Here is a 144179-nt window from a genome sequence, read left to right as displayed (position 1 = left end):
GGGTGTTTGCATACCTACATTATGTAAAATATATTATATACAATAATATGTATTTAGACTAGATGAGCATAAAAAAAAATCAAACCTTTTTGTTGAACGTTGATCTGTACTTGGACGGATATTGTTCATATTCTTCTTGGTCGTATCCTCCGCCATTAATTCTTTCCAAATAATCTTTACGCGTGACTACACACGCGTAAAACTTTGTGCTGCCTAAAATATTAACAACAATAATAATTTGCACGTAATTTGAATTGGATGATACTATGTAAAGTTTTTTAATAGTGTACCATAATAAATAAATATACTACATTGCAACTACACTACCTCCATGTTCTGCAACTTTTTGAAGCATAGATGGTGGCACGTATTCGTGTGGTAGCTCTTGGAATATTTCTTGTGCCCCCTGCGACACGTTTCCCGACCTACAAAGTTGGTCGTGTTAAAAATCATTTTTTTTAAGTGACAAAAACTCAGAGTACCCAGTAAAGACAAATGTAACCGGGCCTATGGATTTAGGCATCATTCCCAACGCGATCTCGTATCCGGCATCTCTAAGCGCTTGTCTGGCCATCATTGAATTCCTGTAATTGTGGGCGGGTCCAATGTGCTGTGAATATAATAACGATTTACGCGATCCATGAATTCTTTTCAAACGGCCATCGCGGGATTTATCGACTTACCATTAGTGGTGTATGATGTCCAAGAGCCAGCAATCGCAATCCCAAACCGTGTAAAATATTTATGATACCAGCAATCCCGGCATATTTCCCAAAGGCCACTACTCTGTTCCCGGAAGAATCCATCAGTTTTTCGTAATCTATTAGTCGTATGTTCTTGAAAGAGTACAAACAAAACACACGTTTGTTATAAACGTTAAAATAGTGTAGAGGTTTTCTAATTTTAAATTATTAAGAACGTACTTTTTCTAAAATGGCGTCCAGCAGAGGCATGTTAGCTTCTTGTGCTTTGATTGTGTGCGAAAACATGCAATACGTTTTGTTCGGTAGCAACAAATCGACAGGGACTTGTTTTACACCGAACACCACCGACGCCTCAGATATGTCTTCTTGGATCACTGCTCCGGCGTTTACATATGCCTGTTTGTAAATTATGGAATATTCGATTATTGGTTAAAATAACCTGCTGTAGGTTACTGTGTGCAAAAATTATTAGTTTAATAATATTGAGGTCAAGGCTAGCCATCGCATTTAATGTGTATGATGTATGAAGATTGTATGTTTGTACCTTAAAAATGAAAATGAAAAACTGACAAATCGCACTTATATTATGGCTGTACAATATACATATTAATAATATTTAATGTGACATTATAGTCATGTTATTATTATAGGGTAGCTACATAATAATTATATGAAAAGGTATTATATTATAGGGTTAACGAAGAATTAAACCATACATTTTAACAATTGATAATGAATATAAGTAATCCAAACATAAAATATTATATGTTTTCTTATATTTTATTAACATATTAAAGCTATAAAGGTTTTTTTTCTCGCGGACAGTTAAATTTACAATATTATGGATCATTCGCATCATTAAACATTCATAACATAATATATATATATATCATAAAATAAAAATATATAATTTATAAATAACACGCGTCGTGAAATAGCACATTTTCCGTTTCATTTATATTTTATATTAAAACATTATATATATATTTATACTTGAACGGGATAAGCTCTTCTATTTGCCGGTTGGACGATTACTTTGACGCCGTTCCTGGTTAATTCGGCCACGTTGGCTGGTGCGAATGGGGCTCTTCTTTCCCATACTGATTGATCTTCTCTTCTTATGGCTATTACTTTCCCGGTCTGTAAACCGTTTTAAACAAACTGTTTTAGAAAAAACATTAAACATGCATAATATTTTAATATGTTATATTCAATAAGATGATATTATTCCTTACATGTTTTTTTCGGGCTAGGGTAAAACCACTATAATACTTAGAACTTCGTAACATGATTTAATAAAATATAAAAATAAAGAAATATCATGTAGGTATTCAAATTTACACAACACTACGATGTTCGTATTTGCTTTAGTGTAAAATATTATTATGTTCTTTATAATTGCATCATTATCAAATTATAATTAAAAAATGGTTGTTATTATTTTCTGATAATATTTTCCTACAAATGAAGGATTAGATAATTGATAAAAACATAACGTAAAAACACAATAACATTAAATAAAAATTATAGATATCTATATAATTTGAACAGTTGTATAAACTAGTTGAGGAGCAAAGTCTTATTATTAACTGTGTTTTTTTATCATTGTATATGATAAGACTAATGAGAAGTTATCAATTAATTATTAGTCAACAGGGCTTTTGTGTTGTATTTATTATTTTTTTCATAATTAAAATAGTATTATTACGTGAATATAGATTAATCACTTTAATTCACCTAACTTACTAAATCAATAATACCTAGTATAACATTTCTTAAAATCTAAAAAAATCTGAATAATTATAATTAAAACTTTAAAAATTTTCCCAAAAGTACCTACTTAAATTATTAAAACATGTTCATGGTACCATAAAAAAATGTGTATTGCTATATGCTATGTTAATACCATTAAGTTTTAAAAATTTGTATAACAGGAATTCATTTCTATTTGTATATAAAAAAATTCATTCAATTATTAACATACAATTATTTCAACGATTGTGTGCATTTGATATTCATTAATATAATGAAATAAAAAATTTAAATACTCTGAATAGCATTACTTAAAAATTAATTAAATTGTTTTTAGTAATTAAGTATTTTACTTCGTTTGAAACCATAAAATGGTAAATACTGTTAAATGTACTAAAAGGTTAAATACATATTTATTAGTGTATGTAGTGGACAATTTAATGCGTTAATATTCTTTAGGTAGGTACTTGAAACAGACTATCACATTTTTTTCGCTATGATGACATTTTTTTGTAGAAACCACTTTGTTCGTACTCTAGAATTTCAATCGGCAGTATAATATTAATGATTCGATTTTTTAACTTTATTCCTAAAATATATTTTCATTTGGTATTTCAAAATTTTTTTGGGTCATCCATTGTGTGTCTGTAAATTAAATACTTAAATTATTATCCACTTAATGAATTTCGTGTAAAATAATAAACTTTCTTTAGTTTATTTTTGCACACGTAATATTGAAATCCATTATAATTAATAATATATTATATATATAAATTATTACATTGTATTATATTATCTTACATTATTATATAAAATGTTATGCACTATATGTATATAATGAAATGATGAAATTGTGTACACTTGAAAATAGACGGAAACTTACTGACAAATAAAAGGATTATACAAATATTAACATAATTCAAAAAAAAATATTTATATATTAAGGCCGTTAACGAAATGTTTTAACGACAATGCATCAGGGCTTGTTATGAGTACCCACTAGAAAATTATACACTATTATAATGGTAATATTAAGGGCCGTTTCGTAAAAAATAAATTATTATTTTTATTAAGCTTTTTACAGAGTTTTTAAATTGATGTGACTTTAAAATCGAATAATATTTATATTTGAACAATGTTTAAGGCTTTTATTTAATATGGCAATATTAAAGTAGTACTGAGAACCTATTTTATTAAATTCTTTTTTTTTATAATTCTTAATAATGTACTATAACGTTTTATGGCAGTATAATATTTAATTTTGTTTAATTTAGTGTAATATTTACAATATTCAAACATAATTGTAGACAAATAAGATAATATTTTACTTTTTAAAAATATATATTGAGTTGAAAAAAGATTTCTAAAGAAAATAGTTGCTTAGATAAAAATGTAAAATTAGTGTGAATTGGGAGATGAATTAATAGAGTGAGTGATTTTTAATTTTTATAATGGTTGCAGATAAGTCATACAAAATATGATTCTGAGTTGGCGTACCCAAAAACGAACAAGATATTGTATAAAATGTATGTTTATTATTTGCTTGTATTTTGTTATAATATTTTTTCAATTGTCTAAAAACTTCAATGATATTCGAAAAAAGGAAATCGATGTTTAATACACATGCTTAATTGTAATTTATAAGAAGGGTATCTAGAATATATAAATGGACAATTTAGAATTTTATTGTTTTTATTTGGTCACAAAATATATTTTTCTAAAATATTAGTATAAAAATAAAATACATAAGATAATGTATTAATGTAATTATTTAAAAATACTTTTAATTTATACAATTTAATGTATCTATACTTATTATATAAAAGAAACAAAAAAAAAGAAACCCAAAAAAAGTAAATAGTAATTATAACTAATTCAATCACTTAAGTTGAAGCTAAAATAAATAATAAAAGTATGTATCATTAAAAAAGAAATAGGTAGCAGAAAATTTAAAACACATGATAAAACCTAAACAAAAATATAGTTAAGCTTGAATTTTAAAATAATTAGAATGGAATTTTCAAAAGTGTAAAAAAGAAATTGCTCAACTACTTACTTCAGATACATTCAGAAAAAAAAACCTTGATAGGTTCTCTGACTAAAGCAGATCATTCGGATCAATATTATTGAAATAGTGAGTGGGCATATATATTTTAATATTATGATAGATTTTCTGAAAGCTTTATGTTTAGGTGCAAAAATCCTAAGTTTATATTTTTTTTATAGTTCGTTAAAAAATGTATGAAAAAGTCACTAAAAATATGTGTAATCTGTAATAGTACTAGATGAGACGTATAGATATAACAGTACAACTCTTTGGATGCCTATATGATTTATTAACCTCATCGGAGTATCCTGAAAGCCAACCACACCAGTTAATATACGAAAATTTGTTGTTCAATGCTAAACTTTTTTTTGTACCTTTTTCTTTCCATTTTTCACTAAATGAGACAATAATAGTACAGTTTGAATAACTGACTCATACAAAAGTATTTTGGAATCTATACGTTAAATATTTTTTTTTAATTTCTGTGTAAAAAATATGAGAAATTTTATGTTATTTAAAATTGTTTTTTTTTAATAATAATAAACAAAAATTGTATTATTTATATACATATAAGTCGAATATTTTAAATTACAAAATAATAAATTCTTGGAAAAAAATATTCCAATTACACATTTATTTTTTGTATACACATAATACAGCATAACATTATTAAATTAGGTATATAATATTATAATGTATGGTTATTTATATATACCTTAAATATAATATATATATATATGAACTGAAAAAAAATTATGTATAAATATTAGGGAAAATAATAAGTATATGTATAATAATAAAAGATAGATAATAACTAACAAATTAATGGTTTATTATAATATGTAAGGAAAGAAAAAAGACAATATACAAGAATACAAACGATCAAATAACAATTTTTTTTATGTACTACATATGCTTTAAAGCTCCATTCTGCTTATAACGTTACAAACAGATTTTTTTAATATGCAAACAATAATTCAGCATTTAATGCAATTTTATTTTTATTTTTATTTAAAATATTAAATTATAAGATTGATTGTTCGGAAATTCTTCAAAATATAAGTTTTAAAATTAATTCAACAAACCTTCACAAAAAAAAAATGAAATCTAAATATACTACCACGTGTTATACTAAACTCGTTATCTAGTTTATTGATAACTGATGAAAATATTGATCATAATAATAATTTATAGGTTTCTATGATTCTTGTATTAAAGTTTAAACATAATATTAAAAAAATAAAAACTAATACAATTATTTTGAATTTTGCTTAGACTTTGCGTTTGTATTAGTATATAGATGGCAAGTAAAAAATGCATAATAAAAATTAGATTGGATTAATGAGTTATACACAATTACTTATGCCGATTTTTTAGAAAATCGAAAGAAAGTTTGTTATCAAATTTAAAATGTAATAGCATTTACTCTTGTTACTCTTAATAAATTAATATTACCCAATAAACTATTACATTTACTAGGCAATTTTATTTTAAAAGAAATGTATTTAAATAAATATACAAATACATCATTGTCTTACATATTATTTGTAATATAATTTAAATAAAGTTGTAATTTAATTACATTATCGGTTAATAATAAAATACTTAAGCGTGAAATAATTTTTGCAATTTTGTTAGTAAAAAGACGAAACAATGAAGGAGATAAATGATATCCTTGTAAACAGTAGATACTGAAAGAATAACCTGAACACGTATATGTAATAAGAAAAATACCTACTTTACTATTTGTGTATTTTATACGACCTGATACATGAATAGAAAATCATGAAATAAGTGGTTAAGCGAACCCATCAGCTTCAAGATTATTCATTATTAGTATTTGGTTAATCCTATCAAAGTGTTTGATCTATAGTTGTATGTATAACACCAGTAATTTAATTTGAGACTGATTAAAAAATGATTTCAAAATAAAGTATTTATTTAAACATAGGTTTGTTATTTTTTTTTTTATCTAAAACCATGTTAAGTGTCTTTGATAACAAATGAAAAGAATGTTGAAGATACTAAAGAACGAAAGGTGTAATATTTACAATAACGTGTCACTAATACGAGATTTCTTAAAGTAATGATTTGATTATCAGGACGAGGATATTATAGTATACCTTGTTGTTTAAAATAGCCGTTATTCAAGAATTTAATTTCCAATAAAAAAACTTTGAGTTTAAATTTTTAAACTTCTTTCAATAACGATTTCTTGGTTTTAAAACCAATATACATTATTCAATCTTAACCGAAATCATTAAAATTTATAGTATAAATACATCTAATACCGAGAAATAACGCTCTGTAATCAAGTAATTTTATATCCTATAATCTATATTATAACACTATACCAGTTGTAATAAATTTTAAAAAATAACCCTTAGATATACATTTATAAAAATAATTCAAAATGATTGAGCGTTTCAAAACATAAATACTAAAAGTACTTGGACAAATAATTAATTTATAAACTATGCAGTTCTTGTAAATATTAGTTCATTTATTCAACACCGTTAAATTTTGTTCGAAAGTGTTAGATAATTATGATGTGGGTGGGTATACTGAAATAAAATTCTGTTCCTTGTATCATTTACATAATACAATATTACAATTACACACCTTCTACAAGGTGCCTACTATCACATAGTGTCATTGATCTGTTAATACAAAATTATGGTTAACCATACAGTACATGTATAATATTATAATATGATTTTACTAATTTATTTTAATATATTCAATTTATAGTTAAAAAAAAAAATATTCAAATTTTATCAAATAAAAATCAAAAATTGTTACTAGAATATGACTATTATAATGGGTATTCTACGACCTTTACTATTGGGAAAAGTTTGACCATCGTGCTACACTGCTACACTATGTATGAGTATAATTTGTTACGATGAAATATTTTTGAATAGTTTAATATGAATTTACAACGATTTATTTTAATTTACTCAATTCGTAGTTAGAGTGGAATATTCAAATTATAGGTTTAGTTTAGGATAACAAAATCGAGTTCAATATATTATTATATGTTTATATGCATATATTTTATTTGTATAATATTATAATCGATACGAGTTACATCGAATAATATGGTTTTAATGCGATGGTGTTTGTTATTCTATCTGGGGATCATTCGATTGTGGCCCAAAGAGACCTTTTCCCATTTGTCAAATCCCAATTGTGGCCTGTACAAATTAAGTAGGAAATATTGTTTTTAGTAGTTATCAAAACTAGGAGTATAATAGTATATAAATATCCCAATTATTTAGTTTCGCATATTCTTACATATAAATTTAATACATTACATTTAGAAGAGCAGAAAGTACTTGGCGCAAATGAAGTTTTTTATTCCAATAAACTTAAGAAAACAAATGAAATGTTAGATAACCACAGGCGTAACTAGTTCTTTAAGTTATGGAGGGCTAAATTCCTAAAAATGTTTTTTAGTAAATGGTTTTTAATTAAATTATTATTTATTGTTTCTATTGGTGTTAACAACTAATTTGAATGATTATTTGTTTATATGAAACATTATATTTTTTATATTGTATAGGTAAAAATGAAGTTAATACTAGATAATATGTTTGTTTATAAGCCCATACTTTTACTTAAAAATTCTGGGGGGGGGGCTAAAGCCCACCCAAGTCCTTCTAGTTACGCATATGTAGATTACAGTTAGTATAGGACGCGGTAGTACTGTAAGTACAAAAAAAAAAAATAGCTGTTAAAAGAATCATTGAAATTCTAGTATAGACTGTTCTATAATCAATGCTATAATGAACATTAATATTTGGTATTATTAAATTTATTTGTATAGTTTTTAAGACTTATTAATATTTAAAAGTTGATTTTTTGTGTAATGAAATGTAAATTATTAAAATTTTTTTTTCTTTATTTGAGATAAACAATCTATACCTTAAGGCACAATAAGCTTATGTGGTTAGAGTAGTATTTATTTACAAGTGAAAAACTTGATGTGAGCAGTCATCCACTAATGACACTCGACGATTGAGTTAATTATTATTTATTTATTTATTTATTTATTATTATTTTTATTAAAATTATTATCATTATTTTGTGAATCATTAAGTATTAGGACGCAAAAGATATACCTATTTATACTTGGAACGCAATAGAACTACTTGAATTTGAGCATCTCCGTATTAAAATAATAATTTAAGTGCACTTTTGAAAAAAAAAAACCAATAAAAATACTAAAGTACATTCTTAGTCAAACTTAACGTTGGCTGGACATACAATGTACAGTGATTGGAAACGATCTTATAGATTTATAACTTCATTCAGAAATAGATTTTTATACTCGTAAATCAACAAAATGTGGTACTGTATGTTTTTATAACGATTGTTATACTCAGACATTTGTTAACATTATTTTATTAACAATCTAGTCTATGTTTTGAGTTTTTTTTAAATATGTTCCACAATTAATCAAATTCTCCGAATTTTCGCAGCAGTTCGGTATTCGTACATTATTACTTGGAACAGTTGGAACTCTTGTGACAGAGACAGAGACAAACACTACTATTTGATAAACACACTTATACACATACATAGGTTTCTGCGAAAACTATATATAGTTTACTCTGATCCCATTATCCCAATATTCTTTACAAACGCAACCAGGTGTTCCTATTTCCCAAGGTATTCCCACGAAGAAAAATATATTAAGCTTAGATATTATTTCGTTCTTTTGAAGTTATAATGTTTATTACTTAGGTGTATATTAGAAAACAAAAGTTCGTTATTTTAACAACGTTTAATATAAATTTTTGTATTTACTAAATAGCATATTAGAAATCTAGTTTGAATAAATGTTTTAATATTTAAAATAGTGATTTGTATAAATAAATGTATTGAATTAGTTATTGATTAATATCATACTAGATATTTTTATTTTAATGTCATACTTAAAGTACATAATTTATCAATTACAATTTATTTTAAATGGTAGATCTCATCCAATGAATGGATCTTAAATGTGCTTAACAATTTATCATAAGCATCTTATGAAATATGAATACTATCAAAAAATATGTTATTTAAAGTTATAAATTTATAATTGTTAATTTGTATATTGTATGCTGTTTTTAATAATAATTTTAGTATAAAAAGATTTTTTTTATATTACATATGTATGTTGTTTAGATATTTCCAATTATATCAACAAAAAACTTAAAAAATTAAAAAAACCGCAAAATATAAAAGATTAATATTATTAGTTATTTAGGATTATAATTAGCGTTAGCTACATCAAGGCTAAAATAATTTACAAAACGTTTCATCTATCATACAATTAGCGATCAATGATGAACTATATCCAAAGAAAACTAACTATGAAAAGAAACCACTATTCAGATTTTAAAACTTCTGGAAGTTGTTGATAGACCATATGCGTTAATGTTTACTGTATAATCATTGAATTTTCTGATAAACTATTGCAGAAACATTTTGTGTGAAGTATGGGAGTAAACAAAATATATAAAAATAGTTAGATTAGATAAATGCAGAAAGTGTATAAAAATACAACTGTTTAAAATTGTATTTATTAATGCTATTTAAATTAAGGCAAATTAAAAGTGGTACCTGTGACATTTTGGATTTGTTTCTAGTCATAGATGTGCATTAATCTCGTTTTAAATTCAACAACGTCATAGTAAATTTAATGTAAACGTTTTAATGATACGTTTAATAGCTGCTGTACAAAATTAATATTATTGATCTTTCATCTACACTTCTACAGTAAAATGTAATATTGATAAAAAATTGAATTATTTTGTTTAAATTGTACAAATTATGATTATTTTTTATTAAAAGAAAATAAAGGTTGAGTACAAATTATATAATTGGATTGGATTATTCGGCCTTTTTTGATTCTTATATTATAATATAAATAATAAAAAAAAAAAATGTATTTTATTATATTTGTATACACTTTTTATACATTTACGTAAATTCATTTAATATACATGTATAAGTATATAATATTAATTAATAATTTAATGAGGGAAATATTCTTTTTCGATTTAGTGAGGATATTATATTCCTTTACTGTTTTATCGAATGTAACTTGTTTCCTACTTGTTAAATTTTTAGCAGCATAATTTGGGGCATATCCTTTGAAATAAAATGGTCTTAGTCAGTTCTAGGTTTTGTCGTTTATATTATTCATTTGAATATTTTCAAACGAATAGATATTATGTAAGTGAATCTAAACAAAAACATATTTTTCTCCAATAAATTGAATACCTATGCTTATTTGGTTTTTGTTGATATTTTTATAAATTCTTCTTCTTTTATTAAATGTATTTGTAATAATTATGTTTAATGAATGAATTATTGTTTAAGTTATAACAAAGCAATTACATTTATTTAAAAATATTGATAATATAATATTTTTATTTTTCAGTAATTACTTATAATTTTTTAACTGGAGTTTAGTTTATTTTTTTGTAAAATTTAAATGTATTTACTAACTTATAATTTTTTGTAACATCTTAGAATTAATATATAAGCTCATTTAGTACATTAAATATTAGTTGCTTGTTCAATATCTTTAGAAAATAATGATTAAAAAATAAAAATTTGCGATTTTTTCTAATTAATATTTAATTATTTTAATAAGTCTTTAGTATATTTACCTAGGGCTAGGGTACATTTTCGCTAGATAAACGCTAGATGTACTTTGGCACAAACTATTCTAATAAATCGAAACACTATCGTTTATTATACTTGAGGTATGAAAACTACGATAGACGGTTATTATTTTATAATATAAACTATGATTAACTAAAAATAAAAATAATATATGATATTCTGTTAATTATTTCGTATAACGTATATTCACCAATAATAATAATTATAATATTATGAATAGTCAATTGGCTTTAGCCATCTAGGGATATTTATTATTTTTCAATAAGTTGAATAATTTTATAAATAATAAAATAAAATTAATGCCAGTAAGCTAAGCTGAAAGGTTTCATCGTTAGTCGTCAAGGTTTAATGTATACAATTATTGTTTACAGTTTACATACGTGAAATACCGGTGGGAAAAAATAAAACAATAATAATAATAATAATAATATTATATGAGACAATCGAACGAGTAAAATACGCGTCTCGTCGTACAGATGGCGATTGTAGTGCATTAGTCATGTGGTTAGTCCATGGGCGACGAGAAACCGTCAGTCAGTGCAGACCAGCGCTCGAATCGTTTCGCTGGTTCCCTACCGTTCCGTTTACCATCCACTCGAACACGTTACTCGCCGTCGCATTAATATTTTCAAATCGAAATTGTTTATCATAAAGGTATATATAATTTTTTTCACGTTTTGTTTTCGTGTTCCGTGTTCTAAATCAAAAACAAAAGAAAAAAGAAAATAATAATAAAAGACAAAAAAAAAAAAATTGAAGAAAATACGGTTAAACGACATGGTCGTCTGGTCCCAGTGTTTCGTATTAATAATAGGCCGAGAATGTCCCTTGGGCACAGCTCCAACGTGAAGCCGCCACCGTTGTTTTCGTATTTATCATAACACAATATCTAGATTTTCGTTTAAAATAAATAAATAAAAATAAAATATACGAATTACGTATGTATACGTAGACTGCAGTATATTATACCCAATTACAACTACGGTATATATACATAATATAATACAGTATATTCGCATATATCTGTAATATTATAATATATACATCCAAATCACCGACAAGCCACTCGGACGCTGAATATTGTTTTCTTCTTTGACAAAAATTTAATGTTAAAATATTAAAAACGAAATCGTGCGGTCGGTTATTGGAGCTGTATTTACGTTGTAACGCGAGCGCAATTAATACTACTACTACTACTACTACTACTACTACTACTACAACTGCTTATAATAGTCGTCATTCGAACCGAAATTCAGCGAATCTGATGCATGGATACGTTGACCAGAAACATGCCGTCCAAAAAGCAGTACAACCTCGTGCCCAACGATGATTACGATACTAGAATACCTATGCATCCGGAAGAGGCGTTCGAGCACGGTATTACATTCCACGCCAAGGTAAGACGACGATTTTTTTATAAATTTTATTTTATTATTCTGTCGATCGCTCCACCGGTACCTCACTTATTTTGCATACCAAAACAGCCGAAACTTGAATCGATGAATCTAGCTATTATTGTAATATATGTATAGTAATAATGGGCTACTCGGGTCTTTTTAATATTAACCGAGTGACGCGTGTCTATGTTACAATAGTTCAATTAGCTAGTTATAGACGTTATAAAAGACAGTATACTCGATCGTCGCCTTCTTCCGCATTTTTCATAATCATAATTTTAAATAATTCATTAAAAATATATACTTTTAATGCATTTTAAACTAACAGTTCCACGAGTCACAGTTAACGATCTCGTCTATTTGTTAGATAACACGTAAATGTAGGTACTTAATTACAACTTGTAACCAAAATTTACCTATTGTGGGTATAACGTGGTACCTACGTATGTTTTATACGTTTGCGGGCGAGTAAGACAAAGATAACAATACGGTCGAGAAGTGTTCTCTTAAAGAACAAAGATCATAATGTTAAGGTTTTGGAGCGGGTTTAGGCACTGAACACCTGCATCATATTATTATGTAGGTAGGTATTGTGACCACTTTTATACCGGATCTGTTATATTAAAATAATTACAACATGCGTCGTATTAGATCACAAAGCCTTTATTTGACTTAATACTTCAATAGTTCAACAATATGAATATATATACTTTATGATAATATTTCAAAATTATTTTAAATTTGTTTTTTATTCATAGATTGTTTATTTGTTAATATTATTAACTTAATATTTTAAGAACCTCAATATTCACACAGTTATTAAATATTTTAAATGTATTATTTGGCGAGACTTGTGTCTTGAGACTTTATATCTGTTATGACTAATTGAAAACCTTCAATTAATGAAACATATAACAGGACATGTATTTAAATTACATAATTAACGCGATGCGTTTGGAAAGGAGTGACTCAATGAAATATTTTAGACATAGTTAACTTTCCCAATATAGAATAATATAAAGTATTTGACTTAAAAAAAAATGTGTTAGTATGTTAACATATAAATATCAAGGTATACCTTATTATCTAAGTTAAAGATTGGTTTCACATAAGTTTCATTTCCATTGCATTACTCGGTTATAAAATTGAGCAGTTGATTTAACAAAAACCAGTATTTCAATATTATGTATTTATTATATATAATGAAAAAATTTATACATTTATAATATTGCCTGCATTTTAATTTAGTATAAAATAAATATTATGAATTTTTATTTTATTAAATCGTTTTTTTTCTTGAATGTACATTTAATAAATATTGTCATATATTATAATATAATATTAAGTATTTCATATTGGATAGTTTATGTTTAATAACATAGTTAGAAACTAAAACTGTTATCATATTCTAAAGAATAATTTAAAGAAAAGTCTTAAAACACACGACACTTGGAAATATTTTACACGATAAATGGAAACTTGGACGCATTAATTAAAAAACCATTAACACTGAGTTAATAGTAGTGCATCATCATTTTATAAACCAGCTGAAAGTAAATAAAGCCAAGCCATATAATTTTACTAACTATTTTAGTGAAATATAAATTTAAAAAACTAAAATTATTATACTTTTAGAACATTGTTTGAAATCTTATATTTATGATACAATTATAACTTTCGAAAAATAATTTGTGTTTAGGTAGGTAATGAGAAGTTATAAATTCCAAAAAATAATTTGTTATTAAAACGTAGCAATATTACTTACACTTAAAAAACTAAAAAACATTGGATTCAAATTAAAGCTGAAACAATCCGAAAATAATGTTTTAACTGCTTTAAGTTTCCTACGTAAAGAAGAATTTAAAATTAAACTTTTCTTTGGTAGAAATAAAATTAACTAGCTACTAGTTAGTATAGTTACTCATATCAAAAACTTTTTATTACCTATATTATATAATATATATATATATGCGTTGCTTTAGTTTTGATTTGAGCATCTGCAGCCCTGCAGGCATACAAAATAATTTTCTTAATAATCATATTTTTATAAATTGAACAACATATTTTAATTATTTTATTTTATAGTATAGTATAATATTATCTGTAAAAATTATATTGTCTGATGTTTAATTATTTGATTTTTTGTATAACGTAAAAACTACTTTAGATATTAGGTATATGTACCTTATAGGGTTTTTGTTGAACTATTATATGAATATTTTATAAATGCTAAATGGTTTTAATTATCTTAAATTAATTAATCAGACAATTTGTCTATAAAAGCAAAAAATTAAAAAAAGTCAACCATGTCATATTTTACATGTTTTTTTCATATGTTTGACGAATATCTTTTGCCATTATTCTGCAAGGAAATTGGAACGAGTCAATTAGATATGGTAGAAATGAAAAATTCTAATAAAAATGAGATGATAAAAAAAAACTAAAATAAACAAAGTATTTTTCTACGATTAGATACGGATTTTTCCGAGTGAAAATTTTCACCATTCATGAAACACCGCCAAAGGAGCCACGAAATATGGGATGGATGGAAATAACTTATATTGCCACTAAGAGTGACGAGAGAAAGTGCGTTGATTGGCGCGCTTTTAATCGCGAAATGTGAGATCTAAAATATTTTTAAAAATATAATATTATTATTGGAAAGAACGGGAATTATAGAAAAATAAATTGGTCAGCTATCTGAGTAACTAGTTTTGTTTTCAAGGTAAATTGTGTATATATTATTCGTTTATCAACTTTTCATAATATCATTATTATTTATGTCGTAACTTCGAAAATCTTCACAGGTAGCTATTATAATTATATGAATCATTCAATCGATGATGTCACTGAGATGTAAATGAGTGTACGTAGACTCACTAATATGATTTATAAGTAATGGTACACTTGCATTAAAGCGTGTCATCATGGTTTTTACTGTTATTATTACCTTGGGTGATGAAAAATGCCTCATATAAATGCCTGTATCACATTTCTTAACACAGGTTTAGTAGGGTTTCGGTGTGTAGAACAATCATATTACATTTCATTTCCATTGACACGCTAAAATGTACTTTAATTGGATTATTGTAAACTATAATGATATTGTATACAAATGCAAGTTATAGTGAATGTAAAGGCACCCCTAAAACTTTTTAATGATCTAATTTCAAACGATTTCAACGCTCCACCTAATAAAACATTGTTTAAAAAAAAATTTTAAATAAAAAAAAATGAAAATTATTATTATTAAACGAATATGATAAAATGAGATGCACGAATATCATAACATTATTTTGCTTTTAATTTTTTACATATACATATTGCGTTGTTATTGTTATAACTACTATTAAAATCGTACTACTTACCAGAATGCATTTGGCCATAACTCGCTTTAGACACGTGAAGAAAATATAATCGGAATCAATTATACCGATTGGTTGAGTCATACATGAAAATCGATTTTTTTGATCAAATAAGTAATTGACCTTCTTTCTATACTGGTATAATATTACTTTATAATAGTAGACTTCAGTAATGACTCAACCCTGTTACGTATCATCTATTTTCAACCACAAACATTACTCTTTTTTTACGCACTACTTTTAGACATGTGTGACTTCCGTTTTTTTCCTCTTTCTGCGTTTGGAAAAAATCGCCAACAAACCGTGCTATGAGTATAAAGATGCTGAATCGAAAAGTACCGATGCGAATCAAGTCTATATATATATATATATATAATATATTGAACTCGAAGGGGAAAAAAATCGTCCGGGACGTTGAACTACACTATATAGCATGAATAATGTACAAGTATCTGAGACAAAGACATTGATTTTGATGAAACCATGCGTGGTTGTTTTTCGATTTAGAATTACGAAATGACCGACTGGAATGCCGTACCATACACATGATTACTGATTACCGAGTGTTCTTTTCCTCTCTTCCATACCAGTCTTTTATTCTCGGTACATCTCGTGTACGTGACTGCCGTTTATGTACGCAGAACGGGGTTGCTGAAGGTCAATAACATGAGACAAAGATTTCTTATTATTATTACTTGGTGGTATACAATGTGATATGTTCGAGTAACCCACTATATGCTTATGATTTGAGCTGCGGGAGAAAAAAAATTAAGACCCGCAGCCTATCCCAGTTAAGAATATTTAGTTCTTTTTATCGGACAATTTTTTTTTCTCTATTTAAAACTTTTACAATATGCAATGCATTTATAATAAATACAATATTGTAGTAATCATTAATAGATAGCTTGAAAATGCGTAGTTGTGGGGGGGAGAATTAATCATCGGTAATATCATATGACATGGATTTATATAAATCTAGATTTTATTCATGTGGTATTTTTGAAATCTCATCGCCGTCTTAGTCATATTTGGGGCTCACCAGATAAACTATCAAGAGTATCAGGTACTAGTCCTTTAACTAGTGAATTTGAGTGGATACACACTATGTAGGCGATTTAGCAAGTTTTGAGTGCAGACGTCTGTATTATAGTACATAATAACTGTCACACCGGTGACGATAAATATTTTAAGGTCATTGTGTAGGGTTCAATTGGATACAAAGTAGGGTAATTAGTATGAAGAATTAAGATAGGAATTTTTGGAGCTTTTTAATATTTGATGGATTTGCTGAGTTTTATTGCATAGGTCTATAGTGATTAAAGAAGGAGCTATTAAGTATTTTAAATATTTTATTATTTAAGTGTCAGGAAATTGAATTACTTTATTACTTTTTGGACGATTTTAAGAACGAATTAGAAATTGAAAACAACTACTCAGTGATTGGTATATTTTATTATGAATATATATGAAAAAAGATAGACAAGTAGGTAACAAAATGACCACTTTAATGTACAATAAGTTTTGAGAATAACTCAAACTAAGTAAGTCACAATAATGGACGTGTCAAATTTAAATTCAATGATAAGCTATTGCATTTAAAAATTCGATTCTGAGCAAGGACGATCTGTCAGTTTATATTACTAAATAATATATTTTATGATATATTTATTTATTTTACTATTATAATAATTTATTTTATTAGTAATATTGAGGTAGGCTTAATTAATTTTAACCAAATACATTACATTAAACATTTATTATATTGTTAATATTTAATAATTAGAATAGTATATATTTATATCATTATTATGTAATACTATCTTTCTAGCTTCGTGGTATAATAGAAAATAGTTTAAAACTACTATAAATATTTTTAATATTTTTCATCAACTATAGAAAATAATAATTAAAGTAACAGTGGAATGATTCTAGTTTGCAATCAACACTTTAATTTATAACTAAAAAACTAAAATTGTTTGATGATAAATCATTAACTTATGCATAACTATACAATTTTGTTGACATTTAAATCTCAGACACTAAAAAAAAATATTTGCGAAATTGCGTTAAACTTTTTTTTTATAATTTTTACAAAAAAAAATGATATGAAATTTTGTATTAATTTTTTAAACTTCAGGTAAAGTAATACAAATTTGTGATGCATTTTATAGAACAAAATAATTTTGAAATTGTTATGATTTAGAATAAATTGTGACTAACCTATTTTAAATAATTTTTAATTGGAATATGAATAATCTTATATTACATTTCTAAGGGGTTTTACCTTAAAACAAAATTTATACCATATAAATTGAAAAAATCTATCTTTAGTACAAAATATTTTAGTCTAGATTTATTCATTTTTGTTATAAAATAAAAATATGGTTTTGGGAAAAAATTTTCGTTTTTCTTAGTTTGTATTGTTGTTTTTTTTTTTATATTGGACATTTTTTACATTCCTCTAATCCACAATCTAAGTATCAACTCGATCTTATTTTCTAAGAAATCTTGTTAAACATTTTAGCATTTTTACTGCTCCAAAAGACGATGATAGACAGAAAAATAATAATAAAAAAGCACACATCACTGTAAAATTAATACATTCATCACCACTCTGAATCGAAAAATTGTATTAAACGAATTTTTTTACTGTTAAAATTTAAAATGGTTCTAAAAAGATTATGTATGGGTACTGGGTTTTTGTGTGGGTGTGACAATAATTGTTGGAATTGCTTGTATATATAAAATATAATTATAGTATTATTCGTACTTTACATCATAAATAAATAATAATAATAAAAAATAATTTTATATATAAATAAGAAGTAGAATAAAGTATTATTGCCTCAAGTATAGAAAGTTTATATTTTGATAACTCGTTATAGTCAAAATATAAAAACTTTTAAAAGAAATCTTTGTTTGTAACAATAATAATTGAATAAAGTGTTCAAGTATATTCTAGAAATAGATAATCTCAAAATGTTAACTTGATTTTGTTGTTGAATATTGTTCATATGAAATTTAACATTTCTTTATTATGTTTTATGCTTTACGTATCTAATGGCATGAAAAAAAATTGTATGGCACATATTATTATAATATTGCGTTAGGTTAATTGAATAATTATTTCAAATATTAAAGTTGACTTATAAAATAAATAATTTAATCGTTTATATTATGTGTCATATATCATAATACACTGGAACTTGTTCTGCGCCGAACGCTTGCATGTACACAATAATGTCTTGTACATTTATGTATAACCGATATTGCGTGTGATATGTAAATTTAATGTTTCCTTAAAAATTCTTATTCTTTGTTCCAATTGTATATTACTTGTTAGTATTAGTGAAATTTGATAATGCGTTTGATAGGCACGTATAGTAGACCACTTTTCCATCGTATATGCCATTAAAACATCATTAAGACTTGCGTTTGAAATTCGTCAATTAAAAATCGTGTTTACGTGTAATAAACAGACGGATTCCGATCTGAACTCGAAATTCCTGGCGGTGTTTTCTATCCATATTGAGGTAATCGAAATCCATCAAGCGTGTGTGGGGAGGCGGTACACACGGTCGAACGGCTGGCACACACAAATACACGTGGAAATGAATGTGCGTCGTTCGAGCGAACGTCGTCGTCCCATGCGGTATTTCGCCATAAATAAAATTAAATGGGTTTCGTTTGAGTTCCGATATCCGCGGACGACGGTTTTTCTATACGTAAAAAAGCGATTGTCGCAGGACCAAAATAAAAAAAAACAAACTACATATACCTCTATAGGTACATTTAGTATCATTGCAAATATAACGGGAGCACATGAATCACGCGGATATGATAGATATACGATTATATGCGTGCGAATGGACGTAAAAAGATCGCGAGGGAACCGTGACGACAAAAAAACGATCAGCTGATAATCATAATATTATTATAATACCCGGCGTCCTCCGAGAACGCTGAATAATAATTAATTCGTTCCAGTATATCAAGTGTTGAATAAAATGTTGTACTTTCGCGCGCAAAAGAACGAACTCACCTCCTGAAACGATTGGGCCGTCGTCAAATAACATAATGACGTCTCGGCGGTGGCGGCGAAGAGGAATGCCTTCGCCTCTTAAGTTTTTTTTTTATGTACAACGCCGTCGCTGGAAAAGTTTAAGTCGTCATCGAAGCTGATTTCGATCGGGGCTTGCACATAACTGAAAATCATTGTGACATCGACACTATGACGGTAGCGTCTCGTTTCTGTATGGTATTATGGTAGTATATATATACATATATGACGATACGCGCAATGCAGGCGGCAGCTGCAGCCTGTGCATGAATGGTTTCGTTGTGTTTTTCTTAATAACAACGTACTTTATTTATATATATATATTCATAATTTACCGTCGTCGTAGTCTTAGCGGTTAGTAAAGTGTATATTATGTATATAGTATGGACGTATAGTATAACATTATAATGTTCGGCGTGCATTAGTACCTATATAGTAGTATATCGAAAGCGGTGGACGATTCAAGGTCATTCCACATTCCCCGGAGCCGTAGGACGTATTTAATACATAAACGCCCGGGCACCACCATCGTACGTGTAATATGTGCGTGTGTGTGTAATATTATGTATAATATTATCGTTGTAACAACCACGACTGAGTCGCCGACACTCTCCCGACCGAGAGACCGAGTCGTCGTCATCGCCAGTGTGGGATATAATAATATATATTATACCGTCGGTGCAGGACAAGCGCGTGTGCATCGATGGCGTCGTTGCACCGAAAAAACTAGAAAGAAATGACGAGTGAGTTAAAGGGAGAGAGAGACATGCGCAGCCCGTTTTATAATATGCTGCCTACCGGCTATTATTTAAGGTTAACTACGACTCCTACATAATATTATTATTATTATTTTAATCCATGCGCGCTGGGTCATCCACAAAATATTTTTGTTTGTAGTAAAATTCTACAACGTGTTTTTAAACTGATAGCAGGTCAGTGTACCGTTCTCCAGTGACAGTTTTTGAGAAAAAACCCGATAGGATAACTTTACAATAAGGATTGATTTTTCAATACGGTTTTCATGGACCTTTAACGATAGGAGATCGTGAACATTTTTCCACTTTTTCATGTATTATATTATAATTTATAATAACTAGTATAGCTAGTATTTAATATGTTACAATATATCCTTTGTTTTCAGTTTAACGATTGCCGTCTATCGACATCATACATAGTTACATCAGTAACATTAATTTTTTTGCTCAAATTTATCTGCTATTTACTATATTAAATATTTACACAAAAATTTGATCAAATGATGCGTTTTGACAAACACATCGGGTATATTATGTTAAGTATGTTAAAACTATAGTCGTATTATAAGCACAAAATTCGTGATTATATATTTACAAATGTACCATTCGCTTTAAACGATTTAATAATTTTGTTTTTAAATAATAATTATTTTATTGTACATTTTTATTTTTGAAAATCCATCATAAGTTTTCTGTTTGGATGAGGTTTCAGTTGGTGACAGCCAACCCTTTCATCATACTTTTTTATATTATCTATCGTGTAGTTCCTTCTTTGTATATTTCACAGACGCAGACATGCAATACTCTAATCAGCATAATAATAATAATACGACAATATAACTAATCGGATCCACCGGGTGCTCGTGTAATACCGTCGGTATCAAGTGCACACGTACAACGGTGTGCGTTTTACTAATATTCATGTCGAAATTAATAACATGCCATTATAGTATTGCCGCCGCCAAGTGCCAGAAGAATAGTCTTCCTACTCCCGAGTAAGAAGGTACATAATAATAAATAATAATAATAATAATAATAATTTAGCTGTTTTGTTTCCTCCTTCGTGGAATGATAACTATTTAATATTACAGACTATTAAACAGTGTTAAACGAAAACGGTAATAATGCATCGAACGCTGCATCGAAAAGGCGCTATAATAATATTGTACGATATTATTATTAGGTACCTATCTACGTACTTTAATTACGTAGTAATTTAATAAAATAAATCCAAGTATATTTTTTTAATATTATTCTTCGAATAATTTTAATATTTCGATTAGTTATGAGTTTATGACGTACAAACACAATTACTTAAAAAATATATTTATTGAAAAGCATAGAATGAATGTTTTAAAACTCGTCCGTTCAAATTACTCTGTTCTTCATTCTATGCCATCGTTTGATCAGGCATGCAGATTGCAATTACCACATTTTAGGGCTATAATTGGGTCTGCGATAATTTGTGTTCGTTTTAAAAAATATAAGTTGAGTCCCGGTTATAAAAAGGTAGTAGCCAATAGGTAAATTGGGTTCCAACTATAAACCATTGGTGCAAATAGGTATAAAATATTAAAACTTTAATATTTTGTATTTATACAATTTACTTTTGAATAATTCTATTTTGTGGACAAACTATTATAAATACAGTTTGAGACACATAAAGTACAATACATAAAAAGAAAATTACGTTTGGTAAAGAAAAACACTTAAGGGAACAAATGAAGAATGACTCATATGCTAATAACTGGATAGTCGACTTGTTACCTTCAAAGAAATGGTCAAACTGCACTCGGGTAAAAATCAGGTAGCTGTTGAACTGCAATCGTTCAAAATAAGAGTTAAAATGGAAAAAATGTGGAAACTTGTTACAAGTCGAACGTGTATAGTGAAAACCTGTCAAAAATATTATGAACCTTTTGTTTACGAACGCTACGGGCTACCTATTTAATAGCATTATATATTAGTTCGTTAATGTCATTTAGATAACGCAGATAATTATATTGTTGCCAAAAATGGACAAAAGAATAAAACCTAACTGGATAATAAATAGTTATCAATAAAAATATAAAATTAATACTTATATTTTATACCGTGTACAATTTAGACCTATGTAAACTACAATTAGTACACACTTTTACGTCGTTAAGTAAATATGAACAATTTAAAAATTATTAAAAGTGAATGAGGCCGTGAATTAATTGTGTACCCAAGTTATGCATTTTACAAAGAAAAACGTGTAAATGATAGTGTTAAATGGCGTTGTAGGTACCCATCGTGGTTGTTTTTCAAAACTATTTCTAGATGAATGTTCTACAGTTATTTTTCGGTGTGAGTTAATACATAACCATGAAGAACCACTTAATTTACCTCGGAAAATGATTTACCCCTTCAAATGCATCAGCATTTTATTGAAATACTTTTTTTAAGCCCAAGTGCAGTTCGTCTACTACCTGATTTTTACCCGAGTGCAGTTTGACCATTACCTTTTTTAAACCCAAATGCAATTCGACTAAAATAAGTGCAATTCGACCATACTCAATTTACCAATCTCCCAAATTTGAATATTTATTTTTAGATTCAAAGGAATTCCATTATAATAAGTCCTTAGGCCAGAATATTTTCAACTATTTATTATTAGGACTTGTGGAGATGATGTGGGAAGAACGACCGGTTCTTAAGATTATTTTATTCATTTAAAACTTATATTACTGTAAATACCTAAGTAGGTAGTAAGTATTGAATTCTAATAAATTATACAATATTATAGAAATTATTTAAAAAATAATAAGTATTATATAATGTATAATATAAATTTATATTATTGTATAGTTAAGTATAATAGTTTAAGCTATTCAATTACTTTTTTGAATACAAAATAAATTTTTTTATAAAACTTCCTCTTTAAATGAACGTATAGAAAGTTAATTTACGTTTTATAATTACAAATGTTGATAATTAATACAATAAAAAATTTAAAATTTAACTTTTAGTTATGTTTATGATAATTACATAAATAATTTATTCTATATTTGTAAAATTAACTTTATAATTAGTATTCACAATTAAAATAAAGATTGCCGGAAAATTGTGCGAGTTTAATGAACTACCTTTGTTTTATAAAATAAAAACAAAAATTATCAAAAATCTTTAGAAAAATAATGATGGTAGCTTTTTAAAAATAAATATATAATAAGATTTCATGCGTAATATAAGCTCAAAAAGTCAAAATAATATCAATATATAAGGAAACGTTTGTAGGTATAAGTAGTTTTACTGTTGATTAATTTGGAATTCTGAATAAATAATAAGAGCCATTCGAGAATATAGATAATGGCAAGTCATTTTGTAGAATTATGACGATTCAAAAAAAAAAAAAAAAATAATGATAATAATAATAGCGGAGTTCGATGTTTAAAGATCGATTTATCCTTTTAACTTCTGGAGACGTTAAGTAACCAATGGGGTACACGGTGAAAAACTTTGTAAGGTGATATAATCAGGTTATTGGAAACAATTTATCCATTTATAATGATTATCAATAAAATAGGTTTCTATAATTAAAAAACTTTTTAGCAAAGTCTAGTTTGGAAATACTAGGATTTATAGATTTCGATAAATTATTTAATAATCTTACTTTTTCCTGTCGTAAAACCAAATATGTATTATCCTATTATAAATTACTATATTAAATTATATATGATTTGTAAATTTGATATAAAAGAAAATAAGTTGTTCTAGGAAACATATTAACATAATAAATACCTGTAAATAAGAAAAATTACCCCAACTAAATGCTGACGTAGAATTTTAATTCCCCAGGAAAGTATATTTAACATTTATAAGTTTCACGAATCATGATGGTTAGTAATTAAATATAGTGAGTAAGAATTATTTTACATTTCTTTTTATCATTAGATATATTATTATAGAGTATAGACTGTTTAAGTTTTGTTTTAACAATGTTATTCTCTTCACTTCTGTTTTTACTTTTTTCACACATTTACAGATACTTTAAAATTTTTATAATATGACACAACACATAATATATGTGAGATATATTACATGTTATATCAAAGCAATAAAAGTGTTGATTACTTGGTATCTGCAAAATAATTTAAAACGATTTATGTATATTAGTCGATAATGATTAAAGTACTAACCAATTTTGTGAGAAGTCAGTGTTTAAAAAGTTTCTTAGACGAAGTCCATAAATTTAATTTGAGTATATAATATGGTAGTATAATTTTTAGATATGAAAATTTTCAGTTATCTTTTAAAAAAATTAATTTAATGACTTAAATTAGTAGTCTATAATAAACATATAATTATATTACATATTTTGATGTTTTTAAGTATATACTGAAATTAAATACAAGCTTATTCAATAATAGATATTTTAATATGTTAAACATCTTATTTTGTAGGATTATTATGCTATCCGGTTTAAATTTTTAAATTTTATTTGATGGATGAGTCTTCTCTCTGATTATAAATTTTTAGTTCAGTTTTTAAATAACATTAATACGATTAAAAAAAATAATTTTTATAAATACTTAAATAAATTAAATAATGATGCAGAACAATAATTAGGTAGGTACTATAGATAGGTACATAGTTAGACTTATGATACTTGTTACATGCGTTTTCGTTTATTTATTGTATTTATTTATTTCATTCAAATTTGACGGAGGTTAAGAATCAGGAGGTGTGCGTGGGAAGGGGAGTAGTTGACCAGTGGCGGCACCCCAGTTATACCTATTTATAACTAAATATATATTCTTAAAATTAATATAGATACTAATTTTAACATGATTTTAATTTGAATAATAAAACATATAGGTTTATTTAAAATGAATTAAGTTGAGTTAGGGTAAATAGATAGTATATCATGTACTGCAGATTTTATTTTATCATTCAAATTTATCTAGTATGTAAATATGTTAGTAAGATTCTTTAAATTATATAAGGTTAGGTAATTATATTATCTTAGAAATGATTATTATTCAAATAATATATACCATTTATCAAAAATATACATAATCGTGTTTTTATGTATCGTGTATACTGTATAATTTATCATTTGTTTTCTGTCATAATTTTCATGGTATTGTAGAGTTTACAATGTAGACATTTCAATAAATTGATGTAAATATTGTATGCAGTTATTACATATGTAACACTGATACATAGACATAAAGTTTGACATTAGAACACGAAGGTTAGAAAATAAATCTGTAGACAATTTGATATATTATTCATGACTGTTTTTATTTGGCAATTCGTTCCAATAATTAGATCAAAATAAGGCTAAAAATATAAAATTACGCTTTAGACTACTCTGTAGTAAACAGTTAACTTATATATAGTAAAAATAACCATTTAATTTCACCTATATAGTTAAAAGTGAATTCAAACTTCATGGTTAATAAATGGTAAACAAATCGCATCGAAGTAACTTAAGTTAAATATTTTCGTTGGGTAATTTCAGTGTGTTATAAGTTTTAGTCAATTATTGTTTTAATATCGGTATTTAAAAAAAAACAAACAGTAGTTATCATTAGTTGGTAACTTAATATGAATGCTCAATGGGTAATATTGCTTCTAATTTTTTTTAAATTATCGAATTCTTTTTTTTTCACAAAATATGCATATTATGGAATTAGTTTTTGATTTATTTATTTATTACTATTGTTCACTTTTATAAACATCAATATTGTGATTTTGATTTCTTATGTATGTTTAGATTCTAAACATTAAAATAACGAAAATATTTAAGTTTGAGAAGTAGATTATATTATTATTATTGACATTTTTTTTTAAAGTGGTTAACATAAATTTAATACGACGTTAGGTATTTACTAATTTTAGTATGTGAATATAAATTGATAATAGTTAATATTTTCTAAAATTTAAGTTAAAAAAAATATTGTATATTAGTTCAGGTTTTATCTTTTACAAGTAAATTTAAATAAAATCTACCTATAGATTAAGATGAAAAATCATTTTTACAGGTTTTAATTATTTTTTTTTTAATTTAACAAAATGGAGGAAAATAATATAAAATCTCATTATACAGGATATGTTTGAGGATTCATATGTTTTTCAATCTCCCTGATACTGGTAAATTGACCTTATTGAATGTTGTTTGATATACTTTCAAATGCTTTACCGGATGAAAGGAAGGTATTATCATGTACGCGTATAATAAACTCGAGAGCGTAACGTATACCCTACATGCACCTTATTTTATTTTTTTGTCAACTCTTTTAGTCAAATAAGATATTGTAATATTATTCCCTATACCTTCTATTTATGCATCTACATTTTCACCACAATATTTTTCTGCCTACTTGAACGCCATCGTCCCATGTACAATTCTTCCATTGTTCACCGGGCGTTTTTCATAACATCAGAACGGTTCATTGTACACAATCATTATACCCATGATAGCGGGGTGAAGGACTATAAATAATAATAGTAAATCCAAAAAACGCATTACCCTCGGCTAGGTAAGGTAAAAAAAAAAATCATTATTCGTATACAATATGATGTCGGTATAACATGGGTATCAAGCAGCATATATATTATATACGTGATATAGGTATAATTTGATATTTGGTATTGGTAGATATATTATGGAAAAATACTTGTGCACACGTGTCGATCTCGGTAAAACGTTCACAGTTATAGGTACTTGACAAAATACGAAATAAAAGAAAATCTAGCTAGTTGACAATAAATCGAAAATATTACTAACAAAGATTTTTAATTAATTACTATGTTGAAGGATTTGACAACTGCGAATCCTTACGGGGCCGAATCACCTGCGTATGTGTAACTTTAAACTACTGTTGTGGCAATAATAATGATAATAATAATAATAAAAAAAACCACAATGTAGGTATACAACTACACAATAGTTAGGTACGTGTTTATTTGCGAAATTCAACTTAAAATTTCCTGTTTGTATTTATAATACAATGTAAAATCATTTCTAAATTACATATCTTACGATTGATAAAGTGATGCATACATTTAATTTTTATATAATGAATATAATACATTAATTTTATAAATTGTTCTACCATCATGGACCTTTATTCGAGTATTGTAAAGCTCAGAAATATTATTGAATCCAATTAATTGTGCATAAATAATAAATTAAAATCAATAGTATTTTATAGTATTTATTTTTATTGAAGTTGAGAGCAAACCCCGTGTATTTTTTTAAATTTTAAAAGTGAATTCGTTTTATTTCTTTTTTAATCTATGTTGTAAATCTTTTGATAATTTCAACGGTTCTATATTATATGATTTCCTTTTTATTTTTGGAGCTATTTGTCGTGTATAAAAAACCAACAGAAAGCATGTTATGTGCGTTTTATTAGTTTTACGAAGAATAGACAGAGACTGAGAAAAATAATATGTTGGCGATTTGTTCTCTTAAAAATAAATTGTTGGTTTGATAGTATATGTTAATATTTTCATTTCCGTTATACTATGTTATTATATATGATTATATAAATTTGAGTAACAAAACTTAATTAAACATTTGACGGAAAAACTTTGAAGTTAATACTTTAAGCGAAAAAAAAATACTTTGAATAATTCATCAGAAAAGCCATTACAATTTAATTGTTTTATCCAGTTGGACTCCTTTGAATCTATTGGTATACTCATTAAAAATAAGAATTAATGATTTTAATTTGTTAAATATTATTTATTTCTCTACACATTTTATGTAAATTTGGTTGTGATTCATTTGTTACATCAACTTGGGATATTTAATATTTATAATATTATAATCGTTTCAACATTTTTTTGGTAGATAATATGTGTGAAATCGTGTATACAATATATCTAATTTGTGATATTTGTAGACATTAAAAGCTTAAGATACTTTTATTTAAATAATTAAGATTCTGCATTAAATAGTTTATAATCATTAAGAATGCAATTTGGAAGTATGTAGAACAGATTATTGTGTAGAGATCGATTAATTAAGTTGGTTTTATTGAATAATCTTTACTGAATGTTATTTTTTCATTTATTAATCTTATGTCTGTGAATAATTATCATAATGCTATGTATATTATATATTTCTAACTGAACTGCCTTTCAACTTAACGGTTCTTGTTGGTTAACCGATGAGTTTGTTAAAGACAATTTGACTAATGATCAAAGTGTTGGAGAAAATTATTCAAGTGTTTGGTACTCCCCAACTTCTCAATTCTCTGCGAAATTGTCCGAAGTTTTGCTGGTTGAAATTATACGCCCCATAGTGAGGTGTAGAACAGCGAAGTTTGATGACGTGAGGACCTCTAAAATATCAATATTCCTACCAGTTTCCGCATGAACGGTTCTTTACCACTACAGTTGTTGACAGCACCAATGGGCCCTTTCTAGACAGATAAAATAAAATATGTAGTTATTATACCTATCCTATAAAAAAAAAAAAAAAAATGCTTTGATTAATGTCTCCAAGTTGTATACATTTTAATAAAATTAAATGTTTCATCTTCCATGAAATGTGGACGTTTCGTGTGTTATGTTTTCGGATCAATGGCATGGATGTAATTTCAAGTGAAAAACAACCCAAAACTTTTTCCCGCACGAGGTCATTCTAAAAAAACGATAGCTAAACACATTTTTGATGGTATGAAATGTTTTACAATTATTTGTGCATTTTTAATTGTTATATATAATTTTAGAACATTAGTAAGTTTGTTAAAACAAGTAAAAGTTTTTGGTAATCAAATAGATTTAAATAAAAAACAATCTAAACTTGCAATTTAAAATTCACAAATAAAAAAACTAACTATATTTTTTTTAATAATTAATAATTTAATGTATATACGGATTAAGAAAAAATTAAATTATGTTTTCAATAATATAAATAATACGTTTATTTTATTAAATTAAACAAAAGGTATAATTAATAATTATATCCTATTTAAATATAATTTAAAGTCTTTATATAATAACGACGTTAAAATCATTAACAAATAAATTGTAGCTTGTAACTAAAGATAATAATATAGATTATCAATTATCATAATCTATGTATGAATATAGAGATTAATTTGTTACTTGTTTTGAAGTTCATATTGTTTTCACTTTTCAGTAACAAAACAAACAGGATTATAACGCCATTGTTTCTATTTCATAGTGAAAAATGTTTTAGATTGTATTGTGCTTTAATAAAGAATGGAACTAAATGCAATGTTTTAAAATATTGAAGGTTAGGCTCACTTCATGTATGTTTTTAATACATCTTAAATTATATTTTACGAATTGTACTTGTATATATAGTGCGTATTACTAAATAATATCTTATTAGGTTTTAAACTGTACAAAGGATTTATTGATTTTAAATGATGCGTGGTTTTATTTTTAATATTGTTTGTTTAAATTATATAAATATGATGTCTTTTAAGTGATTTTAGTTTGAAAACTAATATAACTAATAATACTTTAATTAAAAATTAAAAAGTAAACATTGCTATTTGCTTCATTTTGACTAGGTTGATTACAATTCAAAAATCATAGCAACTTGTTTTATGAATAACACTTTTAAGTTTCAATTTGAAGATTGTTAGCAAACCAAGTATTACGTGAATTTTGAAACCCTATCAATTAATTTTTGTATTTAGTTGATTATAAATCGTAATTAACGGTTACAAGTTTAACATTTAATACATTTTTTACAATCCTTAAAAATAAATGTTCAATGTTTTGTACTCATTTCTACAATAATATAATCAATTATTATTTATTACTATTTATGATTTTCACGAAGATGGATCATTAGTATTTAAATTATAATACATAAATATTTGATGTTAAAATGTTTATAATTGTTTACATTTTAAAGATACTGAGGTTTCCTAAACCATTGTTTTTCAAATTTAGTATTAAACATCAGTTTATTTTGAATACTACAATTTGGTGTAAGTTTATTCATAAAACAACTAAATACTGTACCTACTATTTATTGCTGTTATTACTTTTGATTAATTCGTCGCATTTGAGACGTTGTAGATAGAGTTTTTTATATATCGTATTTTGATATTAAACTAGAAAATAAACTCTAAATCACTTAGTTTGGTAGTTCCAACAGCGTGGTTATAAATTTAATTAATTTAACGAATTACTCAAATTGTACTTAGAATTATTATTAATTGATTTAGAAGTTTGTACATTTAACGAATAAAAATGTATACTAACAATAACAAGAGGTACCCATCATAAATTAATGAAATTAATTTAATACATATACATGAATTTACAAGCAAATTATAAAGGTAGTAAATTGTAATACATAAGTCCGATTGACTATTGCATACAAAATATTTAACTCCAACAAGAGAAAAAGTAGAGTGTGATATTTAATAATAATAATTTTGTATAATATGTATATCTATACTTAGTAAACGTATATAGTATAATATATACGAATATAACGAAGGTTCAGTAGAAAAGTTTTTTTTTATTATTGATATGAAAACTCTTGGAAACAAGTGTTACAGTAATTGCACTAATATCCAAAAGAAGTATTCCGGTTTGAATAGAAAACAATATTAGTATTTGAAGTGAGTATTATACATATTTGTAGGAGCTTGTTTATTATTATTGATTTTTTATTCTCGACAATATTCCATTTCATTAAATAATTTTTATTGTTGTATATTTCTACATTATATTTCTGGAATATAGAAAATTATATTTAGTTATTGTTTGCCCAATTACTTCCGACGTAAAAAAGAATGTTCTTAGCATTTAAAATATTGAACAGTTTTTGTAGCGTAAAATTAATATTTCAGTCTTCTGCTTTAAGGTTAAGTGTGTAATATTATATATATATGCATGTTTTACAAAAATTGTTATATAAACAACGTGTTAACCTGGTACGTCGATGCCAATTTTTCTCATGCCCCAATTCAGACATTCGCCATTATAGAATGATAAGAAAAAAAATAAAATCGTAATTTTTTTCACAACCAATACATCCATTATGCGGCACCTCATGGATCTCGATGCATGTAAACACGTATTCCATTTATGACAGAAGCCCTCCGAAGATCAGGTAAAACGGGTAGGGACTGTTGACCGGAAATTCGTTTAGTGCAATGTCCGGGGCCTTCCCTCGTACAATACCGCATTATGCCCTTCCCATAATAATCAGTTAATAGCCATGGAAATGTATTATTCATGGGCGTTTTTAATTTTTTATTATAGCCACTGTTTTACCTATATAAATATATATTATAATATGTGCTATTGTTGTCGTAAAACACATTTTTTCGTGCTTTGCATTTAAGATCGTTCGAAAGAGAGTTTAATAAAATCGAAATTTGACTATATATTGATAGTTTATCAATAATAAAACAAACCGGAGTGTTGTGCAGGTGCGAATCCGACACTCGGTCCGTTTTTTTTCAGTTCGATTTTCCGGTCTGTGCACCGCACCCACACGCAATCCGGTGTCAGATACGCTTTGATTATTGAACATTCATTTCTCGCCTTAAACGCTGAATTTTCATTATTCAGACGGCTGCAGGCTATAGCTATAATGTTTTATGCTTTCAATACATAAATATTCGTTTTAGTGCGTGTTAGAAAACGCGTGGTTAGTTAAAACAATAGGTTCAATCATTTTTGATTTTTATCATTATTATTATTATTTTGGGTTTGTTAGGTACCTAATTTATCTATATAATGTTCTAAATCTATAAAATTTAATTTTTTTTTCAAATATAATTTTTCAATCAAAACATTTTTATACAAAAATTATGTAAGAATTATCTTTTATGAAATGATAAAACAATGTAACAATCTGTTTTATTATATTGATTGATAAAATATTTTTCAAAAATGACTTTTGCTGTGTTTATTTTAGTGACACTCAATTGTAGGTACTCTGTCGCAGTTTCGATATAAATGTTTTAATGAGTAAAACGATATAATTTATTTAAAATCAAATATTTATGACTGGGATGCAAAGTTTAAGCATTACTTGAGCTAAATAATATTCAGAATAAAAAATTGAATAGGTTTTATCTCATTATATTTTTTAATTATTTGTTCGAAAAATATTTATGATTTTAATTAATATTTTTAATTTTAATTTTTAAAATAATGAATAAAAAGATCAAATGGATTTCAAAAATTTCAATAACATTAGTTGTATCTTGTATTATTATGTGTATGATGCTATTATAAACAGTGTATAATAATGTTTATACATGTTAAAAAAATTGTTTATGAGATTATATTAGTTATTTATGATAAAACGTTACACTGCAATATGTATATTATAGTGGTGATTTTTTCTTGTAGAAATGTTACAATTTCCCGTGTTATTTTAAATGTTCAACAACATTGATTTATTTAATTTTTATGCATTATTTTTTATACAGTTAATTACATTTCATGATAATTATTAAAAAATTGAAATTTTATGTAATAAAGACTGACAATTATTGAATTGTTTGACGTCTAAATTTGATAATGACATCTTTTATTATTAAACTGCAAAAGATATTTTCGCGCATTAAAATATGTCATCCTTCAATTATTGTATAGTTTAATTTAAATATACGTAATGATTTCTTTAGAAGTTTTTAGCGAAGTAATTCATAATTAAAAGTAGCTTAATTTAAAAATATTAAAAGTAAATGTATGAATTAAAAAAAAATGTTTTTATTTTTGAAAATATAAATAAGACTTACTAAATACTAGTTATCTATTAAATTAATCAATATGATAACTCATGTAATATATTATAATGTATGTATATAGTCGTATATAATGTATAATATGTTATAATTTTTCATTACCTATATACAAATATTTATTTTAATAATATTGCTAACTATAATATTAAAATGTATTAGTTAATTAATATTATGTAAGATAATTATTTAGAAATATTATTGTAAAAATGTTTATGTTTAATGTAAATAATAAAATATACATCATAGAAGAGCTAGAATTGGGTTAAGTAAACTTAGCTTAATGACGTTATTAATTTTCACTAAAAATACTTCAGATTGATCTGTTTGATTATAATGATAAATTGACCGAGTTTTGGCAATATATCAATTTTATTGTTCAAATCCTTTTCAAAATCTAAAATATTTTGAATGGAATTTTATCACATCTTTTGGAAATAAGATTAAATGTTTTACTAAGTCATAATTTTATTTAGTGTTTAGGTACGTTTTTGTTGTAAAAAAAAGCAACAAAGTGATTGTATTTTAAATTTGATTGTCTAAAAGATAACCTTGTCTCTATTAACAAGATGTCAACTTTTTGAAATTTTATCAGATTTAAAAATAATAAGAGTACAATTATTACACATGAAAATTACTCTGCAATCATAATACTATATAATAACATAATAACACTTTTATAAAAAAAAATTGTTATAAGTTATTCGTTTTTCAATATATGTATTTGGTTGGAAGTAATTTATTTTATGAATTCATCATTATACATATTTTTCAAGTATAATCGTATTTTTATAATATAAAAATCATAACGCTTTATACTTAGTTTTTACGATAAATATTTATAACTACGTTGAGAATACCTCCGTTATATTATGTATTATACAATGGCTATCCGACGTGCAGTCTTGGAGAATAAAAATAAAATACACTTGTAAGTTTCCGTTACACAATGTTATTGTTTGATAATTTTTTATTTTCTAACAATTGGGTATTATTCATATTTCAGACTGAGTTGTTATAACACTGATCTATCAGTTAGATATTTTCGTTTTTAAATCATATTTCATGGTTTTTAATTTTGTTATACCAAAATATGTAAAAAATATTTGAATTTCAGAACGTAAGTTATTAGAGTCATGAGAATTTTATAAAATGTATTCTACTAACATTTTATATTTGTTTCACCGACCTTGAGTGCATCTTTAAAAAGGATTAACATAACTATATACATACGTATAAAATAAACGATCAGTACACGTTACGATTTGATTATTATTATTATTAACTTATCTCTTGATAGTCGCTACGGTCGTAGGCAGGTATATAATTTTAGTTTTAATACGACATGTATGGTATGTAAAGGTAAAAAGTAATTCACATTATATCCCGTTGTGACTTTCAATTTTCATGATTCAGCATTTACCGAAAGTCAAAAACATTTTTTTTTTTTTTTATAAAATAAAAACAATATTATTTTTAATAACACTTTTTAATTTACACATTCTTTACTTATTCATGAAGAACTTCATTTTCTTTTATTGGCATCCAATTTTAAATTCTACTATTATTTCATTGACTATCTACTATTATATACTATTATACAATTGTACAATTTATGAAGTAGACACTATTATGTATGTGTTGTTTCCGTTATAGTAATGTGAATCTTAACATATTAGATTTGATTAAGAAAATATAATATATTGTTGAATTTTGGTCATCATCCGTTTTACAGATTCATAATAATAATAATAATGAATCCATTTAGCCACGTTTTGAAATTAGATATTTAGCGTACAATGGTAAATCGTGCTTCTTCTTTACTATTTATGTTCCAATATCATGGTTACTCTGTCATATAAATATTGTACTCGGAAAAGATTTCAATTTATGTACACATACAATAATACACAAATTTTGAGTTTTGTAAATGCATTATATATATTGTTTAATTAGAGGTTTATAGATAACTTTAGTTGAATAAGTTTTCAACTTCTTGTTTTTTGCATCTTTAATACTCAATTATTTTATATGACTCAATATGTAAAATGTCGAATTAGGGTATTATATAATTAATTCACGACATCATGTATCATTCAAACAATCTTTTGAACAATCTTTTGGTAGCATATGTGCGCATACGTTCATGAAAATTGTATACGATTGTAGAACTTTAATAACTAAACTTATAACTTTAACTTTGTTAATAGTTTAAAGCTAACATGCAATTAATACGTAATAGTTATCACGGTGCAGCTTGAAATGTTAATTTTTCGTAAAATTGTGTTTAAAATATGAATTAGATCAGCTGTAATTCTGTACTCGATATGTGAGTCTCTAAAATATCCATCACTATATACGTTATTCTTTGACAATTAATACTACAACTTATTTTATTTTTTTGAGTGAAGTGTCAAAAGAACCACAAAAATATTGTATATTTTCTAAAAATACTCAATAATATTTATCGAAATAAAAATTTAAAATTATCAAATATTTTGTGAAAAAAAAATCGAACCATTGTCGAAAAGTTCTACTAATACACTGGAGTACTATATTGTGAAACGTATTCACAAACTACCAAATAAAACAGTGATGTATAAATAATATACATAGAAAAAAACTTCACTGTTCATTTAATTTCTTTTTTAAATTAATTAGATATTTGTATAGAAAAAAATGTATAAATGTGGTTTAATATATGTTTATTTTTTTGATATAATATATATTTTGAGTTATAAACTTAAAAAATATTTACATTATTGTTACATTATTTTTCATTTTGTAAAATAATATATTGTTGCTGCATACTATAATAATAGTATGTTGAAATATTAAAATTAAAAAATAGCCATTTTCTTTTATTGTGAATTAGAACTTGAAAAAAACACTTGTATTCAATTAGCTTGGAAGAATAAATATCATTAATTTTTTTCTGAGAGTTGAAGTCTAAGTAATTGTACAAGATGGGGAATATAAATTTAAACTTATTTACGAGAAATTGTTTTTCCGTAACGCATAGAATGAAGGGCTAAAAGCTGTTGAGCAATAATTCATGATTCACAATTTATCCAAAACAAACAATGTTATTTGCAGAAATATAAATAGTCATTAATTTAAACGAGTTATTTTTAATAAATTTAATATTATTAGGCACGTTATGTTATGTTTTCGTGGAATATTTAAAATAACATCATCTTAAAACACTTGAACATTTAAGTATAAGCATTTTTGCTTTGATAAGTTTAAAAGCTGTTATAGTAAACATATAACAAATTTGCTTATTTTTAAGTTATTCAGAATTTACCTATTTTAAGTGTAAAATATAATACCTATTTATAACTTAATTTTACATACATTAATGACATGTGATATTTATATAATATACGTAAGGGGTTTCACTGTAAAGTTAATTTTGGAAAATAATTATTTTTTAAGAAATTTACAATAATTATAATGTTTAGTATTTTTTGGTTTACCTAAACTTAAAATAAAAACTTTTTGATTTTGTGTTTCATAAAAACCTATAGTAGCTTTTTTTCAAGGGATTATTAGTGTAAATATTTTGAAAGGTTGATTATTAATTTCTTTGAAGTATTAAATATTTAAATAGTAGGTTTTAAAGTTTAAATAAGAGATGCGTAGAGAAGAATGTATTATGTAATATAGGTGAGCGGGTATTCACTTAGACAAACACGGCGATGCAACTTTTGTATGTATGTATATAGGTCGGGATTATTCCTAGGATCTCGATTTTATTCTACAAATACAAAGTTTATTAATGCACAAGTATTAAAGATTACCTCAACAGCAAAATGTTGATTAGTTTGAAATAACTTTCAGTTTTCTCAACTTATAACAGCCTGTGGCTACTTACTTACCCATCATGTACATTTATATAGATTTTTCTTGAAGTTTAAAATTAATTTTACCAGAATAAAATAGTATATTTTTATGTAGGCAAATGGAGACTTTGATGTGTACTTAAAATGTTATCTATTGTTATATATATATATATATATATATATAAGTAAACGTACATTAAAAAAAAAATTAACTTAAAAATACACTTGACTAAAACAATGCATGTATTGTTTACACTATGGTTAATAATAATTTTAAAGTATATTTTGTTGTTAGAGGACGAAGATAACAATACCGAATGACTGTTGAAAATGCATTCATTGACATTTTAGACTATATAATAAATAGCAAACTATTTTTAAAAATTGCCCTAGACGAAGTAAAAAAAAAAAGCATTGGCTACAGAATTTGCAGTGCCAAGTATTTTTGTAAAGTATGAATCAGTTCCATACTTGTCTCTATGCAAAAACAAACATATTTTCACACAATCAGTCATTAACTATACATGTGTGAAACAGGAACGGATCCATGGTTGAAGCTCCACTCGAGCTCTTCTCTCTATTTCCTTAGATTAGTAAAATTATGGCAATATACTTTTATTTATTTATTTTTGTTTTTATTATATAGTATATACTACCATATCTAAATATATTTTAAGATGTATGAGATAGATAAATATTTGTGTATTGTATATTTAAATAAAAGCACCCTTCCCCCCAGATCCTCAGAATCATGTTTTGTTTTTCATAACATTTATGTTATTATTACTTAACAGTTGGAACTGATTATAATATCATCACTGGTTGTAACATCGACATAATATAAATGTATTGTTTATACTAACTTCTAACTGATTTTTTATTATAAAAATATAAACGAATCAAAATTTAATTAATTAATTTTAATTTTATTGTGCATTTTAATTTTATATGTAGTTGATTTTATGAGTATGTTAACGTTTGAAAAAATATTTATGATTGCATGATGCTTATAATTAGATTTATTAAAATTGTATAAGTAGGTACACCCTTAGGTAAATAAATTCCATTAGTATAACAAATTATATTTCTATATTTTACTTTATTAAATAAACTACAGCGATTGTATCTATGCTCATATTTAAAATATTGTATTAAATTAAAACTAAAATAAATTATATTACACATTTAACTATTAATTTAGTAATATTAACGTACAAGATAAATATTCATAATATATTTTATTCAATAATTTAAATTAATATGTTTATTATTATGATATTACGATTGGGTCGAGGTTGTGTGTTAACGAACATCGTCGTCAAATCTTTATGATTTTAATCTTACAAAAAAGCTTTCTTTGGATTTTATTTAACATTAACAATCAATAATTAAAATCTCCAATAAATATATTTCAATTTTTTTTTTTAAAAATGTGGTGTAAAAAGAAAGAGTCTTATATGTTTTTATTTATAATTAAAAATTATTAAGAAAATATATAAGTATAAGGTGATAATACAGCAGCCATGAATACCCTTCAAGGGAAAGTTTATATCTTCTACTGATGGGACTTCTACTCTTTTGGCAGACTTAATGGAATATAATAATATGATAATATATACCTATACAACAATAGCGTTCCTATAGTAACGAGGTTGGTTCCTTATCCGAGGATCGAATCAAGAAAATCTTGATACTCTTATAGGCTTTGTACGTTTCATCTGTTTAACCCCTAACTGTACTTATCGGTTTTCATTTCACTGTTTCCATGGATAGCTTGTGACTTTTTAAATATATCAAAAATACTATATTACTACAATAATCCAAATAATTTGATTAGCAATAGATACAAGATTTCATAGAAATTGTAATATTTTAGTAAAAATGTATTGTTAAATGAAACTGTACGGACATAATTTAAGTGTTAAGATCGTCGGATCCCTTCTTTAAGTCTGAAAACAAAACGTTTTATTTTAATCGAATTTGTATTCACTAATCGGTTTTGTCCTAGGCGAAACAACGTGAAACGTTTTAGAGCAAAAACGATAAAGTTATTATTAGGCTTATTAGGGTTAGGTTAATGAAAAAAATATTATATAATCATAGAAAAAAAAGGAGAGAAATTATATTTAGCGTGAACATTAGTTAGTATACAATATAAATATAATATAACTCTACGGTTTTCAAGTTTATTTAAGGATTATGGATAAATAGTTATTTTAATTAAATTGTAAACTCGTAATAACATTCGACGTTATGAAAAAATTGTGAGCATTTTGATGGATTTAGTATAGGTACTATTATATTGTACTTGGTTACGAGTACACGTAGTGTGAAATATTTAATATTTTGAAAGTATTTGCTTTTTTTTATTTAAATACGCTTTATTATTATATATACTTGTCATTTTTTTTTTTTTTTTAATACTATAAAGTACCTATTTAAAATTTTGGATAAGACGTATTTAAGATATTCGCATGCTATTTACGTACTTGTAGGATTAAAATAATTATTTAATATATAAACTACAAAAGTCAATTTATAAAATAATCTATATATTTCTTCAGATGTTCGTGTTATATTTATAATAATAAAAATTATTTAAGGTTAAAAAATAAAAAATTAGCAGATATTATATCTTATAATTTGTTTAAATTAATGCATTACCACAATTTATAATTTAAAAACTGAAATAAATGTGTAAAAAAACATAAAAATAAAATTTAGAAATTCAAATAAAAATTCTAACAAAATATTGATGTATCTAGTAACGTGGATATGGAGTTAATATTCCAGGAAGGGCCTCAGTTTCAGGTTTGAAAAAAAATAACGCGAGATGTGTGCCAGCCTGCTATTAATTGTGGTTTCTCAAAAACCTATGTTTGAAAATACTTGGCATAAAGACACACGCCGGTTCACGATACCTGTGGTTTTACTAAAACAGAACGACGGGAAATTCGACAGAAATTTCAGAGCACCGCCGTAACCGAATTATGCTGAAATGCCAAAAAAAAAGAAGAACAGATCCAATTAGAACACACAATAGTCATGCTGGTTTTGAAAAAAAAAAACCCAAAACCATTTAGCAAAGATGTTTTGTTTGCTTCGTTTTTGTGGCTACGCTGCTTGACGTGTTAATTAAGTTGACCAAGTCGAAAAGTACTCGATACTCCACCGCTACAAATATTGTAATTACAATATAATAATTAAAACACATGATAATTAAAAAAGTAAATTTTTGTATAATATAGATATTTAAGACAAAAAAAAAAAGTTGGGCAATTGCGCACAGTAGGTGTCGTAAAGAATTATTGTTAATGGATGAATTGTATTTAAATTCAATGATATAGTAACTAAATATTATCTAGGTAGTAAATACTAAACAATTTTCTTGTTATTATATGAATATAAAGTATTTTAAGATAATTTGAAAATATATATTAAAGCATAAATAATAATCGATAAAAAATATTGTTCATAATATTGATATCAATAATAATTTATTAAATAGTGTATTATTCTACATTGGATATTTTAGAGAAAAGAGTAAGTCAACTTGATCTTATTGCGTATATCAAAACTATTTTTTAAAAAAGGTGGGCAAGTGGGTACCACTATACTGTAAATTAGGCGTAAAGTTAGTCACTGTTTATTGAATGTATAAATGTGTTAAATTTGAATTAAATAGTGTATACGAAAAACGATTCTGAGCGGAGATGGTCTGTTAGCCTATATCATTAAGTATACTTTATGATCAGTTTTTTTTATATTGTTATAAAAGTACCTAATTTATTTTACTATTAGAATTATCAGATAATATAGTAATTATTTAAAACATTTTATCATATTATGTATAAAATGCTGATGTAAACAAATTTTGGTGAAAATTTCAAGCACTTATACGCTTATTTGTTTTTGATTTACACAAAAAAAATAACAAAATCAATTTTGTCGAAAACTGGCTTTTTGTGAAAATTTCCATTTCCCTTAATTTTATTTTTTTGATTATTTTGAAATATAGTAGTAATTTTTAATTCTAATCTCTTAAAAATATAACCTAGATCTAATTTTTTATCAGAAACCACCCTCAAAGTCGAAGATTAAAATATATTTTTAACTAATTATCATGTTTATAAAAAAAAGAAACACATCATTGTAAAATTATTTATCAATACATTCATTGCTCCGCTCATAATCTAATGATTCTATTATATAAAATTAAATAGGTTGAAGATAATGGATTGTCTATCGGTTTTTAAAATCCGTATTAAGACCTAGTATTATAGGCAGTGCTATTAATTCCTTTAATCGGTTCTTCGGCAAGTGATTTGTCTGCTTTAACCTGTGTAAATAACCTTGGACGGATATAAAATACCACGCAGAGGCTTGAGGCGATAATGCACAATTATGTCAACGGTATGTGATCTTCAGTAGGAGTTAGTGGAAGATAAATAAGTGTTTAGAAGAGCGACGTGCGAGATAAGAGAATATTTGGATTTTGCAGTTTACGAGGATAACGAAAAATAAAATAATAGCGAAAAAAAACTACAAATACAAATCATTGACATTAGCGCCCCCCATATACATGTCAAACACGCCGTGCGTTGATGTAATATAAAAATTTCCGAAATGGAATCTTATAACGTTTTTATTTTTTTTCTTCGTATTCAATACACTGAATATTTGCAGCTTCTACTCTTGGCCGGAGACAGCTGTTCGCGGCGTTTCATCGGAAATCACCGTTATACAGGCGTGAAGCGGATTATATTATAGCGTTAAATATACTTACTAACTGCAGCAAATAGTAATACATTTGGCCATGTTGTTGCCTTTTTCTCTTGTCATCGGCAGTTTATTTCCCGTAATGGAAGAGCATTATTTTCTATCCCAAAAGATGTGTGGGGTACTGTCGTATTCAAAGTTTGGCCAAGTGGAGGGGGACATAAAAAAATGTTTTAATTTAACTTTTTACAAGTTGTTCTTGTCCATGTTCTCCTAACATTAATCAACCTTTTAAATATAATTCTTTAATTTATTTAAAGTTTTACAATTTTACTATTATAGATACGATTATAAATACATATATAGGTTACATATATAAAATTAAGGTTCAAAGCTATGGTGACCAGATTAATAATAATAAAATCGGGACATAGATAATATACGTACATATACAAATTAAAATAAAAAGTATTTATTATGATTGTTAGTTATAACTTATATTAATACATAATATATATATTTAGATTAATTCAAGACATAAACATTTTTAAATTGATTATTAATTGTACATTGAATTTTATTTTACTAGTTTTTACATTTAGTTTTGTTCTTAGACTGAATTATAGAACTTAGAAGCTATAAATTTGCATTATGAACTGAAATAGCAAAAAAAAAAGTTGACAAAGGTTAAGTAATTCAGAATACTGTTCATAGTCGTCACAATTCAGTCCATTTTTTTTATAACAAAAGGCTGTAATTTTTTTTTGTGAAAAATAGAAGCCGATTAAAAAACAAATTAACCTATAATAATCGACAGAAAATTTGAAGAAAACGGGTGATACCAGAAAAGTAATATAAATGATTAAATTTGAAATTATAGGTAGGTAATACAAATATTATACATGCTAACGAATTAATCTCGCGGGATACATCGTAGTTCCGATGATGATTTTTGAGATACCGGGACATCTGCATACTCTACTTATGACTCCTCAAAGAGGGAGGCGGGGGTTGATCCAACCCTCGGCCACTGAGGTGGATTGTAGGGTAGATAACGAATCTTTTCTTTCCGGAAAACGTCTACGAGATCGCGTGCGCGCTGAACGACGACGTGCTCGTATTGCTATACGTCTTGGCCGTCTTACTATAATACGGTTGGACAGGATATTAAATTATAGAGAGGAGACGCCGAGACGGCGACCGACGGTCGTCGTGTACCACCGGAGAAGCAGCTGTGCACCGACCCATAAATAGCCTATCGGGCCTCATCAGCGCTAGATTAATTATAGCGGCGGCGGCAGCGTCGGTTACCTCCAGCCCGCGTGTTCACAGCTGGCGGGGAAAACGGCCGCGACCCTGCACCCGCGCAGTATTTTTTTTTTACATCGTTGCATAAAGGTTAACGATATTATTGTCGAGTACGTTTCGTCATAATAATATACGATTTTATTCAGTGGCGCAATTTCAGTGAAAAGTTGGGAGTGTTTATGCCCATAATTTTAGACAGTTGATCCATATATATGCCATAAACTATGAGGGCGCTAATCACCCTTAAATCTTTCCTCTAAATTGCATCTACGATTTTATTTTAGTATGATTACAGTGCATTCGAAACTCACGGCATCAATGTATGCGTTATATAGGTCTTGCGACGGTCAATGTCTTCGTACTTGTATGAACATATTTATGCTATCTATGAACTTCTTTGATCATATTAATATAAATTATACAATATTATTATAACCTATAATAGTCAAAATATTCATAATTGTTTGCCAATAGAATTCATTTAAAAATCGTTTTTTGTGCGATTTAAGTCTAATCGACCAACATTATAGTATACGATTCAACCGAGCTATGTATTTCCAAAAAGTTAAGATATAAAATAGATTTATAAATATATTTATATGAACATTCATACGTTTTAATAAATTAAATAAAGGTATTTATAAATATATATACATTATATATAAGCTATTAAATCGGAAGTTCTTAAACGGTGGTGTACCCATTCACACACATTAATTATAAAAAAAAATCCACTGTTTTATTGGGTAACAAAAGATTAACATAGTTAATGAACTCTTTTCAAATAACTATTGAATTTTGTCGATTTTTCTTATAAATATATTTCTAGTATTGTATGTGAGATCTTTTTTAGTTGAATTCTAGAGGAATTTTGATGTGATAACGATTTATTGGACTCTTATTAAGTACTTTAAAGTTAAAAAAAATAACATTAACCATAAATTACATAGATCAAGTTGTCCAGAATATCACATATCACGTAATACCAGGTGGTGTGTATCTCGGGGTAGAAAAAATGACTTTCAAATAACGTGCTCTGATTATTATCGTTTTCGAAGCAGCGTGTAACTATATATTGTAATTTATTGGTGAACAATGCGTATTGCCAAGCACATATATTTTCATATTAAATAATAATCAGGTGCTTTGACAATATCAATAAAATACGTTATCAATAACCGTATTCTTGTTAATTTACCACAGTTATCGTAATTTTGGTACTTATATTTGAACGATATAAGGAAATATTTTTCTCTTTGCCGTTACATTGTGTAAGATCACATATTTTGTTTACAATTTCGACTTGAATAGAGTGCATCATCTGCAAGTAATATAATATTATAATCTGTGACAATATTGACTATATAATAATAATAATTATGATACCATTTGAAGTATACAGTATGTTTTGGATGTTACTTGAACAATAATATTGTTTTTATACCTATTCTTAATTTAATTTTCAATGTTATAAATGTTTAAATTAAGTGTCTATTGGAAATGTAATAATAATATAACTGAATTTTTAGTTATCGATTATAATATGATATAAGTGTATAATAAATTATTGTACTTTACATTGTAAATCGTCCTTATATGATTTCTACTAGGTATAATTATTAATTTTTAACATTTCGAGACAGGTAGGTACGGAGTTGAGTGTGTTAATTCATATTATAAATAATTATTTTTTATTCTGCACTATAATAATAGGGATATATATTTTCATTTATTTTTAGTTCCTAACTCTTATTTATTATTGAGGCGCATATATAATGATAAAACATAAACCACGTATTTTATTTATATTATTAGATAAAAAAATTTATGTCGTTAATCTTTATAAAAAAAGTATCACCTAACTTTTAAACTTTATATAGATTTAAAAATATGGTACAATGTGAATAAAAATTACCTTTCATAGTAATATTAAAGCTAAAGTTGTATTTTATTTTAAAATTGTATAGTAATGAATTATAATATGAAATGTATTAAATTCAAAACTATGATTAAATCTACAACTAGATTGACCGAAATAATATTTTAAATAAAAAATATTTACATACAATACTTATTTATTGTATTAAACATCATTTTTTATAATTTTGCTATATAGTTATAAAAAAATATTGTCATAATTAACATCTTTTAATGAGTTTTTCAAACTTACGATATGATTAATACAAACTACTTAAGTATAACTTAGGTTATCAGTTTCTAATATTGATATTTATGGTACAAATTAATAAATTGAGTTTTAGATCTTAATTTAAGTGAGGTCAACGGTCTAAATTTTGATAAAAAAAAACAACTGTTAGATGACACTGAGATAATAAAATTGTTCTAAATGTTCCATGCAGTTCTGTCAATCAATTGAAAATTGTACATTGATTGTACTTTAATGAGGTCGTTTTTTATTTTCCTAGTAGTTTAAATTATTGTGAGAAACGGAGAAAAAGGTTAATATTACAGTTTAAAAAAAAAAATCATGACTCTGCTCGTGTAAGCCAAGTTATTTAAAATCGTTTTTCAAGTATAAAGATTTATCATTGTTGTTATTATTATAATAATAGTCAAGATAAGCGAAGCGAGACGGGTGCCTAACACAGTTATCTTGACCATAGCTACCCACTTTCAAACTTATTTAAGATACATTTTCTTTTATTATCAGATTTTACCTTTAATAGATTTTAATAATAAACTTTCTATGTTAACAATAAATTCACGTTTATTCATATACTTACTTAACAAGTAATGAGTAAATTAAACATGTAATGGGGTAAATACTTTAATATTTTATCTCCATACTTAAAAAAATTGTATGGTAAATAATTATTCATTTTAATTGAACGTTTAGTATAAAATAGGCGGTAATATTACGCTATTAATGCCTATTATTATATTAGATTTTATTTTATTTATTGTGTAAGAAAATGAAGTATAATAGTTAAAATTACAATAAAACTTAGAATTAGAAAATAGTATACAAGTATTTGCTAATAAATACAAATTGAAATTCATTTATGCATTAAAAATAGACAATAGAGCCTACATAGAGCTATACATTGTATTACGCACTACACTTTGTTATTTCCTATAGTTTTCATTTAACAGAAAGTATTTTTTGTACACTTCGTAATTTTGCCTCTATCTGAGTTAGATCACACTTAAATATATAAATTATAAATGAAATAAAATCAATATAAACATTATGTAAATTATGTTATACTGCTTTGTATTTAGAGTGTTTTACTTAAACTATAAGAAATTGTGATTTTCAATGGATAAAATATTTATAAATATAGCACTAGTGTAGTTTAATATAGTTTACGTTCTATTGGTTCGTTTCTACAGTTAAACAATATAGGTTACGGCCTATTGTATTGTAATATGAATACTTAACTGTCAAATAATAACTAAATAAGAAAACCAAGAAATAGTTTTGTTATTTTTGTATTATTTATTATAAAATATTAACCTAACTAACCCCGGGAGATAATCCAATAGTCTACAGACTTTTTTTTTAAATTTTTAATTTCTAAACTTTTGTTAATTTATGAATAATGTTTTATTTTTAATTATTGTTTTTCATAAAACTATTGGCTAAGTATCTTATTTATATATCCTAGATAGTAGATAAAAATCATTTGTAAACAAAATATTATTTAGCACAATGGTTTTTATTGCCTATTTTAATATTTGGAGTTATTAGTATAACAATTTAAATAATCGATTTTTCGTAAGTAACTATTGTAATTTATTAGTTTATTAAAAAATACGTTGATATTTATCGTTTACCAATGAATGAGTTACGGATAATCTGTTTAAAACTTGTTGATAAATCAAATTTTAAGTATCAATAATAAAAATGATGATATTTTTATTTTATGTAATGCTATGTCTGATATTTAGGATGACAATTAATAATTAATAATAGTTTAATTTTCCAATAATTAGTATAACATTTATTCCAATTCTAAATGTTATAGTTTATTATTATTATTATTATTATAATTTATACAATATATATTTTATATTATTATTTATTTATTACATATTATTATATTAAACTAGTTATTTTTCTTGGTTATAGTTACTGTTAAATGTTAAATGATAATCATTAAATATTTTTTAATTCAGTAGGAGTATAGTGTATTCTCTTAACAAGTAATTAATTTCAGTTTAAACATTTAACTTTTAATACGTGTTACGAAACTATGTGTTTCTAATTTTCAATAAAATACAAAAATTCATAAATTTATTATTTTTTAATCATAATAAATTTTTATTTGTATATGTTACAGTTCATTGGATCTCTGGATGTTCCCAGGCCAGTGAACCGGGTCGAAATAGTGGCAGCCATGAGGCGGATTAGAGTAAGTGTTTTCTAGATGTTTCTTTCTAAAGACTTAGCCACTTTTAGGAACAACAATTTTCATTAAAGTATACCTATCAGATATTGTATTTTATGTTGAAACTCTTTGTTTGTTTTCTATGGTACACGTCAATTCCATTTTATTTTATATTTTTACCATTGATTTGTCATTAGAGTCCATTTATATAATAATTGATTGATTAACCTAATTTAATATATTATTTTATATTTATAGTATGAGTTTAAAGCTAAGGGAATAAAGAAGAAAAAAGTATCCATAGAAGTTTCCGTCGAAGGGGTCCGTATTACTTTAAGAAAGAAAAAAAAGGTGAGTGAAATATTTTTTTCTATTATTCATTTTTATTTATCATATGAATTATTCAGAAGTATTTTAAATTGTGTGTATATTTAAAACACCACTTTTCCTGTTCATAAATTTTTACTTAATAGTTATTTAAAAACAATCGAATAACATTTTAATTTTCGTTCAGTTGTCTGTTATTGAATCAGAAGATGCATAATTTTGATTTAAAGTGTTGAAAAATGTCAATAAACAATATTTTTTAGAATGAATTACAAATATAATTTGTCATATAACCGAGTGTTTCAAATTTATTTTTATGAAATACGTTGTGTTTACTGATTAATTCGTTTATAAATTGAATTACTATATTAGTAAAGAAATGTAGAATTAATGTACATTATGGTGTATTATTTAAAAAAATACTTATTACTATTACTATGATTTTTTTAACTATAAATAATTCAACTTAAAAAGAGAATAATTTTACATTATATTATTTAATATGATTTGTAGAAAATAATTGTTTTTGTGGATATACCAGCTTCTTTATTATTACATACTCCTATATTTATTTCGATTAAAACATTTTAACCTTTTAACTTGGAAGTCTTTTATACATTTTTTTTAAGAACTTGTTACTTTTTTATTACAGAATTTTAGACTATGTATAGTATTATAATAAAACATAATAGTATATTTTGTAATATATTGTTCTTGAGTTTTTGGATACGAATTTAAATTTATTTGATATTCCTTTTGTACCTACTATTAAAGTTAATTTATAATTTAAAAATATCATGGTAAAATTTATGTTTTTTCAAATTAATTAAATTAATTAGCGAACTGCAATAAATATGATAGTTGATTTTATACTTATTAAGTCTAGGTATACAATAAAATTTAACTTCACTTAAAAATAATCAGATTATATAATAATATTTTACTAATATTACAGCTTTAAACCTAACACAGTAGATAACACCAAATACTTGTTTTTATTCTTTAGATTTAGGGGTTGATATTGTTAGTAGAAAGCAAGTAATTTAAATTGTTTTATGCCGTCAATTAAATTATAAACTAAATCAATTAATATTCAAACACGTTCGAATAAAGTCCTGAATATTAATTATTATTGAGTTAATAACAAAAACTCAAATTAAACGGTCCATAATTGATGTAATTTAATTATGTTGTACACATTTAAAACATTTTGCTTGTATTACAATGTTTAGAAAAAAATACAAATAAATGAGAATAAAATAATATGTTTTTGAAAATCTTGAAATTATTATAATATAAATTATATTTATTTATTTTTTGTTTTATAAAATTCCAATAGTCAAATAATATTTTTGTGATGTTGTTATAGAAAAAACAATGGACGGACGAGAATAACCTGCTTCTAATGCAACATCCTATTTATAGGTAAGCTGTTAAGTCTGTCATACATCAAAGTACGCGGTGGGTTTAAAAGTCTCAGATGAAAACTGTTTGTTCACTTTTAAACAGCTAATTTAAATTTATTTAAAATATTTTTTTACCAAACCGTGTATTTATTAGTGATTTTGTTCAATTGTGTTTATATAAATTTGTTGTTTTGAATTTTAGAATATTTTACGTTTCTCACGATTCTCAAGACATGAAAATATTCAGTTACATAGCTAGAGATGGTTCCACCAACGTGTTCAAGTGTAATGTGTTCAAGGCAAATAAAAAGGTACGTACCTTCTATTGATTTTTATATAGAAAAAATTAAAATAAATATCAGACCAAAAATATTCGTATAAACAAGATTGAATGACGTTTATATGGATCTGTTTTTGGCGAGAGTTGTAATGAAAATGAATAATGAAAGAAAATATGATATATGATATGCATCATATCATATATGCATATCATTATGCAGTTTATTCCGAAAACCATCCATTTCATCCGTCCTCGTACTACGAAAATCCGATGAAGTCTACTTAGTGCACGTGTTAAAGTATGCTATTTTTTCGTGACGTTTTTCTATTATTTGTAGGCGTGGATATTATCTTCAAGTAAAAATGTGACAGTTTTTGTGATGCGGAATCGCAATGTGATAAAATATGGGAAAAAATAATTTGACGTTAGTACGTTTTTGATTTTTATATATAATATTCGAGAAAACAACTTTTCTCTGCTGTTATGTAATCGAAGTATTTCAGAATTTATTAATACACATGGTAGAATTAAAATTTATTTTCGTTAAAATATTTTGAAAATACATTTTTTTAAATTAATTATTATGATGCAGCGTTATCATTATGCGTACTTATACTATACGTTGCCAAATGTTGTGTATTTTACGTGAATGATTGACGATCAAAGAGATTTAGTATTAATCCTTTCATAATTACTATTGAACTATGGCGTAATCGTTAATTTTTGTTTACATACTCTTATACACGCACAACACTTGTGTATAATATGAATAAAGATAATATACTTATAACGTATCTACCACTTGTGTCTTCGTGATTGACGGCAAAATTCGTCATCTCTTAACAATAGATAAGTTCGTGGGTTAGCAAACAATCAAGAGTTCAATTACACTACTGTAAAAAAAAAAAGTAACATAAAGTTTAAATTAATATTTTGCTGGTTTGAGGTTTTTTAATTATTGTCATTTTTAATAGAAAAATATTATAAATAGACAGTTAAAATTTTCATTTTGAATCAAAAATAAAACTATAGTATTAAGATTTAATATATTCGTTTTATATTATATTGTCATATTGAGTACAGTATATGCATAGATCTTAAACATAAAAATCTCAATATCCAGATTTTCTTTAGTATATTTATAATATTTAAACATTGTTCATGCATTTTATTAAATTAAAAATCAAAAATATTTAAAAAGAGTTCCATCTCTTGATAAAAATAAAATTTATTTTCACAATTTTTTTTAGAGCGAAGGGTTCAAGTTTAAATTTGTAACACAAGGACATAAACTGTTCAAAAATGTTCAAAATCAAAACACAGATGGTTAAAAATAGTTTGGTAATAAATGTATTTTTCCCTAAGGAAATAAAACCTTCATGACATTTGCTGATTGATGCATCGTTGTGCACTTTTCCCCTTTGTCATACTAACTACACCACGTGTGTCAAAAATCACTTAACAGTTTAAGCGTTTTTTTGATAAATTGACTAAAAATCAAAACTTGTTGTTTTGGTTATATTGTATAGATGATACAGCTGAATAGGTACAATAAGAAATTTTTTAACTATACGTATAATATAAAGTTTTTATTTAAAAAAAAATAACGTCAAAAATATTATTTTGTAATATTTATTTGACATAAATATCTTTTTGATATCCAAATCTAATTTTATAAGTAATTTAATATTAAATACTATTACACTTATTGTTATAAAGATGGGATAATTTATTTTTCAAATTATGATAAATATAAGAACACAAAAAAGATTTTGTAAATTAGTAAAGTTATGAATCGAAATAGATGATACATATTATTAACATTTATAAATAAATAAATATATATATATAAATACAAATCAACGTGCCTATATCCTATGTTATTATAATAAATTATTCATCTTATAGTTTCTTGTCTAGTCTCGTCTTTGAGACCAAACGAACTCTCGTAAATTATGAATAGACTAAAAACCTTTCTTAAATTATCTTAAGCAAAATCTTTGGAAAGTAAATAACTATGCAATGTAAAATGTTCTCATATATCAGTGGAAAAAAGTCTTATAATAATATGAAAATTTATATTTTTTGTCAAATAATATGAATTATAATTGTATAATATTATGAGTTTTTACTATATTTAAATCAAGGTATAAATAAAAACAATAATAGGACAATGGACAAAAATGTATTATTTAATATAATTTTTCACCGTTATCTTTAGTTCTGTTCAGATATAATTGTTGCTCTACAGTAGTAATATAATACGCTATATAAAGTTTCGAGGACAATAAATTGAGCTATTCATCATATACTCATATTAATATTAAACAGTAGGTATATGTACTATATACGTTCAAACTACGCGGGCGTAGTGTGGGGTGACCATATTTATATTTAAAAAAGCGGGACAAGCAATTTTGGCTCAATTCTAAAAAACTCCAAAATATAATAATTTATATTTTTAATAATATTTTAGAGATAATGTTTGTCTGTTTTTTATGGTAAAGATCATTCTTGTTATTGGTGTTCATAATATTACACTATGCAATATGATACATGTTTCACGATAATCGCTGACGTCTGTTTGTTGTCATTCCATGCTCATTACACAAAAACTCTTACTTATAAGTTAAATATTTTAACTTTAGTTTTAATAACAACTGAATACAAAACAGTGAATTCTTGTACAGGTGGTTTTTATTTAGCACTCATATCTATAAGTATTATAACATAGATTAAAACGGGACAAAAAGCGTACTGTTCGAAGTTTGTCGGAATAAAAGAACATTATGCTTAAAAATCATTTTTATGGTCACTTTAGGGTAGTGAATACGGAGTGAAGCAAATTCATAAATTTTGATAAATTTGGTATATTTTCTCATTATTTCTTCATGTTTTACGTGCAAAATACTTTTTAGTTGAAAATTGCTAGAAACGATACATAAAATAACAAATTTCCCTCGGTGCATCAATGCTTGTAATTGTTTTCAGTGGAATATAATTAAATCAATGTTATCTGTCGCGACTTCACACTCCGTATAATAACTAATTTATTTATTAATAGTTTACATACACACACACACATATATATAAACACTCACACACTTCACTACTCCAGTCTTGTAAAGTATACTTGACAAATTATTTGTTCTTAATTTTGGAACATCTCGTTTGATGTAGTCAAATTTTTCTTCTTATATTTTATACAAACAAAACGAATTAATTATAAACTTATTAAAAAATAACATATTGTGAGACAACTTGATATTCTCTATGTTATATAGTAAAATATTAAAAAAACAAATATGTAGAATTATTATAGATATTATTTTAGTACTTGTTGGTTATGAGTATGAATATAATCTGTGATATTATTAAACTAGCTTGTATCAGCTTATTTAGATTGATGTTTTGTATAATATTTAATTTCTAGAATGTAATTATATTGATCTTAAGTACTGTTGGTACTACTCAAATAATCACTTCATAGGTACAATTCAGTTAGTTGCATTTATATTTATGTAAAGTCAAATAATAACATAAATAAGAGTGATACATTATAATATTAAAAACTGTCTATTAATTTAAATGACTTTTTTTGTAGATCATATAAATAAATCTATTTATTAAATCAATTATAGGCACTGGTATGTAGGCATTGTAAGTATGTTGGTAAAAATAAGTTAAACTAGTATGTTATATCATTTGTACTTGTAACAGTTGCAACATTCCAAACAAACTCTCATAAAAATAATAAGTATGGGAAAGTTGGCATTTGTAGTACCTAGATGATGTAGTAGGAGGAGAAGAATTACATTCATGATTCATGGGCCGGTTTGATTCATATTTCCCGAGCCGAAAAAATTCACAAATTCGGCCCTATACATACACAAACACATATTATGTTGCTCGTCTTTATTCAACATAATATAAAATATTCGTAATTTTTAACATGTGATCAGTGTCGGATTAAATTCTCGTAATTGTATTCTTACATATGTACAATATCTGTTAGCCATAATGTATGTAATATGTTATTTTATTAAATAATAACTAGTTATTCTATACAGTTCCTAAATATGCTCATTAATCTATAAATTATACACGGTTTTACTAGTTAGTATATAGAATATCAGTTTTCGCTAATGTATCAAATTTATAGTCATCGTAAGATAGATAACCGGGACTTGAGTGTTGATTAGATAACATCAGTGACGTCCCAGATGAAGATATTTGTCTTCGAAAGTTATCCGAATTCCAATCATTGGGTAATGGTCAAGGTTTTTCAAATGTACATACCAACAAAAGTGCACCACCAAATGGCACATCTAAATACCATCCAAAAAGTTCGTGTACTAATAAAAAATTGCAATTCGTAAAAATAATAAAAATTTAATAATTCTAATATATAATGACTTTTACAAATCAGATTTGGCTTTTTCAAAATAAATATTTATATTTTATAAATAGTAATCTAATAGTATAATCTAATTCAAAAATAGTTTAAAATATATTAATTAAACCGTTATTGTTAGTTTATAAAATACCTAGTTAGTATATGTAGAATAACTAGTTGAAGTATGTATTTACGGATTTATTCAATACATTAACTGAAAATACCCGTAATTATTTATTTTATAGAACTACAGGATTTTATACATTAACGCTAATATATCCATGTATCCATTGATTATAGGTGTATCATTTTTGGGCTTATTAATAATGAAAACATTTCATTTAGGTACCTTGTGACTAATACGTTTTTTTAAATCGAGTCACGATTAATATATAGGGTTACACTGAGTCCATGTAATAAAGTCTTGTGATTTAGGTTATTTTTTTTAATTGTTTTTTTTTTTCATAACTATTCCTCAGTATTGGTTATAATTTATTTCCTCACAAAATTAGTAAACCTAGGACATCGACCCGAGTCGTCTAAAAACAACCTCAACCTTGAAGCCCCCGGTGCATCAGTATCCGCCACCCCCTCCCCCACATCATCGCACATTCGCTAACTCCGAAACCGCGCGTGATCCGTTTATGGGAAAATGTGCTTATAATATTATAATATTACTATTGTAGTAATGTGGACATTGATAAATAGGCACGCCGGACAGGGGACGTAATTAGGCACGGCGCCAGGGAACCGACGCGCGGGACTGCTGGTGGCGCGGTGGCGAGGGATGGTGGGGAGGAGTCCGTCTGGGGCCCCCGGTGTCGTCAGATAGCGTCGGGACGCGACGGCCGACCAACGTACACGTTCGCACGCGTAATAAGACGCACACGCGCACCGTGTCACGCACCACCCTATAACAGTATACGCGGGCACGAGTGTGCGCGCGCTCACCATCAGACGGACGCCGCGGCGAGAAATAATAATAAAAAAAAGTTATAACGTTATAATCACTCGCGCGATTAGGTTTTTTTCTCGCCGTCCTCGCCGCGCGCGCACCGCGACAACACTTACCGTAACCGTATTAATCGTGTGGCGCGAAAAAAAACTCGCCCGTTGTGTGTCGTACATGGTTATCATGAGGAAGACCGCGAACGCGCCGTCGCCACCGAAACCGGAACACCTGCGGCAAGCGCCCAGGAAGAAACTGTCGTTTCGGGACCCCGAAGTGGTGCCCCGGGGCAAGCCTCGGGTGGTGCTAAACAAGGCAGACGAATTCGAACTGGACGAAGAACTGCAGGTAACGATGACGGTGTCAATTATACGACGACCTCTCGTCAGATTCCCTTACTATACCGTCGTTACAATTATTGGTTTCGTTACATTCTGGTTTTTTTTTTTTTTGTGATGGGGTTTTTGTTTTTCTCGTCGTTTTTAGAAAATGCGTTATACGCCGTGCTTGTGCGTGTTTCAGAGCCAAGCGATGCGAGTGGTGCGGACGGTGGGCCAAGCGTTCGAAGTGTGTCACAGAGTCAACCCGTCGGAAGACGGCGGCGACAGGGACGACGAGGACGGGTCGACGTCGTTCAGACGTCGCGAGGACGACGATGACGATGATGACGATTGCGACGACGACGACGACGACGATCGCCGAGGAGACGATTCGGGCGACGAAGACGACGAGGCGGACGACGGTTCTGTATCGAAACGAGGTAAGAAGCGATCATTACAAATAATAATATTATACGTTTTAGACGCGTACCTATTACGATATAAAAATAAAAATAAATAATAAAATATCGTAAAAGCACAAATCGTTACGAGACGGTGGAAAAACTGCACGGAGACGGGTTTGTCGGCGTTTTGCAAGAAAACTGTCATTGTCACCACGTTAAATTTAGACGTCCGGATCTCCGCTTCTGGGACCACATCCAAAAATGTTTTACCGGGTCTGTTTCTGCTTTTTTTCCTCTCCGTCTGTTCGTTATTCGTTTTTAAACGAACGACTTTACAACTCACACGCACACACATAAACACGCGACTAGAACCGTTTTTAACGATACTGTTCAAAATAATAATAATAATTTGTAAATCGAGCGACTTATCCGCACCTAGCCGCGAGCGCGTATATACAATGTACGCGTGTACCGAATGTATGCGTGTTGCTGTGCGCCGCGAACACGTCTTGGCAATGCGTATTGGTTACCCTTTAACATATTTTTAACGTGACCTATGCGCTTGAAATACGTTAATTTATCGCCTAAACAATTCCAGCATAGGTTCTCTTTATCAAACATCTTTGTTTCGTTCCCTTCTTTCCCCTCCCGCATATTTATTCTACGCCGCCTGTGCTGCGGTGCTTACATATTTTATTTATATACACAATGATCGGAACACCCGATTTTTTAACTATGTACGATACTCGTATACATGTATAACATACAGTTTTGAATATTATTATGGATTCCGCTCGAATGGGTTAAAAAAATGTCTATAAATACTACATTCTTCTGTTTATTTCTGATCACAATATTCATTAAAGCAGATGGTAGCTATTAATGGTACTACCTATACCTTTTTCCGGTTGATAAACAATAATACTCGTATATTAGTATATTATAATATACGTACAAGAGCGCATGTAATCGAATTAAGAAGTAAAAGTTATGTGCGTAGAACGATTCTGTTTTAGTATACCTACGTTTTTTTTTTTTTTACGAGTACTTTATATAAGTGAGTATAATAAAATTATACTGATGACTTGAGTAGTTTTATGCTTTTGATTTTTGTCTGAGTTATAATATATCAAACATAAATTATTTACATCATAAACATAAACATAATATATTTGTATTTAGCTTAACGAGTTCATAACGTTTAATGTTTAACAACTAGACAATTCATAAATATCCCAAAATGATATCAAACGACAGTGAGTGTACGGAGAAGTTAACGGTTTTAGAAGAGATTACACAATATGTTTAGGAATAGACTAATTCGCCTTCATGAGTACTTTTCTAATCATTTTTTTAAGACTTAATCGTCCTTATCCATTTCGAATAATTCTCTGACAAGTTTAAAGTTTTAATTATAACACGATTTTGCAAATTATTAATAAAACAATGATGATAGGTAATAGTAATAATTTAAAAATGTATAATTTTATAAGGGCTACTAATAAGTAGTATTCTCTTATATGTCTTATATATCTAAATACCTAGTTTTCTTCTTTTTGTAAAAATTATTATATAATTCAATATGCTTATTAATTATTATACTACTATAATGTGGCATATTTTAGAGAATTGTCCGTAGCATACTAGGATGTCCAACATCCAACTATGTTACTAATAGTACTACGAAATAGTTTTTTATAAGGCGTTTATTGGACTACCCCTCTAATAAACCCATTGACTTATAAAATTAAAAAATGAATATTAAAGGAAAATCTGAATGATATTAATGAATAGTTGTTTTAATTACAAACAATTTATTCTGGCGAATAGTTTAGAAATATAAAAATAATTTTAATTTTTAATTAGACAAAAATTCGTTTCGGTATCCTTTGCTAAAATAAATAATAGATGTACTAGTTTCAATACAATACAATAAAGTAAATTTTACTAAATAATATCCAAAACTTAAATTTGAAATAACAAAAATAATATTGTATAATGTTTTTTATTTGTTTTAAGTTGGGATATCCATATATTATGCTTAAAAATACTCTACCAGTTCTAAGTAGACAATACAATATAGTTAAGCGTATATACTGTTAATATTTATTTTAACTAGATAATAAAAATAAATAAATACCAACTAATTAATTTAAAATTGCTAATGTTATCAATCGTTCTTCTATCAACGAAATACAGTGAAACCTTTTCTGATGAAAAATTCCTAATAGTGATAACTTCTTGATAACAGACGGATTTTTCGCAAATAGGGATATTTTTACTACTTTTCAATGGGGAAACCTCTTAAATCTTAATAGCGGATCCTCCGAGTAGTGGAAATGTTTATAAATCTTAATTTAAAAATAATGACAAAACGGTATCAGTAAAATATGCTCACATTAGATATAATGATAATAAACTGGTTGCTGATGCGCACGATACCCGTATAATAAAACACAAATCATTCATACAACTATTCATTTATGAAACTAAACTGGCTCGAGGAAGTAGAAACTTCAAAATTTTAGATTATAAGTACGGGATAGCTACTGTACAGGACGTACTGAACATTTTATAGGTTAAATTTTGTTAGTAAAGGTAGTCACTAGTTCTATTTTCTCTTATAATGTAACCTTGGCAAATGAACTTATTCACAATATTGTACTGTTAGTAAAATTATAAGCAGACAAAGCTGACTTATTTTTTCTCACAAAATTGAATGTGTCAGGTTATGTATGTATCAGGTAAATTTTTTGATGTCAATGACCATCAATATTAAATCTAGATAATTTAATTTAATTTAATGCATATGTTCTCATCTTACACATTTATTATTCTATCTAAATAGCAAACACCTCCAAACTGGGGATACAATTTCTCGATCACCGAGAGTGTCCGGTATTCGAGGGTTTCACTGTAGCCATATGTATTTTCTTTTTTTTCTTATTGTATCCATTCATACATATGGTAATTATCATTATAAAGAAAAAATAATTAAAAACGAATGTAGATAAAATATTATATATCTCTATTATATTTCTCCTACCTCTGGCATTTAATTAATTATCAAATGTGTAAGTCTTCATAAATTACAACTTAATTTTAAGATGTACAAGCCATTAAATTGTATAATATATTTTAAATCTCATATTTCATCACTCTTAATCTTTATAGACGAGTTTCTGTCTGATGAATTGCTTTTATTTTAACATTAGGTTAATATGATAAGTGATAACTGTAATATATAATATAATGGGAGTTGTAACAAAATATATTTTACGATATAGTTTAATGGTATAATATTTAATGTTATTAACACAATTCAACCAACTACAAAGTATATTTTTGAAAATTCTCAAGTAACATTATGTTTGTACTAATGCTATTTTATAAATTCAGAATTATAAATTGTAATTTATTTCTTAATTTTTAGAAAAAACTTCATTTACAAGGCATAATAATTAGAGATACTGTGTGTTATGTGTTATCGATCGTGAAGTAGAATAAATTATTAATATAAAATCGTCTTGTTTGTATAGTTTCAAATATTTGGACAAACAGGCAACGTAATTATATTATTTAAATTGAATAACATTATGGAATTATACAATAAAATATATTTTAGAATATTCTTGGAAACAATTCCTTTTTACATATTGGCTGTGCTTGTATACAAATATTTGTAGTATAAGTAGAATGATGTTTAAGTATAATACTGAAAATATTTTTATTTTCTCTCAACAGACAGTTTGTCGGTACTTGGTTTGTATTGAAACTATTTATAAATAAAAGTATTACGAGAAAAATCAATTTGAAAGTTCCTACGTCACGACGTTTATCGAGAAATTTTATCTTTTTGCATTTTTTCGTAGAAAACCAATGTCATTTCTTGAAAAATCAAAATATACACGTCATTCTTATGGTTTTAACGAGCAAATGTTTCTGTAACCGTTTCGGGTTCAAATTAAACACACGACTTGATGCCAAGCATCGTTTTGATAACAATTATTTCAATAATTACTCGACAATGTTGTTTAGAAATTATTACCGTAGGCTATTGAAACGAGAAGGAAAGAATAGCTATTATCGTTAATTCGTTGACCGTTAGACTCATAATCATGACGAGGATGAGACATTAATAATCTCGCGTATAGTACTGCACCGCAATGGAGAGCTATACGAACACAGCAATCACCCGCGATAGAGTGACCGACTATTTTTGAGTATGAATCGGTGTAATGTCGATCGCCATTGATCTTTGAATTTGGAAAAAAAATACCAAAAATACGGTGCGCGTTATCAATGTATGTACTATATAGCCTTCGCGTGGAATGAAAGTATTTTGGCTTAGCACCAGCCGACCTGCCGGACTTTAACACACACACACAAATCCTTCATAAAAGTTGACGTCTGTCACCGGCCGACGAGGTATAAAAGAATCACATTCTCGTGACGGTTGCCAAACGCGCGTGTTTCCTCGGCGGGCCTTCACTTTTCCGCGCCGCTATATTCGGTGGTCTCGGGCCACGACCCGATGGCACACGGACGATTTGTCGTCGACGTTTTTCTTCTCTCACCCCGCTCAACGATAATAATATTAAAATGATAATGATAAATCGTGCGATCGCGGTACACTCGGCCTCGGCAGCGGTGGCGGGTTCGCGCGGCCACACCAGCGACCGCGTATAAAATAATAATAATAAGCGCTGCCGCAAAACCGGCCTGGGTATCACGGGCGATCCGACGACGACTATGCCACACAATGGTGACTTTTGTGCACGACGGATCCGTCTAATTTATTACAACGTGCCTACCGGTGGTTCTTTGTTCCCCGGTCGGCGAAAACAATCGGCTCAGGTAAAACACGAGTATAGTACAACAGAGGCCGTTATTGTACATTTTATTACTATTATCTATATAATATACGCAACAATGATGATAATTATTATAAACGTAACGTGGTCTGCGGCGTGTGGAGGATTTTTCACACACTTTTCATGTACGCGGTGCCGGTCCGGATGAAATGATATATTCCTATTATTATTATTATTATTGTGCGCAGGGTGATTCACCAACAACGCTTACCAGGTCATATATTCTCCTTGGTACAATCATATTATGTTAAAGTAACTCAAAAACAGAATTATACCTACTGGTCGTCCGAATTTCGATTTAAAAACCTCAATAATTTTCGTATAATTAAGTAGTAAGTACATGTATGAGAACAGAATTTGAAACCTTTGACGTGAGATAAAGAATAAGATTGGCTGTGTATACTGTGTGTGCGATCGTGGTTTATAAAACTATTGTTATATGTGGCTTTTGTGCGTGATTTAGCGGGAAAAGAACACACCACAATATTAAATAATACAACCTCAATATTATGAAATATATATAATATGTATATTGATTAATAATAACGTAATTTATTAGATGGCGTTAACGAGTTAAATTAAAATCATTTTTTTAAATCGAGACAAAAACGTTTCATTTCTGTATTTGTTCTTATTTGAAAAAAAATATACAACAATTAAATATAACAAATATTATACATTACACTTTTTCTACAAAGCAGCCTAATCATCGAAAAATAGTCGAATAGACTTATTCCTTTTTAATCATATAATTTCGTCCCAAATCCACCATTTATATTCAACGCTCTATATAATATAATATTATACAATCATACAGCATCGTATAATCGGGCTTTTTGGTGTGTCTACGCCCAAGACGTTATTGATAACACGAGTTACTTGGAATACATTTCAACTTGAACGACATGGTGAAGTGTGAATAAACACTCAGTTTATGATCCCTAAAACACACCTCCACAAGCCTCAATCGCTGCCGTTTTGTAACTACGTTTATATTGTCGTGCAGCAGCAGCAGCGCAGTAGTGTTCATTCCGGTTTAGAACCGATGGAGATACCGAGTCATATAATTATATGATTTTATCAGGAGTTTTGTGCGCATCAAATCAGTCGCAGATGATCGTCCATACGCGAAAACACCGTTAAGAGAAAGGAGGTATCGTCGACTAACCGCGTCGTCTGGGGAAATTAAAAATCAGAAAAATAACGAGTTGACGCACCCGGCCAGATTGACGATGACTTGTGCAGTCGTTAAGTCGTTATGTCGCGTAAAACGATATATACCTATAGACGTTTAATATAATATATACTTTATAGTTCACTCTTTCCACCCTTTCTAGATGTACGCGAACATCTCATTGGCAAGGACTTGAAATAATAATCTTGGGTCGTTCGGTTTTTACTTTTGTGCCTGTGACGTTCACAAAATTTTATAATATATTAATTGTATCGATATCAATATTAAATGTATAATAATATAATTATAATAGATAATAATGTCATCTACATAGTTTCATACTAAGAAATACTTAAACAATAGTTCAGAATAAACGCCAGTGAGCGGTTATTTATTTACGACGTACAACAATAATATATATCAATAAATTACAATAATATTTTTTTCGGATGTTTTTAATTATTATTAAGTATCACATAATATTATTCTATTTTCGATCTTATTATAGCAGATTATTTATTAATTAAAATGTTCGTTAAAAACGTGGATTCAATAATCAAATCAATACAAGATTTTTAGAAAAAATAGAGGTCTGTGTTTGTATGTTTGTGTGTGTGTAAGGGAAGAGGATGGATTAATGACTCCCATCAATTTATATCTTTTCTAACTGTGGATTATGGCGTGCGGCATTAGACGGTTTACTATAATCAAGACTTACGTGTAGATTTGTTTTCGAATTGATCTTACAGTAACATATTGAAACAACTACTTTTACTAAGCGGATCGAGTAACGAAGTCGATAAGCTCAACTACAACGTCGATAAGTTGTTATCGTAAAGTTGTTTACGTCGTCAAAAACGCACACGCACTCTCAAAAGTAGATTGAATCGCCTACCTATATTAATTGTATCAACACTAGAGTAAACACGCGCTATCAGAAAAAGTTTCCCTCCCTTCCTCACTTAAACCCGTAATTTATTGTCGCGATAATACTCTTTTACTATGTTACATAATGTTGTGTTCATTGTCATAACTATCGATAAGCCGTTATTTGAACAATGATATATTTCTAATTTGTCATTTCGAGCCAACCGTGAACCGGAAAAGACGAGAAGAAACAAACCTCTGTCGCGCCGGGTAACGAGCGGATAACAGCGAAATGGTAGCGCGCACACTGCAGTGGTGTAAAAAATGCAGTACACAAACGTATATAACATTATACTTTTTACTATTCTTTATTTTTCTTTAGCCCCGTGCCAGTTGTATGGGATCTGATTTTTTCCTTTCCCCTCTCCGTCCGAATGGCACGTGGGCAGCAAACTGTTCTATTCTAGTCCCTGACTATTTGACGTCAAACTAATTGGCTCTTTGCCCCGCACATATGACTCGACGTCACCGTTGTGACATAAAACCTACTTCAGTTGTGCAATGTTTTAAATTTACGCCGTGCAGACCGAATGTACAGCTTATACAACTATATCTCGTTGGACCAGCCGTGGGATATACTGGGTTATTATTATGAAAATCATTTTTTTTTTTTTTTTGGAACAAATTTTACTGCTATTGTGACAAAATATATTATTATTATATTGGCACTTGGCAAAAAATACTTTAATTTTTATAATTAGTTACTATTTTATAAGATTGGTTGTTTCCAGTCATTGAGACTTAAATTGATAAATAATTATTAAATTTTGAACACATAATTTCATAATATTCAAAACAGAAGTAAAATGTATACAAATAAATTTACTGGATATAGTAATAAGTGTTAATATTATAGAAATAATATTAACCTATATGAATAGTTTTATGTAAACTGAATTTTATTGTTAGGAATTTTTATTATATGTATAATTATATCATACTGTATTTATAATTTTAGACACATTCGAAAACCAAGGTAGACTGGAAACATCTGTCGGAAACGATTCTGTTTCATCATTGGACGGAGCTAGAAGGGACGGAGGCCCCAATGACACACAACGTCCTTTACGACTAGATATCATTCCACCGCCATCGGCTTCGTCAGTCAACCACAGACGTTCCTCGCCAATGGTATTCTATAGATATTAATTTTTTACATGCTTCGATTATCAATTTATCTTTTTTTTTATTCCGCACAGAACGGCAGTGAAGTATTTAGCTCCCCAATGACTGAATCATCAAAAGGCGACGGTGTCCCGTTGTCCTCTTTGAGCGTACAACATGAAATGCAATTATTACGCCAGCAACTAGACCAGCAAACGCATCAGACACAAGCTGCAGTGGCTCAAGTGCACATGCTCAGGGACCAGTTGGCGGCCGAAACCACCGCCAGGATGGAAGCTCAGGTAAATTACATCAGTCACTAATATAAAAATGGTCCTGCTACCACACAACATAACAAAATCAAATGATTTGACACCATATATAGTTGTTAAATGCACGGTTGATATTTTGGCACTCGTTTCAAACGATCGCAATAAATTTCGCAAAATTTCTCAATTTCTGATCACATGCCAAATTCAAAACATATTCTGCTTTATATTATAAACAACAATACTGCATTTGCGACGATATAAACTAATATTATTGTAATGCTAAGTAAAACTCATTAAGGAAAAAATAATGTGTCGTCTTTTCAGTGATGGTACTTTGAATGTTTATATTATTTAATAGCTGATCTTGATTGTTATTACTTAATGGTAATAATCATATTTTATTATCTCTATCGGTATTTTCAAGGTTCACGTGGAAATCAAATACTATTCATAAAACCGCTAGGTAAATGTCGTGTGTGTACGTATTTATAATATTCAAATATTAATCGCATACTGCGTGTATACTGTATAGTCTATAGTCTGTAGTTTTGAGAAAATTCATTAATTTGTAGTTCCGTACGGTGGTCTCGTCTTGGCTATAATAATAATAATGCATTATTAGCGTGAACCAACTGTGCTATAATTAACGCGACTAGACGTCGGCCAACGTGGTCGACCGTACTTAGTTTCAGCGATGATACAACTACTACTACTTAATTATTATTTTTTTTATCGTGAAATCGCCGACCAGTGGGAGAACTTTACTTTGCTTTCCCGCTGGGCCGTCATCTTTTATTAACATATATTTCATAAATTTATGAATTTTTACCATTCACCAAATTTACATCACTACAAGTTTACCTTTTAAGTAGCCTTAATGTGTTTGTGCATAAAAGTGTATTGTTCTGCTTTTTTCTATTCCTCTCAGCTATTTTACACAACTGCAACTCCACGCATTTATTTTCCAATCGGCTGCTTCCGAAGAAAGACGTATGTTCTGCACCAACTATCGCCATTCCGTATTACACATGATGTGAATTTGCCACCCACGTAAATCTATGGATATAAACTCACCCATGCCCCATCATATCGTAGTAAGCTTGTTTGGTTGACCCAGCAATGCACGTCAGGTATTAGTCGCTTTGTTCACTCATCGTTGATGATTTTTCTGCGTCCTGTTTCCACTGCCATCAGACCCAATCGCTGTTGTTTACAATTTGTTTAGCGTTTTCAGCTCTGTGCAGCCACTACTGCTATTAAAATACTACTAATAATAAAAATAAAACACATTCTATAACTTGATTTGCGTTTTTTTTGCAGGCAAGAACACACCAACTTTTGGTGCACAACAAGGAACTGCTGGATCATATCGCCTCGTTGGTGTCGTTGCTGCACGACCAGGAAAGGATCAGAAGTGAAATGCAACATCATTCGCTTCCCCCGGTAAGTGCGCCTACGCGATTTTGATAATAATATGTTTGACCGTGTTCCCGCCATGGTTAACCAATATACCTGGCCGTGTTATCGGCGCTATTATAATTATTCATTTTTGCAGTTGGACGCTACTAACATGTTTGGACGCGCGTGCGTATGATTTGTGTGGGTGTGTATAACGTAACATAACGCGTGCAGTCACGCGGCGCGTCTTTCGACTAACAGTATATTAATATTATTATAGAGAGTCGTGTTTTAGTTTACCTATCTTATATGATATAATACGCTCCAACTCTTTGTAACGCGTCGCAGATGTTTTATTGTTTGTTGTTTGTTGCTGTTGCTGTTGTTTTTTGACACGGTTCAACGTTTTTTTTCTAACGCAGCTGATTGACCACACCGTTTGATGTACTTAACCGTTTTCCGATAAATTGACATGTATAATAAATACCTGCCCAGGATATCCTGGATGTCCGGTACGTTGAGTTTTGTATTTTAACGCATTTTATTAATATATTTTATAATAATAATTTAGTGTTTTATTATTGTTTTTGTTGTTGTAAATTAAGTAGATTATAATATAATATTATTAAATTATTGTTATTATTATTATTTTTATTATTATTTATATTATTAGTTTTACACAGACGTCCGTCACAAGTCGTAATTTTTGTTTTTGTTGTTTGGTGCGTACCCACAGCATCCCATGATGTGCGACTTGCCGACGCCGTCGTCCGCACCGGCGTCCTACCTCCCGGAATTGCCGCCGCCATCGCCTCGGCACAGGGCCCCGGCGTACCACATGCCTATGAACTTCGACTTCAACTTCAGTCAGCCCGCGCCGACGGTAGACCAACAGTTTCAAGCGCAGCTGTTGCAGCGGCTCCAGTCGCTGACCGGCACGATAGCGGCGAACAACGCGTCCGCCGCGGGCCCGTACCAACAACAGCGACCCGCGGCGTACCAGCCACACCTGTACGCCCCGTCCGCGCACCAGCAACAGCCGTCCACATCGCCGACGCACATCAACTGCAGGCCGCTGTCGCAGTCGTCATACTCGGCGTCACCAGTGGCCGGCCGGTCCTCGTCTGGCGTCGACTGTTGCGGCACCGCGAACGACGGCATCATCAAGCCGCTGTCGGACGACCGGCAGGTAACTGTGGTGGTGGTCGACGACCGTACCGCCGGCGAACCGTCACCACCATCGCCGCACCACCCTGAACCGCCGGAACCGTCGACGGTGCTATCGCCGCCGCCGCCCGGCAAGCAGCAAAAATCGTTGCTGAAGGTGTCGTCGTCGTCGCCGGGCAGTGGTGCCAGCCGATCGGTCGCTAAAAAGACCGCATCCGTGGTGGGCAACGGCCCGATAACGAGGTCGACTAGCGAAAAGGTGCCCAACAAGAGCAATCTAATGAGCCAAGTGCACAGGACCACCTGGGCCCGGCACACTACGAAATAGATCCGTCCGGAAAATCCGCACACGTTGTAAATGTGTTTTTTTCACCAGCCGAGTGCAATATAATATATATATATATATATATAAATATGCGTGTGTATGCATATTCACATCTACTCTTACGCGTACAACAATGCAATAAACCACATTGAGTTTAGGTCAGATATTATCGTTTACCACGCAAGCAGTTGGATATGTATAAATGTATATATGTATACACCCGTTGATTTTTTTTTATAGCGAAACACTCATAATTTCAAAAACAATTAACGTTTGTGAAAACATTTTTTTACACAACTGTGTGTAATAAAAAGACTAAAATGTTATAAAAATGATTTTTTACTAGTTTGTATGGTTATAATTTCATTTTATATTCCTAAGCAAAATATTATCCGGAGTATTTCGGTGTAAAAATCAAATTTTGGACGAATAATAATTTATGAGTTATTATAAATATTCAGACGAGCGAACTAATGGAACAACATTTTAATCTCTAGATATAAAATTACAGCGAGTAATATTCTGCTTTGGAGTATGAAATTAAAATGTATGTTATCATACAAAAAGTAAAAACTTAAAAAAAATTATATTGATCAAAAATGGTAAAAATATAATTTTTTTTGAAAATTTTTGTTTTTGAAACAATGAATGAACAATGATAAAAAAATCACTCTGTATGTGTATATATATATATATTTATATGCGTATGTATAATATATGTACCTCTGTATGTATATGTTAAATTTTTACATAATATATGTATGTAAACGGGATATCGGCAACGTCGATTTTCGCGGGACCGTATAATAATATATTAATATTATTATTATTATTAGGTCATAAGACTTCAAACGCGACATTATAATAATTATTATAATATTTATTCGGTCGCGAAAACGTTTTGTAACGTCGTCGTCGACGATATTATATTATTATTATTCCGACGAAACCGATATTACGTTTTTGTTATGTATCATAATATATTATTATTACTATTTCCCGCTATGCCTACCGCCAATTCGTGACTGTTGAATTTTTATAATATAACATAAAATAAAAAAATATTTTGATACAAAAATGAATTATCAATTATTTGTTTTAGTTTTGTTATGTTGAAATTATATTATTTTATTTTACTATACCTACTATATTAAAATATTATTCTATTTTCGGGACGTCTGGGTTCTGATCAGTGTCTATTTTCATGTCATAGCATTATAATATTATACTATTAAAAACGTATGGTACTTCTTAAATATAGTACGAAATCGAAAATGTCTGGAATGTGGTAAACCAAGATTGGTACCTAGTTATAATGTATGATATTTTACGAAATACGCTTCAAAAAATGGTTTGTTCATCAGTTGACGGTATTCGAGGCTTTATAATAATATTATTGGTATAATATGACGTGTCGTCAATGTACGAACTACTATCAAATAAAGTCATATGTACTCTACGACAGACTGACTATTTTATTAATGTTTTAATCTTATTGGAAATGTATTGTTGTTATTACCTATGTTAAGCCATGTATATGATTATGAATATGAAATGAAGAGTACATTATTTTTTAAATAAATTTAATATTTGTATTGTTGTATTTTTTTATTCAAATCCGCAAAATATGATTTATTCATATTAAATTCCTATTTTTTTTTAAAATTTGAATTGTACTTTATACAAAACATTTTTGAATGAAAACAGATAGGTAGGTACAATATAAGTATTTGTTTGACTGCGGACAGCTTTTCAGTTACCTTTTTAATTTTTTGATGTTTATTTAGCTTGAGGTAAGCTCATAAATATAAATAGAGTTGTATGTGTGTGTGTGTGTTTTATTATAAAAAAAAATAAATAAATTCCGAATTTCTAAACTTAACATTTTCGGTTTTTAAAAAATCTAAAATTGTAAATGCAGCTTATCCCATAAGTGTGTATAAACACCTAATTGTATTTTCTCATGATCGTTATCTAATTAAAATAGGTATATCGTAAAATATTGATTTTGAAGCCGTTCATTAGAATTTTATGGTTTCTATACGTTCTTGTCGAGTGAAATCAAATGACTCGGCTATTTTGAAGTATTCTTATTCCTGTTTTTATTTTAACCATATACATACTTAGTATATTCCTCTTACTGCAGAGTGTGCATTTTTTATTTCAAAAATACCTTGCATTACGTAGAATTATAAAACGCTTTTTGTAACGTGTGAGTATAGCCCACAAATATAGGTCCTCTGATACACAAATCATACGTATCGCGCTTTCGATTGAAACTGCCGGGTTGTTTCCTTTAATAATCGTATACTTTAACATATAGTTTTTAGTAAAATATATTTATTTATTTGGTTTATTTTTGTTTTTCCCCTACAGCTGAGTCCCGGTTCCAAGTTGTCTCGATGGTTTGAGTTACAACCCGACTCAGATGCGTTACCGTTGTTCAGACCCGAGAGTGGGTTTGTGGACTACCCGTTGGACGACTATCAATCCACCGACAGCCTTTTACAAAAAAACAAACCCAAAAGAAGGTCCAACCTCAGCTTAAAGCTCCGGAGAGTTACCACATTTTGACAGTTGAGCTCTCGATTTGATTTAGATGTTTAACGATCGTTCATCTAAATAGCGAGACAGCAAATTATCGTACAACGGCGCTGAAGTGCAGACCATCTATGTTCAGAATCTATAACCTGTAGATGTCAAATTAGTGTTCAAAACAAGGCGATTTCCTTGATTCTTTTTTTTATGTAAATTTAACATTCTTTTCTTAAAAGAAAACCGCTCATGACATTCACTAGTCTTACTTAATTTTTCGATAAGAGGTTTTTTAATTCCTATCATTCCACTAAGGAATATTAAATTTCAAACGATAATTTTAAAAATCTATCAAAGATTACTACTATATTATAATATTATGTAGTTGGCTATTTGTGGTTATCTGAGCTAATCGTATACAAATATGACGATTAATACTATATATTTTTTTTTACCCTATTTAACGTATTATTATTATTTTTTTTATCTTATATGTTTTATATTGTTTTTACTCTTAATTATTTAATTTTTAACATTATATTATTCTATTATAATCAAGACGCGATCGAACAATTAATATTAATTAATAAACGTTAATTAATATGTAGTTGGAATTAGTGTCGCGGAGAGTAGGTAACTTTACTGTTGTTTTCACATTAATGGAAAACAAACATTTGTAGAGCACCAAGCTTAAAAATTAAAATCGAACGTTATGTTGATATACTCATGTATAAAAAAAATAAGTGTATTATAATTGTGTTAAATTAAATAACGAATAAACAACAAAAGTTATTATGCTTGAAAACGTTGATTATGTTTCGTCATTATTATTGATGTGTAAATAAAGATTTTTCGGTAATGTTTATACTTTTGTGAAAAATGCATTTTTTCTTCGATATTACTTATTAGTTTTAATCTAAATGATGATGTAATTATTATCATTCTGTTTTTTTCTCTGTGTGCTTGAATTATTTTTATGCCATTACCTTGTTTATACATTTAAAATTTAAGTATATGCGTACAAATACAATAAATAAATAAATAAATAATAATAATTATTATTATTATAATTAACTACTATCAAATAACCATTAGGTCAAGGATTCCATTCACTTTATCTATACTTGTACTCTGAGTTTATAAAGGAATCTCGACCACTTTTGCCATAACTAACGTCCCTATATTATTAAATACATGTATACGCCCAAAAATACCTACCTAATTTGCTATCACTGAATCTCTTGTCAAATACGGCAAACGCATTTTTCAAGCAATTGTCATTAAAGCTTTCCTATTAAAAATAATATTTTGCTAATATACCATGTAAATCATTAAACATTTGCCAAAGCAATTGGACTAAGTTGGGACGGATAATAACATAAGTGTTTACCGTCGGGTATCCACTGCTGTTATAAAGTATAAGAAAATGTAAGCTTTATATTTTACGAAAGTAAAATAACAACATACGGGACATTTTTTATTTGTTCAGATGAATAACATTTTGGTTTTCTTTGTTCAGACAAAACAATTCGTAGCAATCTTTCAGTATACAGTACATATATGTGTTCATGTTACGCTCCAAAGCACAGTATCAATATTTTCAGAAAAGTTATTTTTCCTCCGTGCAACTTATCGACAGTTGTCTTGCAAATGTTTACGTTCTCAAGCTATTTTTTTTATTGGCTGCGAAGACATTTAAGAAAGATATACTACGAACACACGAGAAATAAAAACACTCAATGCAAATTTAAATCTATCTGAAAATACTAGTAATAGCTTAAGATTTTTTATTTTATGAAAAATCTACTTGTTTTTACTATAAACATCAGTTTATTATTATGTTTAAGCATACGTACTGACAAATGTTATGTGTGTAAAATAAAATAAACGTATATTATAATAATTATCTGTTTAATACTGTTAACATTTATCTCTATTATAATTTTCTTCTTGTTAATTGTTTAATCAGATTTAAGAATTTTCGCGAAAAAGAAAAAAACATAAGTTTATTATAATTTGGTTTCTAAGTATTAAGTGATGTATGTAATTTAACATTTCATTATACGTGATTTAAGTCAAGGAAATTCAGCAATAAAATTTTCATCAAATGTAGTTTTAAATCGATTGAAGAGCAAGTTAATTGATCATTTTTGGCCTGGATTTTATTGTTGCCGTGTTTTTATAGTGAATATACCCCAACTTAAAATTACTAAAAGACCTTTTAGCTTCTCCTACAGTCATCGTCAGTTATTGATATAATACAACATAGTCAGAGCCTAATATATTATATTCATTTTCAAAAAATATTTCCACATTTTCTTGAATAAATTGAGTTTAATATAGTTTAAGATATTATGTTATAAATTACAATACATTTTCAAACACAAATAATAAAATTTAGTTTTTTAATATAGTTTTTAAATATTCCGATTCACCTACCTACAATCATATATGTTTAGATAAATCTTATTTTGTATTTTTTTTTTTTATATATATGTATGAATGTATGTATAATTGTAATTTTGTTTTTAGTTTTAGTTTTTCATTGATCGTTGATACAATTTTTTAAATATTTTTGATAGTTTGTAAACGATAGTTCGTATTAGGAATCGCTTCACACAGTAAGTATATACACTCTCATTAGTTATCAAATTCGAATCTTTGAGAACACTAACCTACCTAATTGGTTATATTATATTGATAGTGTTGACACTATTTTCTACTGTTGAGTTTTAAAAACTAAGCTGTTATCCAAACCACATTTTTGTGAGTCTAAAATAATTTGTTCCGGTTTTGGCTACTTACTTAATCAAACAGGTATACATTTTGATAAAAAAAAAACATAAATTCTATGCTAGATTTTCTTCCTATATTCCTTTTTTGTAGCACTACTATAAAAATATTAAGGAAGACAAGGAGGTAATGACAATGGGTTTGTTTTAAATTCTCAATAGCAAACGTTTTAAAGAAATCATGATTATTGAGAAGAAAAGCAGAATTGTCTACAAAATGCACTAAATATATTTATTATTGGTGAATATTATTTATTTATTTATGAACGGGCTAGGAACCCAATAGTACAAACAATACAATTTATAGTAATGAATATGAACAATATACAATAATAATTAAATAAACCAAACGGCAAACAATACAATTGATAAAATAAACAAATGGCAATTATATAAAAAATAATAATAAACATAAAAAACAAAAGGTAAAAATAGCAATAAGATATTGCAGTACTATATTAAAAAAACGTTTTAAGAGAAGCCTAGGTGCTCGTTACAAATGCACATAATAATAATAATATTTTAAATTGAAATTATAAATTTTGTCTTTTGATAACCTAACCAACCTAACGACTGCTTGTACATCTATCTTTCAGGATAAAATCATAGGATAAGTATAATTAGGGCGATTGTAAACTCCACTAAAATACTGGTTAGATAAAAAGGTAATGATAAGATTTAATGTAAACTATGCCAGTTTTATTTTCTTATATTAGTCACTCAAAAGGTACAAATATTACCCGTATTTGTTATAGTTGTATATGGATAAGCAAAGGATTTTTTTTTTTATTATTAAAATACGATAAAAGATCAAATGAATATATTAAATTTGTTAATAAAAACAAAAATTATAATATTTTTGAAATTAAACAGTTTTTGTTATGTAAAATATTTGGGTATGTATAGAGATTTATTCTCCCTGCTCTCCTATCACGTATCTATAGAATCATTGTTTCTGTTTAAAACAATATTTGGATTTGCTTATATAATATATGAATTATGTAAATTGTGGTTAGTTCACGTCGTCGTTTTTTTATACACTTCTGTAGCATCGTATGGCATGAAATGTAGATATTCTGAGTCTAATTTGCATTAGAAATTGCTTTACTGTGATAGTGTGCATTTATATTGTTTTTTACGACATAAATTAATCGACGTTACGAATTTTGATAAATATTAAAATATAACTTTACTATTTTGTATATAAATTACAACGCAACAAATTTAATATTTATTTTGTTTTGTCAAAATAATGGAAATTTAAGTCTATAATTTTAATTACATTTTGTACCTGCGTGGATGATTATTATTTATTTATCATCTACATAAACAGTTTAAAATGTTAATATTGAATATAATTTCTCGTTTTAACCTACCTATTAAAACCAAACTCTGACGTAATCCGTAGGGACATTATACTCTTTAAATAAGACGGTTTTTCTCATAAAAGGACTACAATTACAAACCATTAATTGCCATCAACAAACAAACTCTGTCAAATATCGGTATTTCATGCTAGTCGAGGGCGTGGGTTATTTTTTCGTAAGTTAATATTGTCTTAACGTTTGCCCGTGTATACAAACAATAGAATCGTACAACCAATATTGGAAAAACAAAGTACACCTAATAAACGTGGTAAATACTCAAAGTTATAAAACCACGATGCGTTATAAAATCATTTACTCGTAAAATTCGTAATAAAATAGTGACGTTTAAATATTTATTATACGGTATAATAATATGAATGAATACGGTACAACGGGGAAAGATATTATACAGATAAAGCCACATAATTTTTCGCATTAAACCAATAATGTAATGAGCATGATAATGTTATGACATCGGTAGATACTCATATTGCATATATATATATATAAAGGCGGAATCGTTATGGCCTGTGCGAATTATTGAGGTGTGAACGAAAGCGTTTTACACGCGAACATTGTGTTTTCTTCAGTAGTAGTCACAATCGTTCGTTTATTTATACAGCGTGATTCATTCAAGCATGCTCATCCCTTTTGTCTTTTCTTAGATAATGCTGCAATTATTCAAAATCTTAATTTTGGATTTTTAAAATATATTTATATTTTCAAATCCTTGAGATTTTTTCTACTGTAAATTATTTAGCGGGACATTTTTATGTATTAAAATCGAAATTCAGAGAAATAGTTTTCGAGTTATTTAACGCATTGACGGATAATTAGGAATACTATTTTTAGGTTTTACCGATAAATTCGTATAATATTATCAATAATACGATGGATAAGAATTATTATCAACAGAAATAATGTCATGTCAGATAATTGGAAATAAAATATTTATTTATAACATAGGTAATTATTTTAGTAAGATTATAATATCTGCTTTATTTTTTCAGTGCCCTGTGATACTTTACGCTGTGCGGTAGGTATGTGAAATTCAAAGTTACTAGAGAACCAATTTTTTGAACTTAAAATCTAGCTGACCATAGAGCATACAGAACTACAGAAGGCAAAGGTCAATACAATTAAAATCGTCTGTATTTATACTATTATATAATTTATATTTGTATCTAATTGTTAATTTAAAAATGTAGCACAAGCCAGATAAAAAAGTTACGTGGGTCGCCAGTCACCCAGCCCCGCTGTATGGCACAGTAAAACTTGGCCTTTCATACATCATAATTGAAAATACTGCTACAACTATCGCAGTACTTTTTGTTTTCGGTTGGTTCTAAATTTGGAACAACTCGTTTGAATTTTGAATTAGATAGTTACATCAACATTTTCAAAATAAATTATCAATTCAATAATTTACAGTAAAAAGGGAGTAGAGAGGTTCTCATTTAAAAAACAGAGGTTAGAGATTTATATCGTCACAGGATACTCCTTAATAGTAGTATATACCATATTGTTCTCACGGGTTTGAAAATATGGTCTTAAAAAATCTTATATTTAAAAATTTGAATAAATTAATTTTGTATCAAATGAAAAATGGGGGTAAACATATTTGGTGAATCACACTGTATAATAATATACCCAAACATACACATTATGCGCTTATATAAACACACACACACAAACGTTTTATCGTAATTAAACATCGGGGGCAGTTCCGACACCCTGGATGAAATATTCCAGTTTTTTGTCCAACCCCGTGCGGTTGACGTATTATTTCTATGTAGTTATTTTATTTTTTTTTAATAACTTTAATTAACTTAAGTACCCCGTATAAACAACGGGGTTAATGTGTTTGCGCGACGGTGACGATAATCTATACATATAGCTGTTAAATATCATAACCAGGTGGCTTAATCAAAATCGTGTAACAAGCACACTCGCGGAGAAACTCGTACACGTCCCGCACGTCGTTACACATATTATAAAAATCATCAACATAACGTAATACTGTCGTATAAAAATACATCGTTATGGACTTTCACCAAGTACCGGAGAAACAGACGCGTAGACGCAGCCGGACCGTCAGCTGGGACCATTCGGTCAGAGCGGACGGAGAGTCGTTGACTTGCAAGACGACAACGGACAGGGGTGTTCTATCACCGCAGGTACGTCATTTTCGTCGGAAGTGACATACGACACATTTCAAACTATCACTAATATTATTTTATAGTAATATATTGTTATAGTAATATAGTAATATAATAGTCTGCTGTGTACGTAAATATCAATATCGTTTTACGTTACAGTATCTTACAACATATTGTGTCCGTTTTATACGTATTTTAGGCGGGTGATCAATGGTTAGTGTCTATGATAGTCTATACGATATAATATAATATTTTGTGGGGCATAGGCCATAGATAGAGTATAATATATTGATTGTTTAAGTCCAGATCATTATTTCGGTAAGACAAATTTCATAAAATTTATTTTAAAGTTTTTACATTAAATTGGTTTGAAATATGCACGAGGATGCAATATTACATATATCAATACCTACATATTATCATATTATATGTCATTAACGTGGCACCCGACACATTATGAAATATTAAACTATTAATTAAAATATTTTGTTTAAAGTGAAAAATATGTTAAGGTGATTCACTCGTATTTATAAAGGTTAAATCTATTGTAATGTCAATAATATGTGTGATGAAATAAATAAACACAATTTAAAGTAATTATTATACAAAAGGAACATTACACTTTTCATGAATAACTTTTTCATTTTTAATCCAATTATTATTAGTTTTTTATTTTGTCAAGGTTAAGTTAGATTTTAGGAAAAATTGTTAATGCTACGCAATTAATTCATTTTATTAATAGTCTTTATTTAAACCATTTGTAGAGTGATTTTAATTAGGAAAAAGGTTTTATAGAATTCATTTTCAATTAAAAGGCTTGAATTAACTGGAAATTAATTATTATTGTTTATTTAAACGACTAATATTCATGATCGTAACGACCTTTAATGCTATAAAAACCAATTAAAAAAAGTTTTTTTTTAAAGTTGAGTTTCGAGTATTTAATGTGCCAAATTTGGTTAGTTCGGTACACACAGAAAAACCAAAAGTAGAAAACGATTATTTTAAATTTTGAGCGGGACGATGGACGTACTAATTTTACAGTGATCATACATCGGTGCATGTTGTTTTTTTTGTAAAAGTACATGATATTTATTTTTTTATAAATTTCAATAAAAAATTGAATACAAAGTTCATAATAAGTAGTTTATTTCTCGATTAAAAAATATCAAAGATTTAAAGTCACAATATATTTTTATAAGTATTTAAGTTTAGAACTTGACAACATTTGAGAAGACCTCGAAAAATACAAATATTTTATAGTTATAGAAATACATAAAAAAATGTTTCTGTATACTTAGATTTTAAAATTGAATACAAGGTTCTTCATAAGTTTTTTAAACTACATGAAAAATAATTCTACCGAGGAATCAAATTGATTTTTTTATGAGCATTTTAAGTTCGATTTTTTACAACATTGGGGATATTCAACCATATAATATTCTATTTCTTTATTCTTTTTAATCTTTTTTTCTATTGTTGTCTTCAAATAACTGTAGATACTTGAAATTTTCTTGATTTGATTATATTATCGTTTTCACTAAATGAAACAATTTTCAAATATGTTTAACTCATTTATAGCCAATGCCAAGTTTTTAATTTTTTTTTTATAAATGACGATAAAAAATTATTCGCCGGGTCAAAATTTTTGAAAATTTAATGTAAAATTCCATAAAGTTATTCTTATATTTGTATAATAATTTTAAGATATAAAGGTGCAACTTTTTTAATATGGATTTGAAGTTAGAATTTAGAATTTTAACGAAATTATTCATTTAAATGATAAATAACGGTATTAATTATTTTGTTATAACTTAAAAACATTATTTGTGAAAACTTAAAACTTTTACGCATTTTAAACTTTTATGGATTTTACTATACACAATGACATTTTTGATTTATTTTAAGATTATTTATATTAATTATATATAATGAATCTATTTTTAATGTTTTACGGTATTTACAGAAAGATAAGATTACATTTCGAATTCAAGTTTAACACACCCATAATAGTGACTTCCTCTCTACCTAATATACAACAGTGCATAACCGCTTATTACTTGCATACCTTTTTTTTTTAATATTATTTTTTTTTTTAAAAGTGATAAATACATAATAATAATAATAATATGCTAAATGTCACATTTTTTATTCATTTATAAAAACTTCTCAGACCATCGTGCTGCTATATAAACGCATTAGCGACATATTACACGCATTTTATATTATTATTATAAAAAAACCATTTTTTTTTTTATAAATAATTAAGAAAAATATTCATTGTGGTGTAATAAATGAAGAAAAAATAGTTTATAAGTTACTATCTTCAGAAATACAATTATCTCAGTAAGAGTCTGCATTCTGTATTGTTCTTTAACAATAAAGTTGTATTATTAAAAAAGTAATTATAGGCATATAAAATGATAATTAAAATAAGTATTGGATAATTCAAAAACCATACGAAAATATTGTGTATTACGTATTTGATAGTTTATGCTGTGTGCCTGTGTGTTGTCAGTTTAATGTATCTGTAATGTATAAGTATTGCGTAGAAAATTTGTTTCTCCTTTTTCTGTATAGGTATCTCATATTATTATGCATTTATTAATGATTTACAAAAATTATACTTTATTTATTATATTTTACAATAAAAATTGGTATTACTGGAACTATTATACTTAGATTAAAGTATATGTTAAATAATATGTTTGAATACAATACAGTTTTGATATTATTCTGAAAATATTGCAATCTCTGAAAAAATAAGAGGTAAGTAACTGGATATATTGTTTTTGTTGGTTTTTCCATTTAAAATTGGATGCCGACGATAATAATACGTAATAAAATTGATACTGAGTATAGTCGCACACGGTTTATTTGACCGGTTACGGACTTTAAAAAAAAGCTATAAATTCGACAAATAATAATTGACCGTTCTAAATAGTTTTTAAAAAATAAGTTAACATGTACATTAAAGGTGACAAAATGCATTAAATAAAGTAAATTACAATTAAGGTTAGGTTAGTAAAATAATAAACTCACGGTCGTTTAGATCGTGATGTGACTCATGGGGTGGGGTGGGGTTAAAATATGTGATTCCGTTGATATATATATTTTGATAAGTGTCTCTACCCCGACACGAATTTAGACTTGAAGGAGTAGTGAATGTATTATGTTATTTATTAGACTACGTTACGCACGTATACGTAAATTAATTAATGGAAAAAATACACCTACAAACACGCGTATGTATAGATATCGATCATCATCGTTGTAATAACACGAGACGGTGGCCCGGCGGAGCAGTGATGCCGCCGCTGACCGGTGCGGGCACGACCGACGTCCGGTGACCCGAGTCGTGTTTGAACTTTCCGATGGCTCGGCGCACCATTTCTCCGATGCCGCCGGACGATCTGCTAATTTTCATACACACTGGTCGCTGAGATGTAATCGCCGCCCCGGCCGCGTTCGCCGCGTGTCGGCGTCCTTCGTCCGAGTCGTTGGCGACATTTTGCTCCGTCGACGGTCCGGCGAACGGTCGTTTCGCCGCCACCGCCGACCGTACGAGCGATTCGAACTGGTTGACAGCCGTCAGTACGTCGGCGTAGTCGTTAGACACGTCGTGACGGCTGGCCGGTGACACGGGAGTCGCGCGCGTTTCGTCGACGACGGCGATGAGCGCGGCGAACGCGAACGCCGCCGAAAATCGCATCACGTGGCTCGCGTGTGCGTCGCGCGGATCGCACAGGTGTTGCCGTCCGTGCGCGTTGCACATCGCGAACATACACAACAAACGATCGTGACGGTAAATAATTATGGTACGTCTCTGTACCGACGGCGTTGTCACGTATCTCTCTGTAAATACGCCTCTGCGGCGACGATGTCTGTCTGACGTGTCGAGAATTGAATATCGGAAAATAACAGTTGCCAGGCGATTGAAATCGAATACAAACGTCGTCCAAGAAGTGTTTGTTAGTTACGTTATGTAGGTAGTGTGACAAGTGTGTGGTTTTTTTCAAAAACCGTTTACAGCGACTGAAACGCTAAATATAATATATATTCCGAGACGTTTTTTTCGTCCTTAATTACGTACATAACAATATATAACAGTCGTATCGTAGTAACTCGACAATAAAACGATGTCAAGACTTACATCCGTGACTGTGTGTAATATTATTAAAAATAACTGTCGAGTGGGATATTTAAAATGAAAGCTATCGAACAGATCATAACACACACTACTCGTATTTATCACGGCTATACGCATCACGCATGTAATTGGAAATAACAGAATGTAAATACACGGCATTAGTAATCAATCGCTTCCCTCTTAATTAAGGGTATTAGAGTATTACGAATTATACATTAATGTCATTTATGTGTAGACATGATTTGGTTGACCCAAATAGGTCAGGCGTTGGTCGGAAGTCGCTGTCACCAGTTGAACCACCCGATAAGACTATGATAATAGAACCATCTATACATGACCTGATATTTCATCCGATTTTTTGACTATCCTAGACCTAGGAATTTAAAATTTGTTTAAATATCTTTTCCGAAATAGTTTATTTACGAAAATGAAACACGTTTTTTCCATGAATACATAAGACTAGTTTAAAAACTTGTACTATATACTCCTATTGCTCGCCAAATCAAAATGAAGTGGCTAGAAATACATTTTTCAGCACTGACCAAGTCAAAATCAAGTTTTTTGACTATCTGAGGACATTTAAATTTAATTTTGTAATTCGTATACAAATCCTTATAATTTAAAATGAAAAATACGTTGAAATTGCCAGCAACAAGTATCGTAAATTCGTAAGGGTACTACTATAATAAAAATTGATTTATTCGTTTATACAATTTAAATTTTTCGAAATTAGTTTTTACAATATTATGTGCGTATCAAAAACTCCAATATTCCTGTGATATTAAAAACCTAACCTTTGTGTAAATTATTAATTTAACTATACGTAACGATACATTCAAAATAATATTATGGAGATTCATTTAAGATATTAGTTTATTACCTATTTATACCACAAACCTATTCACATTGTTTTTTTAATTAGGTATTTGATTTTTTACCTAATATGGTATTGTCTCAAAAGTCAAAAGTTAATTACAACTCAGTGTTTATTGTAGATATTTTAAAGATTTAAGAAGTACATCAAGTACAAGATCAATTTTATAAATTCGTGATTAATAAGAAAATTGATACAGACAATAATATATAGGATACTGGCTTAACATCCTTAAAAAAATAGAAGAAAAATAAGTGATTTATTATTTTCCACAAAGTTTTCAATCATTTGATTGATGCCTTTAACTTTATTAAAAAGTTTAAGTTTTGTACAAGACTTCAACATCTCTTACATATCTCTTTTTTGAAATCTGGTAGAATACAATGATATATTGTAAACCGAATTTATGTATGAGGTAAATTACCACAGAAACCAGATCGATTTAAACTTAAATTTAATCAATTTAAAAGTATACAATAATACCTTTATAATTAATTACATTAGTCTAACCTAAATACCCACATTTATTTATTTAGTTTTTCTACTTGATTATATTCCATATTTACTTATACAACATGTTTAACTTGTAATTATTATTAATTATTATGTGTTATATTTTATTTTATTTACTTAAAGGATTTTTACATGCCTATTTATAAATAAATAAATATAAATACATATAATTAAATATTAATATTATAATAAATGCTATGTTGTTGACAAAAATTAAATTAACTTACCGCAAAACGAATAGTAAATAAATATATATATATAAAGCAATATAAAAAATCTCATCATAATAAAATTTACTTAGTGATATAGGCTGACAAATGTATGATTGTAATAGATTTATATTACAGTTTTGTAATTAAATTAAGGTTTTTTCGTTTTTAATACATAATAGTATACTTAATACTTACATACATAAAATGTAGGCTATGTTAAGTAGTTTAATGAATTTTTTAATATATATATATATATATATATATTATTTTTATGGTTGGAAGGTTATAGTTTTCGATTTAATGATGGGTTCTGGAATTTATGATGGGTCTGATGGGATTTGACATATAAAAGCTAATACTATTAAGGAAGCGCAAAAGCTCCATCTGGTCCATCTGGTCCATCCGGATCTCCACACATTAATACACACTGTATAAACGACAATACTGACTTGTACATTATATATTATTGTTATATTATACACACCAGTTGTAATATTATAGTAAAATGTCCATTTAACGGGTATTCACTAATGAACGTTACTATGGAGTCGTTTTAGTTAGGTATATCCGTTATGTCGAGGATTTTAGTGATTTAAATGTTTCAGTAATAATATTGTTTGATAAAAATACATATTAATTTAAAAAAAATCAAGTACAATTAGAATTGTGTAATATTAATTTATCAAAATAAAATCTATAATTTCAATAAATCAAATTTAAATTGTATAATTTTATACCTATCTGTTTTACTAAAATTATATTAACGATGCCGTGAAATAGATTATTTTTTACATCTTAATCAGAGGATATATTGTTTTAAAATTATTATTGTATTTTATTTGCTAATGAGATACATGTCATAGTATGAAAATGATACTATTAATAGTAACTAATAATTTCATCATAAATTTTAACACTTACTTTAAAATCATTAAAAATATCTCATCATTTTACGAAATTTAAATGAATAATACATGACGTGTTAACATCAACAAAAATAATTTGCTCAATAGAAATAATATGCAAGTTTCCATTTACTGTAAAAACAAATATTTAGAGTCAAAATAAATAAATAAAACATAATAAAATATGTAAAACAATCATTTATTGAATAATAAATAAGACAGCATTGTAATAATACGAACTATAGAAACTGAATAACAAAATAAAATACAAGTACAAATACGTGCACGAAATGTTATTATTTATGTAAGTAATATGATTATAAATTGTGCAGGTGTCGCCCTTTGGCGTTTTTTTTATTTCGTTACTACATTCGATTTTGATTTATCATATAATTTTTCTCAAATGTCGATTTATATTAGTGATAAAGTTATTATTGACATGTATGTACCCAGTTACAATTTTCTTGTACATTTTCTTGTTACTCTCTTGCCAATTTCACGTCACGTCTAATATCGACAGGGTATTGATAATTTTTTATAGACATTTTTATCATTTTCACGATTTCTCTTTTAACTTGTCAAATTGTGGCATAAATATTTTATGTATTTCCATTATTATTATATGTTTATTTTAGTTAATATAATGTATATGGTTTTAAAAATATAACAGACTATTATTATTATTATTTTTTTTAAGTAAAATAATGGTCTTCTAACTATACACGGCTTATACAGCCAAAACTGTATATTTTTTTATATGATACCTGTGTCGTATCTTAAATATTTTTAAATTTCAAACTTAACCATCACATTACGGTTAAAGTTTATTTATGTACCTACCTCCAGGAAATGAAAAAAAACATGATAAGGCCTATAGATAATATTTTATAATATTCAATAAATAACTCCCCTTATCAGTTGAAAATTTAATTACAAACTTGTTAAAATTAAATATTTGTTATAAATAATATATCAATATATTATTATTGTATAAGATTACGACCATTCCTCGTCAAACTACTATAATATTATTGAGAACATATATGCTATTAAAATGCCTATACGATACGCCCGTTTAGTATTATAGCTTGTTTCTACCTAATCGTTTTATCTTTTATGGTTTATGTATAAAAATTATTTATTTACTAAAAATCTAAATTCTAGAATAAGAATCTTAGATTTGATATTATTACTTTCGTAATAAAAATATAAATGCTGACACATTACCTATATTTAATGATATTATCTTTAATAAAGCACGTTTTGTGTAAAATAGTAAACTACTTATATTTTTTTGTAACTATTACCATTGTCTTCAATAAATGTAAGGATTGTTACTTATTTCTCATCTTATAGTTCTCATATAGTACATCATTTTACTACGAGATTGCAACACAATATTTCTATTTGTTGCTTTTTAATGTTTATAATAAATGTTACAAATTGTATTTAACCAAATTCTATTTTTATAACGGTATAATTTATTTATAAACATGCAATTTATATTTATTGAAAGTACTCATATTAATATTATTACACCATTTATTAATAAATACATTATATATTATTATTATTTTACATGTATATATGAATGTACGTATTATAAAAATACATGAAATTCTATACGCAATTGTAATAATATAATTTAATATGCGACAGCTAAATTTTGATAGATATTTCATTTTAAATTAAAATTAAATTAAATTAAAATTGATTTTAGAATTACAATTAAAGATTTGAATATTTAACTAAAGATTTTTTTTTAATATTGATCATTAATAAGTAGTATTTATCAGGTTAATGTTTTATTGATTTTAATGTTATGGTAGGTATTTAAAACTAAACTATTGTTGGTTTCTAATAAATTGTTGTATCTTTATTCTTTATGTAGTACTTTAAGTTATTTTTATAACCTTGAAAAGACTAAACATAATTCTATTTTTATATTGTTTTCAAAGTTAGATAGCGCTACTATATACATTTAGATATTTATAAACTTGTAGATATATAAGCAATATATTACAATATTACAAAATGTTACAGCAATTAGAAAACTAAATTATTTTTGTAAATATTATAAAAATAGTTTTAGTAACATAAAGTTAAGTATACTATGTACAAAAATCATCTATTTAATACGTTGTTTATACAGCTAGAGTTTAATTAAAAAGAATCCATTGTATGCTACTATGTAAGCATACAAAATATGCTTGTGTATTTTAACTTAATACTTAGTCTTAATATTTTTTTTTCTATTTATGAAATAATGGGATGGTACATATCGTATAATATGATATAACTTTAAGTCATCAAAAACAATATTTTTATTAAAAAAAAAATAAAAAAATATATTATTTTACTATTTTTATATTATCTTTTTTTTTTTACTATTTTAATGGAAATATACATTTTTAATATTTAATACAAAAACAGAAAATTTGAATAATTCAATACACAAAAATTACATTTTGTCAATTACATTATGAATTGTAAATGTTTATTTTTAAATAGTTTTTGAAAAAGTATTTTAAATGTAAATGAGTGGGGTCGATTGGCACAAATAAGGTACTTTACAAAATGTTGGACCAATTATACTACACACATCTATACAATAAATGTTTTTAAATTTAGAGCTTATTAACTATTTATCCAAAATTTGATTTTATGTATCAAAATAATTGGATTAATAATCTGCTTTGAAGATGAAATTAAAAATGTGTGTTATCGTACAAAAGCCAAAAAGAAACTTATAAAAACGTTCGAATAAATTGTTAAATAATGAGTGTCTTATGTTAAATAAATCACCATATGTCATTGTATTTTTTAAATTTTTTTTTTATTTAATTTGTAATTATTATGATTTTTGTATTTTACAGTTTACAATATTTTAGTAAAAAATATGCTAACTGCACTTCAATTTTCTAAAATATTGGGTAGAGGTTTAGAGTAAATTATGAATATATTTTTTATTTTGAAGGTTTAGGTTCATGAATTATTATGGTATTATATATATATACTTTACATTTTGATTAAACATATTTGTTTTTAACAAATGAAATAGTAACAAAACTTGTATGTAGGATTTTTATAGATAAATAATTATATTGTGTACATATAGGTGGTAACTTAATTATATCTATAGTATTATATATATATTACTTTTTACCACTAATTAATGTTTTAATTAAAATTATTTTTCTTATTTATTCAAGTTTAATTATTATTGAAGTATAACGCAATTGAAATATTGTTACAGTAACGCTATCTAACATCATACTTGTTTTTACGAATATTATGATAGCTCAGTATTTAGTTCATGGTTTCATAATAAAATAATTGTATTATTAGCATTTTATTGATAGATATATTATTTAAATGAATTAGTATACAATACCGATTTAAAAATATTTTACATTTAAATTCTATAGAATTTGTTTTATTTTCGTTGATCAAATTGTGATGACTTTACGTATCTATAGTAATACGTAATATATTTTATTATTGTACAAGTTTGATTCTGGGTTCACAAACTAGATCACGCTATACTATACATACATAGTACGTATAATAATATATTTTATTATATTTAAAGAGTAGGTACAGTTACCATTTATTACTAATATGCACAACGTCATAAAATATATGTAATAATAGGAGCTTGTTAATTTTTGTTATTAGAAAATAAAATAAATGATAAACTATTACATGAAAAACAACGTTTACCAAAACTAAGAAATAGTAAAGAATTTGTAAAAAAAAATATATACCCATATAACTTCAAATTGTTCAAAATATTCTTATTTTATTATTCATACAACTAATAAAATAAACAAATTGCATGTTTAAGAATAGTATTTTAATTTTAACTGATTGTTAGAGTTCGATGAATAATATTTTGTATACAAAAAAATGATTTCCGAAGAAAATAAAAATGCTAATTGCAACTGATAATTATCATATCGATAGTTTCTTAATTTTATAACAAATTGTAAAATACGAGTATTTTACTTTATTTACAAGAAATTTGCAAAAAAAAAAAAATAATAATTTTAAGATAATATAAAAGCTAGATTTTAAAGCTTTTTACACGTTACATACGCATATTATTTAATTTAATTTAATGTTTTGATGAATTTCGTCGTTTTAAAAACATTTGTATTTTAATTTGAATTTAGGGTAAAATATACAAGTATAATAATATATATAATTTTAAATACATTCAAATGTTGAAAAAAGTCCCCAGAAATATATTATTGTTATAATGAATTTTTTTAAATTTTATTATATAACAAAATAAATATTTAATAATTGTTTTTCATGAAATAAATTGTTTTGTATATAGTATTTTATTTATAAATATAAAGTTTTAAATAAATTTATAATTTATTTTAACTCATACTTTTAATGATAATATTCATTTTTAGTTTTAATATTGTTAAATTGACAGTATGAAAAATAGTTAACGCGATCATTAATTAATATTTGCATCTATAGCTTATCGATTTCATTAGTTAAATTTATGCTAAGTATACTTTAAAATTAATAAGAAATAAAAATAAGCAGGTAAAAAAATACACTGTTCAAAACATGGTACTGCGTTACGTTGTCGTGGTCTATAAATAAATTTGAAAAATCGAAGATGGCGGTGATGGAAACGATTATAATTATGCCGATACTCGATTAAGAAATTTAAGTTTTCCGGTGAAATTCGTTTTTGTATTATTTTGTAAACAATAAAATTTTCCTTGTTTTTTATTTTTTTTTTCACGATAAGTCATGATTTGACTTGGGGAGGTGCGCCCTGAGAAAATCTTAGCTCAAAAATGGTGCCGTGAGCCAAAAAAGTTTGGGTACCGCTGTGATATAGAACATATTGTAATAAAAGGTTGTTTATATTACTATGTCAGTTTACACCCACTTATAAAAAGAATAATAATTGAGATTTTTTTGAATTATATAAACCGGTAAATATTGTAAAGAAAACAATTTTAAATGAAAACGCACATGCATATTTGGTTTCCCTACAAACCGTAGAATATAGAATGCAAATTCAAAATTACCTGAATATTGTATTACAAGATTTGCTTTAATATAAACTTTTGAAGTTCATTCGATCATTACAGAAAGATTGAAATTTACGAAAATATTTTGCAATGTAAAAAAAAACATTGGGTAATTTTGTTTTTACCGATAAAATTTAGCATTGTAATATTTTGCAAATACTTCTTGTTTCTAAAGACCAGCAGTCACATCGGTAATAAATAATAGTAAAACGTACATATTACGTTATTGACTATCGACGGAGTGATGAACTCTGTACTAGTAGTTACTATGTCCAACCTGTAATAACATATTGTCAATAATTGTCATATTTATCTAGTTTAGTTAATAAACAGGAATATTCCAATAGTTTTGATAAGGAATTTAATAAGTAATACTTTTCTGCTGTCGAAACCGCGATATAGGTGAAAGCAGTGACTACGCGTATAAAGAGAAAATGAATGTCAAAGACGGTAGAGATGGTGCCACATGGTGGCCGGTTGCACAAAAAACATCCAATATGTATTATTGTATTGATCCGATAATTTACTGGCTATATAAGGCTATAGGTTTGATAAAGTGTTGTATCGACGCGGGTAAATATTAAAAATCATTGCGTAAATCACTGTTTATATATTATTATTATATTTATTATAATATTTGTGAATATCAACTTATATGCAAATTGAAATTTTATTCAAAAATAATAAAAAACAAATATCTCATTATTATGTTGATAAACGTTCATTAATTTTATTTTATTGAACCGATAAAACTTATTGGACCAAAATCGGGCCTATAAATTAATGAATCAATAGTGATCAACGGTCGATAACTTAATGATTCAATAAGGTATTAAGGTATTATAGCTTTGTACAACGTATTTTAATTTTTATCAATTCAATAACTCAATTTATTGTACCAATATCTATTTATTGAACCAATTTAGTTTTGAAAATTACCCCGAATAATTAATAAAATCTTAATTCGTGGTAACACTGGTAACCATTAGTATTTAAATTTACAACCGTGGTCTAGGCTTATCTAGTTTTGAATATTATCGTTTTGTATTTCTTTAGTGTTGTTAATTTATAAAATAACAATCATAATTCTACGATATAGAGTAATAGCTACATGATATGTCATTATGTTATGTGATTATATTACAAAAATAAGTCCTCGAATATCGCGTCTCAAATTACACACTCTAATAAATTGAAGCTTATATTTCAAATATTTTCTATAATACAGTAGTGAGATTTACGACAAAAATAACTGAGTGCGTTTCATTCACAGAGAACACTGCATTTAAATAGTGACTACAAGTGGTAAATTAAGTAAACCATCATATTATAAATTACTATACAGTTCGATACCGCCTTAATTGGAAAGATTTCTATAATATTATATTGAATTATTAATTAAATATATGTATTAGAATATTAAATTTATGTAAATGATAAATATTATGTTAACCACTTCAAAACAAAAAGGGGAGTAAAATTTAATTCGTAATTATTCAAAATCCAATTTTATTACTACCCGTATGGGCAGTTTGGTATTATTATAATATTTTTTTTATTATTATTATTTAATATATTTAATATGTTTTATTATTTAGAGTGTATCTTTTTGGAGATTTAGATTATTATTCATTATAATTGTGCTTCATAAAATTGAATACAAGATTGTCGTGAATTAATTTACATTTAATCATTTTAGTACAAGTGTCACACATTACTAATAACTAGTTTATCTAACTGTTTATGTATGTGGGGGAAAATCGATCAATAATTTTTACTCATAAAAGGCTATATGAATTATAAGTACAACATGTATAGAAAAAAAAAACAAAATCGTCAACGTGAAAAATATTGATAATACAAGTTTGATTAAAAAAAAAGAACAAAATAAAAAAAACAAATCAGAGTAGGACTAAAAAATTTGCATATAAAGCTTAAAACTGTGATCGATAATTTCGTTATATAAAATTTAATTAAAAACTCAGAGAGCTCGTTCAACTGTAAAGTAGATTTCGAATGTAGGTACCTCGTAATAAATAAATCATTCTGGAAAGTAAGAACAATTTTAACAATTTTGAGCTGATTCTGTGTCAGATTCTATCGCTAAGAAAATTTTAAAATATATTTTTATTAATATGAGTTATTAATTTTTTTATTAGTTATACGAAAGATGGAACTAATTTTTGCCAAAAATATCCCAAATATTACATATTATTATTATTCTTATATGTCATTATCGATAATGAAGTAACATACAATAATTCTAATAGGTTCATGAAATAAATAGATTAAAATTAGTTTAAATATCTTGAATATTTCATTTTTTTATAAAAAACAAAAACTATAACTATTTTATGAGTTACAGAAATCTTATTAAAATCGTTAAAGAAATAATCATTTAAATAGCCATATTTGTCAAAACTTTGATCTTAAAGATATTGAGTATAAATAAATATTATTTGATATTTCAAATTGTTAACACATTACTAAAATACTAACACAGTAGGTACTGAAATTGAGAATATTTAAAATAATAGATCTTTTTAGTTTATTAGTTAGTAATGTATGATTTTATTCTTTTTATTTGACAAAAATATAATTTTATCTTTAAGGTTAAGATTTGTTTTTGCGAGCAAAATGTAAATAAAAAATGGCCATAACGCATACACCGATTGTCATATTATGATAAGACATCTTATAAAATGTAGAGTTGATTATAATACGGCGTTTTGTTTATGCAATATTGTATAATATAACACACTATTAATGAAATAAACCTAACCTAACTTGTAAATATAATATATTAATATCGTATTCTCATAATTCTAATAATAAGAAATACAATTCATGGGTTCTAACACTTTACATGTTTCATGCACATTGGTATTTCATTGAGCCTCATATCACTTTGAATAATACAGAATATAATGTTAACGTATAGTAAAGCAATAAACGCAATTATTTGAATTACTATCGATAAAATAAGATAAAATGCTATTATTCAGTTACTTTTCTTGGTGAAAAACTCGAGGTATATATTGTATATATTATCGATACCAAGTTATTATTATTACAGTACTCGAAAAAATTAATCTAATTTATTTTTTTAAGGGATAAAAATGTCGTGTGCATATTGTATTATATATTATAGTTTGTTGTATAATAAAATAATGTATGAATAGATTGTGGTAACAATCTGTTCATACCAGAATAATGTCAATTTTGTAAATATATGTACGTTTAGGTCATTGTGTAAAGTTTTGTTTGTGACATATCAAGAATAAATAACAATTAATCTTAATCATACTGATTTAGACAAAGAGCAAATTGGACATTTTCAGTAGGTACGATAATATTGTATAAAACTGTTGATTAAATTAGAAATCGTTTTTTTCGTTATTACTTGTCTTACGATTGATTTTTACTTTAATTCTGTCAAAACTACTTCTATGCGATTTTGTATCCATTATATTTTACGCTCTATTTAAACTAAATCATTACCACATCCCAAAAATAATCGTTATTATTAATATAAGGTACAGATATACAGCTCGTAGGCCTATAATATATCTTAGTTGTCAAATACCTATAATTACTTTATTTCATTTGTATTTTTAACAATATTATATTAGCTATACCAAATTATAAAATATTTGATAATTTTTACTTTAATAATTGAATCTCAATTAAAAAAATTAAAAATGTCTTGAATATTGAACAAAAAGATATTTATAAATAGCCAATTGTGTTATACTCTAAATTTAAATATAAATAATAATATTAATAACAATAATGTTCAAGTCAGAAAAATTTATTTTTATGAAAATCCGTTGTTATTTTTACAAAACATTCCACTTTTATATTTATATATTATACAACAATATACCACGTAATTTATAGGTATATGTTTTATGCAGCCATGTTGTATCTACGTTCTAAATTATTAAACTAAAGATGAAAGAATAAAATATATTAAATGACATATTGAAGTTAATTTTTTTTAAACATTTATTGAATACGATTTTAATGCATGCATAGTTGATTTCTAATTTTTTTACTCTATATAGTACCTATAATTTGTATATTTTAATAATATTGGATTAAATTAAATTTTAATACCAATATCAAAGGACGTAGTGTTCCATACACAACATGTTTCGTCTACCACTATGACATTAATTTGCTCATATGATACACTCATGACCTACAATACAGCATATTATTATGTTTTAAAATTATGTTATAGTAGTATGTACTATACTTGGTACCTCTTAATTGGAAGTTATAGCTCCACGTGACCACGTGCCATGTATGTATTGTCATGTTATTTACTGAAGCGTTTAATACTATGTACATTGCCATCATGATATATATTGTTAATCAAAAAATATATGTTTAATAATGAATATGATATAAATTATAAATTATAGTAATATAATTTAATATGTTACAAAATAGCTGAAATAAAAAATGATTTTGTTTTTTTTTTACAACTTGAACTTTAATGGATTATGTTTTTTAGACTAAATCAAGCTCATGCATGTTTATTATATACAATGGTTTAAATATCAGATGAAGTTTAAAGTATTTGGATCGTCTTTATCTTCAGATCAGTATTATATATTATGAGTAGAGCGATAGATGTAGATATTGGTATCCAATGAGGTATTTATGGTTTTTGATATACGTTACATCTAATTTCAGAATTTCAATTTATAATAACAACAGACGTTTCTGAAAAAAACTATTATTTAATTAACAATTTAAGAGTATTAAAATTATAAAATTTACAATAATTTTAAAAACAATCTAGAAAATTTAATAAAAAATGACCGAAAAACGTAAATATTTACACAACGACGTTTCGACAAAATTAATATATTATTTTTTTAAATTTATTGTTTTGTTTAAATTCAACCTTAGATTTTAGAGTATTAGACTATTTAATATATTAAGCTTTTTATGACAAAAATCTATTCATATTAATATACTCTATACTCATATAGTTCTATAGGGTTAAGAGTTAGGTTAAACATAAAATTACCAAAAGAGTTTTCAATAAGTTATTTTTAATAATAATATCTTTAACGATCAAGAAGAAATAATATAAAATAATTGGGAATATATAATGTAAACAATTAATAAATAAGAAAACATAATTTGAACAACTTTTAAAATAGGTTATACGTTTTATTAAAGTTCAATATACGTCGTTTAGCGTTAGGGTCTAATGTTTTAAAAATGTCTATTACTTCTTCATAAATTTAAAATGTGTATTTTGTTTTGTTTTAATATTATTTAATATTTACTATTTTCAAATAGCATAGGTACCAATATACTAATATTGAATATTTGAACATATTATTATTTAAATATTATCATAAATTAGTAGGTATTATTGTATGATATAAGATCTTGTGAAAGCGGAAAATCCAGGCAGAGGAGGAAACTGCCTCCTCCGTGCTCAGGATTATGTCTGTACTATGTAATTTTGACAAAAATCTATTTAACCTACCAAATTGAGAAAATTATAATAATAATATGAATGTAACTCAGTATAAACTATCCATAGAAATAGATGTTAATCTAATAATTATATTATTTTTATATACAATGATTTTAAATTGAATACAAATCAAATCTATACGTTACACTATTACAGTGACTTATTATTCATAAGTGAAATGAAATGATGAATCATAACTATGCGTTTACAAAATTCGTATAGATTATATATTTATTCACGTTTAAACTTAAAAATCTGTTCCAATAACTTACTATTTGCAATGGAAGGTCGGTGAAAGGGTAATGTTATTTTAAACACTATTTACCATACATTTAGTAAAATAAATACCTAAATTAATCACATATTATAATAAATCATGCATGCAGTACCTATATTATTATTAAAAAATATATATATTTAGGTTATTACCTTACAAATATGAATTATAAGTCACATTTCCACACTTAAGATATACAAAACTATTTATAACTGGTAAACTGAAACACAAATATTAATGGCTAATTCAATAAAACACGTGTATCGTGTAACACTTGTACGCATTAATTAATTTATCTATTTTTTATTTACCTAAATTATAGTTGTTTACACTTGGAAAAAGAATTCACAGACAGCCTATTATCCTACCTCGCGTGCACGATGTAAATAGCCTACTCAAAGATGAGGTACACTCAAAACGGACAAAACGTTCTATATAACGGAGAAAGTTCCCGGTTTTTTTGAATCATTTATGATTCCTACACTAGTTAATTTATGTTTTTTATTTTTATTAATTTTTAATTACATTTATAAGAAAAATTACTGGTTTCGTAGTATAATCTAAAGCCACGATATTGATTATGGGCTATTGAAAAAAGGCAAAACTGTTGCTTTCACCCTATCACTCGATTTGTAAAGGATCGCGTGAGAAGTCGGCTGTACAAATTAATGTATGTCGTCGTTGTCACTATTCCTATAATATAGCCCTTTGTTGTTATTATCGTGGGTGTGGCATGACCATCGTACTAACGAGTATGACTACTTTTTTATTTCTACTGTGATTGTAGTCGACGCTAGACTTATCCCTATAATGTCTAGATCTATCTGCTAACAAAGTTTTATGGAATTCAAAGAAGAAGAAAAAAGGACATGCCATAAAACGTAAGTATACTTGCAAATTTAGTTATGCTGTTGCACAATGTTATGATAATATAAGGATACATATTCAAATGGAGTATTATGATCAGAATAATTGGGGATAAAGTTTTTAAATAGATGTACGGGCTTTGCGTTAAACTTTATAATTGTATATTTGTTTTTGTTATTGTTAAAATCAGTTAGTATGGTGTTACGATGGTAATATATCACTGAGGATTAATATTAACGGGAAGAGAAGACGTTCTGTATTGGACCCATATTATTAATAATAGTAACTGAACATATTGTATATTGGTTGGTATTGCTATCATATTTGAACAATAATTTTAACGTAATAATATGTCATACCCTATATTATAAGTCCCATAAAATGAAGAAGCAACATAAAATAAATTATAACTGAAATATTTGAAAAATTCACATTATATATTTTTAAGTTTAGTTTTTCTTAATAGCTATTTATTTTACATGTCTATGTTTTTTTTAAATATTTACATTTTGTTATATTATGATAATATTATATGTAATAAATATTTTATGGTTGATTTTAAATAAAATAAAATAAATAACATTAGGTACCTATGTAAAAATATTGTTGACAGTTACTATTATTGCTTATTATCATTAAACATTATTTCATCACATTAATGTATTAAACTTATTGTAATAAGTTTAATTTCAATTAAAAATATTAATTTTCACAGTTCCGACATTACATTTTTGACCAACAGTAATTTTGAACTATTAAAATCAAAAATAATATAAACTTGAAATTACTTTAATATAGCATTTTAATTTTCGTACACGGAATTTATTTTTTTATGTATCGTAGACCGTAGTTAATCTTTTGGCAGCACGATTGTTAGTAAGTTATCAGAATACGATTTACCACGGAAATTATATGACATAATAATAGACATGAAATATAAAAAAAGACGTTTACTATATTTCTAATTAATTCATTATATTCATATAATTTTTACACATTCTAAAATTTTCAAAATTTCTTCATAGCCTCTATTCAAGCATTTTATTTTTGTATCTAATGTTAATAAATCAGAAACTATAATACTTTTTCGAATTTATATATCGTTTTATATTCAAAATTTTTGAGAAAATCTTGCCCTTAACAATTTACAGTAAAACGAAAAAGGTCCTCATTTTAAAAATAAAGTAGTTTGTATCGCCACAGGACTTTACCCGTAGTGGTAAGGCATTGGGAATACAAACAGGACGACCCAACAACATAATATATTTTGAGAACATTGACCGACGTTTACGACGGATTTCTTTTCGTTCAGTCGACAATCGGATATTATATTGATAGCCATATATATATCCAGACGGGCACGTCCTTTGTTCGGCGTTAATTTTTTCATTCGACCAGCAGTGTTTACACATAATATTTTACGCACATATAATACAACATGTACATATTTTGAAAATCCGTAATGCTATACCGACACAGCATTCACATCCGCGGTGTTGTTCGAACGTCACGGAGTCGATTGTCGTTTTTATATCCGCACACGTGCAAAATGATAAATTACAATACCGTGTCCTTACTATGGCTCACGGAATTCCATCAGGACGAGCCGCTGATTGTGTTGGCGAAATCTAAAAACGACACAAATTCCAGGTGGCGGTGGTTGCGTAATAATAATAATTTTACTGTTGCGCCATGTAACGTTTAATTAACCCTGCCGGGAGGCGTAGTGAGGGATGATGGACGGTAAGGGTTCTCCAGGTCGAGGGTGACAAGGTTCGTCGGGATGGTGTCACGGGGAGGTGGTGTTTAATCTGCTTAATGGTGGCACAACAACCGTCAATTATTATATTGTGTCGGCGAGACGTTGCACGCGATTTCGCCCAAAACGAACTCGCGCGGCATCCCCTAGCCGAACGACGTTTCACGCACGTCGTTTTATATATTATTACATAACTTATAAGCATTATACATTTAATAATAATTATTATTATTATTATAATATGTATATTCAATATTGTACAAGTTATAAACATATACATGCATACACACTTACACATACTATGTGACAGTAAATATTATAATACCATGTCATCATTTAAACATTTTGAAATTTAGTTCGCTTTGAAGTAATATGAACTATGCATGACTACATATATATTATGACTGTAATGATTGAAAATTACAGGGGATAACGTCACCGGGTCCACGTGATTCGTCGACAACAGAATTGTTTTTTGACGACGACATGAGTATTAGCAGAGGACATTCGGTAGAAAAGGTTCGGTTTTCAGCCAGCCGGGCGCATTCGGACGGTACGTAGCATTAGTACTCACATATATAACGATTTATACAAATGTTACGGGCAATGTAAATTATTGGGCAACCATACATTTGGAAATTTTACCCGTTCGGTGTACTGTGACCAATATAAATTCTGAAGTAGGACGTAAACTGTATAATTAAAAATATAAATAAATGAACAAAACCCTTTAATCAAATTTTTATCTTTGTCTGCAATTTGTATTAAATATTTAAAAGTACTTAATATTTTAATTATAATGCTATGATTAAATAAAACAATTAAATAATCAAATAAATATTAAATATGAACATAGTAAAACATTTTCACCAGTATATCTGTAGTAAGACAATGCGATTATTATTACTAACACAATAATAAAGACTCAGAATCTATAACTAGGTTATTGGTTGTTTATAATTTATATTGTACAGCTAATGAGGTAAATAAATATTATTAATAATAATACATCAAAACATAATATTATTTCATGTAACGTGCAATAATTAGGTAGAGTGTAATTAATATTTTTTTCATTGAAAAATGTAATATCCAGAATTTTAAAACATGTACTTAATTTAAAATTACACAATGGACGAACTTATTTGGGTGTTGTAGTTACTTGAACGATAATGACGCATATAAATTATAGTATACATTGCCTGCTCAATATTAGGATAACAAAAACAGTACACACCACTCTAACGTACATTGCCCGTAATTGATGTAAACTTCAGTTAATATCGTCTTAATATTTTAAGCACCATGTTCAACTTGATAAATATTATTGATATAGACTTTGTAGTATTATTAATTAATCAGCTATTTAAGACGTATTGTTAAAATTGTATTGAAATGTAATATTGTAGACATACACTTTGTATTAATAATAATATATATTTTCATTAATTGGCTTTTCTTTAGAAAACGATGAGGATTATTCAGCTAGTGTAAATGCGATACTCCATAAGCGGCTTAGTGTTAGGAAAGGCAAACACCTAAAGCAACGAAGATCGTCTTCTCCCGTGTCTTCAATGTTACCCGATGACGCTAGTTTAATATCGGATCGAAGAAGATCGTCAGCTTTTACAACCAGCTCTGGAGAGTGAGTTGCATAGCGTTAATATAAACTACAAAAATATAACGAATGATTATAAGATTATAAATTATAATTCATTAAATAAAATTGGTAAGATAAATCTATAAATTCATAAATTGAATTATTAAATGAATTGTCCTAGGTATTCTCATAATAATTAAATGTTAGGACTGACTCAATTAATAAAACTGAATGACTTTGTTTCTAGTAATATAAAAGTTTCTTCCGGGGTTCCTCAAGGGAGCCATTTGTTTCCACTTATATTTTTATTTTTAAATATTCATTAACAATAATGACTCGACAAAGCGTTTTAAATCGTGTAAATATGAAACTTTCTTGAAAATTTTTGCTCCTATTTATAGAGAAAACGATACTATTTCTCTATAACAGCAGCTAAATAGATTCTCTGAGTGGAGTGTTTAAGAAGGTCTATCTAATAACGTCTCTAAAATGTGTTTTCATTTCATTAATTTAGGAGTTGATAAAGGAGATCAATTTGTTCGAATTATAACATAGGTGGCACTTTATTCAAATCAGTAACTACTACTCGTAATCATCGTGTCTATAGATATTTGATTTGATGATCATATTGAAGTACCAAACCTATAACAGATGATTATGCGTAACGAGTTTATTAAACAAAGTTACAAAAAATGTAATAAACCAATTTGATTAAACGTGTTCTATAGTTCCTTATTTAGATTTATTTTAAAATTTGACACAATATTTGAAATCCCAAAAAACAAGGTTTAATTACTAAATTATAAAAAACTAAAAGAATGTTTCTTGAATAAGTCTTGTATTTGTTAAACCACATCTCTTTAGTAATAACTATTATTCGAATAGTCTGATTTATCGCTGTTTTATGATTGGGTAATAAAATTAAGGATTTTAAGTTTTTATTTATCAATTATATTTAATTTTAAAACGATTAATGTACGAATTATCTACCTCTTTATATAGCTTTACTATTTAATTTGTTACTATATGTATGTCGTATGCGTATTAATTGTATACCCTTAATCTTACTTTTTAGAGTGTAATTTTTTTTAAATAAAAACAAAATTTTATAATTTAAATAATTTTCATAAGTTTTAATTAATTTATAAATCAAATTTAATGCATTTGAAATACAATGTTTATTATTATTTGGCTGTTATAATATTGAAAAATAAGAGTAGAAGTAAAAACAATCTAAAATAAAATTAACGATTAATACTGATAATTAAAATATAATATATTAATTACCTAACCTGTATTATCTGAGAGCAGATCGTTATTTAACAAAATATTTAATTTCTTCAGTTAGATAAAACTGTTTAAACAATTTAATGTTTGTATCTTCTATGACATAAAAAATTAAGATATATCTATTGACGTGTAAAAAATACGATAACAACTTTTGTTTGAATTTTGTGTTAGATATAGTCAACAGAAAATTAATATGAGGTTTGATAGTTTAGCGTTTTATATATTGTTGATATTGTAAAGAAATCAGAGAAGAAAATTTTTACAGTACTTGGAACGTTTTACTTATTTTTCATTTTCACGAGACGAAAATATAAAATCTGTTAAAATATTTACCTCAGTTATATGTTTCAATCAAAATTCTTGAAAAACAGAGTTAGCACTCTCTGTATGGGTTTGAAAAAGAGTCATCGTGTCCTTTTTGGCCAACTATCAAAATATATTTTCTGCAGTATTTCTTTATTAATCATAATTAGACAGTCAAAATACGGATTAAATGATATGTTTTAAATTTAAAATTATGTATACTATTACTCAATATAATTAGTTTAATAAGTTAATTTAAAAATATAGTGTCTCAAATTATTTTAAGTGTTTTAAGCATTTATTAAAAGTCAAAAATAATTATTAAATGATTAATCAACTAATTATTTCTGATTTACAAAATATATAGCACCTAAGTGCATTTTACGATGACAAATATTTTTATCTAGAATCTTGACATATATATTTTAATTATTTTTATAAATGTATAGAAATGTTTGTACATAGCAGTAGTTAAAACCATAAAAATGCGTATTGTGGGAATATTAATAACAAGGAATAAATTACTTTTGAAAAATTACCTAGACAGTTTTGCTCTAACGGATAACATAATTATTTTATGACATATTTAATAAATCTTTGCTATTGTAAGAATTAATATATTTAATTTATATATTTTTGAGAAGAAAACATGGAAAATAACTTACGATCTTATTTATGATAATACACAGTTTTGTGGAGAAGAAAATTTTATTGGGAACTACGGGAACAGTTTGGATTGGCACCAATTATATAGCTTTATAACTTTATAAGTGGTTAGCGAATAAAATCTATTTATGTTTTGTTTACATAATTTTGTATCTCATTAATTATATTGGATAGAGAACTGCGTTTATTATTTATACAAATTTTATAATTTCTACTTTAGCACCTAGTTATATTGTCACTAGAAATTTTAGTCAAATAAATAAAAGCCCACTAAACCTCAGTAGATTATAAAATAATAAAGTAAACTGTTATTAATATTTTGAAAAAAAAACATTATTTATGTATTTGATATTCTTTCTAATTTCATATAAAACGTCTTTTTACAAGTACAGTTTGCATAGTTACCTTCAATGTTACCTTTCAGATTTAATTGTCGTTACGTTTTGGTTTATCAGGCTTCGGGGAATACTTTATCCCCTCTCGTATTTTAACTTTACATACGTTCTAATGTCTATTAATATTTCAAAGAGAAAAATCTTCTTAGTTTTTTTTTAAAAGTATATCCTATAAATTATTTTAGTGTTGTCTATTATTCTATTTAAATATAATGTATAAAATTAATAATAATAATAAAAAAAAAAATATGTATATACAAAATATGTTAAATTTAAGTTATGATATTTTCGACACACACATATATATATATAAGTATATTAAAGATTCAAACTATTCGTGTATCTTAAATATGATATATTTATTCACAGTGCAGTATAATATATATATATATATAATGCTATGTATATTATTCTATTTCTAAATATAATACGGACTGTACAATAATTATATAACTATTAAATAACCATCTTATTTTTACAGTACGGCGATCAACATCGAAGAGGCTGGTATCTCTCAAGAGCAGATATTTGAAAACATCCGTTTACACAAAGAGGTATTAGGCAGTGTCCGCCAACAACCGTGGTCCATACGGAGGAAGATGAAATTAGTTCAGCAAGCCAAAGAGTATGTAAAGAAACACGAGGGTCAGCTACAAGAACGTTTGGCAATGAGTAAAAGCACGAGAGATATCATGGCGCGGTTTCATATAGTCTTAGTCAAAGTAATACGATAAGATAACGAGATTATTTTTAATGCTTCGGTGTTAATATAATACGATAATGGTTCGCTGTGAAATATAGCAATGGCAACACAGTAAACGGGAGATGGCCAATTTTATAAGTCAAATAATTCCGTGGGAACTAACGATCAAAGAAATTGAATCTCAATTCGGCACGGTAGTCGCTTCGTACTTCACGTTCCTCCGCTGGTTGTTCTGGGTGAACTTTGTTATATCCGTGTTGTTGGCAGCCTTCGTCGTCATGCCCGAAGTACTCGTAACAGTTTTAAATAATATAATATTATGAACATTTAAGCCCGAAAATTCGTACCCGAAATTAAAAAGTATAAAAAGTATACCAGTTAATAAAAAACCATTATGGTATTACAGATTTTGACGACCAATAAGGCGGACACCGGAGAGCGCAAGACACTGTTGCCCGAGGAGCAGGCCACTTCTATGGAATTAATGACTTTGTTGAATTTTGAGGGAGTCCTACAGCATTCACCCATGTTTTACGGCTACTATTCAAATCGACAAAGTTCGGACACCGGATACCGGCTACCCACGGCCTACTTTATCACGGGGCTCGTTGTTTACATCTATAGTTTCGTTGCTACGCTCAGAAAGTATATATTTATATATAAATGTACTACCCGGAAATCCGATCTACCATAATAGTTGTTTTAATGTGCACTTGTATGTTTGTTGTATCAATTGTTGTATAGAATGGCTGCAAACTCTCGTCTGAGCAAACTGTCCGAAAAAGACGATGAGTGCATTTTTACGTGGAAACTGTTCACCGGGTGGGATTACATGATCGGAAACGAAGAAACCGCTCACAATCGTATATCGTCCATTATACTTGGTTTTAAAGAAGCGTTGCTTGAAGAAGCTGAAAGAATGAAAGACAAACAAAAGTAATAAAATGTCCACTAGAAAATCGCTTTTCAACACATACGTAATCAAATAGTTATTGAAATAAATTAAAATTATGGTTTAAGGGAAGAGGGATTATATTTAATTTTTAAGGGGGATTTAAGTTTTCGCTCTCTTGATTAGTTGTACTTACGCTTTTCGATACCCAGTGCAATATAAAAATATTATTTTGTTGTGCTCACCTGTTTCGTAGTTGGAAAGTGGTGGCTTTGAGAATATTTGCAAATCTGAATATGGTATGGATGCTGGGAAGTTCGGTTTATGCCGTCATTCTTGTAGTAGCCAGGTCCACAGAACCAGAGGCTGAAGCCACAATGTGGAGAAAATACGAAATCACAGTTGTCATGACGCTCATTGGCACGTTCTTTCCGATTGCGTTTGAAGTGTTGGGCGTGTTGGAGAGTTACCATCCGAGGACAACTCTCCGTGTACAATTAGCTAGGTAAGTGTATCAAAACTGAATTCTTTTCATATACCTCTGCACATACGTAATTTACATTTCATAAAAACTATAGTTTTTGATAAAAGATAGAATATACTTGCTTGTATATTTGATAAGCATACCGCCATTAGCCTTTTTTCCGATGTATCCGGAAGTCATAAATTATTTTTTTTTTTTTAATTTAAATTAAACCTTAAATGTGTAGGTTTATTTATTATTATTTGAAGATTAAACTAATTTTATTTTTGCTGTAGGTTAATATATCTCATTATAAATTTTAAGCACAGTATTGATGTTACTGTAATAAAATGGTTTCTATACATTATTTTTAATTAAAAAACGTATTGACGTATTAGATTTTATTAATTACATCGATGAATTTATTAGTCACAAAATGTATGCAAAGCTTTGACTTTGTATATTTAAATTAATTGTTAATATTTGAGTTATTTAATAATTTATATTGATCTTTTGAAATGTTTAAGTTTTAGTTTATATTTTTATAATCTGGAAATAAATTAATTTTGTTAAAAGTGAAATAGAATATTATATACACAAAAGGTTTTGATTGTTTTTTTTTAATTTTCTAAATATTAAATTATTTATGATTAATAAAAAATAATAAAAATTATAGACTCTTAGGTCCACCGTAAAACAAGATTGGAGTATGTCGAAATGAAAAAAAAATTCTTTAAATGTGCTGGAATTTCTCTTCAAATAATATTCTATTAAATTATGTATTGTGGTTCCGTTTATACGTGACTTCTTGTGTTAACGAAAAAGTGGCGTGATTCAATATTGAAAAATCAATTGAAAGTAAGTTACTCCAAAGTACCCGAATATAATTCAATATTTTCGCAACGAAAGTACATAAAAAAAAAAAAAATCAAAAATATCTACTACAAGGTTAAGGAAATATTATATGCGTCATTGCTCATACAAATACGAGTATAGTATTTGTTACACGTTTTATACGGATGATTAGAGACTTATACATTTGTTTGAACTTGTTTATTGGTTATTTTTTTTTACCATAGTATAATATACTCATTCGATATTGTAGATTATATGATAATATATTTTTGAAGCACTCGACAAAAACATAAAAGTATCATATAAAATTTCAAATTTGAATGCGTTACTAATTATTACTATTTATAATTATTATGTATTAGTCATTTTTGTTTTCATAGTTTTTAAAAAAAATATACACTTAAAGTTTAAAAAATGTATTAAATTATAATCAACATAAGTTATGTTGACTAAAAATAAACAAAAAAAAAATCAATAAAATATGTAAAACTACTACGAGTACGCTCAGAATCAAATACAAATATTACAGTTCAGGAAATTGAAAAATAATAACTTAGATACTCAAACATAGTATTGTTTATGTATAGTTAACTATATAAATACATAATAATATTTTACATATACTGTAAATAAAAACCGTTGAAGTTGTCATACTATAATATGTTAGATTTTAATTGTACCTCAGTAACTCTTTATACAGTAGGTCGTTACTCGTTATTATAGTTTAAATGTGTACAATTTAAATTCAACGGTAACCATTGCGTACAAAAAATAATTCTGAGCGGAAACGGTGTGTTAATCTTTACTTTTAAGGATATTTTATAAAAATGTTTTTATTATTATACATTTATACTGTAAGTAATTTTTTTTTATTAATATTATAGTAGGTTGAACTAATTTTTTCTAAAAATACCGCATGTGGTATTATTATTGTTAATAACTTATAAGCCAATACTAATGTATTATGTGGTGTGAAATGTGAATAGCTTAAAATGAATCTAAACATTTTTAAAATTGTATTGTGTATAGTTAAGTTAAGCTTAACTGTATAAGTAATACGTTTAGTTGATATACAATATTGTAAATATATGAGATTTATAAGCGCTCGTAAAAAATTAATTTGACTTTAAGTAAAATTTGATCGTGGATTTAAATTTAAATTGCGTGGCTTACACCGTAAACGGTACCATATTATGTAATATAATAATTTCACGCATTTTTACATACTCATTAAAATATCATGTACAGTAGAACCTAGATTATCTGAACTAATTGAAACCGCACCTAGTTCGGATATTGGAAATAAGAAAAAAAAATTAACATTTAAATATTTTATATTATGTACATATATATTTATTATTATTATTATTATTAATATTTTATTAGAATTACATACATTACATAATTGGAAATATATTACAAATAATGTTTATTATATTTTTTTCACAAGATTATCGACTTTTATTTGACGATGAGCTGCAACGCGCTTTTTTGCAGCCAAGGCTTGCAAACGTTCGGATACGCTAATTGCAGTTCGGATAATAGAGGGTTCGTTTAACAGAGGTTCGGATAATCGAGGTTCTACTGTACTAGTTATTAGTCAAATTGTTTTAAATAAATAACAAAGAATAACTATCATTTAAGAATAGAATTAGTATTTAGTATATAGTAATTTATATACACTATATAACTTAAAAATAACACGTTATAGAGATGTATAGTACTTATTATAGTACGAGGCATATCCAGAAAGTAAGTGCACTGAGGCTCTCACAATCGCAGGGAATATATTTTTACTATGTTCGCTACACTTCTGTATAGCTTTACTCTTCTTTTTTATAACAAGACCATAACAAGTTCAGTACGTTGAAAACTGTGGTCACAAGAATTTTTCTCGTGAAAAATGTCGATCGAGTCTGCCGCCACTTCCTTTGTCCACTTCTCGACCGCCCCTTCACCTCCTCGTCAGTAAACAATTTTTTTCCACCCGTGTGCTTCTTCGGGGAAGTGAACAAATGGTAAACTGAAGGCGCCAGGTCGGAGAATACGGAGGGTGGTTCAAAACATCCCATCCAAATGAGCCCAAAAATTGTTTCACGACATTGGCTGTGTGGGGTCTGGAGTTGTGTAGCAGGCAGACTCCTCTTGTTAACAGACCCTTCCTTTTATTTTTAATAGTTCTCCTCAATTTTTTTAGGGTTTCACAATACCTTGCTGCTTTGATGGCCTCACTCTGAGGTAAATATTCAATCAATATGACGTCTTTGTGGTCCCAAAACACTGATGCCATGATTTTTTTGACTGAAATCGGTTTTGAACTTTTTGGTTGAGGGTGAACACTAGTGTTCGGACTGTCTCTTGGTTTCAGGCATATAGTGTGCAACCCAAGTTTCATCTCCAGTAACAATAGACTTGAGAAAATTATCACCCTCCAGTTTATAGCGTTCCATAGAGGTAATGAATGACGGCGCGGATTTTGCACTTGGCGGCAAACTCGATCGACATGTTTCACGAGAAAAATTCTTGTGACCACAGTTTTCAACGTACTGAACTTGTGATGGTCTTGTTATAAACGAGAGGAGTAAAGCTATACAGCAGTGTAGCGAACATAGTAAAAAAATATTTCCTGCGGTCGTGAGAGCCTTAGTACACTTACTTTCTGGATATGCCTCGTATATTATTGTTGTTAGTATAATAATAATAGTTATTGCAACTGCACTTAAATGTTCTTGTTTTGTATTCAGAATGAAAATAAAAACGTGAAAATTGTTTAAAATGCTGATTTTCGATTTCTCACGGCAGTGATCATATAATATATTTATTATTCGGCTTATATTTATATCTATAATTATTAACAATGTGTGTAGTTTTATTAGAAATACTTGATAAATCGATTTTGTGGAAACCATTTTTGTTTCAAAATATAATTTGAAATCGGATTACATTAATATTGGTTAAACATTATATTTGAATTTATTACACTGGTCATCATTGTACATGGATTATTGTGTTTTATGTCGGTATGAAGTTAATTTTGGTAAATACTAAACATATAATATACGTAATATATTGCGTATAAAATATAGATATTCTGGACATTATATAGTTTTTTTTGTTATGTATTTAATAAAATTACAAAATTTATAATATACACCTTAAAGGTAAAATTGTAATTTAAAAAAGTTTTTTTTTTTAGACGAATTCATTCATCAATGGTATTTAATTCACATTTCATCACCCAAATAAATTTAGAATAGATTACAATTAAAAGGAATTATTTTATAATATTATCATCAATTAAATTTAAAACACTATATATTTTATATAGTTGAAAAAAATTTAAATTAAAAGAACTATATTATTATACACCATGGTTATTTAAATAATTTTAAAATTATGTTTAACATTTTAAAAAGTTTTTAGTTGAGATTAAATGTAATACTGTTTTAAACATTAAAAGAAAATATTTAATCAGATAATTATATTTAATCAAATAAAGAGCGAAAGTTGAAAGATTTTTAAATATTTTTAGCACTAAAACAGATCATATATGCACGCACGATCTTGTAATTTCATGCGTAATAACAGTACCTATATAGTTTATTGTATAGAAACGTGTATAGGAATATGTACATTGTGTACAGTGTACACCTATTAGAAATGTAAATTTTGATAATTACACTGGAGCCATTTCAACGACTAACCTCGTTAAGGAGTGTTAAATGTTTTTTGCATCTTCTTGTTATTCACACTAATCATATGATATTTGTTAAAAATATTTTCATATGACGATTTATTTTCAAGTTGAAAGATGCCCTATTTTATTTTCTAAAAATATCATAGTTAATAAAATTTAAAAAATTAAAATGTAGAAATACTTTTCCTTTGTTTAAAATTTTCATTTGCAAATGAATTATCTCTGTAGTCAGTTGAATTTTCTAATGATCATTCAAATAATTTGATAGAATATGACAGATGAACTATTCAGTAAACTATAATACAAATATGAGATTATCTTAATACCTGAATTTAAATTACTATGTAGAAATTACAGTTCTTTATATTATTATTGGTATAATTAGTATGATTATTTTATTTTTTATTTAATCTTTGAAAATAAAATTGGTCCCATTAAAAATGTTCATGTGGGAGGAAGGCATGGGCTCACATTTTTAAATGTAAATTTAATAAATAGATAGTACATTAATGAAATAACAGTTATAATTAATTTTTCTTATACAACTTAAGAATTATCATTAAATATACATATTTTATAATTTATATATAATGTAACATTACGTATTTATAAGGTTTTAAGTAAAGTAATACAATAATTTCCAAAATCGTAATTCTATATAGTAGTTCACTAACGCTTTAAAACTGTATATAACTATATTTTGTCCTTGTAGTAACCAAAATTGATTAGATTTTTTTCTTTATTTTTAAATGTCTATGCATTTATGAATTTATTTGTGGTTAAATTAATGTTTAGAATCGTTCAATATTGATGACCAATCGTAGTTCTTTAATAATAGTGATAATTTAGTATGATCAACTTGTTTTAAGATTTTTGGCTTTTGGATTTGGTGGGTTGTTCCTAATCAATATTACGTTGCTTATATTAATAACTATTGAAAAATGGTATAGATACTTTTATATTTGTTATTGTATTGATTAACGAGTAAACGGTTATAGAAAAAAAAAAACAAACACATTTTAATTTAAATTGTGATACATATGGAGGTGGCATATAATTTATATATTGTGGTACCTATACTCACGGGCTATACTCAATAGGTAACCATTTTTACTTAATAAATATTAAACTAATAATTAATTAAACCATTCTTGTTTGTATAAGTATACGTTTTGCTGTTTGAGATGATATAGTTTTAATTATAATTTTATATTAAAGATGAATAATTTCGATTTATTATTATTATTTTTTTTTTAGTTGATTACATTTGCAAATTCATAATTTTAAGTTATCAGAAGTCGATTTAGTAATAGGCGGAAATCAGAGTGTTAGTATTGAGTATTGTACGTATATATTATTTTAAAGATTGTCGGCTGGCGGCTGTAAATGCCAGTCGCTTAGTCTTTTCATAGAAAGGCGCATTTTCGCAGAAATGCGTATTAACTTAATACAAACTAATGTTTTGTGAAATTGGAATTTATTTATGATTAATTTAAATGTAAATACTTACATTTGAAAACTTTTTTTTATTTTAACTAAAATTAAAAATTAATTTTTGCAACAACTTATTAACTTATATTAAATTGATGAAATTAAAAGTCATAACAAAGAAAAAAAGAAACAGTCTGTCATCCTAAATTACAAATGTCTAATTTTAACATTTCTATACCTATCAATCAATAATAAATTTGCAATAACAATCTGCCATCAGAAAATTTAAATTCGTTACCTAAGTGACTTAATTAAAGTACATAAATACTTAAATATAACATATAGACTGGAGGAACACTTTCAACTAAATTGTATTATTATTACACTGGAATCTAGAATACTGTATTAACAATATTATTTATTATTTATTTAATTTATTATTTTATGTTTGTTTAACCCAAAACGGTGTATCATAAGTTTTAATTCATAATAAAAATAAATATTTTTGGCACTTCTTAACTGACGATAGTGAATAGTATTATATATTATACAACGATATTAAAATTTTTGTTTCGTCTGAATAAATCACAAATTGATATTAATGTACATGTTTTGTTGCAATAATATGTTCTCGATTGATATACCTAATACTTATAACTTATAACTTAATTAAATTCTTTCATTATGCCAAACACAAATAATTGTAAGACTTGTATTAATATAAATTGTTAGTTTTGATTTTCTTGAAATAAAGTTTAATAAATCAATTGAATGAGATCCACACATAATGTGTGCATATAAATTGAACATTATAATATGTGTGCTGTATGTACTACTAGTTTGAAGTGGCAAATATTCGTTCGATTCAGAATGTATGTTCTTATAAACTGATGATTCGTTTATTGTATGTTTTAGGATTATGGCGCTGAACTTGTTAAATCTTTACACGCTGACGTTTGCGTTGTTTGTGAAAATCAACGACATGGTAAGTATATGTGTATTAATCCCTTTAATGTGTTAATTATTCGTAGTGACATGAATTTATACGTATTATATATATTATTGTATTATAGTATACAGTCACTATTGAATACCATTTGCATACGTCTAATTATGTGAATAGTATAGGGTTGATATATTCAAATTGTTATTATATTTTGTCTTTGTGAAATCGTCTATAGGCATAAAAAAATAATAAAATACTGGGCTCGCACTAGTAAAAAATTATGTTGTGTGCCATTTCGAAATAAATTTTTTGTGGGGTTGGAAATGTGTGCGTTCGTGGACGTGATCGCTGTATTACAGTGCATTCAAATATTTTTGGCGTATTCGACATACCAAACCCGTTGGTTATAGATTTCCGCATCACAAAATATATAGATTTTTGGCGTAAATATTTGTGGCGAAAAATTTGACATACATTTTTACTAGTGTTGACGTTTTTACCAAAGAAAATAAAATTTTTTATTTAGTGAACTTTCCTTTCAAAGAAATATTTGAACCTTTATTTAACGTATTTCCCATGAAATTTAATTACAACCAAAATAGTACAATATTATAGTTTTCATTAAAACTATGCTTAAGGTCTACCATATGCAATTAAAATTTTAATAACTTCGTTGTTATATTGTACGACATATTTGTCGTATGTATTTTTTTGTATTTAAAATATCTTTCTGTCTAATATAAAGTACATAAATATTAAATATTTTAGATTTCGGGTGCAAAGATACCTATGTGTTTTATTTACATATCTGTGTACACGATAAATTAAAATTTGTCACATTGAGGGGGGTTTTGATTTTTGGATAGTATATTGGATCCAGTTTGTACTTTAAAGATGTCTAAATTAAAAACGTCAAGTCATTCTTTTTTATATTTGGAAAAATAAAAGATAAATTAAGGAAAAACTGGAATTTTACACAAATCTGATTTTGACAAAAAATTTTTTTTTTTAGTGTAACTGGACAGAGAATAATCGTAGTTACTTGGAAATTTCACTAAATATTTATATTATTGTTTTTTGTTTATAATCAAATTTTCAAATCATTTCAAGCTATTTATAGATATGAAAAATTTTCTAATTTTTTTTTTTTTTCTATAAATGTTGATTAAAAATATTATTTGCTGGGTAGAAATAATGCTTAAAAATGAAATATAGTTTGTTAATTTCTCATCTAAAAAATACCAAAAATCTATAGTTATAATTTTTTTTCCAAGCGTTTAAAATTAAATTAAATGTAGATATTTTAGCTTAAAGTTTAATGTAATTATTTATTTAAACAATAAATAGAGATGTTAATTATTTTGTTGTAATTTAAAATCCGTGAGAAGTTCTCACTAAGAATTTAAAACTTATGTATAAAATATTATTATGAAATTTAATGTATGAGATAAATTTTCTGATTTATTCAATTTATTATAAGTTAACAATGTTATTATCTATCTATACTATGAGCTTATTTTTAATTTTTTATGGTATTTACAGAAATATTATGTAATTGAATTTTAAGTTATCAGAGTTGATATAATATGGTATAATTGTATAAATATATATTATTATAATACTAGAAGTAAAATAAATTACTTTAATATAGTTATATAAAAAAAAAAACTATCACTTATAGTGATAGAGACTGATAGACCGTCTCCGCTTAGAATCATTTTTTGTAAACAATATTATATTATTGAATTCAAATTTAACACCTAAGCAGCGACTCACTGACACGTAATGTACAGTGTAATGCTATACCCATTTGCTAACCTTCTTTTTTTAACTCGCGAGAAATTTCATAGTTCCAACTTTTGATAACGGGTGATGTCACGACGTCACCTCATACCCCCATCTACCTTTAAAAATGATTTATTTGATGATAAATGTTCACAAAATGGATTTTTATGGTATTTAGGACAAGTCAGAAATATCAAAATCTATTTTAAATTTAGTTACAAAATGACTACATGCAATATAATGTTGTGAAAACTTTAAGAAAAAAAAAATCATTTTTGTGAGTACTAGTCCTAAAACTTGGATACTAGCCTTTTACGTGATTTAAATTATAAGTCTAGAATCTCGAATTTTTGGTATCTTTTGGTTATAAAATATAACAGAAACTTGAGAGATTTTCGGTTCCAACGTAATGTTGCAAAAAGTATAATGTTAGTTTTTCTAATTAAAAGAAATATTGTGTATCATCATATTGATTTTTATTACTACTTTTTGTTCATAAACAGGAAGTTATAATAAATTAAAATTTTAAATAAATGAATAATGAATATGATTTATGATTATATATAATATATTATATTGATGATTATCACTTCTATTTTATTGACATTACTCATAATATTTATTATATTTTGTTGCTTGCTATAATCCTCTGTTATACAATATAATATATAATATTATATAATTTGTAAGTAATGTTTACCTTGTTTATTTTATAAGCATATCTGTTGTTAATAATAAAGTGTTACTCATTCAAAAAAAAAAATATGAGACCAAATCAAATTAAGGGCTGTTTTTAAGAAATTCAATGTAGGTAATTTCTAAATATAACGTAATTATGTTATTAAATTTCAATATGGTATAAATACATATTTTTAAATAATAATTAAATATTAATAATATAATAAATGTAATATTTCGGTAAAATTTTTTTCAACCTACCGTAATACTAAAAGTAAAATAAGTTACTTAAATACATCATAAAATATATTTAGTAATAAGGCTGATACTCAAATAGACCGTCTTCACTGACAATCGTTTTCGTATACAATTATATATCATTGAATTCAAACATAACACATTCATAACAGTGACCCACTCGACATCTAATGTACAACAGATCGTTATCCACTTCATCTTGTACTCGTGTTCCGTTTCGCCGCTGTGTTATTTCGCCGCTATGTTCTTTCGCGCCAAATTTATCCCATTTTGCCGCCGACCCATTTCGTAGCATAATTCTTAAATTATTTTTTTTTTTATTAAAATATGGTTATGAATTTTGTGATAAATAGGCACACTGAAATATTTATCATTTGAAACAATCTTAATTCTATACTATCTGAATTCTGATAATTGAGGATAACATGAAACTTCCCCAATGTGAAAAATAAGTTAAAAACAATATACAGCAAATGCACTAAGTTCGAAAAAAACATTTGCTGTCTTAAAGAAAGAATGACAAGCGACCCTTCACAGATGAAATGGATTGGTTATTTGGACAACGTTTAGTTATTTAATTAAACACCAAAATGCCATAAAGGTTCGAGTACAGATGTATTACAGATATACGAAATGAATAAATTTAAAATAACATATCTTAATTTATAAATCTCATGTATTATGAATACTAAATAATGAATACATAAACTTGAAATTAAATAATACATTTAAAAACTGGTATATTGAATAAAATGTATTAATACATAATAGAAAAATTCCAAATCAGACTCATTTCCTTATTTCAAAATTCTCTTAAAAGGGTTATTCTGGTCATAATTGGTTTGATGAGTTATGATATGATTTAATGTATTAGGTATAGATTCATGAATGCAACTACTTATAATAAAAATGCTTTAAAATAATAATTAAAAATAATAATATTATATTGGCATTTGGCTGGGGTATAAGAGCAGTGAAATTGTATTCCTAGCAACACTTATGGTTTATTGCATATCTATATTTTATTTTATAATATAGACATATTTAGGTACATGCTTGTACAACTTTTTCACTCACGAAAATTTATACCTTACGTCTTTTATAGTTGAGATAATAATGTATTTTTTTAAAGAGAATTATTCATAGAATATATTTTAGATAATACCACAGTTTTATAAAGTGCATGTGTCAAACGACAAAGTACTTTTTAGTGTACACCATGATTAAATTTAATAATTCCTTTAACATATTAAACCCGCTAAGGTATAATACATATACGCTTACGCATAACAGAATAATATCACAAATATATAAAAAGATGATCTATAGTAGAGTGAACATATTTATAAATAAAAAGAATGAGATGAAAGATTTTGACTTAGCTTAAAAACAAAACTTTTAAAAATAGTAATGGTTTTTATATTTTTATATTTATGGAAATAACGTTTGACTATTTATATAATAATAAATACAATACATCAATAATTGAGGATGTCTCATGCTTAGTTTTGACTACTGTTCGTTGTTACTCCATGTTCATTATTTAAAAAAATGTTGTTTATAAATTATTATTATAGGTATTTACATTGGTTTTAATAACTATTAATTCAATATAAAATAATAAAAATATTGTCTTATTTTTTATACGGGTGAAATTTTATGCACATATCTATAAGTATAATATAAATATAGAGATAACGGGATTAAAATGGGACTATGTACTAAAAATGGAACAAAAAGTGTCCCGTTCGGAGATTGTCAGGACAAAGGGACACAACACTCAAATAAGGGAAATTCCGTTTGTATAGTCCCTCTACTCTATAGAAACAAGTTGAATACAGAAATATCTTAGAATTCTCGAAATATTAATATTAGTACTTAGGTACCTAATTGTATAATTAAAATTTCAAACCAACCCATTTTCATGAAATTCAAATGGTTTAATAATATGTAATCAGATTTCAATATCCTGATAGGTATTATTAATTAGGTTATGATACCCAACAGGATTAAATTATTTCAAATTCTGAATAATATTTCTGTTTGGAAAATAATATATTATGAAATAATTATTTTATATTTTAATTACAAATATTTAACGCGATTATTCAATTAAATATTTTTTTTTTATTATATTCATTGTTTCTTCTTTACATTATAATACAGTAATACAGTAATTAATAATAATCATACTATAAATTTATTTTATTACAAAGTTTTGTAATATTTATTCTTAAGCCATAAAAAACGAAAAAACTTTGATGAAAATTATGATTGGATGATGATAAATGATAATTAAAAATATACAATATAAGGATCAGGTAGGTACTAATAATAATTACCATTTTTAAATTATAATACTAAAAAGTAAAAACTTTTTTTGAAAAATAAAATAATAAATTATTAAATATGTTTTTTTGTGAAGTATTAATTTTAAATTTACATATGAAGCGATAGGCCTATAATTAATACTTACAGTTCTACATTTATTTAAAAGAAGATCGATTGTTCTTAAGTGTTCAAAGAATATAGTATTCTAATCATTTGAAAAAGTTGTTAAGACAAAAGTAATTTATTAAAATATTCGGTATGCTTAATAAAAATATCAAGATTTATATGGAACTACAAATACAACATATTTTGCATAGAGGGATGGTAACCTAAATATTTAATACAATGAGGTCTCCTATAAGAGCAATAAGAGCATATTACAAAACAATAATAAACTCATATTTGCAGTATAATATTTAAAAGAAAAAATTGTATTTTATTCGTTTTTGGTATTTATTACTTGTATAATGTTAAAGTTATATAATTGCTATTATTATTTTTTTTTCTTTTCTTTTAAGTCTAAAAATCAAAAATTTCACTTCAAAATATTGGAACATTAAGTTTTATTAATTTTAGACTAATATACACATTTCGCAACGTAATATACCAAATTCATAAATTACTTGAAGTATCTACTTATTATATTTTTTTATATGAGGATGTACTTAAATAATTATATATATATATATATATATATATTATAAGTCAAACTTAATACTTAAATACTTTTTTTATAACAGTTATCTATACAAATTTAAATTAAATAAAATAAAACCACAAAGAAAAATGCAGATAAAAAAAATAAATTGAAATAAATAAGAATTAACCAAGTGTTTGATAGTTATTTAGTGTAGGTTAAGTTTTAGATTTTTGTGATAATAATAGTTGTATTAGTAAAAACCTAATGTGAGCAAATCATCAGTTAATAGAATCCTATAATAAAATAAATTTATTTTCGGATCTATTTTTACAAATTATGATGTTAAGACCCACATAAACATTACAATTGAAATTTGTTTATAAAAATTATTTTTACAAAAATCAATAACTTAATTTGCTCTTAATTGGACAATTTTCATCCAAGTTAGTTTCTTTTTTGATAAGATAATAAAGCTATATTAATAGTTGTACAATTAATGTTTTTTAGTTTTAAAATTTGTTTTTCATAAGAATTTTTTTAATACAATTATTGTAAAAAAATAGTATATTTAATTACATTAGTTATTCGCAGAGGTACTAATAGCTACTTTCGGTTCATATGATATATTGAGACACTTGAAATAAACTGTAAAAATGTATAATATTATATGTATTGTACAATTTGTACTGATTCTTGTTCTAGTTTTAAGACGGTCAATCCTTATTTCGACTGTATTTTTACCGATGTTTACGTGTTGCAGACCAAGGAACTGTTGACGTTGAAATCCAATGTATCCAATATGACAGCCAATGCGGCTACCAGGGCTACCACAGCTACCATGGCTTCTACGGCTACCGCGGCCACAATAGCCACTGCAGCCACCATGGCAACTACGACTTCTATGTTGAAGACAACTTCGACTACCTCAGTACTGGTAGCATTAGCATTCATGAATTCTACTATGTCGAACATGACAAAACTTCAATTGCCAGTCACCCATACTATTGATACACAACCGAATTGCTATCGACAGCAGATAGAATGTCCGTTCTCGTGGCCGGGTGTCCAATACGTTACAGCTGACGTACATTCACCGAAAATGAAGGATTACGTTTCCTCATCGATTGCGCCACTGGAATTCAGTACGACTGGAACCGACTTTTCATCGGTAGTAGATTTAGGTTCCGACGTGGACTTCGGTCAAACTACAGGTGTTTTCGGTGCGAATCGGAATGGTGGCACCGGATGGACTGAAAGTACGGCTGAAACGACTTTCAAGACCATCGACGATCTACGAATAACCGCCGAGGTCATATACGACGACACGTTATCATCGTCCGAAGATAATGCCACCACCTCCGAGTTCGACGTCAGCTCTACACATAGTTATGATGAGACGACAGAAAAATCGACTATAGGTTTGGTCACAGCTGAGTCGATGTCGGATAATTCAACCGTGGATACGGTCGATGATTGGTCAACAACTACATATCCGATGAACGTTTCATTATACTTAAGTTCAATCGCCTCTCAATCGATATCGAGTTCGACACAGAGTGTAATCGGTGAGATGATACCGGGTGAGTACGCGGAGTCAACGTCGACCGTCGTTCCCGAATCAACGGCAAGTCCAGACACAGAAATATTGATGTCGAACATGACGATTGATCAATCGATAATCACTATAGATAATGACGATGAGCTATATAGTACAATTGCTTCCGACGATCTTCAGTTGTTGAGGACGGACGAGATAATTGCGTCATCTGAAAGGAGAAGAATCGTAAAACGGATGTCGGAAGTAATTTTCAATGGGACTCATTGCTTTCAAGTAGTTTGTTCGTCTCCATCACCAGTTACAAATGTAACCGAGGTGCCAAACAGTTCTCAAGGATTTAGCGAGGAATCGAGTAAATACCAAAGCGTATACTCGTATATGTGTACTGTTTATATACTAGATAGTTCAACGTATATGTAGTTGTGGTCGATGTCAATTTGGGCACTGGAATTCTCTAGAGACTATTACATTTCTGCTGAGGACAGTAATTTAATCAAATATCTAACATATAGTTACGTGTCGGTGTATATTAATATGTATATATGTACTATATAGAACGCATTATATAATGGTTTTAAATAAACCATACGAGTTCGAAATGATGATTTGTATCCACAAAAGATATAATAGTCACTGAAATAAATTAAACAATTAATACGAGTTTTACCATAAAAAAAAGGTTAATTGAAGATAAATTAATAATTGTCTAAAAATTAAACTTATTACTTTATTATGATACCCACGTATAAAATTAAATAATTTAAAGTGCCTTTCTACGTTAAATCTTATCTTAAATGCTTCTAAGCTATTTTTTGAGATGTAATATTTTTATAGGTAGCTATGAATATAGATGTCAAGAGATAGTGTGAAAAGGTAGAGCCTTTTCTACCAAATTGATAATTATTATATTATTTCATCGTATTATATTTATTATTTATATTTGCAACTTATGATACTATATTTTAATCATAATATACATCATCATTTTAAATTTAGGATTTATACTAATATTGATTTAAATATATTTATATATAATAATATATTGTATTATATTATGCATTATTTTTTTTCTTTTAGGGATTTGTTAGATAATATTAGAGGGATTTATTTTTAGCGTTTAATTGTACTTTCATCGTAAATAAGTTAACAACATGTAATAGTTTAATTGTAATTAAAAATATTATATAAAATAAACGCGCAATGGTTTTTGTACAGCCGAAGAGTACGTGACAACGACGGAACATGAAGATGCACCTAGAGAAGATTTATCTCTTCGTGCAACTTGTTTGAACCTCCAAATCAGGCGACGATTGCGGAAGTTATGTTGGGAGACAATGTTTGGACAAGAATTGGTAAAACTTACAGTCATGGATTTGGTGAGTATACGTATAATATTATCATATCATAAATTGACGTTTGTTAATCTCTTGGAGAATAATTTTAGTATGCCTGCAGATTGGTAGTTTTTAAATTAGTTGACAAAATGTGTGTGATTTTAGATTATTAGATATTTAAACAGAATATGTTTTTTAATTTCGACGATGACCTGCAGATGACGAGTATATTGTATTAGGACTTAGTAATAATAAGTTCGTTTTCTACCTACATGCGAATTGTGCATGTAATCACGAATGGAACAATTAATAATTATAAAATTTAATTATTTATTTAATAATAATCCTAAATTATTTTAAATCTTAAAAAAAAAAATAAGTTTTTAACTTCAGATTTAATTTCGATTAAATAATATATTATAATAATCTTGATATATTGTACAATGCATCTATTATAATATCTTAATTAAAATCTTACAAATATTTATAGGCTAGTGGTAAGTACATATAATTAAGCAAAATGCTACTTTTATTTTCAATAATACATCCTTAGTTTACACAATCTATATCTTATGATGATTGAAAGTTGGTTATATTGTCTTACTAACTGCAATAAAAGAAAAAATACATAATACAAATATAGTTAAATACATTAAAAAAAATCACCTTAGATTCTGTAAGATTGCTCTGTTAATTTAAGTTTAAGAAAAATTAGTTTTTACGGGAAACATCTTTCACGGAAATTAGATTTGACTTTTTGCATTTCAAATTTGTTTTTATTTGTTTCGCCTGTCTTGTCACAAGCATCTTGTGGTTTACGTGTATTTCTTAAGTTATTTTCTTGTTATGGGTACAGTTGGTTGCACAATTCCATTAATATTTTATTTATACACAGTTTTTGTTTCTATTCTTAATTTTTTTACATTTGTTAAGCCAATAGTCAAGAGTTTGTGTTGACCTTAATTTTTTTGACTTTAATAATAAATTAATATTTTTAAAATCTCACTATTATAGGTTTATATTCGTATTAATTGTCTAATCATTACAAAAATAATTAACTGAAAAATCTCTGATATCATAATTGTTGATAACAAATTCCTGAATTATTATTTATCAAAATTACTTAATTTAAATGTAAAAGTAATAAAGCGTATTATAATATAATAATATTTATTATTGGTGCTAAAATAGTCCCATTTATTAGTCCCTATTTTTTTAAAATGTGATAAATCACCATTCTAGTACTTTTTTAGTAATACCATTTCTTTTGATCTGAGATATTTTGAGCTGTCACCATATTATGTTGCATACGAATGTAGTCCATAATAACAATAATAATATTACATTACAAATTTCGATTTATATTAAACAATTTTACTGGATGGGGTGTATTTATCATCGTTTACAGACTTACAGTAGTCGCGTTTATTTGATTTCGGAATGTGAATAAAGACTAGGGTCCGTCAATGTGTTTACGCTGAGTAAACACATATGACTATTTACAAGTTATTATAGTCTATGTACCTAGATATTTCATCGTGTTGTAATTTATTTTACGTTACATGTTGCGTTATGTCATGAAGAACAATAACAATTTATTCTTAACAATATATTACACGGTAGTAAAACCTTTAGTACTCAATAATCGTCTATTGATATTGAATTGGCGATCGTTTTTTATATTTATTTGTTGTTTTTTATTTCGACGAAGTAAAAAAAAATAATGCAATTATATAGTAAAATTATTAATAGAGATAAAAATAAAATAATGATCCAGTTTATTATTAACAAAATAAATGAAGACAGATGGTCGTATAAATTTTTTATATACCTATATCGATACCTATTATTTATAAAATGTAGTATCTGTTATAAAACATAAGTAATAATAATAATAATAACGAAACAGCTGTAGAACACAAATTTAGATTTATAATAGTGAATTTTAATAAAATTAACTTTACTGTCGTCAAAAAAGTCATTAACAATATGATCTTTCTAATATTAATTACTCTGAAACTTATTTGAATAATTATTGGAGTAGAAGTTTTAATAACGTTTTGTATGGAACACTTAGCGTGTAGTTTATTTAACTACAACTAAATCGTAAAATTGGATATCTGTTAAGTTTAAAAGAAGTATTAGATAGCTATATTTACGTCAATTCGATATTGTGTACTTGTATTCAGAACTGTTATTTGATAATACATATTACAAGGACGGTTTTCAAAATATAAAAGTACCTAGTAAGTGAAGTGTATTGTACTTTAAAAATATAATATATATTATATAATAGTTGGATATGTCATATTATGTACTAATTGTATACTCTCAGAATTTTTTTCTAAGTTAAATAAAATCAGTATGTATAATTTTTATTAGAAAAATTAAATATGCCAATATAAATCTAATTTTATAAAATTGAAATGATTCTGATTTAAAATATAAAAAATTCCTCAATGTATAGAATTATTTTGTTCTTAAGCTTTTGTGCTTCTATAAAATAAGCAACAGGAAATCACTTTTACTAGATTTAATTATTTTAATGTCAATTTTCAAGTATGAATGTTTCGTTGCTATTTATTTATAAATTAAGTGTACAATAAAAAATTGTTAATACTAAGTATGTTGTACGAATAATCCTAAAATAACTTAAAGTTAATGGTAACATAGTATTATGTGAAAATACAAAAAATAATATGATGATGTACTGATTAAAATAAATTAGATAAATGACATTGATATACGGTTTGTAAAATTACGTTAGAAACGATAAGATACCATATCACAGAAGAATTAATAGATTTTTTAAACTTAAAATCACGGGTAAATTTACGAGGTCGGTTAGAATAAAGTTTCAGATAAGCTATATGCGTACCGCTCATATAACACGTGACCTGGGTGGGACGAAACGACACCAGATAGTGAAATGACGAAACCTTAACGTTTGGACATATATCCGCAGGATTTATAGTTTCTAAACAAAATATTGTGCATTCCACTGGTTTATATTTTTGAAACGAGTGAAATACATACTGAGATAAAAATAATAATAATACTAAATTCAGCTACCGAGTGATATATCATATTATAAATAATGTAGGTACATATTATCATATATAATATATTAGATAATCTGATTATAATAATTGTATATATTATGTGTGCGTAATTTAAATCTTTAATATGTATCATTTTTTAAGTTTACGTGTAATATAATAAAAACAATTTTTTCTTGACATAAAAACCACATTTATAATTGTAATAATTGTATTAATTTATCGTTAAGTACATACAAATTAACAATATACGCTTATTAAATAAAAACAGATTATTGTACTTTCATTGAATGTAACTGAGCTTTTTGTTAAACTCAATACACAATAGAATCCGTATAGGTCACAAGTTGAGTGATGAGATACATCATAAATGGAAAATTAAATATAACTCGGCCGCCTATTATTATGTCACTGGACATAATATAACAAGTGACTTTGCCCAATCCGTGCTTTCAAAGAAACAATAAAATAAACTTACGATATCATAGACAAAGTAAGATTAATTAGATCAAAGAAATAGTTTTAAAACTTTGAAATTTACAACCATTCTTTACTTAAATACTCCACTACTCGAGTTACCACTTATTAAGCTGTTGACCATTGACCATTATTTCAATTGTGTTACGATAATACGTTGTTACATTTAAATTGTATACGCGGATACTGATTGCGTTTACGATTATAATGATATCGTACTCAGTTGCGGTCAAATGGGGGAATGAGGGAGATACATTCCCTCATGACTTTTTTTCTTTAATATTTATAACAATTAAATTTAAGTACATTGTACTATACATATAATGTTAATGTATTAAATTTTGTTTTATTTTTTCCTCGAAAAAAACATCTATGAGCGTATATTATTATTATCTAGATTCTAGACTCAGTCTAGGAATAAGGCTGTTATTATTATTAATATTTAGTAACAATTAACAACTCCTCACTTGTTATATAAATAAAGTACTAATTTACTTTAATTTAAAAAATTGATATTAGGCATAAGTGCATAATCAAAAATTTTATTTTAATAATTAAATAGTGTATAATAATATTTCAGCCACATCCCCCTAGACAAAATCATTTGACCGCCACCGGTCGTATTTTATTCTAATCTAAAAATATATGATCACCAGTTTAATTTTAAACATATTTTTATTTTCACGTCATTTTATTTAACAAACTACGAGTATGTACTTAATTAAAATTAAAATGTGTTATACAATTCAGGGGTTGGAGGAACTACCGGGATAGTGTTATAGGTTAAAATATTTTCTTTATTACAAATTACATTTTTTCAAAACCATACGGGGAATTCGAAAAATGATCTCTAGGCTTTTAGTATACACAACCTCTATTCAATATTTATTCCAAAAGATTTTACACGATGGCGCTTCTACTACCTAAAAAAGTGTCACCAAAAAATAAAACACATCAGATTTTGATCCTAATAGATTTCTAGTTCCACTCAGAATCTTAAATGTTCAATGTGTATTTTTCTTCGTATCAGTCGTTTTTCAATAAGACAACTTTTATTGAATTGACTTGGGCACAAATTCAGTATGAATATTTAACATGCACATGCTTTGGGTCAGTATCAAACATATATGTTTCTTTTTTTATTTAAACATCGGCTGAAGGTAGTAGAGTATTTCAATTTTAATAAACACGAATTGCATAAGCATGATAAAAAAAACCATAAACGTAAAGTGTTACGTCACAAAACCAATTGTCACACAAAAACCTATAAAAAAAAAAGTAGCAATTGAAAACCTTTTTAATAATTTATCTTAATAAAAACATTGTTATATTGAAAGAAATCTATTTTCATCAACAGTAGTTTAAGGATAGATGGCAAAATGTAAATTCCGTGGACTATTAAATAGTTAATAATATAATATATTATATACGCTATACACAATGTCATGTAAATTAACTTTTATAGCGCCAACCTTTAAAAATGTTAATATTTTAGAGTAAACAGACTTAAAATTATGAACATCTGAATAAATAGAGTATTTAATTGAATTCGTCCACCATAAATCAAATAAACGCTGGCCAAATTTCGAAATTCATTCTCTTTAATTGTTTTCTTGTTGATCGTTCATTGACTTAGGTATGCTGACATACTGTTGATTTCGACATATTCCAAATACATGGATGCATTTTTATACATATACGTTTTCTTCAGTTCAACGATATATTATAGTTTACAGAGACATTTTACATGTGTAGGTATAGAATAAATAATAAATATATTTATTTATGTACTTACTATCATAATTTTATATTAATTTTGTGTCATTTTATAGAGAAATATAACCATTGCGGAATGGCTGGTTGTATAAATATAATATATAAATACTCTTATGCTCGCAATATTTTTTTAAATTTTTTTTCATGTACGTCGTTTATAAAGGTTATATTCGATGAGAACATTTTTTTTTATATAACGTACGAGTATCCATACACGTGTCAAGTATGCGCGTGTGTAAAAAGCAAAAAACAAAAGCCTGTTCGTTATGCATTATATCAATATATAATATGTTTAAAGGATGAAACATAACAAAAAGTATGAACGTATACGAATTTATACAAATATTATTTATTACGTGATAAAAAGTGACGCGGGAAAACATAATTATTATTGTGCTCATAAAAAAATAATCCATTCCGATATCATCCTATGTGATAAACTATTTTTATTTCTCAAAAGTATTTGATGTGAAAACTTAAATTCTCTGTACACATTATTATAGTAATGTAGAAAGATTATTAAAAATTCAATGATTTTATATTAAATAACTCAGGTTTTAATTGAGTTTAATCATAGCTATAACTATAACCAAATATATTTTATACACTTAAAAACAAATTTTTTTAATATATTTGAATAATTTTGTTTAAATATTTGTATTTAACAAATATATCCTCGAGTGTCAAATTATAATCTAAAATCCATGATGTTGATGTAGAAAATAATGCGCATATTTTTATTTCACTGTGGGTCGAGCAACCCGGAAAAGGATTATTTGAGCACTCGGGTCAAAAGAAAGTAATAAAAATAATAATTGTACAATATCTTAAAATAACTTTAGGTATAATAATATTTATTTAGCTCGAAATGATACCTTTGCTTTTTTGGTTTGGATTACTAACATCAGTCATAATTAATGGTTTTAATTTAATATTTTTAGTTTATGTTATATGTATCAATACTAATTTATATAACATATTTAGGTAACGGTTATAGGTATAGATTTTAATTTTAATCACATAATCACATGCCAGTTTTTTAACTGTTTTAGTTAAACTGGTTCAAGTCCTGTAGAAGTGATTTAAACCAACAAATGCCAAGGATTTTAAAATAGCTGTTTACCATTGTTTGTGTAAGGTGTCGACAATCATCTCAACGATATTTGTGGACTTTGCACGTGCAGTGTTCGTGCGGTACATGAACCGGTGCTGGTGCTGGAACTTGGAGAAGCGGTTCCCACAATACGGTGATTTCAAGATCGCCGAGAACATATTGCATCTGGTCAACAACCAGGGTATGGTGTGGATGGGCATGTTCTTTTCTCCCGGGTTGCCCATCATAAACGTGGTAAAATTGATGATCATGATGTACGTGCGGTCGTGGGCGGTGCTCACATGCAACGTACCTCACGACGTCGTGTTTCGAGCCAGCCGGAGCAACAACTTCTACCTGGGACTGCTACTCACCATGTTGTTTTTGTGTGTGTTACCGGTCGGTTACGCCATCGTGTGGATTGAACCATCGTGGCACTGTGGACCATTCTCGCAGTACAAAAAAATCTATCACATCTTCACCAACTCCATCAAAAAAACTGTACCTAACCCGCTGGTGCATCGGATACTTGACTATATAGCATCACCCGCCATCGTTATACCATTGCTGTTGCTCCTCATCCTCATAATTTATTACTTGGCATCGCTCACATCATCACTCCGAGAAGCCAATAACGACTTGAAAGTAAGTGAACGTTCTTGGCTTGTGTCCTATATGGTGGTCTTGAGTTTAAGCTAAAATAATATTTCAAAAACAATATTATAAAAACATTAATATGTTATATCACAAAAATAACTGTAATGTAATGTGGCGTATAACAGGAATATTAAAATTAAAATTTACAACAACAAAGTGATCAAGTTAAGTTATTAAGTAAAGTAATTAGTCTTAAAATTGATATTGGAGTATTCAATATTGTGCCAAAAGCCCAAAAGCCCAAAACATAAAATGATATTATTTTTCATACTATTTTTCAACCAAGTTCAAAAAAATGTTATATAGCTCAAAAATGTTTTTAGCAATAATGTAGGTCAATTCAGTATCCAGAAATGATTTATTATTATTTTTAGAGGAGGAAGCTAATTTTATTACCTGTAATTTGCGCCACGAATAGTTACATTTAAGTACGTATGTAATTTGCGCCAAAATATAAAAATATAACATGTATTTTGCGCCACGACAGAAAACCAAATGGAATATGTAATTTGTGCCACATTTTCAACTTCAATTGCAGTTGGAATTTACCAGCAGATAATTTATAATTATAATATGACTGATTTTTATATGTTTTATTACTAAACGAACATTTACTTATTTAATATACATGGAGTTTGTTTTACTTATATACATTTATTTATAATTATAATATTAGTGGCGCAAATTACAATTTTAGTAGGTACACTATGGCTCAGATTATATAATGCCTTTTATTTAGTTTTATTTAGCGCAAATTACAAACTTAAAAAGTCGCACAAATTACCAAAATACACTTTTAAACGTGGAATAAATGGCTTATATATATATATATATTTTTTTTTTTTGGTTGTTTTTGGCACAAATTACATACGCCCAAATAAATTAATACAAGAAGTATGCCAATAATAATACACTAATACATAAAAGACTCGTCCCGTTAGAATACGTACTTATGGATAACGATGCGAAAATAGTTTGATGGATAATTGAATGATACGATGGAAAAAAAAAACTGTCGATGACTATGTTTTTCTAGAATTTTTTCAGACTTTTCTAAGTTTTCAAGTCTTTTGTGCTAGATAACACTTAACATACATGTGAAATTTATACTAAATCTACATAATCGATAGAATCATTGAAAATTGGGAAAAATATTAAACGAAAAGTAAGTGATTAATGGCTACCGTTTAAAACTGACCGACAACGAAAAATATTACGTTCGTGAGTATATCACATAACAATATGAACCGTGGTTGACAAACTGAAGCACTCCCGCCTTCGATGTGGCCGACTTATTTATACCGTGATCACCGATCATATTCTTTTACCTGATTTTCAAGTAGGTAACACTGGTCACTGGTAACAGTGATATTTTTTATTGGCTAGTCTTATTGGGAATTTGTAGCTATCAACTGTGTTTTCCGCGTTTATCACATTATCAGATTCTCAACAATTCTCGATAAACATCGTTTTTCGGCGAGTAGTTTTAAGAGTAATGTGCAGTGAGACAGTGTTAGCAAAACGACATTTGCATAACTGCAATTGATAAAATTGGGTGTATTTACGTAGAGATAGATATCTTAAAATTCTTAATAAGATAACCACTTAACCAATAGGTCATTAAATATCGTAAAAAATATATTAAATATATATTTAAGTTTCTAAACTTCAATGTTTAAATGTATTAAAAAAAATTCTAAATGGAATTATTTGAATAAATGTATAATTAATGTGTAAAAATGGTTTTCTACTATGTAGTATTTGTTTTAAACACAAAGAACAGCGACGTAAGAGAAGTACTAAAATGGGAAGGAATCGATTTGAGCGGTTCTATTCTATTATATAATTTAAGTAAAATTAATTTAAAATTTGAGAATTCGAGAAAATAATAAGAGAAATCAGCACTTTGGATCAAAACTTTTCGATATGCTATTATATGCCATTATATTTGGATGAAAAATTAAGTTTTTATTGAAACTATTATAATAGTTTTGAATATCCGTGTAAGAATTATTTTAACATGCAATCAAGATTCAAAAGAATGTTATCACTTGTGATTTGAAGCCCAAAATTAATTCTAAGCAAATTGCTTAGACTTAATTAGACATATATATTAATAAGTTTGTCTACGGAAAGTTTAGTGTATTATTGTACGACACAGTTGTTATTAATTAAAACAGAAATCTATACAGACGATTAAAATGTATTGTTAAATGTATACAATTGTATACGCACAACTACTGTTCATGTGCATTTAAACGATCGTGAATAATAAAGGATACAGAATGAAAAAAATAAATCGATTTTATCTTTACTGTTTTCAAATCACATCACGATAATAATATGTATTATAAATAGGATTAAAGTGGGAAAATTTTGAATGAATAAACATTACAAGCTTAATAACAATTAATGGTTATTATGGTTATTACAATATAAATTTGCTTATTTAAACTATATTATTCTGAATAATGAATATAAATATTTAGGTAATAGGTATAACTGATTCATTGTCGTTAAAACTTAAATCATCCGAAATTTACATTTATGTTTTACTCTAATTTTAATATGTGTTTAAATGAATGCTCAAATGTTAAAAATTAAAATCATTTAGCGATAATATTACTTTATAACATATTGAATTTATTATCGTTCATATTGGTATTCTGATTTTTTACTAAAATTGACCTTTTTGTTTATCATCAATTTAACAATAATAAAATAAGTTTCTATTTTATACCACAACGAAGTTTAGCTTTTTGATTTTGATAACGTCATATAAAACATAATAACATAGTATAGAGAATGCATTGGTTACATTATAGTAATAATGTATAAGTAAAAAAACACAAGTTAATCAAAAGCCAAAAGATTAGGTAATACCAATTCTTAACAATACATATTATATACATTACTATGCAAGACGTAATAACGTTATGACTTTTCGAATACAAAGAATTATTCGTATTAACAATATTGCAATAATTATAAGACAGAGATAAATTAATACATATAATATATATATATATATAAACGCTAACTAACAATATCCATTGCGACAACATTTGTATTGTTTTTTTGTAAAGAATAAATTTAAATTTAAAATGAAAAACAAAACTGTTCCAAGTAATGAAAAACAAGATAAATTGTAAAACGTAAATATATAATATAGAAAGTAAATAGATTAAGTTATTTTTGATTAAAAATATTTTTATAAAATTTAAAAATGTTATCTGCTTACATTTAATAAATGTATTTATTTATATACAATAATAAAATATATAGAAAAAAATTTTAAATAGGGGGATAGTATGTAGGCAATTAATCTGCTATACAGTACAGTTTATAATATTATCATAATGTGTACTACGTCGTCATTGATGAGAAAAGTCACTGTAATAATATATGTTTTAAATTAAATAAATAATTGCATACAAATAACAATTCTGAGTGAATATTGGTTTATCAGTCTTTATCACTAAATATTGGTATAAAATTAATTAATTTTACTTAAAGTAATACAGCAGGGTAAATTAATTTTTGCTGAAAAGATTATATTTGAAAATGACATTGTGTATAAAATTTAACGATACACGTCAAAAGTTTTAAATAATCGTTAATTATATTTTTAAATTACAAAAAAATATATTAAAATCGTTATTCTATGTTTGAAAATTTAATGTAATTTTTAATTTGAATTTAAAATATCTATAAAAGAAAAATTGTATATATTTTTTCTAAAGTTGTTTGGTTATATTTTAAACTAATTATTAGAAACCTTATATTAATTTTTCAATCCTTTAATAAAAAAAATTGATATATTTTATATTAGTATTTAATATAATACATCAATTTTTTTAAGAATTATTTTATTGTAATAAAGTTTTACCAAAATTTAAAAACTGAAGTTTGTTATGATACAAATTTTAAGTACATATATAAATACTACTATTATATTTTCAGAAAGGTTAATTTTGGCAGAAAATGGAAACGCCCCGTTTTCCAGTCATTATTTATTACTGGTATAACGTTCGACAAACCGTTTTCGCTTACATATTTTACGACCTCTTGTAATTACCTATATTCTTGATAAAAAAATCTAAATATTATCTTGTCATATACTAATATAGGTGAAATTTATTTTAAATTTAAGTCATCGCTTTTAACGAATATTACAAATGTAAATTGTTTATCTATACATTTAGAAGACAACACTTAGTAAAGTTTTATAAATAATAATAATAATAAAATTAAAAATAAATTTAAACAAGGCTTCTTCTATTTAAATAAACAAACAAATTCACATAATTCCATAAATTGCCTATCAGTATTTTAAATTATATCATCATACATAAATATTACCTTCATTTGTGCAATAAAAAATATATGTATAATATAATTATAAACATATAAACCAAAGTTAATAATAATCAAAAACATATAAGGTAATTTATTATACATATTAATTTAATTAAAAAATATATCATAAAATACAATACCAATTTATACAAGGTATATCATTATAATCTTCAAACATAAATTACTATAAATGGCTATTCTCGTTAGCCTTAGTTACAACTTTATTACAGGTATAATAATTGTAAGACTAACATTTAAATGTCAAACATGTTACAGGAACGCTCTGAATCTTATTTACACACCAAAACAAGCGAATCTGTGAAATTTCATATTATGTTACCACCCAACATGTAGCCAGGATTAATTTTAAATACAATTTTGATTTTGATTTGTTTACATGAAACTTTTTAATTTTTAAAAATGTCGGTAGGTGGGGGGTCTAAGCCCCATGAACCCCTGGATACGTGCCTGGCTTACCATTACCCATAATGATAATAATAATAATAATTGTTTCTATGATTTTTGCAGACGCAACTAAGACGTGAGCGAACCGAAGAACGACGAAAAATGTTTCAGTTAGTAAACAGGAAGAAACACGGTAGTGGCGTCGATGACGATGACGAAGATGATTACACGTGCATGGATACAACGTTGGCCAAGTGGAGACATATAATGCCAGACAGCAAAACGCAGACAGACGTTCCGAGCTCTGTGTTCGAAATCGCCGAGAAAAAGCTCACAGGTTAGATCACAGAAAATAAAATGAAATAATACTTACATCCAGGGAATATAATATAGGGATACTAATTTGATAAGCTATACTAAGTTGGCCATTTTTATTAATCAAACTGTTTAAAAATATATTTCGAAACATTTCTTTTTAGTGTTCCAGTGTCACTATAGTTATATTTACTTATCTAGACATAATAAATTGCAGTTTACCAATGCTCTTTTTAACATTTTTGTTGGGTTCTCTTTTTTTTTTACTTAAACTGATTGCATAATAAATAATTAAAAAACGAATATTACAAAAATTACTTTATTTGGAATACCACAAGTTTTTAAAAAACCAACTGTTTCCGGTTTTCGAGTATAACTTCTAATTTAGGAAAGAGTGATAAATTTTTTAAAGATTTTCAAATGTAATTGCTCGATATCTACATGGGTATATGAAATGTGAACAAAGATCAAAGTACGGTAATAACTTATCAAAATATACTTACACCATCTATTCTGGTATCGATCAAACTAAACGGTTTTCAAAAACAATATTATACTTATTATTATAAAAATTATTATATTTATACATATATGTAAATTTATTACATACATGGATACATAAGGGTTATGATCATTGATATTGCGCACTTTCGTTACTATAAATATGATTTATACATAATAATAAAATGGGTTGAATATAAATTTGACCGTTCCGGTCGTGACGATGGCATGGGCTATGGTCATATTACAACGAATACTGATTATAAACATTTATCATAATTTCAAGTCATAAGCAAAGGCAGCGGTTCTAGTTTAATGTTATTACCTAATATATATATGTATATAATACACTATAATATATACACGATGTATTGGCGTTCAGTGATAAAAATTAAAAACACGCTTTGTTAAGTGACGTTTTCATTTATATAATTTAACATTGAGATTAAATATAGACCCCGGGGATTACCTGTGGACAAAATTTATTTGGTTCGCTGGAAAGAAATTAAATTTTTTGTTACACAGGTTTTTGTTAATTTAATTACATTTTTTGATTTTGCTTGATATGATCCCAGAAAACTTGCATAATTCCTAAAATAGCTCATTAAAAAAATCAATTGATAATTATCTATGTAGACTATATATTATATAGTGCCATAATGGTATATAATCGTAGTTAAGGCGTATAAAGAATAAATCTGTGTAGGTAGCCACTACTCATAATGTATAAACACATCGCACGTAACAACAATTACAATACATACAACAGACGCGTAGACGCGTGTAAGCAGCTAGCAGTAGTAGTAGTAGTAGATAATACGTACAGATCAGCGATAAACATAAAATGATAATCGACGGTTCCTCCGCCCGTCGAATGTTTGCAAAGGACGTAAATAAAACCATTATTCCAATCCGGGTGCATTTAATAATTCAAAAGAGTGAATAAATAACGCATTCACTTGCAAGTGGGATTTAGTGAACTGCGCTATGCACGTACTGGGATAACTACTTAATGGAGACGGTGTGTCTGTGAGTATTGCATGGTGGTTGTTAATGACAAACTCTCGCGTTCGAATGGACATGGCCGCCGATAGTATAATAATAGTTTATTGATCACAATAAGGAAATTTCCTGAGAATGTAATTTTATTTATCATTAAATACTATAGATACGGGTTCAAAAACTAAAAATTGTATGAAATATATTATCAGTTCTTATTATAATACATATTATTAAGGCAACTACATGAACTCATAATAAATTCTGATACCTATTTTCTATTTACTGACTAAATAATAATTCTATTATACTATGTTATTATCTTTTGTCGTAATATCACAATGACTATAATTTTGGACATTTTGATTGGACCTTCTAAATAATTTAGAATTATTTTGTTATTTTGTTATCATAATAATTAATAACACAGTAAATAAAAGTTTAAACTTTTGGATTGATTTTATTGCTATTACGCGATCGAGTGCAAAATTTAACTATTGAAATTTTAATAAAAACAACTTGTGTATGTAAATATTTATTAAATTCAGTTTTAGAAATGTTATCGAATAGCTATTATTAAGCTTAGAATTTATGGTCTAAGTTTTCCTGGTAAAACTATTAAACCTGAAAACTCCTTTATTGTTTATTGTTATTAGGATAAATAGTATTTACATATAAAGCACTAATTATTCATGTATTAATTCTTAAGTGATATATATATATACAATATACCTATACTATATATTAATTAAAATATTTTTTTTCAAAACTATCAATTATATTATTTAATGATTGAATCATAACGACATTAGGTATCTAATTTAAATATTTAAACATTTGATCATTAGCGTTTTTCATTATTCGTACTATATAAAATATGCACTCTCCCATAAACTATCGTACTGATGATTTTTATGTACCAAAACTAAATCTAGATTGTAATAATTAAAATAATCTTTACAGTATTTTTAAAATAATGTAATAGTTCAATATATTAGTATATTATTAAAACATTCATAAAAATATTTAGCATAAACATTCTAACATTATAAAAATATTTCTAACTAGCACAGGTCGAATGGTTTATTGTGTTTTATTGAAAATACGTCTCATAAAATTTATTTGCGAATATATGTGTCATGAGTTAATAAATATTTAATTACAGCCTTCCTTTCAGGAAATTTTTATTGTAGAGTGAAGACTAACATTTTATATCAAAATTATCCATAATGATTTTATTCTTTTCAAACCAAGGGTGGCCTAGGTGTTGTTGGATAATAAAAAAACGTAAACATAATACTATTATCCTGATTATAGTGTACATGCTATACTACAACGTGTACGAGTGGTTTTAATATCATTACTTTGAAATTTTGTAGTCATTTTTGAAGACTTATAGAATAATTATTTTAAATTTATTATAATACAGACAACGAGGTGCTGGACAGAGTCCGTGAAAAACTCGTGCACATAGAAGCGGAGGATCAGGAACCTGAAAACAAACACCATCCAAGTCGAGATGATCAACAGCAACAACAGCAGACGCAACCGCCGCACATAAAGCTCCAACGCAATCTTCACCACCATCAGCCACCTCTACTGCAACACCACTATCACCACCATCACCATCACCAGCAGCATCTCTATCACCACCTACGCCGGCCGTCGAGAAGCGAAGAGCCGCGGGATACAGCGGCAACGCTGCGTAAGTGGAAAAAATCTAAAGTGGTCCGGCATCTGTCATCAGAGTCGGAGTCGTCGGATCAGTCGGAAGCGGTACCAGAAACCCGTGAACCGGTTCAACCTCAGATAACCACTACCTCACACGGTTCTGGGTTACATCACAGGACCACAGCCGCCGAACTTCCGGTCAGCGGTGCCGCCGTTGAAGAAGGCGGTTCTACGACCGCCTTAGATCAGCCCGTTAAGCAGAGGGCCAGGCTTAAGTTGGCGCAGATACTGTACAAGGAAGCGCGGAGGAGAAGACAGAAATACGTAGAGGAACTACAAAACCAACAGGAATAAATTTAACACAATAGATTCACACTGTAAGTCATTTGCGAGTCACTTTTGTTCGCTTCGACCTTTTTTTTTTTATACAAAATTAATTTATCGTTTTGTTTTTGGATCACTTGTATCATTTCTTGAGAATAACGCATTTCCATTAAAAGTATATTTATTCCTTTTTGACTAATATAAAAACCTATAGGCTATATTGCTATAATATAGTAAATTTACTTAAAATACTATAAAAATATATTAAAAAATGATATTAAAACTTAAACTTCTACTTATTTTAATACATGAAATAATTTTTTCAAATAGATAAACGTAAAATACGGTAAACGATAACCGTTTTGACATATAAGATATAAATGACCGAAATGGTTTTTTATATACTTTACAATCTCCGCACGATCTGTAATTTCATTAATATTTTGTTATACGGTTTCAGAGAGTATTCTTTTCAGAAGCGACATCATCTGGATTCAAAGTTCAGCCTGAAACTTAAAAAAAGTCTTACTCATTTATATTATATATTATATCGATATACAATACATATTTGTTATATTATTGTATTATATTTAAAGAATCAGTGTTAATATCGAATGATTAGTATCTTAGTTCGCCATTGTTTATAAATTTTATAGTTAGTTCAAAATTATATATTATTAAATATATGCACATCAGTGATAAAACACGATTTTTGTAATCGTATAGTTTGTTGGTTTCATATTTTATTAATTTTTTTTAGTCATAATCGTTTAATTGTGAACAATTTTTTTTTTTTAATACATTTTCATCGTTACGCTGATTGAACTCTTTCTTTTTCTCGAGTCACTCCACTCATTTGTAATATATATTATTATAATATATTATATATGTGTGTGTATGTATTTTATAACTATTGTAGCTGAGTATCTCTATTCAATATTTATATATATGAATTTAAGAGAGGTGCAACGTGGATGGTCTCCAAAGTCCAGCTGCATTCTCTAGATAAATATATATAAAATATAACACAATGATATACCAAATTTGTTCTTTGAATGTTTTATTTTGTGGTACCGATATACTATATAGTTGAAAAATTAGGGTAACATGTTTTTTAAGTTCAATAATAATAAATCACATATTATATTATTATAATTATCTTATTCTATATGTAGATAATTTTTTTAAATTTTTTCATCGTATATTAAAATCAATTTTATAAATAATGTTAAATAGTACTCATGTAAACTACAAAATATAATATGTATTGTGCTCAGAATAAGAATTTTTTTTATTTTTTTTTTATTATAGCTAGGGTTTAAAAATTTCATAAAATTTATTTTCTTGAAATATTTCATTACAATGAAAAATAAAATATAAATTATTATATCTTAAAGTTTATAATCAATATATTATTTCTAATCAACTATAACCGAACACATTTAAAAAAAGAAAAAATATTTTTCAATATTTCATTGAAATATTTCAAAAAGAATGAAATTTTTAATTTTGAAATATTTCAAATTTAGAACCCTAATTATAGCCATTAGCATAAAACTATTACGGCTCGACAATTAATGTAAATAAACAAGATAAGAAGAATAAAATTGTATTATGACTACAGTTGGATATAATATATTAAGTTTAGACTCCAATATCGTCAATAATTTAAAAATTCTTAAATCTAATTCGATTCCTTTAAAATCATTATTTCTGTCACACACTTGCATCTTGAGTTCAAAATATTTTTACGAAACATTTCAAGACGATTTTGTAACAAAATATAATCACGATAACCATTTTTTTCAACTCACAGGGAATTTTATTGTTCCAAATTTTAAATACTGAGTGGTGGCTGACGTCACCTTATTCCACTCATTTCCTTATTCCTTATTCCTCGTTACCTTTCAAAATGATTTATTTGTTAAGAAATGTATACAAAATTTATTTTTACGATATTTGGGGTAAGTTAGGTACTTCAAAGTCTATTTTAAGTTTAGTTACAAAATTACCACAAACTTCTTTCTTAATAAGTTTTTGTTCACAATCGCGTTTTTATAATATATAACAATAAATTATATAAAATGTATAGGTTGGTACATTTTTTTCTACCTGAAATAGTACATACTGATCATCGTATATTCAATGCTGTTATTACTTAAAATGGTGCAAACTATTTACGGCTTTCTTTTTTACAATATACCCCTATAACCTTTTGGATCATCTTAATCTTAATATTTCGATTCAAATGCTGTTTATTCATCACAGCACATATTCTTTTGTCAAACACCAGTCCGATGTGTACGTCACAGTCTATCTGTTTTATATATTGGGGTAGATAGACTTGTCGAAATGTTAATAAATAGTCTTATACACTGTGACAACACCATCAATTTGCAAAAAAAAAAAAAACAACACTGGATTCATTTACCCTTGTTATTCGTGGGCCACTCTCAATTGAGAGATGCCATATGGGATTTACCTGACCATATAGTCAAGCCCGCTGGTACCGAGCATATTTCGATGTCATACATCTCTCCGAATTGTCGTATTGTGTGTTGCGTCGCGCAGCAAGGCATTCCTCAATATTACGTTGAATTTTAGAAAGTAGTATAGCTAGGGGTTGTTTTGTTAAATGAAAAAATATTTCTGTCAATATTGGTGTGTTATAGACTTATGTGTCCACTTATAGAGAAAAATAAATCACCTCATAAAACTGGTGTATTATTATATATTACTTATATTATAAAATAATAAATATTGAATACAAAAATAAATATGTATTAGTATTTTATTCTTCATGGATTATCTGAACGTTTGCGCGAATCCATTAATATTGTAAAAATGTATGTTGCAATGTATATGTATATAAGTATTTTAAAGAGATTACTGATTACTGAATAGTGATCGAAACCAATTTTGCTTATAATTGGTGTAATTAATAATTTTAATTTATAAGTATGTACGTATAGATATAAAATTTAAGCCATGTGATTCAAAAAATTAACATTTGTTTATCTTTCATTTTTATTATATCTATCAATTTAATTATCTAAAATACAATAAAAAAATTTTACCAATGGCTTTGGATAAAAATATTACTTAAATAAAAGTCTTTTATAATTGTTTTATTTTTTTATGTTCATCATAATCGTATTCTTTGACTTCATTAACTTCATAAATTTAATTTTTATCATATTCTAGAAATTATAGAATATTAATTTAAATAAATTATTCTATGTTTTGATCAATTTTTAATTGTAAGACATGCATGTAAAACTGTATAATTTTTCATAAATTTATTTTATTGAAATTATTTCAGTTGTTCCTGATTAGTAAATATAGTGTAGTGAAAATGTGGATTAAGACCGTACGCGAGATTTACCTATAATACAATATAAACTTTAAAATTTAAGTCAATTATTTAGGTACCTAATTATTATTGTATGGAAGATATGAACGCAATCGAAAGTAGTATATATTTTAGAAAAAAATATTATCTTCCTACATATTTTATATTTTATTATATAGAATAAATAAACTCTTTGTGTTATAAAGTGAAAAAAACCTTTGTATATTATAAAAAAAAGGTCTTTTAGAATCACTTTTTGGGTAAACAGGAATTTATGTGGTGACAAGAGGATCGGTCGTCGGCAGGGTTGCCGTAAACTAGTATCCGCTGTATCAATGGTACATGGCGGTGATCGTTTCGAATACAGATAATATTTTATTCAAAAAATTCTTGGTACAGAGCCGGACTATCACATCAAAACTATAGGCGAATCAATAGTATTATTTTTCTATTAGATATTTAAAATTTAGAAAGTAATGGAGTAAATAATGAGCAATCGGTAGTTAATTTACCTGATATGATAATGTAATTATTAAAGAAATAAATGTAGTGTACATATTATGATACTTTTATAGGTACCAACCTTTTAATCATATATATATATATGATTATAAAGCCATAAATAACTATATAATAATAATGATTGTGAATGAAAATAATAAATGTCAATTAGAACAGCATTCGTCTAACTAAAAATTAAAAAATTTACTTCATTATTACTAATGTATAAACTATTACAGATTATAATAAGTAAATAGTAATCACTAACCATACTAAGTCAAACATATTACTTTAATATGTTTTCACTGCGAAAAGTTATTGAATTATTCTTTTTGAATCTTGTACTATCGTTGAAATTATAACATTATCACATATTCAACTAAATAAACGACATGGTCACCACTCGAAGAAACATTCTTTGTCATATATTTGTATATACAAGTGGCGTAGCAAGAGTATGGCGAACTGTGTCTACACCAGGGGTGTAAATTGTGAAGAAACGCAAATTTGTGCTTCAAAATTGGTACTTAATTTTATTATACTTTCAAAACGACTGTGAGACTTATATCAAGACTACGAATAAGACGTCAACAATTGGGGTGCTTTTCAAAAAACAAGATGCATAGGTAAAGGTTAGATTATGGAAGCACGCACAATAAAAAATAATAATAATAATAATTAGCGTACGCCGTGAATGCGAGATTAACAAATGTATAACCCATATTTTCTTTGATTTGGAATTTAAATCGTTACCTGCTTATAAATACAGAAGATTCTTATTATGTCGAACGTCGTTATCTCGAACTACATTGAAGTTCCCTTGAAACTATCATTACACTTAATAGCGTTTTGCTATTAATAACTCGAAATAAAATTAATCGTAGTTCGTTATCTGGATTACAAAAATAATATTTTTATTACGGTAAGCACAAAAAATTAAGCAATGCATTCAGTATAGTGATTGTGATTTCACGCGTTTGTAGTCATTCATATATCGTATTATAGTTAAATGGAAAATAAGCATAAATTAAATGTCCTTACAATTAATTTTTACATTCTTACAAAAACCAAATTAATATTAAACAAACTTTAATGACAGATTTTAAAAGAAAAATTAATTTACTCATTTATTGTAGTTTGTTAATATATATGTATATTATTAGTACTTAAAGTGTTAAAATTATGCATTTTAAGCATTCAAATTTTTTACCAATTTTTTCAAAGTTTTTCAGGAATTTTAATAAAACATGATATTTTGAAGTTTTCGATATCTTGATTTTTTTCCTGTACCCCTTGAGATTCGACATCACAAGAATCTAGTGTACTATAGTGCGTCATGCGGCAATCTTTGAGTTTAAAAATTATTTTCAAAACGTCTTCTCGCTGTGAAAGATAAATTTATTGTATACAAATAATTTTCAATTTGAACATAAAAAATCACAAATCAATATAATATTCTACAATAATTTAAGAAATTATGAAAATTATATTATTTTATATATTATAAATATTTTAATGTTTATCATAATCAGTTATGTTTCGCGTACATTGATTAATAGAACATACCTAACATCATACAAGTACATATAGTGTATTTGAAGGACTTAACAATTTTATGCTACACTTAAATTTAAATATAGAAATGTCATATCTTCCAGTTACATCTTACATATTTTATATTTATATATAATATTACGTTAGTCTACCGTCATAATATTATTCGCACACGATATATGCTCATAGGTCGGCCCCGGTCCAATTATCTAGTTCCATGAAGTTTGACGTGAGTTTAAGCTGTTAAAATCACGGTGCCGAAGGATGTGCATATTGAATTGGAAATAAAGTGATGTGGCTGATTTACATATCTAGGAAACGGATATATTCTATGAGTTTTATGTATATAATTATTAATGTTGTTATTTTTCCAAGACAACGAAACAGACACTAAATGGTCAAACGCTTCCTTCACTGCTACTCATTTATATAATATACAATAATATAACCGTTATAATCCAACTTGACTTGACCAAAATGTATGCTTGCTTACTTTGTGTACCTATTTATCAATAATTATACTACACGTATGATATGTATATGATATTTTATATATAATATTATATATATTATCTTATTGAATTCGTGATTTTTTTTTCAATGTAATAAATATTAAATGCAGTATTATTAATTGTAATATTGTAAATAAATTACTATAGTAGGTAGCAATATAAATATATCATAAAATATTTAGTAGATAATGATTTATCATTAAATTCTAATTTAACAAATATGTAAATTAAAGTGAAAAACTCAAAGACAAGGTAGATAATAGATATACATTAAAAACTTACAACTTTACAGTAGAAATCTATATAAATAAAGTAATAATTACTACATACACACAAAAAAATGTTTCAAAAATATCTTAAAATAATAGTTTAATCAATTTTCTGGTCAATGAAAAAGAATAAAAAATTGTTTATAAATCAATCAGTAAAGATATTATAATGTTTACAATATACGTATAACAATATAACGAAGTATAGTAAGTTATCCATTCTTTATCATACTTTAACTTGAAGATAATTCATCCAGATCAGAGACTATTGTAGATAATTGCTTAGTAATATATTATACTTAACCAAAAAAAAAAAAAATATTGCAAAATAAAATATAATGGTTATTATTATATTTAAATAATTTAATTTATTTGCAATTTAAAATGAAATTGCTATTGTAAAAAAAATATTTATGTAAAATACTACTAGGTACCTTTTAAGTTTAGTACCTATTACTAATAAAGTAATAAATAACAACAGCCAACGAGTTAGGTTATAGCAATATCGGAGAGCTTTAAACCCCTGATTAGTTGATAAAAATATTATACAAATGTATTATTAAAGTAAATTTAGTTGCATTTTTATTAATTTTAAAATAAAATATATTAGATTGAGAAATTAGGTATTTAAATAAATGAGGTGTCTTTGAGGGATATCAAACTCAAAGATTTTATGGTGTAAAGGTTTTAAACTGAATAACGTATTATAATGGCTTTATGGGTTAAACATACAGGTATATGAAATGTAAAAAATATAAAAATATAGTATGAATGTTATTATTATTTTAATAATTTTAATTGAAACATTTAACTACACAAAGTAATAAGATTTTGTAATTTGATTCTTAACAATTTTTTTTAAATTTATATTTTTTTGTTGACAATTTCAATAATTTTTCTTGTACGGGTTTTTTCAAAAAATTCAAAAACTATTGACAATTCTTATTATTATTTGACAAAAAGTTCTGACTGGAAATTTTCACCGACAGTTAATTTATTTTATCGGACAACGAATTATTTGTTAAAGAAAAGATTCGTTCAACAATTCAATTCCTGTTATAGGAATAAAAAATATTTTACCAGTCCTTTCGAAAAGTTTGGTGAATTATGGTTTTTTGAATAACTCAACCCACAGTATAATTAAAGGTTTTGAAAGCTTTGAACACATTTTCCGATTTTACGACGACTCAGATGATAATTAACTAGACCCGTGGCCAGTAGACTAACCTTTTTAACTGAAAATTTCGGGGTGAAACTCTGAATGGCTGCAGCCCTAAATATATTATATTAATATGTAGTTACACTTTTCACTCAAAGCTAGTGGTTTAACATACAATTTTATATTTTAAAAACCAAAAAAAAGATGAGCTATCGTCTTGAAGTAAAATAAAATGTTACAGAATAACATTTTAAAATAAGTACAATTATTTGACTGTTTATATTATTGTGTATACATTAGCCAATCAGTGAAGACGAAAATTATGAAACAAATTTAAATCAAATAAATTATTGTTATTTTGTTAAAAAAATATTTTCAAACAAAGTCATTTATATTTTTTAATATTTAATTAATTTTTAATTGTTAATTTATGAATATTTATTGTTGCAATTAAATATATGAATACATATTGAATATTTAAATCAAAATGTACTATTACGACAATAAGTATATGTTTTTAAGAAAATAAATTTGAATAAATTTTATATTTTATATTATTTCTTATTATAAAAAATAATATTTTAAACACATGCTTTTAAGGTAACTTATGTTTAACAGTTAGCTTATAATTATATTATCTTAAAACTTAAAATTACGTTATTTTACGTTATTATTAATTTACGTTGTATTACGTTTTCAGATGTTAGGATATTAGTTAGTCATATAATTATTACTTATAACAATAAAACAAAATGTATTTATATATTCATACATTTTTTAACTTAGTCTACAGATAATAAACATTACATCTAGCCCATCTAGGTAATAAAACAATTATAATAAAGTTTGATAATCAGTTAAAATTATATAAAATATAATAAAATACATATCATATAAGTAATAATTGATAAAATGTAGGAATACACTGTTTAAATTAATATATTTACACATCTTATCTATGCAAATTGTATTTGCTTAAAAAATACCATGAACATGGATAATGACATTATAATTTGTGTAACCTTTTTAATTTATCAAAATATAGGTTTTTTAAATTCAAATTTTTAATCTATGTAGTTTTTTTACTAAAAATAAAAGAGTGACGACAAGAAATATAGAAAACACGTTTTGGGTAAAGGCCAAGGCACGTAAGTATAGTACCTATATATATATATATATATATATACACACACATTTTAAATACTGTGCCAAGATAATTTATGTCCTTTTCTGTTGAAAACTTAATGAACAAAAGTAGAAAAAACTGCAAACAACGTGGTAAAGAAACGTCAAACATGTCAATATCAATAGTTATACATGTATTTATGTATATGATATGTGTATATTTTATTTTATTACAGTAGTGAATTTATTAAATTATAAAATTAATATAAAACTTTCATAAATATGAAAATATTTAATGTTATATCTTACATTCCACCTAATTTGTTCTGGTTTTACATGGAGATGATAACATCATAATATCAAACTTTAATTTTACTTTAATATTATGTAGTATATTTTAAATAAGAAAAGACAAAAAAAAAATACATATTGTTAAAACAATTTTGGTTTATGATTATATTATTAGTAAAAAACTGATTGAAGTTTACATACAATTTTACATATTTTTAAAAATATTTAACTACTGGCAACTTCCATTCGTCAAACAAACACACACATACGAATTTAAAACGATTATAATACTATTAAAATTTCTGCAATCAAAAAAACGTTAAGGAATGTATATTCCTGGCGTGACTTACGCTTTAAAAGATATAGTCCAGTATTATAGTCACATTGACCACTATAAATCGTATCCTCCAGATTACAAAGATTTATGCCGATCAATTCATTGTCGATACGTGCTAAACACTATTTACACGTTTATTTTTGAATGCTGAATGCATGTAATATACGTACATATGTCTATAGTATAAGAAGAACGTTTGTTTGAAAAAATAAAAAACATTGAATATTTCCCGATAGAGACTTTCGATAAAACTAAGAAATCCAAAGTTCAAGCCAATAAGCGGATAAATTAATATCCATTGATTTTGTAGAAAAAACGTTTGTCTACAATATCATGACGTTGCAGGCTATTTATGACAATCGTGTCGATATAACTCGCGATAAAATCTTATTTAAACACTTAAAAATTATTTCACGTCCATAGTTAATTTTGTTATTTAAATTAACTGTCAAAATCTTGAAGGAGATGGGTGTCAGAACTTTGTCTTTTGTTCACTGTTAATAATTTGTTCAAGTTAATTTCCATATATAATACATATCATAACGTATGATACAGTACAAGTAGTTTCAGATAAAGTTCGAATTGTTCTTGTAAATTAACATCAAGTAGATGAGTAATAAAAAGCATTACTTTAAGTAAATACATTTGAAAAATAATATTTAATTTAAATATAAAAAAAAAATCAGAAATCATCTTGTAATAATAATAAGTGAATAATATTTACAGTTAATTATTTATCAAATAATTCAGATATTACATTTATGTAACTTACACAGTCGAATAACGTGTAGTACTGTAGTCCAAGAAAAATAATAACAATATAAATTCATTGCCTTCAAATAATCTATTTTTTATTTGATTCTTGTGAATTTTCTTTTTAAAACGATTATTGTGAAATAAAACGTATTGCATGTTTATAAATACAATGTTTTTAAATTCGTTTATCCAATTATACTATTTTTTTTTTTAAAATGTTGTTTTGGCCATAATATTATTTATTAGGTATATATAATAAAAGCATGTCATTATAATAGTTACATTATAAAGATAGGTTGGAAAGTATTTTTTTCGTTAGATGGTTTGAACCCTTTTATTGTATTTGTTTTTTTTTATGAAAATCTTTAAAACATTTTTATACGTCAAAATATTATATTTTAAAAAGTCTCTCTATTCCATACATTTTCCCGGAATATAAGAATAAACATAAATGTTACAAGTTGAGAATATATTATATTGTTATATCTACAGTACATACTATGTCATATTATATATTATTATCAGATCTCAAACACATCGGTGAACTCTCTTCTCAATCACGATTTTCCTGACTTAATCTATATAATATTTATAATGTCAATCGTATTATACAGTGTTTATACTTTTATTTTATTGCTTATACTTTTAATGTTTTTAACTATAAATTTTATTAAATTTCTCTTATTTAATCTTCAATTATAATATTAACAAAAAGTTAAAATTTAACACGTAAAGTACACATTATTCATAATAAGCTATATATACTTATGAAAATTATTGATTAAGTGTTAAGTTCCAAATTAATCAATACAAGATTACATTTTTTATTTAA

The 144179-nt window shown here is 26.8% G+C and overlaps 3 protein-coding genes across 6 annotated transcripts in view; 2 read left to right on the top strand and 1 right to left on the bottom strand.

Annotated features, from left to right (window-relative positions):
* The window catches only part of LOC113557325 (alpha-aminoadipic semialdehyde synthase, mitochondrial), a 6445-nt gene extending 4345 nt beyond the window's left edge, over positions 1 to 2100 (bottom strand). Inside the window, exons 1-7 of the mRNA XM_026962790.1 lie at positions 1940 to 2100; positions 1698 to 1844; positions 924 to 1100; positions 684 to 836; positions 483 to 610; positions 328 to 425; positions 86 to 213 (exon numbers count right to left, since the gene is read on the bottom strand). Coding sequence (XP_026818591.1) covers positions 86 to 213; positions 328 to 425; positions 483 to 610; positions 684 to 836; positions 924 to 1100; positions 1698 to 1844; positions 1940 to 1993 — 885 coding nt within the window. The 5' untranslated portion in view covers positions 1994 to 2100. The remainder of the gene's footprint in view (positions 1 to 85; positions 214 to 327; positions 426 to 482; positions 611 to 683; positions 837 to 923; positions 1101 to 1697; positions 1845 to 1939) is intronic.
* A 9638-nt stretch (positions 2101 to 11738) lies between these two features.
* On the top strand, positions 11739 to 67645 carry LOC113560489 (carboxyl-terminal PDZ ligand of neuronal nitric oxide synthase protein). 3 transcript variants are annotated; one of them, XM_026966381.1, is made up of 10 exons: positions 11739 to 12587; positions 47681 to 47752; positions 47987 to 48079; positions 49425 to 49480; positions 49664 to 49772; positions 55609 to 55846; positions 63744 to 63916; positions 63985 to 64191; positions 65482 to 65604; positions 66296 to 67642. In XM_026966381.1, exons 1-10 carry the CDS (start codon positions 12459 to 12461, stop codon positions 67052 to 67054), a joined length of 1959 nt encoding a protein of 652 aa, XP_026822182.1. In that variant the 5' UTR covers positions 11739 to 12458; the 3' UTR covers positions 67055 to 67642. The 3 variants fall into 3 exon arrangements, with proteins under 3 accessions (XP_026822182.1, XP_026822184.1, XP_026822183.1); XM_026966383.1 differs by lacking the exons at positions 11739 to 12587; positions 47681 to 47752 and having other exon boundaries at positions 48061 to 48078; positions 49423 to 49480; positions 66296 to 67643; XM_026966382.1 differs by lacking the exons at positions 11739 to 12587; positions 47681 to 47752; positions 47987 to 48079; positions 49425 to 49480; positions 49664 to 49772 and adding an exon at positions 54980 to 55434 and having other exon boundaries at positions 66296 to 67645.
* Positions 67646 to 75787: 8142 nt separating this feature from the next.
* On the top strand, positions 75788 to 134011 carry LOC113561058 (transmembrane channel-like protein 3). 2 transcript variants are annotated; one of them, XM_026967260.1, is made up of 15 exons: positions 75788 to 75922; positions 96457 to 96583; positions 97495 to 97675; positions 100766 to 101006; positions 101086 to 101274; positions 101394 to 101632; positions 101732 to 101923; positions 102136 to 102384; positions 109241 to 109310; positions 115724 to 116873; positions 117737 to 117897; positions 124306 to 124905; positions 129805 to 130018; positions 132926 to 133544; positions 133952 to 134011. In XM_026967260.1, the coding sequence occupies exons 1-14, from the start codon at positions 75788 to 75790 to the stop codon at positions 133519 to 133521; spliced, it is 4344 nt and encodes a 1447-aa protein (XP_026823061.1). In that variant the 3' UTR covers positions 133522 to 133544; positions 133952 to 134011. The 2 variants fall into 2 exon arrangements, with proteins under 2 accessions (XP_026823061.1, XP_026823062.1); XM_026967261.1 differs by lacking the exon at positions 75788 to 75922 and adding an exon at positions 94193 to 94285.
* Positions 134012 to 144179: the final 10168 nt, after the last annotated feature.

Source organism: Rhopalosiphum maidis, chromosome 4 (assembly GCF_003676215.2).
Source record: "Rhopalosiphum maidis isolate BTI-1 chromosome 4, ASM367621v3, whole genome shotgun sequence".
Lineage (NCBI taxonomy): Eukaryota > Metazoa > Arthropoda > Insecta > Hemiptera > Aphididae > Rhopalosiphum > Rhopalosiphum maidis.
This window is presented reverse-complemented; position numbering and strand designations above follow the sequence as displayed.

What these genes read in the sequence shown, in the direction of transcription:
- LOC113560489 (XM_026966381.1), top strand. Translation starts at nt 12,459, where the DNA reads ATGGATACGTTGACCAGAAACATGCCGTCCAAAAAGCAGTACAACCTC. An exon ending in CTTTAAGAAAGAAAAAAAAG is followed by an intron (nt 48,080 to 49,424) that starts GTGAGTGAAATA and finishes ATGTTGTTATAG; the next exon opens with AAAAAACAATGGACGGACGA. An exon ending in CGGTTCTGTATCGAAACGAG is followed by an intron (nt 55,847 to 63,743) that starts GTAAGAAGCGAT and finishes TTATAATTTTAG; the next exon opens with ACACATTCGAAAACCAAGGT.
- LOC113561058 (XM_026967260.1), top strand. Translation starts at nt 75,788, where the DNA reads ATGGACTTTCACCAAGTACCGGAGAAACAGACGCGTAGACGCAGCCGG. An exon ending in CTCCGTGTACAATTAGCTAG is followed by an intron (nt 102,385 to 109,240) that starts GTAAGTGTATCA and finishes TGTATGTTTTAG; the next exon opens with GATTATGGCGCTGAACTTGT. An exon ending in AGGATTTAGCGAGGAATCGA is followed by an intron (nt 116,874 to 117,736) that starts GTAAATACCAAA and finishes GTTTTTGTACAG; the next exon opens with CCGAAGAGTACGTGACAACG.